The following is a 144,179-nucleotide window of genomic DNA, read 5'->3' as shown; positions in this document are numbered from 1 at the left end:
CTCACATAGCTAAAGGGATATTGAAAAAGAAAGCCAAAGTTGGTGGCATCACAATTCCAGAATTCAAGCTCTATTACAAAGCTGTCATCATCAAGACAGCATGGTACTGGCACAAAAACAGACATAGATCAATGGAACAGAATAGAGAGCTCAGAAATAGACCCTCAACTCTATGGTCAACTAATCTTCGACAAAGCAGGAAAGAATGTCCAATGGAAAAAAGACAGCCTCTTCAATAAATGGTGCTGGGAAAATTGAACAGCCACATGCAGAAAAATGAAATTGGACCATTTCCTTACACCACACACGAAAATAGACTCAAAATGGATGAAGGACCTCAATGTGTGAAAGGAATCCATCAAAATCCTTGAGGAGAACACAAGCAGCAACCTCTTCGACCTCAGCCGCAGCAACATCTTCCTAGGAACAACGCAAAAGGCAAGGGAAGCAAGGGAAAGAATGAACTATTGGGATTTCATCAAGATCAAAAGCTTTTGCACAGCAAAGGAAATAGTTAACAAAATCAAAAGACAACTGACAGAATGGGAGAAGATATTTGCAAACGACATATCAGATAAAGGACTAGTGTCCAGAATCTATAAAGAACTTAGCAAACTCAACACCCAAAGAACAAATAATCCAATCAAGAAATGGGCAGAGGACATGAACAGACATTTCTGCAAAGAAGTCATCCAGATGGTCAAAAGACACATGAAAAAGTGTTCCATATCACTCGGCATCAGGGAAATACAAATGAAAACCACAATGACATATCACCTCACACTAGTCAGAATGGCTAAAATAAACAAGTCAGGAAATGATAGATGCTGGTGAGGATGCAGAAAAAGGGGAACCCTCCTACACTGTTGGTAGGAATGCAAGCTGGTGCAGCCACTCTGGTAAACAGCATGGAGCTTCCTCAAAATGTTGAAAATAGAACTGCCCTATGATCCAGCAATTGCACTATTGGTATTTACCCTAAAGATACAAACGTAGTGATCCAAAGGGGCACGTGCACCCGAATGTTTATAGCAGCAATGTCCACAATAGCCAAACTATGGAAAGAACCTAGATGTCCTTCAACAGATGAATGGATCAAGAAGATGTGGTATATATACACAATGGAATACTATGCAGCCATCAAAAGAAATGAAATCTTGCCATTTGCAACAACATGGATGGAACTAGAGCGTATCATGCTTAGCGAAATAAGTCAAGCAGAGAAAGACAACTATCATATGATCTCCCTGATATGAGGAAGTGGTGATGCAACATGGGGGCTTAAGTGGGTACAAGAAGAATAAATGAAACAAGATGGGATTGGGAGGGAGACAAACCATAAGTGACTCTTAATCTCACAAAACAAACTGAGGGTTGCTGGGGGGAGGGTGTTTGGGAGAAGGGGGTGGGATTATGGACATTGGGGAGGGTATGTGCTTTGGTGAGTGCTGTGAAGTATGTAAGCCTGGTGATTCACAGACCTGTACCCCTGGGGATAAAAATATATGTTTATAAAAAATAAAAAAATTTAAAAAAACATAAAAAAATATCCAATTGTATGCTGTCTACACAAAAATCACTTCAAATATAATGAGACAGCCAGTTTAAATATAGAAGAATGGACAAATATATAAAATAAAGAGTTTAGTTAAAAAATCAGAAGTGGCTATTTTCCTATCAGGTAAAACATAATTTGAAGCAAGTAAATTATCCAGAGAGAGAGGAACATCATATAATGATAAGAGGTCAGTCTGGGAAGAAAGTGTAGTAATTCTAACTTTGCACCAAACAACAGAGATGCCAAATATGTGAAAGAGAAACTGATACAACTAGAAAAAGAAATAGACATACTGATAGTTATACTTGGAGATCTCAACAATTCTTTTTGAGCAAGTGATAAAATGACTAGACATAAAATGAGTAAAGATATAGAAGAACTCAATATTAGCATTAACCACAGGATCTATTTGACATTTATAGGCTATGCAACAACAGGAGAATACATATTCAAGTGTCCATGCAATATATATCAAGACAGAGTATATCTTGGGTCACAAAACAAAACTCAAAAAAGGTTAAAAAATGTTTTCTGATTATAGTGAAATCAAAGTGGAAATTAATAAGAAGAAGATAACTGAAAATCTCCAAACACTCATAAACAACATAGCCTGTGGGTCACAGAAATCTCAGGGGAAATTAAAAAAAAATGAATTGAATGAAAATGAAAGTACCTATCCAAATTTGTAGAATATAATCAAAGCATTCCTGTGAGGAAAATTTAGAAGGCTAAATGCATACATTGGGAAAGAGGGAAAGTATCCAATCAATAACTTAAGCACCCAGCTCAGGAATTTAGAAAAAGAACAAACACAGAGCAAGGAAAATAAACAATAAATATAAGGGTTAAAGTGTATGAAAACAAAAATAATAAAGAAAACCAATGAAACGCTTGTTTGAAAAAAAAATCTATAAAATTGACACCTCTAGCAAGACTGACAAAGAACAAAGAGAAGATACAAATTATCGGTGTTGGGAATGGACTGATATATCATTACTGATTCTGCAGACATCAAGAAGATAAAAGGGAAAACTACAAACAACTCTACATATTTACATTAGGCAACTTAAACAAGGAGACATTAACTTTGAAAAACAAACTACCGGCGGTTCCATGGTGTAATGGTGAGCACTCTGGGGTCTGGAAAACAAACTACCACAACTCATCCAATATGTAATAGATCACGTGAATGACCCTACGCTACTATTGAATTTGACTTCATAATTTTACAAGGTTCCTAAAAGAACTCCGCTGGCCCATATGGTTTTACTGGAGAATTCTACCAAATGTGTAAGGATGAAATGATAGGAACTTTCTAGTATCTCTTTCAGAAAATAGGAGAAGGAACACTTCCTAAGTCAGTCTATGAGGCCAGCATTACTCTGACACAAAAACTGGATAATGATATTGGAGAAAACTATAGACTAGTATCTCTCATGAACATGGATGCAAAAATCCTCAAAAGCATATTAGCAAATTAAACCCAACAGTGTGTAAAAATAATTATCCACCATGACCAAGTGGAATTTATACCATGGGTACAAGGCTGGTTCAGTGTTCAAAAATAAATAAATGTAATCCACAGTTTTGACAGGCTAAAGAAAAATATTCATGGTCATATCAATTGATGCATGAAAAACACTTGACAATGTTCAACATCCATTTTTGATAAAAATTCACTAAAGAGTAGGAATGGAGAGGAATTTCCATAAGTTGATAAAGAACATTTACAGGATATCTATAGATAACATTATAATTACAGGTAAAATATTGAAACTTCCTACAATCAGAAATAAGGCAAGTATATCTACTCTTACCATTCTTATTTAACTTAATGCTGGAAGTTTTAGGCAGCGAAATAAGGAAAACAAATGTGTAAAAAAAAAAAAAAGTAATAAAACCGTCCATATATACATACAACATGATTATATAGAAAATGTTAAGGATTTTTAAAAACATAAAGAAAAAGAAGGGGCTGCCTGGGTGGCTCAGTCAGTTGAGTGTCTGATTTCAGCTCAGGTCATGATCTCAGGGTTGTGGGATTGAGCCTTGTGTTTGGCTCCACACTCAGCCAGAGTCTCCTTGTCCCTCCCCTCGTCCTTCTCCCCCTGCTGTCTCTATCTGTCTCTGTCCCTCACATTAAAAAAAAATAAATCTTTAAAAGATATAAATATATATATATATAAAATTTTAAAAAAGAAAGCAACAGAAAAAAAAAAGATAATCCTATAATTATTAAAATGAGTTCAACAAGGTCACAGGATATAAGAAGCATACAAAAATCAACTATATTTCCAGGCAGAGATATAAATTTCTGCCTGCAAAAATTACAAATATAATGCCATTTATAATTTTTCAAAAATGAGTTTCTTGTAGTGCCTGGGTGGCTCAGTGAGTTGAGTGTCCAGCTCTTGACTTTTGGATCAAGTGGTGATCTCAGGGTCCTGAGATTGAGTTCTGTACTGAGTTCCATCCTCAGCAGGAAGTCTGCTTGGGATTCTCTCCCTCTCCTCTCTGTCCCTCCTTCTGCTTGCTGTTTCTGAAATAAATTATTAAATCTTTAAAAATATGAATTTCCCAATATAAATCTAACAAAATGTATACAGAACTCTTATGTTGAAAACTATACAGTGTTGATGAAATGAATCAAAGATCCAAATAAATAGGGAGATGTGCTGTGTTCATAGATTGGAAGACTCAACATAGGAAAGATTTCAGATCTTCTCAAATAGATATAAAGGTTTAACAAAATAGCTATCAAAACTCTAGCAAGATTTTTTCTTTTTATAGATATCCACAAGATTAGTCTAAATTTCCTATGGAATGACCAAAAAACTAGTTAGTTATTCTATTAACAGAATAGTTAAAGATTTTTGATAAAGAAGTATGAAGTAGGAGGAATAAATTTACTCAAGTATAAGAATTACATAGCTATAGTAATCAATAGTGTGTGTTATTGAAGCAATAAACATAGCAAAGCAGTCAAATAAAGGAAAATGGTATGGAGAAATTAGGTATCCATATGCAAAAAATTAGTAAACCTTAATATAGGTTTTATGTGTAACTGAAAATGACTCATAGACCTAAATGTAAATTGTAGAACTATTAAAATTTAGGAAAAAATAAGAAAGCATCTTCAGGATCTAGTGATAGACAAAGAATTCTTAGACTTGACACTAAAAACATAAATCATAAAAAAATGATAAATTTGAGTACATCAAAACTGAAATCCTTTGTTCCTATTAATTAGGGTCTTTAACAGAACAAAGGGTCTTAATTAATAAGATAAAAAGATGGGATTGCAGATTGGAGAAAATATTTGTAAGCCAAATAATCTAACAAAAAACTAGTATTTGGAATATATAAAGACCCCTCAAAATTCAACAGTGAATAAATACTCCAATCATAAAATGGACAGATAAACAGATATTTCATCATCAAAGAGGGCATGAAGATGGCAAATGAGCACATGAAAAGAATTTCAGCCACATTGGTATGGGGAAGTGCAAATGAAAACTCCCATGAGATAACACAACATACCTGTTAGAATGGCAACAATAAATTAAAAAAAAAAACTGTGTCAATACCAAATGCTAGAGAATATGCAGAGACACTTGGTCATTCATACATTCACTGATGAGAATGCAAAATGGTTCAGCTGCTCTGATAAAGAGTCTGATAATTTCTAAAAAACAAACACCTAACTATCATAAGCCAAAGCAAGTGCAGTTGCACTCATGAAAATTTATCTCAGAGAGAAATGAATATTTCCATACAAAAACTCATGCACAAATATTTATAACACCTTTTTGTTTAATGGCCTAAAAGTGAAAAGAACTCTATGTCCTTCAAGGAAAGAATGGTTAAACAGTGATATATACATATTATGGAGTACTATTCAACAATGAAAAGTAATGTAATACTCTTATACACAGCAACCTGAATGAATCTTCCAAGGATTATGCTGTGTAAAAAAAGCCAGTTGCAAAAAATTAAATGCTGTATTATTCCATTTATTTAACATTCATGAAATTACATAATAATAGAAGAACAAATGATTGGCTGTTATGAATTAAGGAGGGTGGAAGGAAAGTTGGTGTGACTATAGGAAGGAAACAAATGGATATGCATGGTGATTCAAATATTCTGTATCTTGATTTTACAGTTAATATCCTGGTTGTGATATTATAATAATTTTGCAGGATGTTATCATTGGAGGAAACTGAGTAAAAAGCACAAGGGATCTTGCTGTATCATATCTTACATTTTCCAGTGTACCTAAAGTTGTATTAAAAAGTCTAATTAAAAATACAGGGTTTCCAATTGAATCTGACAGTTTTATGGGACGTACTTTTATTATTATTTTTTTATTTTTACAAGATTTTTATTTCTTTGAGAGAGAGGATGACAGAGAAAGAGAATGAGCATGGAGAGAGGCAGAGGGAGAGGGAGAAGCAGACTCCCCACTGAGCAGGGAGCCCGATGTGGGGCTCGATTCCAGGACCCAGGATCAGGACCTGAGCTGAAGGCAGACACTTAAATGACTGTGCCACCCAGGTGCCCCAGGACATACTTTTAATAAAAGTAACTATTGTTTATCTGAAATTCAAATTTAACTAGGAACTCTGCATTTTCTCTGGCATCCTTAGGGCAGAAGAAATCTATGCAGTGTTTAAGTGGCATGGAGGCCATGGTTTGTTAAATGAAAATGTGGACATGTCCAGGATACAACAGACAAATAGGATGTGTTTAGCTGAGTTGTTTAGTCTCACCTAAACGCTTTGTTGAGACTGTAGTATGTGAGTCAGACCACATACCTGATAAATACTCCTTTTGTGAAAATTTTTTGCCAGAAAGGGGAATACCCATGTATGCTTATGCAAAAGCAGCATTTCTTTTCAAATTATTATATATATTTATATCATATTGTATATATTATATATATTTATATATTCTATACATTTATATTATAGTATGTATAATTTAATTTTAATATTAAATTACTAAATTATTTCATATATAGACTTCTTGGTCTTCCTTTTCTCTTTCTCTGTCATTTTTGATCTTGCTTTCTTTCTAATTCTCTAAAGCACCATTCTGTGTGCCAGCAAAACTTAGAATTGAAGCAAACGCTGGATTTAAAAAATAATAATTTCTGTTTTATTCTAGCTTCTGCCTTATGAATTATATATTCCTGCTTTAATATTCCAAGACTTTTCTCTTTCCCCAATTATTTGTAAACACCCCTTTCAGAACTTTAGCTTGACCCTAAGCATTCTGGAAGAGGAGTCATGTAAACATTTTCTAGCTGTTTGCACAAAGGTCCCTCCTGATCGCAAACCTATCCCTGTGGTCTGGGGATTCTAGAGAGGGTATCCTTCAGGGTTGCCAGCTCCTTGAAAGCCTCACAGAAATGGCTTTTACTTTGATAAATGGAGCAGGTTCTGCTTCTGGATAGAACACTAAGGCACATTTGGGAATGCAGAGGCATCTTCAGCTGCTATTCATGTTGGAAGTGGCTGGAGTGTTCCTGCCCTCCCAGAAGTACAAAGCACAAAATGTCATGTAGACATCATCAAGAATGAGACCTTGGTTTATCAGTTATCTTTGCCGTTACCGAGTCTTCTGGGTATTGTGTGCATTGGGTATCTCTCCTATCTATTCAGCTGGGCCTTCCCTTTGTACGAGCAACTTTCTTTTATCTGAGCTATTGCTTGCCTAAAATTTTCATAATAAACTTGAATCAAAATGAACAATCTACAAAGAATATAGAATGATAGTGCATTTTACCTTCTCATACATGAGTAACACAAATAAGTGGGCGATAACATAGTGTACATTTTTTTAAAGCTGTACAAAGGAGCCTCATAGAACTTTTGAAGTAGGGGACCAGTAAGAGTTGTGAACAATTTGTGCTGTTCTTTACCAATAGCTATTTTGGAAAATTTGTAGTGGGATGACCAAAAGTCTTTGTCTGTAGCACATGTCCACAAATAAAATGAAGAGAAACGTGTTTCTCCCTTCACTTTTGCCAGCTGGCCACAAGGAATAAATCTTCTATCCTTATTATCTCTTGTATTGACCTTTTGGAGTATATTTTTAACTGAGTTGAAAAGGCTTTACCTAGGAATAACAATTTTTTTTAATCAACCAAAAACTTCTGCATTAATTTATTATCTAGCAGGCAGAAGGCATCGATGGTAAAGAACTTGATGAATGAAAATTGGGTACAATTCTGAAAATTGGTCAGGAGAGCCAGTGCATTGCCAAAAACAATGAGGGTGGTGTCTGATACTGGGATTGGTACATGATATAGGTACTCAATGAACATTTGTCGAGTGAAGGAGTCAGAAAAGAGAATAGCTGTGAAAATACACCTTACCCATTTTATGATTTTACTGCCACCAAGCTTAAATGAAATTATAAATGCGTGTAGCTGAAAACAATGTCTTGCAGCATCTATAACTTCTGCATATTGACATCTAGATTCCCCTATACCTTTCTAGTGCTCCGAGGTATGTCCAACACCTCATTATTTTATATCTGCATGACTTGATAATTTCCTAGAAATTTCCGTGATTCCATTTTTCCACTTTTTTCCCTTTTTGAACTATCGACTCTGGAGCTGACTTTCACAAAACTCAACTTTTAGCTTGTCATACAATTTTTTTTTTTTTTTTTTTTTCATGTCTTTCTCTGACTTAAGCTTTTTTTTTTTTTTTTTTTTTTTTTTTATTATTTTTTATAAACATATATTTTTTATATACATATATTTTTATCCCCAGGTCTGTGAATCACCAGGTTTACACACTTCACAGCACTCACCAAATCACATACCCTCCCCAATGTCCATAATCCCACCCCCTTCTCCCCAACCCCCTCCCCCCGGCAACCCTCAGTTTGTTTTGTGAGATTAAGAGTCACTTATGGCTTGTCATACAATTTAACATAAATATCAATGACTTCTCATTGCCTATAGGAAAGAGTCTTTAGGATAATATTTATGCCCATAAATTTCTGACTCAGACTGCACTACGAACCAATCAATTATTCACACACTGCTTCTAAAGCAATATTAATGATCTGTTCATGTGCCCAAATATGCCTTTCCCATCACTGTTAAAAATCCTAAACTTTCTATAGATTTCATTTCTCACTCATCTCTCTTGCTCATTAGCTTTTTTCTACTTCCACTTCTCAGTATTTGCTGATCACTTTCCTTTAGAACTTCTGTAGTATTTGTAGTTGCACTGCTGATGTGGCAGATTTCACAACTTCTCTTCCACTGCCATGTATCTTTAAAATTCTGAATTATGGTGCCCCAACTAGATTATAAACACCTGCCATGGGGACTCTGCTTCATATATATATATATATATATATATATATATATATATATATATATATTTTTTTTTAATTTTAACTTTGACCTTCAGCATAATTTTGTTCATTTAATGGGGTCCCAAGAAAATGTTTTCTTTTCTTACCCCTTCCCCCTTTATATCTTGTGATTCGGTAAGACATATTCCCAGAAACATTATTGCAAATGCATGGCCCACTGGTGGCAAGAAAATGATTTTATCTTTGGATGTGCTGACAGGTGGTCAGCTCTCTGTACCACATCTGTTACCAACTGATAGTCAGGAATCCCATTTCTTGTGCCTGCCTGAGCTTTAGGGACATGGAAGAAGAGGTACCAGCTCAGAGACGCCTAAGACTCCATGTGCCGAATCATATCTTAAGTGTTGCAGTGAGCAACAGGGCTCAGCAAGGGGATTTTGTTCCCAACTGAAAGCTTGACAGCAAAGAAATCCTTTATGCTTGCGCATGCGATGCAGACCAGTGAAGCCTCAGTCGAGGTATTTATTTTCCCCTTGGAAGCCACTGCCGTTAGATTGAATAATGTAGGAGTGTCTCAGTGGTCTCCATACTGATAGGAAAGTATACTGTCGTCTGTATTCTATAGCAGAAAATAAGAAAAAGGTATGGGAAAGACGTGGCTAAAAACTCTGGATTTTTTTTTCTTTTGGTTAGCAATGTTTTAGGATTTTACACGAAATGTGTAATATTTTATCATAGTGCTGACACATTCAGTAGACCAATATAAGTCCTAGGCAATGTATTATGTAGAGCGATATGCTAGACAGTAGGAATGGGGGAAGATGCAGAGGGGATAAATACCTTCTACATTTAAAACAAGCAAACAATAAATGCCTGTCAATACACATAGAGACGTATGAGACAATTTTTTTAGAGAACTGAAATGGGAACCTACAGTATTGTGCTTTAGAATCAAGAGTCTAAATTATGTTCTCACTTGAACTTACTGAGAGGCCTTAGAAGAACCAGTGACCTTCACTGAGCCTTAGTTTCCTTAGTTCTGAAACAGAAATGATACTAACTTCCTTGAAAAACACATAGGGTTGATATAATTTGATAGAAGAATAGTTTGTAAACTGTTTAAAGTAATATGAAGATAAGATGTTATATGTGTTGCTATTATATTAAGAGGGAGGGGTCTAAGCTAGGGGTTGTCCAAGCTGGGAAGTGTTAGAAATGAAAGGTTTTTTGAAGCACCAATATTTAGAAAGAATTTCTGAAGATGCCAATGGTTACTGTGTCAGTAAAGAGGAGGAAGAAATACTTTAAGCTCTAATTCCCATCACAGAATTGTCCTGAAATGGTACATTTAGCCAAGGTTAGGGTAATGATTTTCAGGTATCAGAAAACAATCAACAAATATTTTTATTTGGTTTCACTTTAGAGCTTTGTGCTAAGGATCATAATGATGAACCAAGCATCATTTAGCCTCAAGGAGTTTACAGAAAGAAGGAAATCATTACCCTAAATAAGACCATTGATCTAAGTTTGACCAGAGGGGTGAAAATTTGAGGATGTGCACATGTGAACTTCACATTTCATCCTACTTCTAATCAAATATCAAATACTTCCCTTTAATTTTATTTGAATTTAATTGATAGATATAATTATATGTTTAATGTATTATATATATTTATTTATATTTAATAATTTACTTGAATTCATTATATTCTCATTTTTTTTAACCAATAGTCTCTAAGATTAATCAATGTGAATTTTTCTGATCAATAAATGAACATTAAAAGAAACCTTTATCAGAAGCTGAAATCTGAAACATAGTTTTGAGTTTTATAAAATATACTCACAAATACTGCTGCCAGAGTTTGGATCATACCACAGAACAAACTCCGCATTATGGAGTAGACAGGAAAAGATCAAGATCTGAAATAAATGTGCCCTGAGGTTAAGGAGGTTCTGCCAAAAAAGGATGTTCTATATTCAGAATCTGAATGGTCTGTTGGAGGGCATGGACATGTCCAGATAGGTCAGCAGAGTACCAAAATGGACATTCTGGCAGATTTTCCCTAAAATTTAGAGAGTCAAATGGAACAGCAGTTTGGTAAGTGGGTAGAATTTATGTCTATCATTAGGAAACTTGATCAGGCAAGGGAGGCCCAAAAGCTATAAGGGCCAAGGTATCAGGCAGGTCATCTGGACCCAGGCCAGGGAATAAAGTGTAGTGAACTATTTGCTTCTCAGGTTCAAGTCTCATTCTGTGCCTTTTCTTGTACTGTTTTCTCTACTCTCTTTCCACACTGTTGTTTGCCATCTCCCAGGCTGACTCAGTGTCTCTTTTCTGTGACCCTATGACATCTTGCAAATGTACCACTTTATGTTGTCTTTTTCACTTGACTTCATCTCCCTCCTCTGCATCTCAGGACCTAATACAGTGCCTAGCACATAGTTGCACTTAATTTTTAAAGAATAAGATGCATGGATTGATGGGTGAGTGGGTGGGCAGATGGACAGAGGAAACTAGCTGAAGAGGACTAGAAAATAAACTTGGGCATAAGGGCAAAATTAGAATTAGAATTTAAGGTTAAGCCCATTAATCATCAAAAGTGGCATTACATTGACTTTCAAAGTGTTGTGGCAAGGCTCAATAAATGTATCATTTTCAGATCAGAATTGGTCTACAGGCACAGCTGGCAAGGTTAAGTGAGTTTTCAAGGTCCTAGAGCTGGTAGGTGGCAGAGAAGTATTCAAATACAAGTCAGTCTAACTCTGCATGGCCATACTTTCCATTTCCCATGCCATGTAATTTTCCTAGGACAGAGGAAGCATAACACTTTCACAATTATTAAGACCAAAAGCCTCAAATTATATAAATATGAAATTTATGATGCCAAAAATCTTCGTTTTAAGGAATATTCCTTTTTGAAAATATTAAATAACCATAGTAGTTAAAATCAATCAAATAACCTATATGTCCTCCACTAGATGAATGAGTAAATAAGCTGATACATGCAGACAATGGAATATTATTCAGTGGGGCGATAATGCTAGAAGATTTAGTCAAATGTGATAGGACAATTGGGAGCCAAGTTTCTTGCTGTTAGAGAAGTTACAATTATTGAAATGGAGAAGACTTGTATGAAGTCTAGTTATTATACCTGGAAATATCAGTGCAATGTAATGGAGATGAGAGAGAGAGAGAGAGATGTGTGCACACATGGATCTGTGTAGGGAAGATGTGTGTGAATTTCCTAGCTTTGTCCACTGAAATGACATAGGAAAAGCATAATTCAATAGCACAAAAGCCAATATCTTGGGCTTCTAACTACTATTCTACAACTAAAAGAATCAGGGATCTTTGTAGAAATGCCTGAGGCAAGGGAATTATAGAAGAAGCCTGAACGATCTTCTGCCAGAAAGGGAAGATGTACTCAAAGAATGATAGGGACAGGTGAAAAAAGCAGAGAAGCCAAATCCAGTGAGCTTCTACTGGGCAATCTGGGGAAATTTCAGTATCAAAATAAATGATGGTAATAAATTATAATATCATAAGTAGAATAGGTGACCACAAGACTCTTGTGGTATAAATTAATTAATAGAAAGATTGCTGTGGGATGGGGTATTAATATATTTTCAAATAAACTCCCTTCAAAATACTTATTTACAAAAGAAAGATAGTATCTTCATGGTGGAAAGCTTGGCAGACTTTAATTAAGGGGTCAACATGAATATCATCATTATTGGTACAAATTGAAATGATATGGTACCTGATAGGTTGTTAAGAGAACACAGCATCACTTTCTCATTGTCCAGTCAGTGATGCATAGCCTCATCTAATCATGATATGAGGAAGCTTCACATATATTCTGATTGAGGAATATACTACACTACAAGATATCTGCCCTATAATCTTCAAATAGTTGAGTTCACAAATGTCAGGGCTAAAGTAAAGAACTATTTCAGACACTGATGGCTAAAGAGACATGAAAACTAATGCAATATGTGATTCTGAACTGGATATTTTTCTATTAAGGACATTATTAGGACAATTCATGAAAGTTGAATGAGGTCAGTATGAGATAGTAGCACTGTATCAATGTTAATTCTCTGATTTTAATTGCTGTGCTTTGGTTATGTAGGAGAATTTCCCTTTTGTAGGAAATAAATACTGACACATTCAGGGCTGATGTAGCATATGTTTTGCAACCCATTTCGAAATGATTCAGGAAAGAAGTTCTTTGTACTCTACTTGCAAATTTCAATAAGTTTGAAATTATTAAAAAAATTTTTTTAAAAGTAAATTGCCTTCAGTCTCCAAACCCAGACACATTTAAAACCTTGACAGGTGTGAAAAGTTTATGAGCCATTTAACTGGCTCTGGTCTACATTTCTTAAAGTTTGTATTTTTGATCTGGAACTTCATATTAGTACCTGATATTTTAGGATCTAGGGAGAAACTTTATCATGCTTTTACACTCAAATAATAAATCCAAAAGTTAATAAATCCAGACATAAATGAAAATCATTAAGCATTTTAAAACATCAGTTTAGACTAGATCAGTCACTTGCTGGGCTTTTTTTGCCTGGCAACTATGTATTCAATTGTGAATTAATAGAACAAGGTAAAGAATGTTTACAAAATACTGGGAATGTAGCACTGGCTGACCAGTCCTCAGGATGGTATTACTGTTCAGAATGCACAATCTGCTGAGTTTTTATACACACACACACGTGCATGCATATGCATATGCATACATACACACACACTCACACACATACCTATGAAAATTATATCACGATCAAGATAATGAGCATGTCTGTCATCCCCAAAAGTTTCCCCTTTCCCCTTGATAACACTTCCCTTCTACCCTTTCCCACTCTCACTCTTCTCTTCTTGGGTGTCCATGACCTGAAGGCAAAAATAGGAACTGTATAACTATAGAAGAAGTGGGGGATAAAATTGGGAAAATAATGAGCAGTTAGAGGTAAAGTCAACAGTTTTCTTGGTTGGTATGCTTGAGTATGCTGATCTCAAATTAATCTTTCCTCAATTTTTGGGAGGTGTGAGAAATGTAGTGAGGTGGAAAAGATCCATCTAAGTCCTTAATTATAAACCTTGAGTTCCAAATTAACCACTGTCTATAGAAACCAGTGTTCAGAATAGTGTTGTGATTCCCTTTCTTCTACCCATCCTTGTACAGGAAATTTGACTGGAATAATAGTGATTGAAACAGCAAGACACAGGCATTTCTAGGTAACATCATCAGAACAAGCATAAAACCTACACTGTAATTCCTAGTATGTGTTATACAGCTGGAGATCCAGCTGATCATGGAATGAGAGTTCACTGATTTGGCTTTCAAGTTTTCATTTAGGATTATAAAACTACAACATCAATCAACTGATAGATTATAAAGGAATTACCCATTTACAACACATATTATTGTTATATATTTAAAATTTTTCTTTTGAACAAAAGGTTGCCTTGTCTCATTGAAAAAAATTGTTGTACACACAAATAATAGAATGTATGGGTTCAGAGAGGTTCTTTTCAAGAGGAAGACATCTTTAAACAGCTTTAAACAGTTTAAATCATTTAAGCAAATTTATCTATATGCTGAGACATCTGGAAGGAAACAGCTTGAGAGTTGCTTTGCCCAGAAATCTAGTATGGACTTTGGATATGTGCAATAGGCATTGAAGTCTTAGAATTGCCTTTGTGCTTGAAATGGGTCATGTTCTGACATCTTTCTGGTATATTTTAGCACGGATGGGGAATTATGGAAACCGAGAATATTATAACAGATATTATAGTGCCCAAACTAATATATTATGGTGTTGGCTGAAGAGTTCATGAATTGTTTTATTGTTTACTCCCATCTAGATAAATTTACTATGTGTCACAAATAGTACTTTGCCTCTTCTAATTCTTAACAAGATTGCTTTGCTTGGGAAAACTCTATTTTAGACTCCTAGGTTTTCCTATCAGATGAAATCTTAGAGATACCAACTCCCAGTTACTCATTTTATAGATGTTCTTTGCCTTGCATTTTGTTAATGGAGTTAAATTTCATGTTTGTTTCTTCCTAATTGTAATATAGCAGATTATCAAAAGGAGCAGCTTAGGTCAGAGCTTGAAATTTCAGGTGCTCCATAATGTATATTGTTGTCAGCAAGTCCTTTTACTCAACTATATACCCCGATAGTTAACCAGAAATTGGCAAGACCACTGAAGTCATGCTCTAACAAAAACCCATTGTGCCTATTTATCACACTTTCTTGAGGCACTGAAGAAGACTATTTATAATGGGTGCAATATTCAGCTGGTGGAACATAAGAACAAAATGCCTAGTAGACCATGCCCCACATACCCCCTTGCTTGCCAGAGGTCCTGGACTAAACACACAGCAACAACTCCCATCCATGATCATGGGCTCTCTGCCTGCCCTCTTGCATATACCTCCCTGAAACTCTCCTTATAAAACTCTGGGTGTCCATCTTGCATGTGGATAGGTCAGTTGTTAAGGCTTGAGCCTGCCATCTCTCCTGGCTCCTGGCACTGGAAATAAATTTCCCCCTTTCTCTTTCCCAAATCCTCATCTCTTGAGTTTTTGGTTTCTATTGTGATGAGTTTGTCCCAGTTTCTTCAGCAACAGCATTAGCAAAGCCAACCAATGTATATTGTGTATATGTAACTATATTTTATGGTTGAATAAAGTATTTGTGCTCAATATTGTTTGCATACTAGAATCAACTCAGAAAGTTTTTAAAAATGTTAATACCTGAAAAGACACGACAAGGATGCCCACTCTCACCACTCTTGTTCAACATAGTATTAGAAGTCCTAGCAAAAGCAATCAGACAACAAAGAGAAATAAAAGGTATCCAAATTGGCAATGAAGAAGTCAAACTCTCTCTCTTCGCAGATGACATGATTCTTTATATGGAAAACCCAAAAGACTCCACCCCCAAACTACTAGAACTCATACAGCAATTCAGCAATGTGGCAGGATACAAAATCAATGTGCAGAAATCAGTGGCTTTCTCATACACTAACAAGGAAAATACAGAAAGGGAAATTAGAGAATCGATTCCATTTACTATAGCACCAAAAACCATAAGATACCTGGGAATAAACCTAACCAAAGAGGTAAAGGATCTGTACTTGAGGAACTATAGAACACTCATGAAAGAAATTGAAGAAGACACAAATAGATGGAAGACCATTCTATGCTCTTGGATTGGAAGAATAAACATTGTTAAAATGTCTATACTGCCTAGAGCAATATATACTTTTAATGCCATTCCAATCAAAATTCCATTGGTATTCTTCAAAGAGCTGGAGCAAATAATCCTAAAATTTGTATGGAATCAGAAGAGACCCTGAATCGCTAAGGAAATGTTGAGAAACAAAAATGAAGCTGGGGGCATCACGTTACCTGATTTCAAGCTTTATTACAAAGCTGTGATCACCAAGACAGCATGGTACTGGCATAAAACAAGACACATAGACCAGTGGAACAGAGTAAGGAGCCCAGATATGGACCCTCAACTCTATGGTCAATTAATCTTCGACAAAACAGGAAAAAATATACAGTGGAAAAAAGACAGTCTCTTCAATAAATGGTGCTGGGAAAACTGGACAGCTATATGTAGAAGAATGAAACTCGACCATTCTCTTACACCGTACACAAATATAAACTCAAAATGGATAAAAGACCTCAACGTGAGACAGGAATCCATCAGAATCCTAGAGGAAAACATAGGCAGTAATCTCTTCGATATCAGCCACAGCAACTTCTTTCAAGATATGTCTCCAAAGGCAAAGGAAACAAAAGCGAAAATAAACTTTTGGGACTTCATCAAAATCAAAAGCTTCTGCACAGCAAAGGAAACAGTGAAAAAAACAAAGAGGCAACCCATGGAATGGGAGAAGATATTTGCAAATGACAGTACAGACAAAAGGTTGATATCCAGGATCTATAATGAACTCCTCAAACTCAACACACATGAAACAGGCAAACATATCAAAAAATGGGCAGAAGATATGAACAGACACTTTTCCAATCAAGACATACAAATGGCTATCAGACACATGAAAAAATGTTCATCATCATTAGCCCTCAGGGAGATTCAATTAAAACCACATTGAGATATCACCTTACACCAGTTAGAATAGCTAAAATTAACAAAACAGGAAACAACATGTGCTGGAGAGGATGTGGAGAAAGGGGAACCCTCTTACACTGTTGGTGGGAATGCAAGTTGGTGCAGCCTCTTTGGAGAACAGTGTGGAGATTCCTCAAGAAATTAAAAATAGAGCTTCCCTATGACCCTGCAATTGCACTCCTGGGTATTTACCCCAAGGATACAGATGTCGTGAAAAGAAGGGCCATCTGTACCCCAATGTTTATAGCTGCAATGGCCACGGTCACCAAACTATGGAAAGAACCAAGATGCCCTTCAACAGACAAATGGATAAGGAAGATGTGGTCCATATACACTATGGAGTATTATGCCTCCATCAGAAAGGATGAATACCCAACTTTTGTAGCAACATGGATGGGGCTGGAAGAGATTATGCTGAGTGAAATAAGTCAGGCAGAGAGAGTCAATTATCATATGGCTTCACTTATTTGTGGAGCATAACAAATATCATGGAGGACAAGGGGTGTTAGAGAGGAGAAGGGAGTTGGGGTAAATTGGAGGGGAAGGTGAATCACGAGAGACTATGGACTCTGAAAAACAATCTGAGGGGTTTGAAGTGGCGGGTGGGTGGAAGGTTGGGGTACCAGGTGGTGGGTATTATAGAGGGCACGGATTGCTTGGAGCACTGGGTGTGGTGAAAAAATAATGAATACTGTTTTTCTGAAAATAAATAAATTGAAAAAATTAAAAAAAAAAAAAGAAATTACACCAGGTTGAATTGTCACACAAAGTAAAATTTGTTTGCAGCAAATAAGGAGATCACAGGGAATAACTTCCAGAGCTATGACTCTCTAAACAAGTGTGAATGGGTTCTTTTTATTTAGGTTTAGGATGAATGTTTAGGTAGAGAAACCTTGTCATCATACAGAGAGGCAGGCATAAAGTTGATCATGGGCATTAAGGAAATATGTTTGTACATACATTGCATATTATGTAAATGAGGCTTGCGCTCCTCCTCAGGCAGAGATTTTAGTATTATAATGAGGTAAATGTAACTGTTGGTTATTCCGGAGGTCACTCTGTGGTTCATCCGTACAAGTGAAAATTAGGGGTTTAACTCAATCTGGTCTGCATTGTCTGGGCCACAGGAGCTCTTCCTCTGGGCAGTCATTATTGCTTGAGGGAGGGGTAGTTTTGATTTCTGTCATAGGATGTCCTATAGGTGTCCATCCATAGGGTCTTTTGTGTGAGGTAAGTGATAAACTGGAAAGAAGACCTTAAGAAAAAATGTGGGACTAAAGTCAGTGGGTACAAGCAGGTGAGCAGCAAAAGTCAGGTCTTGAGTTATAGCTGGTCACATTACCATTCAATTTTGAAGAACCTTTAGTCCCTCAGTTTGTCTTTCAAAATATTGTGTCCGGGACTGAGACACTGTGTCCTGGCTATGGTTGGACTTGAAAAGTTTGGTGCTGTGAGTCATTATAGTCTATGAGACATCTTGACTCATCTCCAGTTAAAAACTCTGTATTCTGCTTAGGAAGGACCTCTTTTTTGTGGTATGATTCTCAAGGTCCAGAGTGACAGTGAAAATGGATTTTTAATAGAAGAGTCTAGGGAGTGCTATAGAGGTGGTATTTTATTTTATTTTATTTTTTTTAGTGAAGTATGTTTTCTAGCTGGTCTGTTGTACATGTGTAGGGGAGCAGAATTTGCCACCCCAAAATATATATCTTTGGCATAAAGGATTATTTTAGGCTGATTATTTTTAAGAAACTGCAAATATCAGAAAAGTTCTGAAAACCAAGAAGGTATTCTTTTGTAAGAGATATTTATGTATGTAAGAGAAATCTCTATTTGTAAGGGTGTCTCCTTAGCTATACCAGAAAGAAGGAAGGGAGCGACTCTGAATCTGTAGAAACCCTCATCAAATGAAAAGACAACAGCCTAAATCTGCACAACAAATTTTGCTCTTGTTCTCTGTCTTTTATTAGTAACCTCCCTCAACTAGCCCTCTGTCCCCAAAATCCTGTCTTTAGCTGAAGATGGTATTTAAGGTGATGGTTTGGCCATTTAATAGAGTGACACAGTTTTCCTAGGATTCTCCCCTGTATACCATAGGTATACATGTTACTAAACTTCTGTTTGGTTTTCTCCTGTTAATCTGTCTTTTATCAATTTAATTATAAGATTAGCCATAGAATACTTCAAGGAAAAAAGGAAAAACTTTTTCATCCCTACACATGTTTTTATAGATTTACTTAAGCAGCAGCAGAAGGGCTTGTCAATTTGGATAGAAAATTTAAGTATAAGACAAAGACTTCTAGAGCCTTTCTCATGTTCATTCTAGCCCAGAATGTGTTTATAAATTGATATAATCAGCTTTTACAACTTTGTCCTCCCAGATATCAGCATAAAATGATTAGGGCCCAAACCTCCAAAGGTATGTCTTTCATTATCAACCCAGACAGTGGCCATCATGACTGAATTTGTATGAATCTTTCTAGAAACTAAGTGTATTTTCCTTTGCCTGCCCTTCCCTAGGGTTGGAGTTTAGTGCCCCTGAGTTTTTAACATAAATCTTCCCTTGATTTAACAAAAAAATGACTTCTTTCACATTTCAACAGGTTCCTCTGAGACCTAGCATTGGAGATTTGTTTAGCAAGCCTGTGCTTAATCTTCTGCCCCTTTTCTGATATTTTAGATTTTAATTTTAGATTCTATTCCTTTTTCATTTTTGCTTCCCACCTCCTCCCCCCCTTTTTTTTGGTCCCTCTCTGTCTCTATTTCATTCCCTCTAAAGGGCATTGCACATAACAATATAGGAGTTTTAATTCAGTGTACATTCACCTGCTCATGTCTAGATTAAAGAAGCCCCTTAGGCCTCATACTCCCTCAGGCCACTAGAAGTGGGGGACTTGTTTACTGCTTTCTGACTCAAGACCGTGGAGGGTTAAATTAAATTAGAGTTGAACTCACTTCAAGCCTTGACAACTTCTACACCTATGACCAAATATAATCTGTGATATTAAAAAGCATGCTCTATGGAATCCTGACAAAGATAATTTGAGAAATAAAAATCTTTGACAGTTTTCTCTTTGTCCTTGTGGCTATTTGCAATCTCTAAGACTTGTGAGTGAGTCAGATGGATCCATTGTCTTGTTTTTTAATAAGTGTGCTCTGAGGTCTTCCCCTCTCTCACACTCCCCCCCCCCCCAGCTTCCATTCGTCATGCATGCTTAATGTGTTCTCCTGGGGAACATTTCTTGTCTTTCTCAAGCATCATATTTCAGAGGTTCTGAGGGGATGTGTTTTGAAAGATCTTTTTCCCCAACCCCTCATACCAGAAGTTCTGATATTTCCATGGATACATATTTATCATCCTCTCAGCAGTCCATTGTTCTCAGCTAAGAATTTTTGCTCTTAAAAACCACAAAGTAACTTTATATGAAAAGCCCAAAAGACTCCACCTTCAAACTATTAGAATTCATACAACAATTCAGTAATGTGGCAGGATACAAAATCAATGTAGAGAAATTAGTTGCTTTCTTATACACTAACAATGAAAATATAGAAAGGGAAACGAGAGAATAGATTCCATTTACTATAGCACCAAGAACCATAAGATACCTGGAAATAAGCCTAACCAAAGAGGTACAGGATCTGTACTCAAGGAACTACAGAATATTCATAAAAAAATTGAAGAAGACACAAAAAGATGGAAAAGCATTCCATGTTCATGGGTCAGAAGAATAAACATTATTAAAATGTCTATACTGCCTAGAGAAATCTATACTTTCAATGCCATCCTGATTAAAATTCCACTGGCATTTTTCAAAGAGCTGGAACAAGCAACACTAAAATTTGTATGGAACCAGAAGAGACCCCGAATCGCTAAGGAAATGCTGAAAAAGAAAAACAAAACTGAAGGCATCATGTTGCCTGATTTCAAGCTTTACTACAAATCTGTGATCACCAAGACAGCATGGTACTGGCACAAAAACAGACACACAGACCAGTGGAACAGAGTAAGGAGCCCAGATATGGACTCTCAACTCTATGGTCAAATAATCTTCAACAAAGTAGGAAAAAATATACAGTGGAAACAGTCTTTTCAATAAATGGTGCTAGGAAAATTGGACGGCTATCTATAGAAGAATGAAACTCAACCATTCTCTTACACCATACACAAAGATAAACTCAAAATGGATAAAAGACCTCAATATGAGGCAGGAATATATCAAAATCCTAGAGGAGGACATAGGCAGTAACCTCTTCGACATCAGCTACAGCAACTTCTTTCAAGACATGTCTCCAAAGGCGAAGGAAACAAAAATGAAAATGAACTTTTGGGACTTCATCAAGATCAAAAGCTTCTGCACAGCAAAGGAAACAGTCAACCAAACAATGAGGAAACCTATAGAATGGGAGTGACACTACAGACAAAGGGCTGATATCCAAGATCTATAAAGGACTCCTGAAACTCAACACACACAAAACAGATAATCATGTCAGAAAATGGGCAGAAGACATGAACAGGCACTTCTCCAAAGAAGACATGCAAATGGCTAACAGACACATGAAACAATGTTCATCATCTTTAGCTATCAGGGAGATTCAAATCAAAACCACATTGGGATACCACCTTATACCAGTTAGAATGGCCAAAATTAACAAGACAGTAAACAACATGTGTTGGAGAGGATGTAGAGAAAGGGGAGCCCTCTTACACTGTTGGTGGGAATACAAGTTGGTGCAGCCACTTTGGAAAACTGTGGAGATTCCCTAAGAAATTGAAAATAGAGTTTCCCTATGACCCTGCAATTACCCTACTGGGTATTTATAGATGAGTGAAGAAAAGGGCCATCTGTACCCCAATGTTCATAGCAGCAATGGCCACAGTCACCAAACTATGGAAAGAACAAGATGCCTCTCAACGGATGAATGGATAAAGAAGACATGGTCCATATATACAATGGCATATTATGCCTCCATCAGAAAGGATGAATACCCAACTTTTGTATAAACATGGACAGGACTGGGGGAGATTATGCTGAGTGAAATAAATAAGCAGAGAGAGATAATTATATGGTTTCGCTTACTTGTGGAGCATAAGGAATAACACAGAGGACATGGGGAGATGGAGAAGAGAAGGGAGTTAGGGGAAATTGGAGGGGGAGACAACTATGAGAGACTGCAGACTCTGAGAAACAAACTGAGGGTTTTGGAGGGGTAGGGGGTGGTGAGGGTGTTGGGTGAGCCTGGTAGTGGGTATTATGGAGGGCATGTATTGCATGGAGCCCTGGGTGTGGTGCATAAACAGTGAATTCTGGAACACTGAAAAGAAATAAAATGAAAAAAAAAATACTAAGATCTTAGGAAGTCTTCAAGGAACTATCTTTTGATTATCATATAGGAGCTTATATTCTTTCTATATATTGCCATGATGAAATAAAAAGTGATTTTAATTTTGTAATTTATAATCCCTTGACTATTTTTAAGATCAATTTATGAATGAGACTTTGTTGTAAGTGGACCCTTTCCATTAATGTAGAAATTTAGAAAGACTTTCAAGAGGCTGAGAAAATTTTCCTCATTTCCATATAAGCACTGGTAAACATGGCTCAAGTATGATATGATCATAATTAGGGAGGAATTTCTGAAGAATGTTTATTTTTTCTGTAGTTATGTGTTTCTGTCCTGTCTTTAGCTAAAAGATAAGTTACCAGACTTCATTCCTAGAAGAAAAGAATAGCTAGACTAGAAGGAGCTTTATAATTAACTGGATTTCACAAGTGATGATGAGCCTGAGACCCCAGAGCAACTCTCCCCTCCCCCACCCACTCCACCAAGGCCACATAGCACTATAACCATGTCTCCTTTTTCCAGACTCCTGGGCTGCCATCTGTACCACTACTTTTCTGCCCTGGAGAAAGTGGCCTGGTCAGGGAAGAGTGTCACTTTGATTGTGACTTCAGGTAATTCCCTGCTTCTAGACTACTTTTGTTTTGTAAAGGAAGGTGGAACAAGTAAGCAAAGAGTTACCTCAATATTTCAGAAGCTTATAAAAAGTTTGGGGTCAAGCATAGTTATAAAAATGGATTAACACTTGGGCACTTTCTTATTCTTATGTAAACCTTTCCTTTTTTTTTTTTTTTTTTTTTAAAGATTTTATTTATTTGACAGACAGAGATCACAAGTAGGCAGAGAGGGAGGGGGAAACAGGCTCCCGGCCAAGCAGAGAGCCCGATGTGGGGCTCGATCCCAGGACCCTGGGATCATGACCTGAGCCAAAGGCAGAGGCTTTAACCCACTGAGCCACTCAGGTGCCCCAACCTTTCCTGTTTTTGCAGCTCTTGCCTGCTGATAGCGGCACAAAAGATGGGTTTTTCTTTGTGGTGGTATTGTTCTAGCCCAGAAAAAGGTCTTATACCTCAAAATTGCACGGACTAGATCTGTGCTTGGCATTTTTCACTGCCAGCAAAACCAGCAAAATAGCAGATCGTGCTTGGGAGATGTCACTTGAAGAGAAAAGGCACAATAGGTTTCACGTTTTCCATCAAAATTTCCTTGGAAATGAAAGCTGAGTTTTTAGAGGCAGAGACTCAGTTTGTTTTGGGTAACTGTGAGGCTGCTTAGTGTGAAGTCAGACTGAACATATGGCTTGGTACTTATTGCACATTTGGTCATTTCTTTTTATGCTCCTTTGCTTGTCAGTCATCTCTCTACAATCCTAACCTACCCCATTCCACTCTGAACAGGTGTATAACAAAGTGAGGGGATGAAGAAAGAGGGCTAGTGGGAAGAATGATGAATGCAGGTTCATGAAATAAGGCAGAAAGAAGGGAGGATCTGAATACTGAGACAGTAACTGAGGAATTCACACACTTAGGGTTAGAACAAGAGGAAAGATACCACCAAGCAACATCCCCCAGCACCATTGTGGAGATGAAGCTGATGAGGGTTCTGATTAATCTGCTTCAAAGATTTTACTTATTTTATTTTAGAGAGTACATGTGAGTGGGGTTAAGGGGAAGGACAGAGGGAGAAAATCTCAAGCAGACTCTGCACTTAGTATTTAGCGTGATATGGTGCTTGATCTCGGGACCCTGAGATCATGACCTGAGCTGAAACCAAGAGTCAGATGCTTAACTGACTGAGCCACCCAGGCACCCCACCCCTCTGATTTATCTGCTTTATATCAGAGTACAGGTAGGGCTGAATGACTCGTGCAGGTAGGGTCAGGCCAGTGTATGGGACCAAATTAGATAATGCAGAGTTGATTCAGTTGCTCACAATCATGTGACTTTATCTAGACAAGGTCCTTTTTTCATTAGACTGTTTTTCAGGGGAGGAAAATTTTTTGTCTACCCTTCTAGGTTCTTTGGCTGGTCTAATAATTAAATTGACAAGAAAGATTAATAGGGGCTAACATGGGGGTCACTCAGTTGGTTAAGCATCTGCCTTTGGCTCAGGTCATGATCCCAGGGTCCTCGGATTGATACCCACATCAAGCTCCCTCCCTGGAGGAGAGCCTACTTCTTCCTCTTCCTCTACCCCCCACCTATGCTCTCACTCTCAATTTCTCTCCTTCTCTCAAATAAATGTAATCTTTAAAAAGAATTTTAAAAAAGATTAACAGGAGAAAAAACAAATTGAATTTCTTATGTGTGGGAGGCCCATAAAAATATGAGCCCCAAGGGCAAGTCAGGCAGGTGAAGATTATATGCCATCTTGAGTTAAGGAATGGGTTAAGAACCTGGGGATTCAAAGCTGGGGTGGTGGTGGTGGTGGTCATTCACAGGACAATAAGAAAAACAGGTGTTGGTAATTAGGTGTTTATCCTGCCATAGAGATCGGTCATTCTGGTAATAGTTCTCTTTCTGGGTCTGGTGGCCTATCTAAATTCTTTTAGAGAATTAAGGGAGAGGTAATTATTTTTTTTTTCCTTGAGGCTGTTGGATCTTGATTGCCTTAAACTCAAAATAATCCACATGCCAAAGTGGCATATTTTGAGGTTACGTATTCTGATCCTCTTCAGTTTTCATACATTTAAACATCAGTCAATGCATATGAAAATGGATTTGCTAAAGAAAGGGTTTTGAAATATTTTCTTTAGTATGTTGTACGAAGTGTGTTATATTATGCAATGATGTGGACAATTGTTTATAATAACTATGCAGGCACAATTGGATATGAACAAACAAAACTTGGTAAAAATATTTTATATGCAAGAAAAGTACCATTTATTTTGGATTACCTTGCAATCATAATGTCTGTGTAATTAGAGGGACTTGTTAAAAGTGAGAATAGAATAATAAGGGAGACCCAGCCAAGGGAAATTGAAATAAATAATGGATAGTTTATATAACATGTAGTTCGTGGACAAGCAGCACTGACATAATTTGGGAAATTCTTGGAGTCTTTGGCTTTACCTCAGACTCCGTGAATAGGAATCTGCTTTTTAATAGGATCTCAGATCATGCATATTCACATTAAGACTTAAGAAGCATTTGTTTAAATGGCCAAATGAATAAAAGAAATGCTAAGATGATAATGTTATTTTGTCTTTTTAAATAAGAGATTTTATTATGATTCAATTTTAACTGTATTATGCCCCTGAGGTTAGAGATCTATGTACAGATGCACCCTGAATATAGTGTTAAGGGTAGACAGTCCTGCTGGGAGTTGGGGTAGTGATGACATGAGGAAGGGATTGTCTGAAAAGCTTTTTATAGTATCATGATAATAATCACATCAATAAAAAATGGATTCTAGATAGGTCAGTAGAACTAAACAACTCACAGGCTGAAGTGGAGGGGTTCAAGTTGCAGTAGGTGCAGTTGTATGATCGATTTGATTGTTCAGGAGGGTCATAGAATTAATATGAAGTTTAGAGTGGTTAAATTCAGTCCAAATCACTGTCCTCATCTTTGAAATCCAGACACATGGGGGGGGGTCTTCACTGGGAAAAGAATGGCCCCAGAAGGTGGCTAAATAGAGCCAAGATCATCAGTAGTTTTCTAATTCCCAGCCATGAAAGCTGTACTCTATGTCCATGGGATAAGAATAAGTAATATTTGTGATTCAGGCCAACAAATGATATTATCCAGCTTTGAGATTCAGTGTTGAATCTGAAGTTCATGCTGCAAAGTCTGTGGTAGAAAATTTATATGGAGACCATATTGCTTATTCCAAAACTAGAGTTTTGAGGTAGAATTTATTATGCTAGATATTTACACAGTACAGCCTATGTAGGTCTCAGTGTTTATACCAAGAAATCTAGAATGGTAAGGTTGTGGAAAATAGAAGAGAGAAGGGAAGTAACTCTTCCTGGGGGAAGGGGGGTCACCTGGGTGGCTCAGTCAGTTAAGCATCTGCCTTAGGCTCAGGTCATGATCTCAGAATCTTGGGATTGAGCCCTGCTTTGGGCTTCCTGCTGAACAGGGAGCCTACTTCTCCCTCTACCTCTGCTACTTCCCCTGCTTGTGTTCTTTCTTTCTCTCTCAAATAAGTAAATAAAATCATAAAAAACAAAGTCAGTTAAGCATCTGCCTTAGGCTCAGGTCATGATCTCAGAATCTTGGGATTGAGCCCTGCTTTGGGCTTCCTGCTGAACAGGGAGCCTACTTCTCCCTCTTACCTCTGCTACTTCCCCTGCGTGTGTTCTTTCTTTCTCTCTCAAATAAGTAAATAAAATCATAAAAAACAAAACAATAAGAACAGCAAAAACTCTTCCTGGGATGGTCAGTAGAGGTTGGTGAGGCTGAGAGTGAAGTGGGAGAAAGAGAGTTTATAGAATCATGGGATTAGCACTCAGTGATTAACCCTTCTTTTCTTTCTGTGACTGTTATGAAGAAAGCATAGGCTCAGGAAGAGCCTTGCATTAAAAATGAGAGCCTTGCATTAAAAATGAGACAGCCAAACAAATTGGAAAGGCAGCTAGGCTGTCTTGGGAGAGAGAAAGAGAAGGGAAGAGGAAGAAGGTGAGAGGGGAAGAGAGAGAGTGAGAGCGAGATAGATTTGGTTTTCAAAACTGAGTCATCTTTGACACTTGAGAGCAGAGAGAATATGTAAGAAGTATCTGTGAACCCATCATGAAGTTTAAAGAAGCTGAGGACTAAGTCTCTGCTATAATGTCTGGTGAGGAGTCTTCTTAGAATGGACTGAGGGTAGAATCCAGGTCTTCAAGCAGAAAAGACAAACTGTATGGATCAATCAGCTGCCCCAACGTTCACTCATAAGAAATTACTGGGTACTACATATGCTGAAAGACCAGTGCATATGCATAGGGCTCTTACCAGCAGTACCAACCAATGTAGCAGTGATCAGAGGTAGATGGCTGTTCCCTTAAAACACCTACCCTTCAATCCAAGAAGAAGGGAAATGAAGGAGTAAGTAAAATTGAACTGGAAAATTAAAATTTCCACCATTTGCATGGATGGGACTCAAGAGCAAAGTTAATATTGATTTTAGAGAAATAAATAAATTTTAATTTTTATACCGATGACTTTTGTAACTGTAAATATTGAGACTGCTCTGAGTGTATTTTGGGGATATAAAAGTTATTAAGATTCTGTATTAGTGAGATTTCTCCAGAGAAAGAGAACTGATACAATATGTGCGGAGATTTGATTATAGGAATTGGCTCTTGTAGTTATGGAGGACAAATATCCCACATTTTGCCTTCTATAATCTGGAGAACAAGGAAATCTGGTAGTAAAGAGCAAAGTCCTGTGAACCAAGAGCTCCACTCTTTCAGGGCAGGGAAAAGGGACATCCCAGCTTAAGAAGAGGAAAGAGAATGCCTTTTCTCTGTCTTCTTCTTTTTTTTCTCATTTGGGCCCTAGACATACTGAGGGATGTGCCACTTTTCAGAACTGGTCTTGAGGGCCGTACGCCCTCATGTAGACAACTCTACATGTTGCAAACTATGTTCCGTATTCTGACCCAGTCCTCTGACCCATATCACCACCATTCTTGGAAGATTACTGCTGGCCTGGCCTCCTCAGTCCAGGATCTAAATTTTGGTTCTCTCAGGGAGATAGCCTTATTGCAAATCAACTTATTCTGCATAAGTTGAGTATCTCCATCCCTCAAAAAGAACCCAGTTACAATTCAAAAATAGAAACCAGTGGCATTGAAGGGAATGTGTCCAGATAATTTAAAATTCTTTCATTGACTGTAATGCATTATCTTCTGCTCCTTTAGACCTTCAGTCTCTATGGGGTCTGCAAAGACAATAGGTCTGTATTCCATGGTGACTAAAATGGAGGTTAAAACACAAATTGTAAAGGAACAGAAGGGGTATTTACAGAGAATGAGTAAAAGAAAGAACAAGATGAAGTTGAAGTCATGGGAATTAATTTCATAGGAAGGTTGTTATTGCCCCCTTTAGCAGCTAAAATTCACATACAGGCACATCTTAAGTAATGTGTCGAGCTGTCCGAAAGATAATTTGAATCCTGTCAAGGCAAACAAGAATATGCTCACAAATTCAAGAGCAATATATGTGCAATTTGCACAACATCAATTTCTTTGGTTGTTTTTGGATGGAGCCATCACCATCAATTAAGTTAGTGACTCTTTGATTCAAATTACTTTTTGACATGTAGTCAACTAAATGGCTCACACAAGCATTATTTTCTGCAGGGTTCCCTAGGCAGCCATATAGTAAATGTAAACAGGTGGGAAGGCAGAAAAGCACTGCTGCAGAAACAGCCTACTCCCACTGCAGCAGGGAGAATAAGAACATGAAAAAATATGGAGACATTATTAGATGGCCTGGAATAAGGCTTCTGAAAGGAGATATTTGCATATTTATTATATTTTGCTACTGAGTCATTATTTTTTCACTTGATTTTGTGTCTTAACCTTGTATTGGACTGTCATAATCATGTATCAGAGGTTAAGAAAGGGCCAGGCTGCCTCTTGGACCATAGGAGGATGGCATCCCATGATATGGACTTGGATTTGGTAGGAGTGTTGAAGAAGAAGAGTGGTATTATTGACAGTATCACTGAAACAGCTTCAGGAGTCAACATGTTTTTAGAGACATTTAGGTTAGAGAGCATTCTTTCAGAGGATAGTGATATTTAATGTTCAGTGAAGAAATATACAGAATGGGAGATTGGCCTCCACCATGATTTTCATTATCACAGTCAGCATCAGCATTATAATCAAGGCCAGTGTCATCCATATTCAGGACAGGCCTAGTTGAGGATTCTAAAAGACTGAGCAAATTCGCAGGTACTAGGAATTACTCAATCCTATGCTTAGCTGCCTCCGCATTGGGACTAAGGGCAGGAATTCATCTATTTTGATCAAAGCACTATTCCCAGAGCCTATAACATATCTGGCACATGACAGGTAAAAAAGTATACCACAAACAAAACTGTTGGATAAATGTATAAAAGAATCAAGTAATGAATTAACTTTATATCTGGTGATTGGCATGAAGGAAACCTAAATTCTGGTTATGACTTTGTATTAACCACCTTCATGACCTTTGGAATCACCTCAGTTCTGTGGGGCTCTGTTGTCTCTCTCTATAAAATGAGATGTAACAAACCTTGACCATTTTGGGCCACTGGAAAGATAACATGAAAGAATCCATGATAGAATCCATAGTAGTTAACTGGACGGTCTGGGAACACCGAACAAAGTAAATCACTGGTTTTGTTTTATCATCACTTTCCACAGACATCGGTACTTAAATAAGAACATTTCTAAAGGGAAGAAGCAGCACAAATCCCTTAGCTGCCTATACCACAGTCCAATTTGACATTTCTTATGCACAAGATAAAATGTTTCATGCTAAGATATACAATTCCAATATCTTTGTGTTTACTGGTTTATAAAATTCAGGAGCATAAAATTCCAAGTTTCCCTGGTCTTTTGCCAAGCATAGAATACAGATGGAAAGCTGAACATTAAGCCTGTTATGCCAAACTTAAATTTGGCTATAAATTGCTGGGTAGTTTCAGTTCAAAGAAACATGGCAGTATTATCTTTAAAGCAAATTACTATTGAAAACCAGAAACCAGGGCAGGAGAAAAACTGACAAGGAGGAGAGAAAGTGTTTTCAAAGAAACAAGGCAAAGCAGGTTCTATCTTCTGCTAAATCTGAATGCTCATTTATGTTGTCTCATCTTTCGTCATCTACTAAAATAACTTTTATTCATTCATTTATACATATATATTATATATATACACATTATATTTATTCATTCAATATTATATATTCATTCATTTCATGAATATATTTATTCATTCATAATATATATTTTATATATATATTATATTTATTCATTCATTCTAGGCACAAGGCCTATAGAGGTCATAATTAAAAAGGCCTACTTACCTCTTTGTATCAGTTAGGGTTTCTTTGTGAAAGCAAACAAAAATTGAGGAGGCAACTCAGCTAACTTACACAAAAAGAGAACTTGCTGTTAGACTACAGGGAAATTCTGGAATTTGCTTAAAGACTATGAGGAAGCTCCAGATTTTAGAGAGGTTAGAGAATGTGCTTAAAACAGTTGGGATCTGGAGGACTGGTAATAGAAATTGATCTCCGTTTGCACCCAGATCCTACTGTTGGGATGAATATGTCACAAACATGGCCCTATTTTTTTGGTATTCTTTTAAGATCTATGATCATGAGAAAAAGAGACCAACTGAAAGTTTCAATGTCTTTACGCCTTGACTAAATCTGGGCAATGAGCAGGACAGGTATACAGGACCAATAGGAATATTAGCTTTTATAGCAGAAAAGTAACCTTTGGATGGACAGATGTGCTGAGTGTTCACACAACAGCAGAATGGTAATTCCTTAAAACTAATGTGCTGTCAGTACAAGGGAGGTGCCCAAGTAGTGAATATACTGTCTACCCTCACAGATCCTGTGCCTTACTCAAACAGATAACTCTTAACAACACAGGCATGAGGAAATCAGATCCAAAACAGTGAAGCCTAGAGAGAGCAAAATGGGATGCTAGAGTTTAGAGAAGAAAGAAAGAAAGAGTCTGTGAAGGGTGATATTTAACATCAAAAAATTTTAGTCTTTACATTAAAAATCATCTTTGTTTATTCTCATTTTGCTGGTTTTATGAGTTCTGACAATCCGTGAAGCTCATTCTACTCATAGTCAGAAGTAGCTCATTCCTAACATGTCAGATGGAAAACAGGACCCTTTTGGCACTGTGTCCTAGGCAGCTCTTCCCTTACAGACTGCTTTTAATGAGGTTCTAGGGTGGGGCAGCTGCCCAATGAGTGTAACATGTTAAAAGGTGGTCTCAGAATTGAGGTACATGAGGTAATGAAAAATGCTCATTTTATTTTATTTTATTTTATTTTATTTATTTGACAGAGAGAGATCACAGTAGGCAGAGAGGCAGGCAGAGAGAGAGGGGGAAGCAGGTTCCCCGCCGAGCAGAGAGCCCGATGCGGGGCTCAATCCCAGGACCCTGGGATCATGACCTGAGCCGAAGGCAGTGGCTTAACCCACTGAGCCACCCAGGCGCCCCAATGCTCATTTCATTTTAATTTTACTTTATTTTCCCCTAAACTTGAGAACAAATGTTACATACCTTCAGAAAATTTTTAAATTCAGATTTTTATGTTGGACCAATACCCTTTGAGGCATGTGAGGTAGAAATAGACTGGAAATGTTGGCCTTTAAAAGCCAGTGAAATCAAATACTACAGCTAAGGAGTAAAGAGTAGTCCCTAATATAAATTCTGATACCACCCAAGATGAACTCAAAGACTTTGAATGTTAAGATTCATTTATTCAACAAATGTGTAGTGACCACCTGCTAAGTGCAAAGCCCAGGAAGAAAAGTGAAGAGGTGCAGCTGATAACATCTAGAGTCACTCTGCCTCGGAATAAAGACTTAATGTGCTGAAGGCATTAATGAAAATAATAGCGGCTTCTGAGGGGTTGCTGGCCATCAGCAAAGAACATTGGGAATTTGAGATGTCTTGAAGTAAAATTCTTGAGAAATGATGATTGTTTGGGGATTTTTTTCAGTCTCATCAGAATAAGTGATAAACTGATTGAACCCTTTTTGTTTGGGGGACTGAGGAAGAGTGGTGTGGATTACAGAATGGCTCCAGAGAAGTGGCAGTATGAGAGGCAGGCCCAGTCTCCCATGTAGCAAGGAGGCAGAGAGAGAATCCACATGCAGAAGTTAGAAGTGGGTGAGCAAAGCATGGGAACTGGGGGGCCTGTGCTTGGTAGGTGTGGGAGATGGAAGGAATATGGAGGGGTGAGGAAAAAAGGCATTTCTGAGGAGAGGCAGAAGTGAGAGGGTGAGTTCTGGGTGTTATGAGCAAATAAGATAAAAAAATGTTTTTTTTACATTTTATGGATGAGAAAACCAAGACTCAGAGTTTTATTAAAATGTCTAGGCTCCTAGAGTAAATAAACAGTATTTTGCCTTTCTGCCTGTGGACGCCGCCGAGTAAGCATCGTTAAAGTCTCCCCTCCCACCGCCGTCATGTCTAAGTCAGAGTCTCCCAAAGAGCCTGAACAGCTGCAGAAGCTCTTCATCGGAGGTCTGAGCTTTGAAACAACCGATGAGAGTCTGAGGAGCCATTTTGAGCAATGGGGAACACTTACGGACTGTGTGGTAATGAGAGATCCGAACACCAAGCGCTCCAGAGGCTTTGGGTTTGTCACCTATGCCACTGTGGAGGAGGTGGATGCAGCCATGAATGCAAGGCCACACAAGGTGGATGGAAGAGTTGTGGAACCAAAGAGGGCTATCTCAAGAGAAGATTCTCAAAGACCTGGTGCCCACTTAACTGTGAAAAAGATTTTTGTTGGTGGCATTAAAGAAGACACTGAAGAACATCATCTAAGAGATTATTTCGAACAGTATGGGAAAATCGAAGTGATTGAGATCATGACTGACCGAGGCAGTGGCAAAAAGAGGGGTTTTGCTTTTGTAACATTTGATGACCATGATTCTGTAGACAAGATTGTCATTCAAAAATACCATACTGTGAATGGCCACAACTGTGAAGTAAGGAAAGCGCTCTCTAAGCAAGAGATGGCTAGTGCTTCATCCAGCCAAAGAGGTCGAAGTGGTTCTGGAAACTTTGGTGGTGGTCGTGGAGGTGGTTTTGGTGGGAATGACAACTTTGGTCGCGGAGGAAACTTCAGTGGTCGAGGTGGCTTTGGTGGCAGTCGAGGTGGTGGTGGATATGGTGGCAGTGGGGATGGCTATAACGGATTTGGTAATGATGGAAGCAACTTTGGAGGTGGCGGAAGCTATAATGATTTTGGCAATTACAACAATCAATCCTCAAATTTTGGACCCATGAAAGGAGGCAATTTTGGAGGCAGAAGCTCTGGCCCTTATGGTGGTGGAGGCCAATACTTCGCCAAACCACGAAACCAAGGTGGCTATGGTGGTTCCAGCAGCAGCAGCAGCTATGGCAGTGGCAGAAGGTTTTAATTACTGCCAGGAAACAAAGCTTAGCAGGAGAGGAGAGCCAGAGAAGTGACAGGGAAGCTACAGGTTACAACAGATTTGTGAACTCAGCCAAGCACAGTGGTGGCAGGGCCTAGCTGCTACAAAGAAGACATGTTTTAGACAATACTCATGTGTATGGGCAAAAAAACTCGAGGACTGTATTTGTGACTAATTGTATAACAGGTTATTTTAGTTTCTGTTCTGTGGAAAGTGTAAAGCATTCCAACAAAGGGCTTTAATGTAGATTTTTTTTTTTTTTTCACCCATGCTGTTGATTGCTAAATGTAATAGTCTGATCATGACGCTGAATAAATGTGTCTTTTTTTAAAATGTGCTGTGTAAAGTTAGTCTACTCTGAAGCCATCTTGGTATACTACCCCAACAGTGTGAAGTTAGAATTCCTTCAGGGTGATGCCAGGTTCCATTCGAAATTTATTTGCAAACTGCTTGGGCACAGAAGCCATTGTCTCCACAAACCTTGGTGTAGTTGAACTGACAGTTAATGTGTTGTGACCTGGAGTTCACCATTAAAAGGTCATCCAAGCAAAGTCCTGGAGTTTATTTGGTTATTAATATGATTGTTGGCACATCCTATGCAATATATCTAAATTGAATTATGGTATCAGATAAAATTATAGATGGGATTAAAGCTTGTGTATCATCCATTATCATGTGTAATCAATAAACGATTTAATATTCTCTTGAAAAAAAAAACAGTATTTTCTCATGTGGAGCTATATGGCTTCTTTTTTCACTCTACTCTCACATTACATTTTTATTCTCCCCTAATAGATATCATCTCCTTAAGATAACTGTTTATGTTTTACTATTATTTATATGTTTAGAATATAGTATGGTGTTTTGGATTTTTTCTAAGAGTTATTTTCATAATGGTCTAGGAGACCTTTGAGTTTTCTTCCATACTTGCTCTGCTTCTAAAACTTCTGTCCTACAGTTTACCTTTAACTATCTGTAGTCATCTTTACTCTTCTTGGTCTTACACACCAGACCTTGTCAGTCCATCATGGGCATTGTCACCATCTGGTACAATTTATTACCACCATCCTTCTCCTGATTACTGCCAAAGTTTCCAAACTGGTCTTTTGTTGTCTCTGTGTAGTCTAGTCTCATCTCAGCATCAGGAATGACCAAATGAAATATGTCAGATTGTGGCACCGCTCTTTTCAAACCCTTCAGTGTTTCATGACACTTAGATTCAAAGTCCATACACTGGCTTAGAAGGCCTTATTTCACTGACCTCATTCCCAGCTTTTTTTTTCTCATGATTAGATATTTCCTCGTGCTAAAAGGTAAATACCACCAGGGAAGGAGTTTTAGTTTTTTGTTTCTTTTCTTGTGTTTCCTACTATAATCTAAATGCCTGGATTACTGCTTGGTACATATTAGGTAATCATGAATTTAAGATGAATGAATGAATTAATTAATTAATGGGTTCTTTCTTTGAAATAAATTAAAATAAATTTCTATTCTCTTCCAAATGATAACTTACAGATTCTGAAGAAGACATCAGAGACTTATTATTGTCTAAGCACTCTGTCTTTTCCTTTATTCTACATTCGAGTTGGCTTTCAGACATTCTTGTCTGAAGATTCACTCTAGATTTTCCCATGTCCCCTCTCTGTGTGGCTTTTCAAACTAGCACTTCAAGTGCGACATAACCATGTTAGAACGCAACAGAGCTTGGCTGACTGTCTTTAAAAAAAAATCAGTTGTATGCCACAATAATCACCTGGATAAAAATCTGAAATTGTTAACTAATATTTAATCCATTGTGTATTTTATTTACACATATATTTTTATCCCCAGGGGTACAGGTCTATGAATGGCCAGGTTTACACACTTCACAGCACTCACCACAGCACATAACCTCCCCAATGTCCATAACCCCACTCCCCTTTACCCAACCCCCCTCCCCCCAGCAACCCTCAGTTTGTTTTGTGAGATTAAGAGTCACTTATGGTTTGTCTCCCTCCCAATCCCATCTTGTTTCATTGATTCTTCTACTCACTTAAGCCTCCATGTTGCATCACCACTTCCTCACATCAAGGAGATCATATGATAGTTGTTTTTCTCTGCTTGACTTACTTCACTAAACATGATACGCTCTAGTTTCATCCATGATGTCTCAAATGGCAAGATTTCATTTCTTTTGATGGCTGCATAGTATTCCATTGTGTATATATACCACATCTTCTTGATCCATTCATCTGTTGATGGACATCTAGGTTCTTTCCATAGTTTGGCTATTGTGGACATTGCTGCTATAAACATTCGGGTGTGCGTGCGCCTTTGGATCACTACGTTTGCATCTTTAGGGTAAATACCCAGTAGTGCAATTGCTGGGTCATAGGGCAGTTCTATTTTCAACAATTTGAGGAACCTCCATGCTGTTTTCCAGAGTGGTTGCACCAGCTTGCATTTCCACCAACAGTGTAGGAGGGTTCCCCTTTCTCTGCATCCTCGCCAGCATCTGTCATTTCCTGACTTGTTGATTTTAGCCATTTTGACTGGTGTGAGGTGATATCTCGTTGTGGTTTTGATTTATATTTCCCTGATGCCGAGTGATATGGAGCACTTTTTCATGTGTCTGTTGGCCATCTGGCTGTCTTCTTTGCAGAAATGTCTGTTCATGTCCTCTGCCCATTTCTTGATTGGATTATTTGTTCTTTGGGTGTTGAGTTTGCTAAGTTCTTTATAGATTTTGGACACTAGTCCTTTATCTGATATGTCGTTTGCAAATATCTTCTCCCATTCTGTCAGTTGTCTTTTGATTTTGTTAACTGTTTCCTTTGATGTGCAAAAGTTTTTGATCTTGATGAAATCCCAATAGCTCATTTTTGCCCTTGCTTCCTTTTCCTTTGGTGATGTTCCTAGGAAGATGTTGCTGCGGCTGAGGTCGAAGAGGTTGCTGCCTGTGTTCTCTTCAAGGATTTTGATGGATTCCTTTCTCACATTGAGGTCCTTCATCCATTTTGAGTCTATTTTTGTGTGTGGTGTAAGGAAGTGGTCCAATTTCATTTTTCTGCATGTGGCTGTCCAATTTTCCCAGCACCATTTATTGAAGAGGCTGTCTTTTTTCCATTGGACATTCTTTCCTGCTTTGTCGAAGATTAGTTGACCATAGAGTTGAGGGTCTATTTCTGAGCTCTCTATTCTGTTCCATTGATCTATGTGTCTGTTTTTGTGCCAGTACCATGCTGTCTTGATGATGAAAGCTTTGTAATAGAGCTTGAATTCTGGAATTGTGATGCCACCAACTTTGGCTTTCTTTTTCAATATCCCTTTAGCTATGCGAGGTCTTTTCTGGTTCCATATAAATTTTAGAATTATTTGTTCCATTTCTTTGAAAAAGATGGATGGTACTTTGATAGGAATTGCATTAAATGTGTAGATTGCTTTAGGTAGCATAGACATTTTCACAATATTTATTCTTCCAATCCAGGAGCATGGAACATTTTTCCATTTCTTTGTGTCTTCCTCAATTTCTTTCATGAGTACTTTATAGTTTTCTGAGTATAGATTCTGTGCCTCTTTGGTTAGGTTTATTCCTAGGTATCTTATGGTTTGGGGTGCGATTGTAAATGGGATTGACTCATTGATTTCTCTTTCTTCTGTCTTGTTGTTGGTGTAGAGAAATGCAACTGATTTCTGTACATTGATTTTATATCCTGACACTTTACTGAATTCTTGTATAAGTTCTAGCAGTTTTGGAGTGGAGTCTTTTGGGTTTTCCACATATAGTATCATATCATCTGTGAAGAGTGATAATTTGACTTCTTCTTTGCCGATTTGGATGCCTTTAATTTCCTTTTGTTTTCTGATTGCTGAGGCTAGTACTCAGTACTAGTACTATTTGGAATAGCAGTGGTGATAATGGACATCCCTGCCGTGTTCCTGACCTTAGCGGAAAAGTTTTCAGTTTTTCTCCATTGAGAATGATATTTGCGGTGGGTTTTTCATAGATGGCTTTGATGATATTGAGGTATGTGCCCTCTATCCCTACACTTTGAAGAGTTTTGATCAGGAAGGGATGCTGTACTTTGTCAAATGCTTTTCAGCATCTATTGAGAGGATCATATGGTTCTTGTTCTTTCTTTTATTGATGTGTTGTATCACATTGATTGATTTGCGGATATTGAACCAACCTTGTAGCCCTGAAATAAATCCCACTTGGTCGTGGTGAATAATCCTTTTAATGTATTGTTGAATCCTATTGGCTAGTATTTTGGTGAGAATTTTCACATCTGTGTTCATCAAGGATATTGGTCTATAGCTCTCTTTTTTGATGGGATCCTTGTCTGGTTTTGGGATCAAGGTGATGCTGGCCTCATAAAATGAGTTTGGAAGTTTTCCTTCCATTTCTATTTTTTGGAACAGTTTCAGGAGAATAGGAATTAGTTCTTCTTTAAATGTTTGGTAGAATTCCCCCGGGAAGCCGTCTGGCCTTGGGCTTTTGTTTGTTTAGAGATTTTTAATGACCATTTCAATCTCCTTACTGGTTATGGGTCTGTTCAGGCTTTCTATTTCTTCCTGGTTAAGTTGTGGTAGTTTATATGTTTCTAGGTATGCATCCATTTCTTCCAGATTGTCAAATTTGTTGGCGTAGAGTTGCTCATAGTATGTTCTTATAATAGTTTGTATTTCTTTGGTGTTAGTTGTGATCTCTCCTCTTTCATTCATGATTTTATTTATTTGGGTCCTTTCTCTTTTCTTTTTGATAAGTCGGGCCAGGGGTTTATCAATTTTATTAATTCTTTGAAAGAACCAGTTCCTAGTTTCGTTGATTTGTTCTATTGTTTTGTTTTGTTTTTTTTTGTTTGTTTGTTTCTATTTCATTGATTTCTGCTCTGATCTTTATGATTTCTCTTCTCCTGCTGGGCTTAGGGTTTCTTTCTTGTTCTTTCTCCAGCTCCTTTAGGTGTAGGGTTAGGTTGTGTACCTGAGACCTTTCTTGTTTCTTGAGAAAGGTTTGTACCACTATATATTTTCCTCTCAGGACTGCCTTTGTTGTGTTCCACAGATTTTGAACTGTTGTATTTTCATTATCATTTGTTTCCATGATTTTTTAAAAATTCTTCTTTAATTTCCCGGTTGACCCATTCATTCTTTAGAAGGATGCTGTTTAGTCTCCATGTATTTGGGTTCTTTCCAAACTTCTCCTGTGGTTGAGTTCTAGCTTTAGAGCATTGTGGTCTGAAAATATGCAGGGAATGATCCCAATCTTTTGATACCGGTTGAGTCCTGATTTAGGACCGAGGATGTGATCTATTCTGGAGAATGTTCCATGTGCACTAGAGAAGAATGTGTATTCTGTTCGTTTGGGATGAAATGTTCTGAATATATCTGTGATGTCCATCTGGTCCAGTGTGCCGTTTAAGGCCTTTATTTCCTTGCTGATCTTTTGCTTGGATGATCTGTCCATTTCAGTGAGGGGAGTGTTAAAGTCCCCTACTATTATTGTATTATTGTTGATGTGTTTCTTTGATTTTGTTATTAATTGGTTTATATAGTTGGCTGCTCCCACGTTGGGGGCATAGATATTTAAAATTGTTAAATCTTCTTGTTGGACAGACCCTTTGAGTATGATATAGTGTCCTTCCTCATCTCTTATTATAGTCTTTGGCTTAAAATCTAATTGATCTGATATAAGGATTGCCACTCCTGCTTTCTTCTGATGTCCATTAGCAGGGTAAATTCTTTTCCACCCCCTCACTTTAAATCTGGAGGTGTCTTCGGGCTTAAAATGAGTTTCTTGGAGGCAACATATAGATGGCTTTTGTTTTTTTTATCCATTCTGATACCCTGTGTCTTTTGACAGGGGCATTTAGCCCATTAACATTCAGGGTAACAATTGAAAGATATGAATTTAGTGCCATTGTATTGCCTGTAAGGTGACTGTTACTGTATATGGTCTCTGTTCCTTTCTGATCTACCACTTGTAGGCTCTCTCTTTGCTTAGAGGACCCCTTTCAAGATTTCCTGTAGAGCTGGTTGGGTGTTTGCAAATTCTTTCAGTTTTTGTTTGTCCTGGAAGCTTTTAATCTCTCCCTCTATTTTCAATGATAGCCTAGCTGGATATAGTATTCTTGGCTGCATGTTTTTCTCATTTAGTGCTCTGAAAATATCATGCCAGCTCTTTCTGGCCTGCCAGGTCTCTGTGGATAAGTCAGCTTCAATCTAATATTCTTACCATTGTATGTTCCAGACTTCTTTTCCCGGGCTGCTTTCAGGATTTTCTCTTTGTCACTGAGACTTGTAAATTTTACTATTAGGTGACGGGGTGTGGGCCTATTCTTATTGATTTTGAGGGGAGTTCTCTGAACCTCCTGAATTTTGATGCTCGTTCCCTTTGCCATATTGGGGAAATTCTCCCCAATAATTCTCTCCAGTATACCTTCTGCTCCCCTCTCTCTTTCTTCTTCTTCTGGAATCCCAATTATTCTAATGTTGTTTCGTCTTATGGTGTCACTTATCTCTCGAATTCTCCCCTCGTGGTCGAGTAGCTGTTTGTCCCTCTTTTGTTCAGCTTCTTTATTCTCTGTCATTTGGTCTTCTCTATCGCTAATTCTTTCTTCTGCCTCATTTATCTTAGCAGTGAGAGCCTCCATTTTTGATTGCACCTCACTAATAGCTTTTTGATTTCAACTTGGTTAGATTTTAGTTCTTTTATTTCTCCAGAAAGTGTGTTTTATATCTCTGGACAGGGTTTCTCTAATATCTTCCATGCCTTTTTCGAGCCCGGCTAGAACCTTGAGAATTGTCATTCTGAACTCTAGATCTGACATATTACCAATGTCTGTATTGATTAGGTCCCTAGCCTTCGGTACTGCCTCTTGTTGTTTTTTTTTTTTTTTTTTGTCGTGAATTTTTCCGCCTTGTCATTTTGTACAGCTAAGAGTATATGTAGGAGCAAGTAAAATACTAAAAGGGTGGCAACAACCCCACGAAAATATGCTTTAACCAAATCAGAAGAGATCCCAAATCGTGAGGGGGAAGAAATGGGATAAAAAGAAGTCAAAAGAAAGAAAGAAAGGAAAAAAAAAGAAAAGAATTTAAAAAAAACTAATAAAGAAACTATAAAAAAGAAAAAATATATATATTAGATAAACTAGTTAAAAAACGTTAAAAAAGAAAAGGGTAAAAGTTAAAAAAAAATTAGCAGAAGAAGAGAAAAAAAATGAAAAAGAAAAAAATTAAATTAACTGCAAGACTAAAAAATCACAGAGAGAAAGCCGTGAGTTCCGTGCTTGGCTTTCTCCTCCTCTGGAATTCTGCTGCTCTCCTTCGTATTGAAACTGCACTCCTTGGTAGGTGAACTTGGTCTGGGCTGGATTTCTTGTTGATCTTGTGGGGGAGGGGCCTGGTGTAGTGCTTCTCAAGTCTCTTTGCCCCAGGCAGAATTGCACTGCCCTTACGGGGGGCTGGGCTGAGTAATCCGCTGGGGTTTGCTTTCAGGAGCTTTTGTTCCCTGAGCGCTTTCTATAGAGTTCCTGAGGATGGGTATACAAATGGCGGCCTCTTTGTCTCAGCTAGGAGGAGCCGAGAGCCCAGGGCCCCACTCCTCAGTGCACCCTCAGAGAACAGCGCCCAGTTACTTCCGTCCGCCTGACCTCCGGCCACGCTCCGAGCTCACTGAGCCTGTGGCTGGTTCAAGGTAACACCAAGCTGTGATCTTACTTTCGGCTCTGTCTCTGTAGCCGGCTTCCCCGTTCCAATACCCGCAAGCTCTGTGACACTCAGACACCCCCGATCCTTCTGTGACCCTGCGGGACCTGGGGCCCTGCTGACCCCATGTGGGCTTCGCCCCAGTTTAGCCTCTGGAGCGATGTACCTCAGCGGAACAGACTTTTAAAAGTCCTGATTTTGTGTTCTGTTGCTCCGCCGCTTGCTGGGAGCCGGCCCCTCCCCCTGGGGTCTATTTTCCCATCGCTTTGTATTTACTTCTCTGCCAGTTCTACCTTTCAGAAAGTGGTTGTTTTTCTGTTTCTAGAATTGCTGTTCTTCTTCTCTTCAATCTGCCGATGGATTTTCAGGTGTTTGCAATCTTTAGATAAGCTATCTAGCTGATTTCCTGCTAGCTGAAGTAGTCTCAGCCTGCTACTTCTCCGCCATCTTGACTCGTCCTCCATTGTGTATTAATTCTACAAAATTATTATTGTAATTTCCTAGAAATAATTTGTCACCCAAATGCTTACTGGACCCTGTTTGCTGGAAAGGTTTTACCTTTGACTTTGTGAGGAAGATGACCTTATATATAGATACCAATTCACATGTATTAGTTCTCTACTCCTCATTGCAATGTGCTGTGTTCATCACTAACATGCTTCAACAATGCAGAATCTGCATGAGGATCCAGGACAGACTTGCTGGGTTCAATGTAGATATTTTAAAATTCTGTGGGGTGAGGGCCCTTAGGAAACCCAGGCACTCACTGTTAGAGGGGCCACTAAGCAGCCAAACCTTTGGACATGTGACTAACAGGCAGTGAAACTAAAGGGAAGATATATATGGTATACACATGTACACTGATTGATTGGAATAAAATGGGTGAGAAAAGGTATAATGTCTAAAAGCAAATGTATGCAGTTCTAGGTTTCCCCAAAGATGGCATTGATTGAAGTAAATGATAGATGTGGAAATGATAAGTGATCACAGACCATTGGTATAAGGCCGTATACCTGAGATTTAGAGATGAAAAGCCTTTTAGTTTTTCCCCAGCTATGATGGACTAATCAAAGGAGAGAGCATTAATTTAAAAAGAAATGTGAATTGCCTTCATAAAGACAGAACCCCACATATGGAATCACTGGGGCACAATACACACATGTGAGAGCAGAGCTGCCTTTACATCTGACTCTTAACATCCATGGAAAGGAGAAGTTATTCTGGACCTTGTTGGGGCTGGAGCTAAACCTTAAATGTGATCATTATAAGATTGATTGATCATAATATATTCAGATAGCAAATGTTCCTTAAGGTGTATGTGGGGAAATAGCATCTCAAAAAGTTAATGTGGTTCTTAAAAAGTTTAGTTAAGAATGCAAAATATGCCATAAGTGAAGCAAGTAGAACATTACCAATGTAGTCATGAAAACCTCCTACTATGAAAACCTAGAATACTGCATCTAATTGGCAGATGTGAGAAATTCATGCTAACTATAGTCATGCTATTAGAATCCTAGGATTCAAAACCATACAAACAAGGATGGGAGATGGAGGAGTGTGAACAGTAAGGTATAGTCTCAGGTACTTGAAAAGTTTAAAGGATGTGGGGGGAGCTAGAAATATAAGAAGGATATCTAGCACTTGCAGAAATAAATCGAATGAAATTACTAAAAAAAAATAATAATTCTCCCATGTATCATACTTCTTGATGTCTTTACACAGTTGAAAATCATGTGATGGAGTTGGTAATGAACATGATGGATGCACTCTATGGTTTCAGTGATAACACAGGTAGATTTTGTTTATTAACTAAATATATAATTTGGTCCCTTCTGGAGGAATCACATCATGGAAACACAAAATGACTAAATCTCTTGACTATAGTGTTTCGTTTTTAAATGGGAAAGAAGGAGAATGACATTAAGGCTTTATGTTTAACAGTGAGTCTATGATTTTGCCATGTCTAATCCCTTTATCCAAATTATAATTCAGGTACACATCCAAAGCTTTACCTCCTTTGAAAAGCCTTCCCAATATTAACTCTTATGGTTTGTATTTATGAGTTGAGCTCCTTCATATGTGTATACACACACAACACATCCACACATACCGATAAGCATATATATGTCTAATTTTTACATGTTTTTCATCCCCATTGTTCATTTTCTGTTCATTTTTCATGCCCCATGTAATAATGGCATTCTCATGCGAGCTTCTTTTGATGTTGTTAAAACATAATTCTTTCTGCACAAACCCCCCAGCAGTTTCTCATTTCACTCAGAGGAAGACTCACAAGACCCTATTCAATCTTCACACTGATCATTCTGTACCTTCTTATCCTTTCTGATCTCTGTATCCTACTCTAGCTTTTGTATTCTTCAAATACCCTAGACATGTCCTTGTCTCAGGGCCTCTGTCAGTAACAGTCTTCTCACAGATATTTACAAATTTCCCTCTTTTTTTTTTCAGTTGTTGCTCAGATGTCACCTCCTCAGTGATAGCATCCCTGAAAAAATAATTTAACATAATCTTTTTCCCAACACACCAAACCTGCCTTTGTTGCTTCATCTCTCTCCTTAGCCCTTCCCTAACATTTCATATATATCTCTTATATATAATTGTACTTTATTTTTTTGCTTGTTCTATTTTCTTATCTTCTCCCATCCAGTCCCTTCTCCTTTGTACCACTAGAATGCAACTCCATAATGATGTGCATTTTGTCTACTGTGTTACTGCTATATCTCCAGTGCCTAGATGAGTACATATTCATTGAGCTAAATCCACCTCCCTGCTCTCACACACATACATTATGAGAAGGTGGTATAACCTCCTTTTCAAAGATTAAGAAAGGTAACCTAGAATATAAATAACTGGCCTCAGGTCACAAGGAGAAAATTGAGATTGAAGCCAGGGAAGTCTAACTTAGAAATTGTAATGGTATGTTTGCTGACATACCTGTTCTAGAATGTTCACAGCAATAATATTTGTAGTAACTCCAAACTGGACATTCAAATGCCCATCAATAGTAGAGTAGAAATTTTTACACAATAGAATACCATAACAGTAGTGAGCTTATTTTGAGGAAAAGAAGCCAGAAACAGAGCACATATTTCATGATTCAAATTTTATATGTATTTACATGTATAAACAAGCAAACAAACAAAAGAAAAGGCAAAGCCAATAGAAGGGAACAAGAGATGAGTTTTTGGGGTGCTCCTCATATTTTCTTTTTTTGATGTGGGTGTGAGTACATGTGTGTTTAGCTTGTAAAAATTCATTGATTTGTGCTCTTATGATATATATGCACAGTATTGTGTATATTTGTGATAGGAAGAATTCTAAGATGTCTCTGAAGATTCTAGACCCTTGTTGTACATGCCATGTAGAATTCTCTCCCTTTGAGTATAATTGGAACCTGTGAATATGATAAGATAATCATTCAGTTGTTAAGATAGGTAAAGATACTTGACAAAGGTGATGGGATAGTTAATTCTATGATTGTGTTTTCTTATATAAGACTCTGCTTTATCTGATTGGAGAAAGATTCTTCAGCTGACTTTGAAGAAGATGCTGCCACACTGTTGAGATGGTCATGAGCACAGAATCTGAGAGCTGAGAGTGAGCCTTAGCCACTTAGTCAGCAAGAAAATGGGGACATCAGTCCTATAGCTAAAAGTAACTTAATTTTGCCAACAATGGAAATAAGTGATAATAGTAGGAGATCAAGCCTATAGGAGTCAGGTACTAATGCTGGGAAAACAAACATCACTGATCCTTTCTCTCCCACATTGGAATTTTTTGGATAAGATCTTTGTATTCGGATAAAATGAGTCACTTGAATATAATAATGCAAATGAAGCTGATTCGTGGAGGAAAAAGTAGGGATTTCCCCAATAAGTAAAATTGGAATTTGATGTTAAGACTTACCAAGAAATCTCACTTTATTTTGTATTCCAAATTATTGCATGGAAACACATATAAATTATTGAATTATATTCATTAATATAATACCTCCATGACCCAATAAAATAGTCCAAGAATTCTATGTAGTTGATGAGAGTCAGATTTAAATTTTGAATTAAGAAATGGTGTGGTCCATTACAAGCTTCATGAATCCAATGACAAATCAATGAGAGCTCACTGCTCATTAATGTGAGCAAGCTGGGCTGTATCCTGTTGTTCAGAATCACAACAATTTAGACTGTGACTGATAAGACCCTGAACAGAGTATGTGGCTAGATAAAGAGAGAGATGTTCACATTCTTTCCTGACCTCTCAAACCAAAGTTTTGGGTCTTTATACTTCATGTTGCTCTATGTTAATTCACTGAGATTTTTGTGCATCTTTTCCTTCCTTTCCCTTCCCTTTCCTTTTCTGTTTCCTTTTTTCTTACTTGCTTTTTTTTTTCTCTTTTCTCACTGTTTCCCAACACACCCAGTAGAATGGGGGTGCTGCAAGGGACGCTCCAAATGCTTGGAGTCCTTTACTGTGTCATCCTCTGCCTTACAGATAGGATCTGACACTTTGCTATGTGTGGGATGGACAAAGAAAGGGGTGAATAAATGAATGAAAGTATGATGTATCTCCTCTGCTAATAAGACTTGGGCCTGTTTAGGGGGATAGCAGCTCCATCCAGTGCTGCCCATCTGTTCAGATTCCAGCTGACTGACAAGTCTCCCTTCCTGATTGCCTTACCTCAGCCCCCCTGGTGACAGTGATGGAGTTGACAAGATGTCAGCAGACCCTTATTGATTATGCATGATCTCATTAGTAAAACCTCAGCCCAGTGTGACCTAATCCTTGCTGGGAAAGGCTGTGATATATGAGGACCAGCACTTTGTCACTTGAGGTTAAGCAAATGGGAAGATCACTTAGTACCGGTGGTACCCAAAGACACATTCCCTCATGCTTTGGGAAAGCAGCTGGGAGAGCAAAGTTCATGGAAGCTATGTGGGTCAGACAAGATCCTGGCTGTGAAGTTAGTTAGTTATGCTTTGTTTGCTAACAGTACATCTGCTCTGATAGTCCTGGGACACTTGTGCCAGTAAATAGCTAAGTTAGAAATGTGGCAGAGAGAGGCATGCTTGGACCAAACCTGCTGAGTTTCTCGGTCTGAGACTTGTATCCCCTTCAATAGAAGAGGCATGTTCTAACCTGCCCTTTTCCTGCTCTTGTTCTCTGCCCCTCAGAAAAGCAGTCTTTCCACCATGGGCTGGTGAGAGAAATCATTTAACACATGAGAGCTCTGAGGACTATGCAACAGGACTAGCATAGGTCTCCCTGAGTGACCAGATCAGGACCACGGCTAGTTACAGTGCCAGTATTGAGTTACAAAAAGAGAATCCCTCTTCTTCCATATAGAAGTTCTGTAAAAACTTTCTCTAAACTGAAGCAACCTATTTTCTGCCCCATTTTCACTCTCTTGGGGACCACCTTTGTGCATGGCACAAACTGCAACCTTGGTCTTGTTCCGAGTTCTGAACACAGTGTTTCTGAACCAGTCTTATCCTGGAGAACTTACAGTTACATACAGGCCATCTAGGTGAATGGCTGGACATGTTGAACCATGTGGACGGTGACTTTGGAAACATAGTATCTTGAAACTGGAATATTTCATCTGGAAGCAGACACTTGGTGCCATTCCTGCTGTGTGAGGAAAAAAGAGAAAGCAATTGCCTCATTTAAGTTACTAAAAGAGAAATAGGGTAGCCTGAACAAATTCACCTCCAAAGTGCTTGGCTAGACGAGGGGAAAAAAAAAAAAAAAAAAAAGAAGTGTATCCAGGAATAGGTGGCTTTCCCACTCTAACCACAACCATTTGATGTTATAAGTCAGGGGAGAATCATCATTAAATGCTTGGGTCAGGTTATCTGTGTGTCAAGTGGAGGGGGTGGGCGGGCATTGGAGCCATTGCTGCTGAGTTAGTGTTCTTGGCCTTTCTATGTATACCTCAGCAACACCCAGCCTTTAATAAGCATTGTGTTTGACGCCCTTTTTAAAATGATTGAATTATGGCTTTTTATGGCTCTATAAAAGCCTTTATTAATTTGGGGAAGCTGCTGTATCTTCCAGTCCTATCCATTCCCTGCCGTGAGGTTAAATTATTCATGTGGCTTTCGATTGGCTATGTTGATTGTATTCTGAAAGAAACAATAAGCAGGACTCTTTGTTTTCATGAAAATGGGGGGGGGAAATTATAGGGGGAGACAAGAAGAGTATGGGTATCCTGAGGGACCTCACTCAAAGGGCCACCTGGGGTGAAATGAGGGCAGAGACTTCATTTTTGGATCAACTTTTTAGTACAGGGAAAGGGACAATGGACTTCAACAGTGTGCCCTCTGGAGATGTGTCCATATGTGTATACTCAAATGTATGCATGTGTGCTAGATTCTCCACTGTGGTTTTCTATTGACGCTTCTAAATATGAGAATAAATATTGTTTTTATAGAGCTCTTTGTAACTTATAGTATACTTTGAAACATGCCATCTCATTTCATGTTGAATCCCCTTATAATTGCATGTACAGCTGAAATAACTACTTTACCAGGTTTACGTCATGGATCATAGGGTGTGTCAGGAAAGTGGTATTGCTAAATGCTGTGTAGCTTCTAAGTGGCCACTCTGAAAAGCAACTAGATTTTTTGGTTCCAAGACTAGTGCTGTTTCCATGATAGTTCCGCTTTGCTGCCAGTTGAGGAGTTTGTGAAAGGAATGCTGTTCTGAGACCCTCCCCAATGCTATCCCTCACAGATTCTGCCCTACCTCATAAACATGTGCACACACACACACACATGCACAAATGCATTTAGAAGTTAGATTTATCCACTTCATCTCCTTCCACTTCCCCAACAATCCCAAACTCCCAAAAGGTTGCCCCTCCACCACACATGTTATTATCAGACCCCATAGCCTGCTAATTACGTCCTTTCCTGTCTATACTGCATTCCCACTTGGGCTGTTCTAGTGATTCTTTCAAAGACCTACTTGAAAGTCATCTCTTTCATGCTTCTAGGTAACCTTATGCCATGTTGTGACCCTTCCTGAATCAGAGGAGGTAGAGTCAAGCAGCGTCAGAAAAACCATGTGCTGGAGTTGACTAAGTTACTTCCCCACCATGAGGATATTATCCCAGAATGGGAACGTCAGCACTGTCCAGCCCACTTCCCAAGGATGTTCTAAGGACAATGAAACTACACTGAGAAAGGACTATAGGAACTTCAAACCATTATGCACATTTTATATAATTATGTCCCTTTGCTATGAGAAATAGAAAATAAATAACAGAGAGGCAAGAAATCAAATTTTGTGAGCAAAGACCCTAATAGTTTGGCTGCCTTTGGAAGAATGAAGATCTGTGCAGGGTTCTAGGCAAGGAGAAGGCTGTGAGTAAAGGAGCAGAGGTGGGAATTAGCATGGCTTTTCGCTGAGAGACTGGCACTTAACAGGAAGACACAATGATCAGCTTAAAGAATGGTGGAAAGCTGTAGCTCACTCTCAAGAGAAGCTTCTGAGTACAGGGTTTGAGTAAGAAGCAATGGAACAAGGATCTAGATAAACTGGAAGAGCCCTTGATCTGTGGACTAGGAGAAATTTTATGGGACTAACATAAAACAGGTAAAGCTGGCTTGGTGCTGAGTTGAGCATTGTGCTTATTTAGGGCTCCTCAGATATTCTACCAACCTAGGAAGAGGATTGGTTTCAGATGGCAGCAAAGCTGTATAGATGGGATAATTTTTTAATGCGTAGGCTACAGAATGCCCATGGGGCAAAGCCAGACCCTTTGTCAGCATAGTTTCATAAAGATCACAATACGAAGAGAGCCATTTTACCTGAGTGTGTTCTTCCTAACCCTCTATGTACACACATATGCACAGGCACAGACACTCAACAGAGAAACTCCACAGAGTGAAAGGAAACCTGGAGATGTGAGAGGTTTGGAGAACACAGGGTCAGTTTAAAAATGACATTTTCAGGGGCACCTGGGTGGCTCAGTGAGTTAAAGCCTCTGCCTTTGGCTCAGGTCATGGTCCCACGGTTCTGGGATTGAGTCCCATGTCGACCTCTCTGCTCGGGGGGGAGCATGCTTCCCCTTCTCTCTCTGCCTGCCTCTCTGCCTACTTGTGATCTCTATCAAATAAATAAACAAAATCTTAAAAAAAAAACAAAAACATAACATTTTGAATGCTTACTAGATGTTAGTTCTAAAAATTATCAGCCTTATCTCCAGCTACTCTATAGGACAACTACTTTAGAGGGACTGTAGTTTCTTCCAACACTGCCAAGCCCTGTATTTTTTCCTTCTGTTTCCATTTGTCTTCTCTCTCTTTCCCAGCTTAGTTCATGGTTATACTTGCTGTTATTTCCTATGTATAACATTTCAACTGGGCTACCTGCTTTTTAACCCCTACCCTTTATGTGACCTGAATACTACTCAGAAGCTACTGCTTTCCTTAGTAATGCTGAGAAGTTGGTCACTCTGTTTTTGCATTCTGCCACTTGTGTGTGACCCATAGCCCTTTCCCAGCATCTAACTTCATCCTATGGCAGCAGCCCTGGTTTCACCTGCAGAGATGAAAGGTATGGAACAAACCTCTTCACATTAGAGTATTTGGTACAAAGAAGTGTTGTTCAGGGATAATTAACATATAAACAAAACCCAATTTTTTTTCTTCCAGTATTCACTGAAATCTAAATTATGTCAAGCAATAGGTACATAGAAGCATTACAAAAGCTCACATTTTCATGGTGTTTAGATTCTAGTGTGAGAAGACAGACAGTAAAATGACAAATACATCAAATCCCAAATGATGGTATTCCTGACATCAGGGCAGAAATCAAGCATTTCTAGCTTGAGTAGAAGTCCTTTTTGTTTGGTTACGGTATTCTTCACAAGGACATAGTTGAGTGAGGAAGTGAATATTGGGCCAGAGAGTTTTCTAAGGTTGAGGTCGTAAGCTACACCATCATCTTCTTGATCCTTACTGAGTTCTGCAGGTTACTCATTTATAGATGTGTTTTATGTCAGATTGAGCCATGAGAGAAGGCTAAGCTTCAGCATAAAATGTGTATGTAGAATCACAGTAACAGTGTTTTTTGAGATCATGAATTCCAGAATGACTGTATATAGAACTGGTCAGATATAGGGTAAAGGTGTCTAGTCAGTGACTGCTTAGAGACTTTCCTATATATCCTTCCCATGTTTCTGAAATTTGGAAAAAAAAAACCAGGGTGTTTGGCAAGTAACATATTTTGAGTCTGCTTACCAAAATCTTTTTTTAGGTCCTTTGTGAAGCAGTCATGCAGGGAAACATGGAACTGTAAAGGTCAGGTTGAGACTTAAAGGACAAGGAGGCCATGCTGGCTCTACATGAACACTGAACATCTGCCAACTAAAACCAAAAGAAAATACTTCTTTCTAAAATGATCTAAGTCCTTGAGGGGAAAGAGGATTCATTTAAAGTCATTTTATTCAAAATACTCAATTTTAAAATTAATGGACACTGTGAGATAACACTCTTTAGTCACTCTCTTCGTCCTCCAGAAAGCCTCAGTATAGACACAGCAAAACCTGTGAGAGCTGTTCTGCAAGTGGAAAAGACCAGAGCTGGACAAGGTCTGCTGGCAACACCTTTCAGAGGAGACACCAGAAGGAAAGGCACATTGAGAGAGAGCAAAGGACACAACCCCTTTTTCTTTACGCATGGCAAATCAATTCAGTGTCTTTCATTACCACCTGAAAACCGAATGCACATGCGAACAATAAACTTTAATCTGGTTGACAACAGTTTTTTAAAAAACGCACTGAAAGCAAGTTTCAGCAGCCTGACATACTTTATGACACTTATTAAAAAGACACACTTGTAAGTCAATTAACCTGGCCAATAGTACTTTTTAACTTGTTTTCTAAGAGGAAAGGCAGCAGCAAAAGGGCAAAGTTTACATCTAGAAGGTTCCAAGTTGATTTCTTTTCCCCTAAAGTAAAGGTGGCTGCCTGAGTTCCAACTAATATATGTAAGTCTGCAGTTTCTCCACCTCCAACACCTGAAAAGTTCAAAGGCAATGCTTGTGGGTGCTGGTCTTGGTTTTCACATTTTATTCAAGGAAAAATTGAGGCCTTACCTATGAAGAAATGAGTGTATGGTAAAATATAGGAGTTAAAATAGAAGCATGATGCACATTATTTAGTCATGAGACATTTACCCAGTTTGTACTAGAAATGTTTATATTGGAGGGATGGGAAATCTATGTACTTTTTAAATTGCTTCTAAAAACATGACCCACCTCCTTCCAGCCCCTCGTAAGCAAGTAGTTAAGATCTTTTCTGATTTCTTGTACTTTTTTTGTTTTGTTTCTCATTCCCTTGAACTTTATGACATAAAATATTACAAAAGTACTGTCTAGACTTTACTTTCTGAAAATGATTATAAGTGCAAATAAAAGATCCATTTGTTATAATTATTTAAATTACATAGCTCTGGTACCACAAAAATAGTAGCTTCCCAATAGAGTATTTTAGTGGCATACAGTTCTTTGACACAAATTCAAATACACTTTGGCCTTCAGGGAACACTATCTGTATCTATCTATGTATCCTCTAAATTTTTGTGTGTGCTAAAATGAGAATGGGTTTCATTCAGTACTTTCTTTGCTAGTGAGCTTCATGTTCTTGACTTTGGATCTAGTCTTGTCCTTCTGACTAAAACTTAAGGAATTGGGATTGGAAAGGCTCTGGCAGAGGAAATGGTTTATTCCCACACAGATTAAAAACAAGAGGAATATTGGCCTACTTATTTAATAGTTGAGGACTTAAAAAGGATAAGAATGAGTTTAGACAATTTAGCATTTGAAGAGGAATTGGGTCCCACCTCATGGCCTTGTGATCAGAAACAGATGCCAAAATGCACACTAGTTGACCATAAGGTCATTGAGTCTATAAGCCTGGGCCCCTTGCTACATTTACATTTATCTGAATTGAGGATATAAAACACTTCAGCTGCATTCACATTTTTTTTTCACATAACCTTTGTAAACTATAATTGAATTCCTACTAACATAAGGTTTTGTGACAAAATCACTTGCCTGGAGGGATGCAGTGTTGTGGACAGTTAACCCTGAGGGGAAGCCTTCATCCAGTAGCCTAATGTTTATATACAGGCCAGCCACGGAAACAGGTTTCTCTCCTCTCCCTTCCTCTCAGCAAAATAGAGGAGTTGTTGCTGGATCAAGCAGTATTTCAGTTACAAGTTATTTTCAGTTTTTAGTGTATAGAAATACATTTTTGTAGACTTCAAGTTATTCTGGAAAGGAAAAAAAAGTGATTTTCAAAATACTTCCTATTGAAATGTATATTTTTAACTAATACTAGGATGACCTCTATATCTAAGTTGTCTACAGAAGCCCTAAAAAAAAAGATTGACAAATACAAATAGAAACTTCAGAATGGCAACACTAAAAGCAAAGTTCAACATCAAAGGACAGATTTTGAAAAAAAATGCATGCAACAGTTTTTAGTAGTTTTAAATGATGAATATCTCTAATATGTACAAGCTCACACAAATGAATTATAAAAAGAAAAAAAACCTCAAGGAATAAAAATTAATATGAAGAGGTATTTCAAAGGAAGAATAAGTACAAATGTGCATTAAGTATATGGCTAAGATAATCAAAAAACAAAAATAATAAAATAGCATTTTAAATCTTAGATTGCCAAAAATTAAAAGAACCATAATATTTAATTTCATCAAATAAACACCTTGTGCATTATTGGCAGGAAAGTAAATTGTCAAGCCTTTCTTGAAAGCCATTTATAGTGTCTGTAAAATCTTAAATATATGTAAAAATTGGCTGTATAATTGTACTTTCAGATGCCTGTTTTATATAAATGTCTACAGAAAATGGGCAAGATTTTTCAAGTCCACATTCTCTGAAATAATGCACAATCAGGGACAACCTAGTCCATCCATATGGGAAGGGAAAGCTGCATGAGAGCACATCCCCAGTGCGTAATGGTCTAGAGCTACATAACAGAAGGAAGAGAATTCTATGTGTTATAGTGAAACTAAACTAAAAATTAACAAGATCGTTTTCTCAACAGTATGCATGATGTGAACTATTTCTTTTGGAAAAAATACAAGTGAATAAACATGTCTGAAAAGCTATGGAAGGTACTCTTATATCTGTCTCTTCAAATATTTAGGGTTGTAAATGGGATTTTCAGCAGGGTGATGAGAGATTAATTTTTCTGTATTTCTTGAATGTTTTCTTGAGCCCATTCTACATTTGTAACTTTAAAAATACTCAAACTTTTCTTTTTTCAGGGTTATGTAAACTACTGTGAAAAAAATCCAAGTTACTAACTCCACTTTTCTTAAATCCATATATGTCTATCTTAAACTGCATTTGTAATTCTAGCAATACAAATAAATATCTATTTAATCAATAGTCTACAGTGGTCAGGTACCATCCAATATTATCTTGGTAGATTTCTCATTATTTTTGCATATAGAAAGTGTAATACCTTAGGATGAAAATTAAAAAAAAAAACTCATTCAGCTCTTGGAGCACTATAGATTTTGGAGTATCCTAATAGATGACTGAAATATAAACTAGTCACTAGTTTCCATAACTCTATGAGCTTTCTTACCATTTTCCAGCAGACATTCTGTAGGTCATTCTCTTTTAGATACAAAATATGAATAGGTTAAGGAGTCTGCATAAGAAACTCAGAGAAGTGCTGTGTCCTACACTCTTTAAGGATGGATGAACAAATGTCCGGTGAAAAGAAACTATAACCTGGGATAAATGTCCCATGAGGTTTTAACAGAAAAATTGACTCAGGAGAGAGTGAAAATTCTGTAATGTTTTAATGAAATTTTGCTCAAATATATGATGTATTATTATCAAAATATCTGGCATTTTATTGAATAGGGATAGTGATAAAACATTTTTTTTTTTTTTTTTTGCTGACTAACTCAGGCTAAGAAATGTGAAAGAACTCTCATAGATAGTAAAAGATAAAAGTCTGTGTGCTTTTATTATTTTTTTTTAAAGATTTTATTAATTTATTTGACAGAGAGAAAGATCACAAGTAGGCAGAGAGTCAGGCAGAGAGAGAGGAGGAAGCAGGCTCCCGCTGAGCAAAGAGCCCGATGCAGGGCTCGATCCCAGGACACTGAGATGATGACCTGAGCCGAAGGCAGCGGCTTAATCCACTGAGCCACCCAGGCGCCCCGTCTGTGTGCTTTTACAAAAAAAAGAGTTTACAAGTACTGCTTCATGATATTACATTAGACACCTTTTCAAAGGAGTTGTAGGAAAGTTAAAAAGTTAAGCACCCATTATTGAAGTTGCTGCTTTAAAGACAAGCTAAGGAAGTGAAGTTGAAACTATAGAAATACTGGATAGGATGACATGATGTTTTGGAATTTTGTTTTTTAATTTTTTTTAAATCTAAAGAATTGATTGTTTCCAGAAGAAATGAAAAATGTCCAGAGTTGTAGGTAACTTTATACATACCCTACAGAAATCCCTAAATAATGAAATGCCAAGTTCTGGATCAGACAATATACAAACTCTTTCTCCACCTCAGAATGTTTACTTAAACTCTAGAAGAAAATAAATTGGAAATCTTTACTTTAAAATGGAAAGAGTTTTGTTGTCAGTCAGTTCATGCAGCTGCATATATTCAGATCAGAAGGCAAAAATAGTCTACGAGCCGGGGACCCTATTAAAGTAATTGACTAAATTGAAAAATAAAGTGCTCAATTAGAACTGGATGTCGGGACAGGTTTCAGAAATACTGCAGCATACAGACTGTTAATAGGACTGGGGCCAGGTGTTTTAAAACAGGTTCACTGTTTTAAGGATCCCTGTGTAGCTCCCAGCAAGAGGTCATCTATATTGACATACTTTGTGTTTCTTGCTATAAAGTTTTGGTTTCTCTATTTAAAATATATATATATATATATATATATATATATATATATATATAGAGAGAGAGAGAGATAGATAGATAGATAGATAGATAGATATAGATATATCTTTTTTTGCTGTATTGATGAAAGTTGAATTGAGAGCTTTTTACTGATTCTGAGGCTTTTCTCCCTCCCATGCCTAGACAGGGTCACCAGTCATTCTCTGATGCAAGTGGGTCATGTCTTCCCACCCCAAAGATGCTGAAACAGCATGTTTTGTGAGATCATCTAATGAGCCAGAGCCAGGTGGTAGGCTTTGAATCACTTTGCAAGGGTAGGGGTGGCTCTCTAGAAAGGTCTTTCCAGGAGCAGCAATTTAAAATGCATTAAGAAACAAATCTGTATACATATTTAAATACATTTGTTTGAATCCCAGCATTAACAACTTGGCAGATGCTAAATAAGCCTATAGTGACTGGAACCTCTGACCTTTGGGAACAGGAAAATCAGAGACCACACAGTTTCAAAAGCACTTCAGCTAAATTTATTGCTGGAAAAAATAAGTGGTGATGTCATTCAGAACCAAATAGGGCCACTAAAGAAGAATGGTTGGAGCAGGCCTCGAGCAGGTGTAAAGAAAAATGACAGTCCTGATTTTTAACTTCTAAGCTTAGAGAGCCTTTCTCCCTTTAGAAACAAGAAATGGTCCACCAGGTGGATTTTCTAAGCCCTAGTTTAAGGGGGAAATAACCACAAACAAATAGCACCAAACATTTTTGACAAATGGATGGCTCTGGCGCCTGAGGTACACAGGAAGGGAAGGGAAGGATAAAAATGGACACAAAAGTAGAAAGGGACCCAAAATGAATAATGAAGAATGAAAGCAATCTGAAAAGAACACCTGCTAGACTGACAACAGAAGAGGAACAGGAGAGCAAAGTAAGATAAATGCTCATCTTGGAGATATGTAAGATCAAAGGAAGGGAAGAAGAGGCAGGTATGAGTCAGTGATATAAATGAATTACACAGTAGCAGCCTTGTTTCAACACACACTTGAATCAATGCTATGCAAAGATCTATGATAATAGCCCCACCGTTTTGTCGATGCTCAGAATAAGCAAGAGTAATCAGAAGGAGTGATGGTAAGGCCTAGAAGTTGGGTCCATCTGTCTTTTCCTTTGCCAGCACTGTGGTTATTATTATTATAGTAAAGCTGTCACTATTCAAAGTCCACAAGCATATGTCATTCTGTATAGCTGAGTTTCCTGATAGATGAAGGTTCACCAATTTAAGGACTGAGTCTTTATCTTAAATCTTTAAACTGAATTTTTGTTTTAATACGTTACAACCTACTTCATTGTTATTTATCATCATCACTTTTCTCTGGTCCCTGGCCAAATTAGACCCAGTATAGACCCTAATATGTAGATCTGTTTTAGATACTTAATAAATTGCTAAAGATTCTCTGCCTGTCTGTTCTTGCTTCCATTCAGTGCTGACTCAAGACTCATCTGTTCTCATTTTTATTTTTCTTCCTTTTTCATGGAATTTTTTAGATTTATTTATTTGAGAGAGAGAGAGAGAGCATGAGCAGGAGGGGCAGAGGGAGAGGGAGAGAGAATCTCAATCTCACACTTCATGCTTAGTGTGGAGCCCAACGTGGGGCTCGATCCCAGGACTCTGAGATCATGAACTGAGCTGAAACCAAGTCAGACACTTAACTGACAGAACCATCTAGGCACCTCTTTTATGGGATTTTTTTTTTAAACAATTTTTATTTATTTAGAGAGAGTGAGTGCAAGTAAGGGGAGGGCAGAGGGAGAGGATGAGAAATAATCTTAATCCTGATTCCCCTGAGTGTGGTGTCTGTTACAGGGCTCAATCTCAGGGCCCTGAGATCATGACCTGACCTGAAATCAAGAATGAGATGCTCAACCAACTGAGTCACCACAGCACCTCGTCCAGGTCCTGTGGAAACACAAAGGAGGCACATCTTATACAGGCTTGGGAGTGGGCTGTACCAGTAGAACACCTCTGTGAAATAACTTAGTTGAAGGTGAAACCTTAGGATGGTAGGACAATCCATATGGAAGCCTATTCTAGATGAAGGAAAGAAATGTACACTGATGCAAAAGAAAAGAGAATATAGAATCTTTAGGTAACTTAAGGAAGCTATGTTTGGTTAGCAAATGGACTGTGTGTGGTAGTGGCATGATGAAATATAAAGCTAGAAGGACAGTCAGGGACAAAAAATTTAAGCTCTATCCTCAAAACAACAACAGCAACAGCAACAACAAAATAAAACCAGGACATTACTAAAAGACTTTAAGAGATAGGAAGGCATAATCAGATTGTGTTTTTAAAAATTAGTATAAATGTCATGTGGATAAAATAGATTGGAAAACTATTAAGGACTATTGTAGTCATCAAATTGAGAGATGCCCATTTAGGAAGCCTTAGCTGTGGTTCAGAGCATAAAAAATGGTAATGTGAGGCATAATTGTAGTGAAGAGGGTTTGGGGTGATTATATGTATATATTTCATGCATCATATATGTATGTAAGATTGTCTGCTCCATTGGATGCAGGTTGTGAAAGGAAGCTAGGAGTCAAGGAAGATGCTGAAGTTTGAAATTGACCTCTTAGATAAGGCTATTGAGAGGATAAGAGGTGAAATGATAGACTAAGAGAATAAACCAGATAAAGAGGAAAGTAATGAGTGATTGTAGATAAAGAGCTTAAAATAATCAGAAGTCTTATTGTGAAGAGGTGATCAAAAGTAGAAGAGAAACTGAGAAGACAGAAGGCTGTGACTTTCATGAAGGTAACAGCCATAGTGTGAGGGGCCAAAATGGAATGATGGGCAAAATGAAAGGTGCTTGCCCAGAAGATGAGTCACTATCAGAAATTCTCAGCGCTACCTGGGAGTGGAATTTAAGAGGATTTGAGTTCTTCTGGTTATGTATTGAGGCAGGGCCAGAGAAAACTGATACGTATTATTGTAGCCTCATCTTAACCCTCTTCTAGACTGGCCCATAGAGCAGTTATCCATAAGTAAAATTTTCTGGCACGAGTGATCAATAACTGTTACCTTCTTTCCTCCCTTTCCACTCCTTACCTCACAAAGTTCAAGGCTAAAATTTCAATATGCAGTTAATAGATTGTTTTGATTTATGATTCATTGGTTGATTTAGAGACAGAAATGAATCAGTGTTTCCGTGGCTTGAAAAAGTAATGAATTTTCTCAGTCTGGTATTTGGGTTGGTTATTTTGTGTCAAAGTTTTTGTATATGGGTCAAAAAAGTTTTGGTAATTATTTTTAGTCTTTTCTGGGAGTCTCACTTTTTGGGGGTTGGTTAAAAACAGTCTTGGGAAGACATGGAGAGCTGAATAGATCTTGGTTTTTCATTTGGAGATTTTCATGTCAAAGGTATCTTGTGTGCAGATTGAATGACAAGGCCATTGAAACAGAAGCCAACTCAAATGCTCTTCCTGCTCCATCTTAAGTAACATGGATAATTAAAAAAACAATTCAAAACAAATAAAACGAGACAACACTAAGCCCTATTTTAAGATTCTAGGAAGCAAAAGAAATGCTGATACATGTGCATACACCACGTACACATGTGTATGTACATATCCTTGAAATGCATACAAAAAAAAACTTTATATAACACTCCGATTTCAAATGTTCTTTGGAAGTTCAGCAAAAAGAGGATCCATTTTCATCTCTAGTCTTTTTATCAGATTCACTAGAGGTAGGAGTTGAACATAGACATAGACTCTGAGGTGTTATTCAAAACTTTTTAAAATTTTGTTTTGTTTCCTGTGTCTGGCTTTTTCCCTCTGGGGTCCTCCAACAAACCATGCATTGCCACTTCAGGACATTTTTTCCATGTAGAAAAGTTACTGAGGAATAGATGATGGCCTATTAAATTTCTTCATTCCATAAAGAATGGGAATGTCTCCAAAGGCCAGAGGATGATGATGATAGTGAATATTTTTGATCACTTAATCTGTCAGCCACAGTTCTAGGTGCTTCACATAAATCTTCTCATTTAATCTTCACAACAACATAAATAATTGGTATTATTATTTTACCCATTTTATATATGAAAATATGAAGCATTGAGCATTTAATTTCCCTTATCCAAAGTCTCAACAGTGGGTTAGAGCCAGAGTTAGGGCTCAGGTTGTCAGTGTCTAGAGCCAAAGAGTACTCTCCAATTCACTCTCCTAAAAGAACAGCTCTAGTTTAAGACGCCACTAACCTATTTTAGATGTGTCTTTAAGTACGGTTTTTTTAGAGTCCCACTTATTTCTGGGTGGACTAATGATAGAGATATTCGTTGGAAGATTCAGTTGTCAAATTAAAACTCAGTCACTCTAATGAATACCAAGATAGAAGAAGTGATTGAGTCTAACATCACAGAATTCATAATCTAGCTGTGGAGGCTGCAGAGCTCAGTAGTTAAGAACACAGACTTTGATGTAGTACACATACTCTTGAACTCATGAAGCTAAGTTGAGCCCATTCCTTTTTCTTATTAAGTCCATTTTTTAAAAGATGTATTTATTTTAAGGAGGAGGAGGGAGAGAATCTCAACCAGACTTCATGCTGAGCACAGAGCTCAGTCCCATAAACCTGAGATCATGTGCTGAAACCAAGAGTTGGACACTTAACCAACTTAGCCACCCAGTCTTATTAAGTAGGTTTCAGAAAAACTAACCTCAAAATGTTGATGCAAGATTAAATGAGATCACGTATATAGAACCTTTTGTATACCATCTGGCTTTTATAAACTGTAGCTATTATTAGCTATTATTATTGCTGCTGCTGTATTATTTATACTTCTAAAAATATTAACGGTAGCACAAGGCATTCTATAATAAATACCAAGCTAGTGGTTTGTACAGTACATGTTCTAGCGATCTGAGCTCTAATCCTCTTTTTTCCATAAAGTTTTACCCCAGGGAGTACATGGTGCAATTTTAAGAAGCACTTGCAAAGGGTGAGTGAATTGAACACTCTACATTTGAAATGGTTTTTCAAACCTCTGAACTTCCATCTATTTAGTGCCCATACTATCTTGTTCTCTAAGCCTTAGAGTCATTGTGCTTTGTAGCTTATCTTCTGTAGGTGATCTTTTAATACTATTTAATTGTTCACCTATTTAGGTTCAGTCTCCCAAGTGATTTATTCATTCCCAGTGGAAAAGAATATAAATTCAAATTTGTATATTTTACAATGTTTAGTACATGGCATTGCATGTTGTAGACACTAAACATATATTTGTTACTTTTTTTCTATTAATTTGCCTCGATTTTATTTTATAATAGGTCTAGGAGGATTTTCATAGGCAGATAATGCCTTCATTCTTTTATGAATATAATTACACAATTCCATAATATTTTTCCCACTGGAGATTTAGAGGGAGTGAATTATTCTAGAATGGAATGAGCTGGCCTTTAAAAGAGAAATGAAATATTTAACATAGGTGATCACTTACTACTCAAAGAAAAAGAAAAAAACTTAGAAAAACATAATTAAAAATCTTTACTTCTTCTGTAAAATAGTCTAAGATACTGTTAAAATTTTTTTGAAACCCCCCCCTTTTTTTGAGATTTACTTATTTGTGTGAGAGAGCATACATGCAGGGGGAGGGAAAGGGGAGGAGAATCTTCAAACAGACTCCCCGCTGAGCAGGGAGCACTAGATCTGGACCTATGAGATCATGGCCTGAGCTGAAACCAACAGTCAGATGCTTAACCGACTGAGCTTTCCAGCTGCCCCTAATTTTGAAATCTTTTAAAAGCTTCTTATATAAAGTCATTGGTAGAAGTAAATATCTTACACTTTCTACCATTTCACGTTTGAAATTGACTGTTCTGGGAGAAAAAGCACATCAATATGTGTATATATTGAATGGAAAAATCTTGAGGTTCTGTCTATGTAAGGAAGAAATAATGAAAAAGAAATTAGCCAGCAAGATAACAGTGCATACTGCTCATCTCTCTCAGTTAAGCCAAATAAACTTAATTTTGATTGTTTTTATTACTAGCATTGTTTTGGAGATAGCAATAATTTAACAAATATTTTTCATCATTAGTATCTATAATAACCCTATCAAAGACAGTGAAATAGAGAATGGCAGAGAGTGGATACAGGAGAAATGGAACCTGAGCTGACTTCAGAGTTTACAGGCAAACTGGGAAGGTGACTTTGGGGACAGAGCCATGTATGCTTATGATTGATGAGGAAATAGTGCTGGATTATGCAGGCAGTGGTTTGTTGGAATATCTACTTAGAACAGCTAAGACATAAACAGAACTTCACTTAAATAATTTGTCAACTTGTTTGACTAATTCTTCTACTTGATTTGTCAAAAGAGGCTGAAATCAAACAGACCAGATGAAAAAGATTGCTCCATTTCCTATATGGTCCATGGGCAGAGCTTTTACCATTTATCTGCCGTTAAAACAGCCTACAACAAATTGGATAGAAAGGAAATTTTAATTCTTTACCCAATTTATCCAAACTATATAGACACTTAGCTTTTCAGAGTAATAGTTTCTTAGTCTATTTCATTAGTTCCAAAGGGTGCGGAACTGTTTCAGGATGAACCTGGGGAGAAATGTGCTGCTTATGGAGATTTTCGGTTTTCCTGTAAACAGAATACACAAGAGGGTCCGAACCTAATGGTGACTGGTGATATTACAGACATCCACATGTCCATGCAACTGAGGGTACTTTGTGGCAAGTGCTCTAGTGTCTTTGCTACACATAGGCATACTAAGAAGTGTTTAGATATTTTCTACTCTCTTAGTAAGGAAAGTTTTCCAGGAGTTAGTGCTTTGAAAGGGAGCAGCATATTCAGTTGTAGAACATGCACCTATGCATGCAAATATATAAAAATAATTTATTAAAAATTACTTTTTGGAGGGTCCAGTTGGTTTAATCTGTTAAGCATCTGCCTTTGGATCAGGTAGTGATCCCCTGGGGTCCTTGGATGAAACTGCTTGTTGGGCTCTGTGCTCAGTAGGAAGTCTTTCTTCTCCCTGTGTCCCTCTATCCAGCTTGTGCTCTCTGTATTGCTCTCTCTTGCTATCTCTGTCTCTCAAATAAATTTTAAAAGATCTTAAAAAATAAAATAAAATAACTTTTTTTTTTTTTTTTTTTTTTTGAGAGAAGTACACTCTGGGCACCAGGCTGGGGAGGGCAGAGGGAGTGGGAGAGAGAGAATCTTAAGCAGGCTCCTTGCCCAGTGCAGAGCCTGAGGTGGGGCTCCATCTTGCAACCTTGAGATCATGACCTGAACTGAAACCAAAAGTCATATGCTTACCTGACTAAGCCACATACGTGCACCGCCCCCCCCCCCCATGTAAGTTTTAATGAGCACTTCTCTTATGCTAACTTCAAGATACTAACTCTGGCTCTGGGAATAAAATCCCTGTGCTTGTTTCAGACACAGTCTGAAACATCTTGCTACTTTGCTAGTTAGTATTAGAATTGAAATTTTGGCCAAACTGATCCATACTTTTTCTATGTTTCTCTTTGTGTTTCTCAGGTTGCTTACAATTAAAGTGAGTAGATTAAAAGGCAGTCAAAATACAAATAACAAGGGTGCCTGGGTGGCTTATTGGGTTAAGCCTCTGCCTTCGGCTCAGGTCATGATCTCAGAGTCCTGGGATCGAGCCCAGCATCGGGCTCTCTGCTCAGCAAGGAGCCTGCTTACCCCTCTCTCTCTGCCTGCTGCTCTGCCTACTTGTGATCTCTCTCTCTCTGTCAAATAAATAAATAAAATGTTTAAAAACAATACAAATAACAATAAATCATGTCACAGCTTATCGTCTTATTTAAAAGCTAGAGAGGAGTATATAATTTCATGCAGAGGTGCTTAACTAAATGTGAGATGAAGGCTTGGATTTTGAAACCTAGATCCTACAATAGGCTAGAATACCAGGAGATGTAATTATTTTTCCCTCTCTTCTCACTTTTTTGGACATGACTAACAATTGTAGAATTTATCATATATACCATAAGTGCTTGGCCATTAAGTGGATTACTTGTGGAAAAGACAAATGTGAATATAAATTTGGATGGGAGAAGTCAATGGGAATTTGGAAACTGGAATCAGCATTTTATCCTTTCTCCATTGAGATCACATAAAAATGAGTAAGCACATCCTGCTTTCCCCTTTCTCTGCATCCTGTCTTAGCACATAAATACTAATTGGTTGCTATGGTGATCTCAAGCTTGTAACTAAAACTGAGGTATCTAGGTAACAGTGTCTGAAGGTGAGAATGATGAATGCTTCAACTCTGAAATTTTGTAGGGAGATGGTGCTGGAGTATAAAACCTGGCAAATGTAGCCTCAGCTCCAAAAGATTGGTAAATTTGTTAATTTTATCCCCATCATTTCTGACTACATCAATTCATCTACCTACAGAGGCTGGATTGCCTTCATATAAGTTGGTCTCTGAAGTTGACAACTTCCATAAACTTGCAGTCAATGAGAAATACCAGTTATGGGCAGAATTTAGCACTTAATACACTTTTTATTTTATTGCTGAAAAGGGTTCAGCAGCACTAAGATGATTTAAGCCATCAATGAGATGCAGTGGAAACAGCCTAGTAAAATCATAGTCTTTGCCTCTTCTCTGTGACTCATGGGTTTATTAAGAAATCTCATTCTTTAGGGCCCAAAGGATGAACAACATTCCTCCAAGTCAAGACCTCTGTGCTTTAAGCAGTGGCTGCCACCAATCATTCGCATAAGATGTCATGCAACCTTTCCAGGTTTCTGCTTCCTCATTCATGAAGGGGATGATAACTGGGTCCTCCTACTAGGGCTGTTATGGAGATTAGCGATTGAATTATTCTAAAGCATTTTGCAAATACAAGTGTTATATAAATTCTAAATACCAGCGTATGGCTTACTTATTTCATTAGCTCTTTGCATTTGGAAGTTATAAAGGACAGCTCAGTAGTTCTAACAGTTCAAAGGAGAACTTGCTTCTGTAAAAGAAAATATATATATATGTGTGTGTGTGTGTGTATATTTAGGTTGTATATATGTGTGTGTAAGTATAGGTATACTTATATATCTACCTATTGGTATATTGGATGTAATGTTTGTTGTTTATTTAGTGAGCATCAGGATGTTGAGTAAGGCTTTCTATCATCTTAGAATTGGCAAGTATTTTCAAGAGGACTGACACAATCATCCTGTGACAAGGTTGGAAATTTGTCTAGATCTTGTTTAGAAGCACAACAAGGTCAGCTACCCCTTTCACACTGCTTCCCCTCTCCTCCCTCAGCCTATGAGAGGAACACACAGGGATTAGCAAGAGAGCGCAGTCATTTTTCTGTTTTCACCTTAAGTCAAGGGAAATGGGGAGGACATGCATCTCCCCCAATGAAACTTAGGTGTGATGCTCAAAGGCTCAAAGGGGATTAATTGCTTACAGTGGCGCATAACAGGAAGAGAAGACTTCCCTTTCTTTTTATCTTGTTGGATATACATTTGAGCTGGGTTATCTATGGCTGTTTAAACAAGGAAAAATAATTGGATAGGACATAGTGGAGAAAAGAGCCTCACGGAACAGTCTCTATCTCTAGTCCTACTGTTTGACTTGGCAAAGGTGTATGCGTTTACCTTGGCAGAAGTGGATGAATGAAAGTTACTTATATTTAAGCCCTCTTGCCAGTGAAAGAGCTGACCACTGAGAAAGGGGATTCCAGCAGCAAGGGGCTATGCAGTAGACTTACATTACAGGGCCTACAGCAGCGGAGGTCTGGTGAGGTTATATCACACTGAATCATTCACAGTAGGGATCTCTACAGTGAGGAGTTTTAGTAGAATATCCCAGAGATATAAGGAGAAAACTCCAAATAAAAAGTTAATCCCATTTTTTGAATCAGAATATACATTACAGAACACAAGAAATAAACATACATATATACTCTGATAACTGGGATATATTAAGCAGTGGGACTTCTTAGTTAAAGTAAGGGGTGATCAAAATATCAGTATGGAGTCAGAGTGAAATATGACCTGGAAACTTAACTGAATTCAGCAAAGAAACAAATGTCACAAATCAGTAAATCAGATATATATTCCTAGTACATTGCAATGGATTTTTTGAACATGCTTCTAACCCAGTTATGTACACTGGCACTCTCATCTTGGTATTTAACCAGTTTGATATATCTTTTTTATATCTCTGAGAAATAAAATGGCCGGTGGCCTGTATGTAAATAAAAAAAAAAAATTTGAAAAGTGGTTAATTAAATGCTTAATATATGAGATACCACAGTCAGACCTTTACAGAGATTATGTTATTTAATGCACACAAAAATCATATGAGATTAATTCTATCATTCCCATGCCATAGAGGAAGAAACTGAGGCTCTGAAAATTTAAGTGACTCATTAAGATCACAGTGATACTAAGTATGAGAGGTTTACTTGTTTTGTTAAGTAATTGAATATATATTTTTGAATTCCATAGCTTAAGAGCAGGTCATTAAAATGAATTCATCATTTTTCTTTTTCCTAAGATGTGTGTCTGTGGAACCTGTTCACAATGTGTGGCTCATCTCATTTCCTTAATTCTAAAGCAACTGATGCTACAGATTAAAATAAAAAATAACACATCAAGGCATATTGAAACGATTATAAATTTGTGCTCATGGAACCTCATCTAGGCCGTCAGTGCTTTTGGAAAGTCCTGGGTTTTTGTTTGTTTGTTTGTTTTGTTTTTAATAACTTTAATTCTTGGAAATACATTTTTTACCTGATATATAACCTTTAAAGTTCTTTAAAACTTTCTTCCCCTACAGACTGTGAAAAGATCTGACAAGTCTGTTTGCCAAAAGAGTAACCATTTTGCCATGTGCTGATTTCTGTTTGTATCAGTGTTAGGGATTTTGAGCAGGGTTATTCAGGAGAGATGGAATCAAAGCAGTGGAAAAAAGCTATGTAGCACCATTCTTCTTGGATTGGGGTCATTTCGCATATCATATAATGTGTGTGGGTAATCCTAAATCCACAGCTTTAATCTATTATATACATAAAGATAGAAGATACTCATTTGGTATTTAATGATTTAAAACAGTTTATTATTAATTGTGGAGCATAAAACAAAAACATGTAATAGAAAATAAAAATTACCTTTATAATCCTTATTTTTGTATTTAAGCAACATTAGGAGCTATAGAGAGCAAGGATGGTTATGGTACTTGGTAGTAAGTAGGTAGTGGGACTGATAAAGCCACATGGACAAACTTTGTGATTAATACAAGCATTGTATTTCAAGTGATCATAAGTGAATTTCTTCTCTGTCATGTGTGTGTGTGTGTATGTGTGTGTATGTGTGTATGTTATGTGTCCAAAGATATTTCAAACTTTGAATATCTGTTCCTAGGTATACCCTTTCCTAGGAACAAGGCTTTATGGTAGTACTGCTTCTAGTGCTAACAGAGAGGGGAAGCCCCATGAGTAGTTAAGGCAATCTCTAAAGCATTTGAAAAGGGCCTAGTTCTGCAGAATCGCCAACTAGATAATCTGGTGATATCCTAAGCATGCCAATTTGAACTTTAACTTTTCTTATTAGAATATATATATATTCTGTTCATACCACACTGAAAAAATTGTCTCAAAAATATTTCCAAAGTGCTTCCCCAAAATATAATCATTAAATACTGGAAAAATTCATTTGGTCATACCAAGTTTAGACAAACTAAGCAGGCTCCTTTACTGCAGGCCCTCTCAGGGCATTTAAAATGCTAATGTGAATTTCAGGTCTTCTAGATAGGCTATGATGCTTTTCAGTGTGCTTCTTGTTCTGTTATTATTCATTCATTCAGCAGCTAATGTGGAGTACCCATTACATGCTAGGTGTCACTTTGTGTTTTGGAGTACAGCAGGAAGCAGGACAGACAGACTGCCTTATGAAGCCCACTCTAGTGATAAGAAAGATGCCTGACCTACAGAGAAGGGAATTGGACAGCTGCTTATCTTTCTGTATTGTTTCAAGCCAAGGAAAATGTTAACTAGAGAAACATTTGTGAGATGAAGAGTGGGATTATCAGCAGGAAGCCAGGCATCTGCCTACCTTTCTCCTTTCTGATAATTAACCATCATCTCTGCACTTTCTCATCTTCTTTGTATTGATCTTTCATCATATAATGGCCACAAATAGCAAAAGGAAGGCTTAATAACAAACATTAAAATGAATAAATAATTACAGCCACTTATCTTCCTCAACCAACTGATTATTTGTTCAGTGACACTATTACATAAAATGAGGTTTACATAATTTAAAAGGACATTGTCATGCCGTTTTTATAGCTTTTTTCTACTTGTCCTTGCTTTGGATATCCTTTCAGAGAAACATAAAGATATAATTATTGCTGCAAATGTAGGGACAGGGGTAATGGTTTTTACACAGAGAGAGGAATAATTTAAACTCAAAATATACATCAATTTAGAATATCAGATGCAATTTTTCACTTTATATTTCAGTGTTTTAACCCATGTTATAATAAGTGTGATATTACCTCTTTAATAAGTCTGATCTTATCACAAAACACCCCATTTTTGTCTACATTTGATGCTATTTTCTAATCTATTTTTAGTCATCATTTGGGTATGTTTGATACCCATTGTCTGTACGCTTCATCTTTAATGTTATCTATTTTTTTAGTATTGTGAGATTAAAAATTTTTACCATATTTTTACAGTACACTTTCAAAAAATAATTCTAATGACTGTCCTTCAAAGGATTGTTTGTGCCCCTAAAGTAGAGCCTGAATAGACATAATGCAGCCATGTAGCAACTACACTCAGCTTGAACTGGCCATGATTACCTGAGCAGGCTCAAGAAGAATACTGCTAATCTGGGGACTACTTTTAGAAATACTTGGTAAGGCAAAGTAGGAATCAAATTGTGAAATAGCTGTCTTAAGATCTCACAGTTCACTTTTACAATATGCATATAATAGATGTGAAAAAGGTATAAACCACTGACATTCAGCATTAAAAATCAGCACATTTATTGAGTACCTACTGTGTGGCAGGCACTTTCACTAAGTCATATGTTTTCTCTCTCTGTGTTCTCTCTGACTTTACTCTCTCCCTCTTTTGGCTAGGCAGCATTGATTTTTTTCATAGTCTATAATCTCATGTAACTCTAGTGTGAATGAAGGCAATCCATTTTAGCTCTCATAGCTGAGCTTCCTGATTTTCCCAATTCTAAATTCCTGCTAGAAGAATTTGATTGGAAGAACACACAGACACACATATACATGTATATACATATATACATGTATACATATGTATATACATACATATTCCTGCTCAGAGCTCCATACATATGTATATACATACATATTCTTGCTCAGAGCTCTCCAGCCATCTTCAATGGTCAGTAAGTATACCTACATAAAGGTGTGTATCTATAGCACCATCCTTGGAGCCTCTGAACAGAATTAAAAAAAATATATATATACATATGTATATACATATTTTTAATTTTTAAAAAAATTAAAATTAAAATTTTTTAAAAAATTAAAAATATATACATATATATTAATTTTAATAATAAATAATTTTTAATTTTAATTTTAATTTTAATATAATTTTTAATACATACATATGTATGTATATATTTTTAATTTTTTAAAAAATTAAAATTTAATTTTTAAAAAAAAATTTAAAAATATATACATATATATGCATATATATATATACATATATATATATATATTTTTTTTAATTCTGTTCAGAGGCTCCAAGGATGGTGCTATAGATACACACCTTTATGTAGGTATACTTACTGACCATTGATGATGGCTGGAGAGCTCTGAGCAGGAATTCTCCCAGAAAAGGATGGGAGAATTAACACGTGTCAGCTAAGGTGCTTAGACTGCAAGTAACAGAAAGGCTAGTAGCAAATTAGCTATGCCCTTCAGCACCCAGCAAAATGGCTTCATCTATTCCAGTCTTTTAAGCTTGAACCAACAAGGAGAGAGATCAGGGTTTTGTTTCTTGTTTTGTTTTACAGATTTTATTTATTTATTTGACAGACAGAGATCACAAGTAGGCAGAAAGGCAGGCAGGGAGGCGGGGATGCAGGCTCCCTGCTGAGCAGAGAGCCTGATGCAGGGCTCAATCCCAGGACCCTGGTATCATGGCCTGAGCTGAAGGCAGAGGCTTTAACCCACTGAGCCACCCAGGTGCTGCTGTTCTGTTTTGTTAACATAACTCTTTCTTAGAAGCAAGGACAGCTTTGCCAATTTTCTCTCAGATGTCACTGGATTTTCTCTCATGTGTCTTTGACCAGAGGGAGGTCAGAAGAACATATTTAACTTAACCACTGCTATGAAAAGATGCCAAATATCAAGTCAGTGTATGCTCTTGGACTGAGAGATGTTCCATTACCCTTGTCATTTTCGGAAGGGGGTGAATGTAAACAGCAGTGGGATTCGGTTAGAATACATGGGTTAAAGTAAATCTAGTACATTTTAACCATGTTATTCTACCATTAACTTTTCTCTTTCTAGGACTTAAGACCAAAATACTACTTGATGAATTCCTCAGGTGGACTGAGAGCCATGGAAAGCTGGCCCAATAAGAGCCCAAGCTTCATAATATTTAGATAGTGATTCATAGTAAATAGATTTATAACTAGATTCATACTAAACAGTACTTACTGAAAGTGTGTGTGAATTTGTGTATGGATAAGTGCATGTGCTTATTTAACAACCTAGACACCTTGGGAAGCTCACTTTATCCCTCTTGAAAGACTCAGTGGCCAAATGGGGAGGGAAAGGTCACAGGATTCAACCAGTACCCTTACTGGAGAAATAAATAAGTACCCTTATTAGGAGAAAAGAATCTTGTAGAAGGATTTTGAAGCTGTGAAGGGGTATGCAAATACAGGGCATTATCATGACCCTTTCTCATTAACACTCTAAAATCCCTCATGCTCCAAAATATCCACAGGGAAAAAAAATTTTCATGTAAATAAATAAAAATATGTAAAAGAACGGTTTGAGTAAAAACTAGATGGCTTGAGATTTGGTCTTATTTTGAAATGAGGTCAGCCTGGTTGGGTTTTGAATTTCAATGGAGAAATTTTGCATGGATCTCTGAGTTATACAAAGATATTTTAAATGTTGGGAAGAAGAAAGCCCCTCACAGATAGCAGCAGGAATCACACTGGTAGAGTTGAAGGAAGTAGAGAAACAAATGCAAAATGAGGAGAACAAATACATATTTTCTCTCAGTGTGTTCAAAGAGCAAGGAGAATAAAAGAAACAAAGGGAGATGGTCATAGAAGGCAGCTAATATGGCACCTCCAGAGACAGGAGGGCTCCTGTTGAAACATAAGAGAAAGGAGCAGGCGTAAGAAGGGTGCTCAGGTGCGCATGGGATCTCTGCAGAGCAGTAACAAGGACAATATGCTGAGAATCTGTTTCCCGGGGTTTTGTCCTGGCCTGATTTTCATTGACTCTTTTGACTTTTGGGTTTGTCATGGCATAATTAGTAGGACTCAGGTTTTTTCAGTTGTGAACTGAGGGGTTTGGGTGAGGATAGGATGTCTCCCAGAGCAAGCCTGGTTCATGATAGAGGTTGGGTCAAGGATTATGTGTGCCTCACTCCCGATGCATACCAGACTTACCACTGAGGATTTAACATACATATAATGTGATCATACCTGCCAAACTGTCTTACAAAAAAAAAAAAAAAAAAGGTAGGAAATCAAGGTCTTTGATAAGCAAATAGAACATCACCATACCTTAACATAAATGTAAAGTTCATATGTTCAAACTCAATGGCAGCTGGAGAGAAATGTATCCTTTTATAACTACCTTATGGGAAACTGGGTCTTCAAAAATGCAGGGAAGAATATTTGAAGTTGCTAAAGAATGGCCCTTACTGAAAGTTGTGGTTCAGTAGAGTTTAGACTAGAGCTCTGAATTTATAAACATCTCCTCCATACAATTCTTCTCATTTTATTATTTTATCTTATTTTATTTTTTAAAATATGGGCTTCATGCTTAGCATGGAGCCCAATGAAGAACTTGAACTCAGGACCTTGCGATCAAGACCTGAGCTGAGATCAAGAATTGGGCACTTAGCTAACTGAGCCACACAGGTGCCCCTCTCCATTCAGTTCTTAAGTGCTCTTCAGATGAGAGTCAAATACTAAAGCGGAAGAGGATTAATGTGATCCAGTTCTCTAAAAATTTGTCATCATTGACATTATCCATCACTTTGCTCCATAAAGGCACAGTGATAATTCCTTTAAAATTCAAGACTAGGTTACAAAGCATTCAGTGTAACTTGAGCTATTACCCTATCTACTATACAGAGTTAAATATTACATAGTTAAAAAACATACACCAGTATTTTAAAGCTGCATTTCATTGGTGTTAAGATCATGAGTGATTTAAAAAAAAAAAAATCTCTTTCATATTCACCTCAGTTTTGGGATTATCTCAAAGTCAAATTTGACCTCAATCATGGCAGGAATATAGAAAAGTTTGATTCATGTTGTGTCTTCCAACTTTTCTTGAAGCTGATTGTTATTAGGGTATTATTATTTCAAATATACATTTTGCCATATATTTATTTGTTGCCTTAATGGCAAACATGAGGGAGAAAAGGAAGACAAAAAGGCAGAAAAGCAGTGAGGGAAATGAAAGATATATTTGAAAAGGGGAGGGAGAAGGAAGATAAGAAGGCAAGAAGAAATAGGCAGACTCATTTGAAGAGAAACTCCTCTGAGCCTGGTGCTGTGGTGGATTTGGAAATACATCTGTTTGAAAGGAGAGGATCAAGTCATTTTTGGCAAAAAGGAAGGGAGCTTCATGAATGAGAACCACAGAATATGGGGTCAGAAGATGTTTCATGTTCTAAGTTATGAAATTATCAACAGTTTTTCATGATATTCATTGCATAGGCATGCTCAGATTTCTACGGAGTTACCATTCCAATCAAGAATTGCAATATCTTTTAATTTCAGATAAAACAGAGTTTAAGAAACACATAGGTTGGTGTGACTGGAATAGTTGTCTCCTGGAAATGTACCTTTCATTTGCTGAAATTATTATGAATTAAATCTGGGAGCTGCTTATCAACTAAATTTTGTGGAGCACCACATCAGTATTGCTTTTATTCATTAAAAAAAAATTATCAGGGAGAGAAAAGTAAAAAATCAGATTACCTGCTCTCATGTAAGTAGTGAGTGTAAAACATTTGCAAGATGACAGGCTATGGAAACTTTTCTTTTTCTTTTTTTTTTTTTTTAAAGATTTTATTTATTTGACAGACAGAGACCACAAGTAGGCAGAGAGGCAGGCAGAGAGAGAGAGAGAGGAGGAAGCAGGGAGCCTGATGCGGGGCTCGATCCCAGGACTCCTGGGATCATAACCTGAGCCGAAGGCAGAGGCTTTAACCCACTGAGCCACCCAGGCGCCCCTATGGAAACTTTTCTAACACCTCTCACTTGTGTAGTTTCCCCAAATCAGTTTTACATAAAGATATGCAATCTGCCAGTTAATATTAATGTGCTCATTTGTGGGCGAGTTGAAATAATATGACACATCTGGGACTGGCCTCATTGACCCCTTTGGTAGTGGTGATTCATTAAGTGGTCACTTCTTGAGACAGCAATATCTGCTTGAACAGCTATTAACATTTTGAGACCTTACCTAGGTATTTATTGCTCTTAAATAGAAATCTACTTCATGGTTAGCCAAAGACAGTTTGTGTGTTTGTGTGTGAAGAGTATAAATGGGGCGACTTGAACCTAAATAAGTAAGTTTGGAATTAGCCAGCTTATATAAGAATGTGGGAGAGTTTGAACTGAGGGTAAGGCAAGTTTCATTTGAATTGTTAATGGCATTCTTGTGTAGAGCTTAAAATCTACTCCACATTCACTCTGTTCAACACATTTTGGGCAACACACACCACATTCCAGGTACTATTTTAGGCATTGGTACAATGCTGAGAACAAAAGAATACAATTTCTCTTGTCCTAGAGGCAGACGATAAACAGGTGAGACAGTAAATGCATAGAGTGCCTGGGTGTGGGGATGTATTGGGTAAAGGGACCCAGTTAAGGCAGAGGTGACTTGGGTACTTTAGAAATGGTGGTCAGAGTGGCATCACTGATAGGGGAAATCTGGTAGAGACCTAAGAAAGTGAGGAAATGACTGATGGAGGAAATGAGTGGTTCTTCTTTCTGAGGAAGAAAATCCTGGAGAAAAAGCAGTAAGGGGAAAGGGTGTGTTAGACATTTCTTCAGGAAGAGAAAAGTATGTGTGTGTGTATATCTGTGTGTGTGTTGAGAGTGGGAGGGAGAAAAGATGTGGAAGGAATCTCCTAGGCCCTGGTGGACTACTGTAAGGACCTTGGCATCATCCCTTAGGCAGTTTTGGGAGGAGAATGGACCAATTGTGAGTTTTGGTTTTGGAGGGCCACTTTTCTGTTGTGTGAAGAACAGCCATAGGGGGTCAAAGGAAAGGGATAAACAGAGCAATTAGAGAAAGCATTAAAATAAAATACTGGTATTGGGGAAGGGTGGGTGGATGGGTTTTGAGTATATTTCAAGGGTAATGCCAAAGGACTTTCTGATAGATTGGGTGTGAGATATGAGATAAAAAGAGAAGTCAAGATAATTGGATAACTCCCAGATTTTTGTCTTTCTTTTTCCTGCCTCAGTTGCTAAATAAAGAATCAATAGATCAAAACTTTCTCGTCTTAGGCTGTTATGTTACAATTGAGATATAGGTAACTTTTCATGTTCTATTTGAGCATTATTTTCCTTGTGAAATATCTTGATGATCTTTTGAATATATTTCTACCCAACACAGGAATCCTCATTCTCATACTCCTGATAAATGTTCATCTAAGCTTGTCCTTGACTGCAATACCCAGATTTGAAAATTAAATGTAGGAACTCTAGATCTTATCCATCTTTTAGCCTGTACCTAAACTCATCTCTTTTCCCCTTTTACTTTCACAAATATGAAGAGTTCCTCACCTTTGTGAAGAATTACTTTAGTAGCATTGAGTGTCTGCCATATGTCAGGTAATGTATCTCATTCACAACTCCTAAAAACCTTGGATAGTGGTCCTTATTGTCACCATATTATATAGGAGAAATCCAAGGTTCACAGAGCCTTCCACCATTTAGACCTTTTAGATTTTGTTTTCTTTAAATCTTATGTATGTGTGAATTATAATATATACACAGAAAGTCATTCAAAAACATGAATAGTTTTATCATAATATGATAGACTTATCACAGCGTAAACATCCATGGGCCTGCCACACAGATCAAGTCAAGAGATAGAAGAATAAGTGCACCTCAGAGCCCCTGTATCCCTCCTAATGACTGTGCATTTCCTCTTCCAAGGTACCATTAGCCTGATATCACATAGTCACTTATCTTTTTTTTTTTTTTTAAGATTATTTAGTTATTTATTTGACAGAGAGAGATCACAAGTAGGCAGAGAGGCAGGCAGAGAGAGAGAGGAGGAGGAAGCAGGCTCCCTGCTGAGCAGAGAGCCCGATGTGGGACTTGATCCCAGGACCCTGAGATCATGACCCGAGCCGAAGGCAGTGGCTTTACCCAATGAGCCACCCAGGCGCCCTGTCACTTATCATTTTAATCACACAATCTTAGACCAGTAAATGCTAGAGTTAAGTTCTGTACATTTATGTTTTAATATTTCCATGGATCATACCTTATAACATGAACTCTTCTGTTTCTGGTGTCTCTGCTTCAGCATTGTATTTGTGAAGTTCACCCAGGTTGTTGGATGTAGCTGTGGTTCATTTATTTTCTGTGTGCCTTATTCCATTGTGTGACTTTATCACCAGATATTTGTCCATTAATCATTAAAAGATGGTTGGGATATTACCCATTTTCAACTATTAAAAGAATGCTGTTCCAAACATATTTTATACATGTATTTCGTTGCACGCATGTACTGATTTCTGCTGGGATTATACCTAGCAGTGGAATTGCCAAGTTACAGTTAATGTACATTTCCAGTTTTACTAAATGATCCCAGAAAGTTTGATAATGGATTTGTACTAATTTACACTTTTCCAGTAGGACTATAGGAGAGTTCTATATACACTAGATCTATTTTTCATTTTAGATATTATGTAAGAACATGGTAATATCTCATTTTTATTTTAACTCTCATTTTCCTGACATTAAAGAGGTTCAGTACTTTTTTTTAATTTCTGTATTCTCTTTTCTGAAATATCAATTTAAATCCCCAGCAACCTTTCTTTTAGATTGTTAGTATTGTTCTTATTGATTTGTAAAATATATTTTGGATTTTTTAATATATTATAAAATCAAGATCTTCAGTTATCTTCCATGTAGCTGCTTGCCTTTTAATCTTTTAATAATGTCTTTTAATCAAATTTATCAATATTTTCCTTCAGGGTAGAACTTTTTGAATCCTGTTAAGTCAGACATTATTTCTTTATTGGTAGAATTAAATTATGAAGCCATCTGAATTTTGAGTTTTCTTAAAGTACTGCTTGTGTTCATTTGGGTGTTTTAATTTTCTGTGATTTTTTTTCCTATTTCATCTAATTTTTAAAATATACTGGCACAAATGTATTTGTAATATTTTCACTTATGATCATTTTAATATTTTTGGAATCTATATTGGTATTCTTTATTATTTCTGATGTTGATTATTGAATCTTTCCCTCTTTTTTTTCCTTGATCAGATTCTCAAGATATTTTTGGATTAGTTTTGTCCTACATAAAAACACACACAGTCCTACTTTTTACTGTCCTGAGAGGCTGTCAGAAGTTTACTCTATTTGTCAACCTCTTTTGGTCCTTCCTCCCAGAACTGGAAAATGCCTTTAATGGAAGAGGGGCTCTAAATGCCAGGATCAGTACTCCCCTTTATTCTTTTGGTAATTCTGCCATTTCTTACTCACATCCCACTACTTTCAAATATATACAACAAACACACACAGTTGAAGTAATCTAGTTATTCTCATGGAAGCACAATTTTTGAGTGCTAATGTTTAATTCCAAATCTGTTTATTCCAAAACTTGTTCTTTTTCTACCCTCTACCCTATGTACTCAACCAATGCCAAGATCAAATCAATATTTATTTTATTTTATTACTTTATTATTTTTGTTATTATTTTATCTCCCAGTGTATTCTTGTGATTCTATGGGTGATGTAAGTCTTCTTTGGTAGGGCCACTCTCAAACCACCAAGCCCCATCGCACAGACATAAATGCAGAACTGCGCATAGTAGTAGTCAGTAACCCTTACTGAATAAAAATGGATCAAACTTAAAAAGGAGGAAATATTTTTAAGATTTTTTTTTCTAGTTATGCAAGCCATCCAACTGTTTCACAACCTGGGTCTCCAGCAGTCAACTGATTTTTGTATTGTGTGAACACTGCATGAAAATCCAGAGTCTGAGGAAATCCTCCACCCTGGACATTTGGAAAATTGCTTCTGTCTTAAATTCAACAAGCATCCCCCAAAACTGTCAGTCTGAACAACCCCAAATGAATGGAGAATGCAGGCTGGGGAGAGAGCCCCATTCTCCTCTGTGATGTTCTTTGCAAAATTTGTGTGAATATTATCAGTAAAGAGCAGTCCTAAATGTCCCCCTTTTAATATACACTCTCTCTCTCTTTCCCCCCCCCCCCATATTACATTCTTTCTGACTAGGTTTCTAAGCTACAGCTTTGGCTTCTGATGATTATTCATATCATCATTATTCCAGACTAAAAGCCTTTAAGTAAATAACCAAGACTTGAAACGTTGAGGATAATTCTTACATAACACAAACTTCATTATATGGTTCTGCCCTCCTCCCCTCCCTTCTCCAATCCCTTTTACTCTCATTTTTTGTCTACTTAGTAACATTATTTCTGTGTACTTTTACACCATGTTCATTATAAATGGTGTAATTAGCAGTGGAAAATATTTTGTTGTCTTCCTACATTTATTTATGTTCAAAGGATCATGTAAAGTTCTGCTACATTAAAATTTAATTCGAAAGAAAACGAGTTTTGTTCATTTCTCAATGTAATGCCCATTTCTGTTCAGCTTGTATGAATGATAAAATATTATCAACCCATGTTTTTCTATTTGGTTTCTAGGCATTTATGTAAACTAGTTAGGAAAAGCAAGTGTTGCTTTGTTAGGCATGTGTTCAAAGGAGTATTGTAGAGACATATTTTATTCTGGGCACTCTGTTACCATGTCGACAGGGCCCAATCCATTATTTAGCAGTTAATTTGTTAATCGATTGACCAATTGGTTCAGGAACTTTTAAAATCTTTGATTACCAAAAAAAAAAAAAAAAAAAAAAAGAAAAAGAAAGAAAGAAAAGAAGGAAACAGCAACAAAAAGCCTCCTCTGTAGGGCAAATTTAAGGAAATTGCATCAGAATCGAAAATGTACTGGTGTTTACAGATCTAGATTAAATCTGACACAGATTGGCAAACAATGAAAAAGGTTCTCTTGCTTGGAGCATAAACATTTTGAATCTCACTAGCCCGATGTTAAATCTCAGAAAATAAGTAAACTGAATTGCCCTTCTGGGGTGGTTGTGGAGGCACTAGGAGGGAGGGAGATGTACCCCTAGGTTTGCTGAAAGTCCCGATTTTTCTCACCAAGGTCAGGAAAAGCGCAGGATGGTTTCTAAGTCCTCTTACAGATCTCAGTCCCCTCTTCTTTCTCCAGCTCTGTAGCTAGGAAGTAAAAATGAGTGGAGAAATGCACTATGAATATATATAGGCTGATACCAAGAGTGTCCATAGTATCTTAAGAAGGGGGAAGGATTGTGAAATTCACAGTTAAAATTAATTTATATGGGTGATCAGATGATTCTGTATGCAAAGCAATAAATCAATTGATTGTAATTGCCATTAATGAATATTTTAATAGAGAAATATGAGTTAAACCAATTAATTTTTATTTAGCAAGTTCGATTTTCTCTCTAGGTTAACTTGCATTTATTTTCAACTATCTTTTCAAGTATGTATTAGGGGGGTGTGTGTGTAAGAGAGAAAAGTATTCTTTTCTTTTCTTTTTTTTTTTTTAAGATTTTATTTATTTATTCGACAGAGAGAGATCACAAGTAGGCAAAGAGGCAGGCAGAGAGAGAGGAGGAAGCAGGCTCCCCGCCAAGCAGAGAGCCCAATGTGGGGTTCGATCCCAGGACCCCGGGATCATGACCCGAGCTGAAAGCAGAGGCTTTAACCCACTGAGCCACCCAGGCGCCCCAATAGTATTCTTTTCTTATCTCATTTATTTTTCCATCAATTCTTATTGATGCATTGTGCCTTTTACGTGCCATTTCTTCCTTGTCTGCTTTGTTATTTGTTAGTTATTTGTAAAATATATTGTTACCTTTTCTCAGGGTTGTGATTTTATATTATGTCAAAGATAAAATTTGAAACCTAACTGCTTGAAAAAACCCCCCACATGTTCTATTAGCCCATGGTGCTGGTCCAGATAGTCACCTCTACACCGGTTTTTTCTTCACCCATTTCTCTCTATAAAGACAAGGGTAAGGTTGTCTGAGTCCCCCCTCCACATTCAGACTCCATCCGTAATACTACCTATAGGGAATACTGGCAGAAAGCTTTTCCAGAAATACAAGAGTTCAGTACTTGCAACTCTCAAATCATGATTTACCCAAGGGAACCTAAGATACTGAGCTTATGCTAAGTGGAAGCACTCATTTACTCATTGTCCCATTGAGTTCTAAATGCCCTCAGGGCCAAGAACAGTCCTCTCACTGGCAGTCACACTACTAATCTCTGATAAGAATGGATAAAGAAGATATGGTCCATATATACTATGGAGTATTATGCCTCCATCAGAAAGGATGAATACCCAATTTTTGTATCAACATGAACAGGACTGGGGGAGATTATGCTGAGTGAAATAAATAAGCAGAGAGAGACAATTATATGGTTTCGCTTACTTGTGGAGCATAAGGAATAACATGGAGGACATGGGGAGATGGAGAAGAGAAGGGAGTTAGGGGAAATTGGAGGGGGAGACAACTATGAGAGACTGCAGACTCTGAGAAACAAACTGAGGGTTTTGGAGGGGAGGGGGGTAGAGGGTTGGGTGAGCCTGGTGGTGGGTATAAAGGGAGGGCACTTTTTTTTTTTTAAGATTTTATTTATTTATTTGACAGAGAGATCACAAGTAGATGGAGAGGCAGGCAGAAAGAGAGAGAGAGAGAGAAGCAGGCTCCCTGCTGAGCAGAGAGCACAATGCGGAACTCGATCCCAGGACCCTAAGATCATGACCCCAGCCGAAGGCAGCAGCTTAATCCACTGAGCCACCCAGGTGCCCCAAGGGAGGGCACTTATTGCATGGAGCACTGGGTGTGGTTCATAAACAATGAATTCTGAAACATTGAAAGGAAATTAAAAAAAAAAAAAAGAAGAAGAAATTAAAAAAAAAATACTTTAGGAAGCATGATCCCGTATGGGAGTGTAGGTCATCCTGTCCAAGAGAAAAACAAAAAGCCTGCTTAGCATAATCCTTTAAGGGTGATAGGCAAGGCTTTTGTCACTTCAGCCCAAGAATGTTAGCAGCTTCCTCTCCAGAAACATTATTTGCCTTAGCTCTCAAATGCCAATTTAAAATTGTATTTCTTTGTTCACTCTGTTCCTAATTTCTAACATGCAACTCTCCCCCGACATCAGTTTGACCCTGCTCACTGCTCTCTCTTGTGGGAAGCCTCTCTGAGCTGCTTCTCCTTTGCTATAGGCATTTCTAATATTGCCAGAATTATGCTGTAATTTAATTGTTATTGTCTAAGTCTCTTGTCCCCTGTCTTTATCATTTGTCTCACAACACCAAACTTAGGAGCTCTTTGAAGCTAGTGCTCCAGCATTTTATCTCTTTAGCTCTAGCCTCTCTGAATTCCTCGTATGTAGTAGAGAAAAATGTCTGCGGAGAGAAAAGATGAAGTTCAGAATTATTTAAGGAATTCCCTTAAATCAATAAAGAATACATATATTTGCAAATGCCCTGTGACGAAAGTTGCCCTCTTTTACAGCAAGTTCAGGACATGCATTTTAAGTCCTCTTCTTTTCTTGGTACTATTCAAATTGCTTTAGTTAACTTGCATTTCAGGACCAAGTTGAAATAGCAAAGAAGCAAACAAACAATACTCTAGATTCTAGAGTCTAGAAGAGTGATAATCAAAGTTTGGCATGCATCAGAATCTCCTAGAAGGCTTGTTAAATAAAAAAGCACAGGTTGCTGGGCCCAGCCCCAGAGATTCTCATTCTGTAACTAGAGGTTCCAATCTGAGAATTTGCATTTCAGATGATGCAAGAGATGAGGATCCTGTCTGTCCAGGGACTCCTATTGAGAATTGCTGTTCTAGAATACAATTAGTTGCAGTTTCCAGGTATAGGCAGACATGAGGGTTATGCCTGTTGTGCCTCTTTGCTAGGTAGAGTCTGGAGATTTTAATTTACTCTTCACACTCTGATTTGGTGGTTTCCAATCATTGCCACATATTGCTAGGACATAGCAGGGATGAAGTAGGCAAACAGCTAAAGTAGCGAGAGAAGGCCTGTGTTTTGCTAACCTTTTGTAATTTAAGCTCACAAAAGATTTGTTTTCCTAGGCTCCCTCCCTCTTCCCTTTCTTAGGACTTCTTCTATCAACCCCAATCTACAGTTACAGTAGGAGGACTCTTGGTGGCTCTTTTTGTAACAAAGGACCTCATTCCCATGCACATACTGGATTGGGCCAGGAGTGAACTTCTGCTTAAAGCTAGAGTTGAATAATCTTTCTCTTTTGAGAAGATCTGAAATTGGCTTATGAGACACCTGTGTCCATGTGGCTTTATTTTGAATAGAGAAGAGAAAACCAAAGTGCTATTACCAACCTTTTGCTATTAGGTAGACTGGGATACAAACTAGACAGTCTAGGGCAAGAAAGGTGAGAAAGGCAAATTACAGCAGGGCAGATATGAGAGGGGGCCAGAGAGTAGGGATAAAATCTCAGGCCCTTGGCTTAGTACATTCCTGCTACCCAACTCTGCACCTGTCCTTATGTCCCATGTGCTTTTTAAAATGAAGTATACTTTTTGCTTAATCAACCTTAATTTATTTATTTTTCAATGAGCATACTAAATAATACATCATCCCAGGACATCCTTAACTCATAAATTAGAATATACAAGAATTAATTCTGATGTTTAGAAATCTGTAGGAAAAAAGTATCTGTTAATTTTTTTTTAATTGGTTATTTTGTGATAGGAGAACTCTTTGATGTTCATGAATTTTCTTCAGAATTCCATAGGACTTTTTCATGATTTCATTGTTGGAATTTTTATGGCATAATAGTAGGTCACATGGAATATGTCCAAATAAACAAATACTGTCTTATTCCCACATTTCACTCTAAGAAAGAATATTTTTACATAAAGTCTGAATTGAACTATAGGAACAAAGAAAAATGAAAGGATAGGAGACAGTGTAATTCATTTCAAATAAGAACAGGAGAAAGAGGAAGAAAGGTTGAAGGACTTGAAGAAGTTATAAGTGGCATTTGAGGAAAGTGAGAGTAGAGAGGTGTATGGATACTAGACTGAGTCTGCAACCCAATGATGGATAGGTGACATAGTCCATCTCTCAAAACTGCATTGGAATGGGTTTTCATAACTAAGAGATAATACAGACGTGTCTTCTGCCCTGGCCCATTCAATCTGATCTTCAAGACCTAGCCTCCTTCTCACTTCCTCTAAGAAAAATTCCGATTTTCCCAGTTCAGTCTGATGGTAATCTCAAATAATCTGCACTGTTACTGTGCATTTCTGCCATGAGGCTAGGAACTGCCATCTCATAACATTTCCATTGTTATTTTTTGCTGGCATTTGGTGTTTTGTTTTAGAGTCACTTGTCTGCTCAATGAGTCAGCAAATACTTAAAAGTCAATGTCTTAGTATTTTACTACTATCATTGCAAATTTCACAGATACTCCCAACACAGAAGTACAAATACTTGAAAAAAAAAAAAAAAGAAGTACAAATACTTGAATTATGGAAGAATTAGAATGATCTAATCTTAGAATTTGGTGTCAAAAGTTAAGGTCATCACCTGTAATGCTTTACCTCCAGATTTTTTTTTTAATATTTTATTTATTTATTTGACAGACAGAGATCACAAGTAGGCCCAGAGGCAGGCAGAGAGAGAGGAAAGGAAACAGGCTCCCTGCTGGGCAGAGAGCCCAATGTGGGGCTCGATCCCAGAACCCCGGGATCATGACCTGAGCTGAAGGCAGAGGCTTTAACCCACTGAGCCACTTAGGCGCCCCACCTCCAGATTCTTTATTCAGTATTTATGTGCTCTTTATTGTAATCAGTTTGATTGAATTAAAGGGACATAGTTCCAAAATGGGCCAGGATATTTTATTATTGGCTTGTTATTTTAAAAATCTGTTAATTTCAAAATACCCAAACTAGTAATAATAATTAGTAGTTCTCTGAATTCTGAGCATTCTGAATTTAACTCATATTGGGAGTGTGTGTGTGTGTATGTATTATTATTAGGACAGAGTCTTAATATACACATACACACACATGCACACACACATACAAGGAGGGGCAAATTTGATCATTATTTTCATGTTAAATATATATAGATATGTGTATATACATGAGTATAACATGCACACACACACACATGCACATATATGTAAAGAGATATGATTTACTTAAGGGGAATTTAAGTCAGATATGCACACAATATCTTACAGAGACATACACACATTCTCTCATTATGTTGAAATTCTTGGATCATGTAATTTCACATGTATTCCATATATAGATGATGTAGCACAGCAAATACAATTAGAATTACCTGCAATCAATACAACCAATTCCAAATGGTGAATACGATCTATGAAAAATAGTGATTTAAGATACTCCCACAAACCACAATTACAGAGACATAAAACCTTCCAGGAAAGAAACATTTATCCCAACAACCTGTTTATTACCACAGAGGAAACCTGAATTGAGTTTCATAAACTTTGCATCAAAATTGAGTCTCTTATCTAAAGTGAAAGGAAAATGGTAGTTAATCCTTATTTAGCCTCAACTCCTGAATTACAATGGAGGTTTTCAGTTGGGCAAATGGAGTACCACAGAGTACACCCATTACCCTAATGCCATATTGAGCCAAGAATTAACCTCCTTCTTGACCTGGGCCCTGGACTTTTCCTTCAGGACAAATGGAAAGTCTGTCAGACATCATTAGGCATGATTTCTTCTTCTACCCATCTTTTGATCTAAACTGTATTTTACTTAGAATCCACACATAGGGGAAAGCAGTAGCTCAGTGCCCCGCTAGAAATGAGCAATAACATTCAAAAGAAAATTGGAAGCTGAAGATCTAATCATTAACAACAGATGGTTCAACTTGAATCCGATAAACAAGTGTTGTTGTTTGCTTTCCTTTCCCTACTCATCTGCTTGAACTTCATGCGAGCATGCTTACATGTAAAAGTGCTGGTCCCTAAGTCAGCAGGATGGATGTCTGGAAAGAAAGCTTTTGTGGCCAAGTTGGAATATTTTCACCTTGAAACACACTTGATAGTCTGATGTTGAAAGGAAGTCAAGTCTGTAGCATACCTTCCCTATTTGTTTTCTTTGTGAGAGTTTAGGGACTATAGTGTTATTTAATGTGCTCCAGCAAAGCCTTTTCATCTGATCATATTGTTGTTCTTTGTCTGGTCTTCAACTAGGACACTTACCTTCCTCAAATTGCAAATCCAAAGAGTATTTGTTATGCCTGCCTTAAATCCTCCTCTTCTTTGTGTTGTTTTAAAGAAGAACTAGAGGATAGCCTATGAAGAACACCACACCAGAGTATATAATGAGCACTGGGTGTGTCTATCAGAAAGCTTCACAGGCATAATAAGCATGCACATGTGCTCCCCTAAGTCGTAGCTCCTGAGAAGCAGATAATCAAGCTTTAGATTTTTCTTCACTGTCTGTAGTGAGTATATATTTAATACTTTGCAGAGTGAACTATCCTTCAAAGTATGTAGATAAGTAGTTCCAATGTTATTTTATGTGTAGTCTATTACAATATCCTTAACCTCCAAATGAGTGGAAGTAGATTGAAGAAAAAGCACAGTTTATTTTTAAAAATGTAACTAATCATCACACAAAAGTCCAGAAAACTGTGAAGAACAATTCTTTATCAGACTTTCCACAACAACCATAGGGGAGAACTCAGGAGAGGAGCCTCTTGCTTTGTTTAGATGAGCTCACCTCTTACTCTCTTTAACTTGAGAAAGGTGACCTGATCCCCTTTCTAAATCTTCTGGTTGTCCACTGGTCATGCACCCAGAGCCCCTTATGATACCTGTTTTCATTGTGGAGTCTTTCTCAATTCATTGCTTATGCAGAGGATAGGGGATTTTTTTAAAGTCCTGTGTTGGCATCTCTCTTTTCTTTCATGGACTTTAGTCCTAATTGTCAAACATTTATTTATAGAAAGTTTTCCTTTCTATAAAGCCATGAAGGTACATGAGGCAGAAGAAAAATGAAAACTGAAATTGTCTCTGTCTAGTCTCATGATCATAACAAATATGAAATAACTTATTTTGCATTGCCAGAGTTAATCTCAGGATAATGTTTCTGTTGTATTACTCAAAGGGTGTGTGGTTGTCTTCTTCTCCTTCTTCTTTTATTTTAGCTTTAGTCACATTACAGAAGAGTAAATTCCATGAGCATCAGACTGGGTGGAGATCTTCACAATACATATATCCATAAAAGAACCCCTATTCAGATATATAGAAACATCTATTTTGTAATATAATATTGTAATACATTGTATATGTGTGTGTGTGTGTGTGTGTGTGTACACACACGGGGGGGGAATCAAGATCTTCAAATAACAAGGAAAAGACAACCCAATTAAAAGTATGCAAAAGATAAGACAAAAATTTTTGACATCTTGACAAAAATAAATAAATAAATAATAGTACCCCCAAATCCAAAAGTACATGAAAGAAGGCATTAGGGAAATCCATTTTAAAACTGTATTTATGAAAGGACTAAAATTACAGACTGACAATATCAAGGGGTGACAAGGATGTGAAGCAGATGGAAATTGTTGACATTGCTAGTGTATCAGTTGAACAAACACTTTGGAAGATTGGTAATATCTACCAAAGCTAAATACATGCCTCCTTTTATCCTATTTCTAGGTGTCCCATTTCTAGGTATATTTCATTTTTATATATTTGTACTTTTAGGTATCCTTACCCATTTCTGGGTATATTTCTAGATACAGTTCAAAGAGAAGTTAGAACTAATGCCTTCCTTTTAGGAATTGTGTGAAAAGTACAGTGTCAGTGCCTGCACAGTCCCAGACTGAGACATTCTTGGAGCTCTGGTTTTAAAGAAAAACTAATACAGGTCATTAGGTAATATGGGGAAAAGAAAAAGAGAAATGATTTGGACAGAAGCCTCATCCAATCTGAATAATCAAGTGGGACTCAGGCTTTGATGTGGGAAGATAGGAAATAGTAGTCATTCTAGTTCAGTGTCAAAAGCCAAGGGCACAATTGTTTAGCAGTAGTGGAAAGTACATATGTAGAGTGTCTGCGTAGTTCTCATTATCAGAAAGACTTCTTAGCTCTGTTGTAGGGAAGTACACCAAAATCAAGGTCCATCAACAAAAAGAAGAAATTAAAAGAAATAACACAGGTTATTTCAAGGTCAGGACGTGTTAAATTCAGGGACTGGCTCTGACTATACCAAGTGGCTGGTATGGGTACTAGGTCACAGACAGGAGCTCCTGAGAAGGTCCAGTGTTTAGCCAAATAGTCATTTGGGCAGCCATGGGAGGGAGTCCACTTGAGACTTTCTAGAACTTAGGAGTAGAAATTGCAGACTATCATCCCCACTCTCACTAATGAGGAAGAAAAGTTTATCATATCTAGTCAGATTGAGTTCTTCTAATTATTTTGGGGATAAGGCAAAGCTCATATAGTAGATGGTAGGCTTTCAGTTAGCAGACTTGGCAGGGAAAGCAGAGACAGTCAGGAGCTGACCCTGGGGAAAAAGTCTTTTCTCTGTCTTCCTGCAGTTAATACAATAGATTAAAAGTATGTCCTAAGAATTGGTCTGCTTCTTTGTTTACCAGAAGTTGTATGAAACTCCAACTGATTGACTTGAATGCACTGATCTTTGTTGAGCCAGATTAAGTTATTGACCAGAACTGTTGAACCATCTCATAAGTCTCTGATGATGTTTTTATATGTCACTGATATCACTGATTCAGTTTAACTCAACTTGAGGACACAAACTAGAATACCTTCAATGGTAGAGGAACTCAATGGTTGGAACACTTTACAGTTATTTATATTTCCACTTATTATTATTCTTTGAGTATATTGTACATTTCCAAGGATACTTACAGTTAATGGCAATATTTTAAAAACCATATATATTTTTGAAAAAGTGATACCTTCTTGAGGTTTGGCATGCTTGTGAATCACGAGTTGAGCTGTTAGTCATCAATAATTAAAAACAAGGCAAACTTGACTGGGAGATTTCCAGAGGGCTTTTTGTTTTGTTTTATGTTGTCTTTTTTCCTCTAATTCTTAAGAATAATAATTAAGATGTCTAACTTCAATTTTTAATAATGTTAATTTGTATACTTTTGAACAGTAATCAGAGAGTGCACACTTAAAACATCGGTGGCTAAAGTTAAGTGATTCATTGAAATTGCTCCCTTTTTTTTCATTTTTTTCTGTAGATATTTGGAAAATCTTAATACTAAATTTTGAGTGCCTTGAGGAAAGGAGGCAAGTCATTTGCATAGTTTTACTTCTCACTCCAACATGTTGACTGAAACATCAAAGTTTTTCAATGGTAATGAAAAGAGTAACTATATTATTGTTTCTAATTCTTCCTGCTGCCTTCAAGCAAGAAGATTATGCATTTCTGCTTGCAGTACTTTCACTGCACTTTAAATTCTGGGACTGGCTGTAAATCTAGCTTTGCCCAATATAATGTGGACATACATGACATTTGTGATACAAATGAGCAGAAGCTCTGAAACAGTTTGTGGGGTTTCACTAACTCCCTTCATCCTGGAAGGAAGCCCCCAGAGTCAAGCAGGATCCCAAGCAGCCTGAAGCAAGAGGTCTGGTGTGCTGGTATGTTACTTGAGCAGGATACAGAGCTTTGCTTTTGAAAGCCACTAGAATTTTACAGAGCTGATGAATATACTTAGTCATCAATTGAATGGGCAGGTGAGTGTGTCACTGGTTGAATGCTTATGAGCTTAACCAAAGTTTTGTTGATCTGTGGTATATAAAACTGATTAAGTAGTTCAGTAGACATGTTCTACATGCAGAAAATTCAGGAGGATGTCTTTCTTACCCAAGTGAACAAAGCTTATGACCCAATATCAAGAATCAGGTCAACTTTCCAGGACTTAGAAGAGTATGTTTGCACACAGAAGGCAAGAAAAGGAAAAGGACCTGTGTTAATTCTGTCAGCTAGGAAGTTTGTGCTTAGGATTTGCTTATTATTGGGTAAGGAGACTTTGCAGTATGCTATGAAAATTTCTCAGTTTTTCTTATTTCCCAGTTGATTTCTTGGTTTGATATAATTTGTTATGTATCATAGCTTTCTAACAGAGTTGCTCCATAGAAACATTACCCACTCCCCTGCCATTTTGATCCCACCATACTGATAAGAAGCTTTTCATTTCAGCCTAATTTACTGTTGACAGTGGTAGTTCCACTGAAATTCGTGGAGAACTTTGGGTCTTTGTAGATGGAATGCTTTAGTCTGCAAGTAACAAAAAGCGCAATTCAACACAGCATTAAAATTAAGTGGTTTATAAGTTTATGTGGCTGAAAGGCTAAAGTCAGGTAGGGTCCATATTTCTGTTTTCTTTCATGTTTTCAGTTCTGCTGCATTTGTGTATATGTTCTGGACTGAAACTTGCTTTCATCATGTTTATTTTTTTAAATGGTGTTAAACAATGACTAGGACAATATTTCTTATATCAAATTGAAAAGAAAAAAAATGCTACCCTTAAATTCTGGGATAGCATTTCTTCCTCAATCTAGCTGGTATAATTTTGGTTAGCATTTTTCTCTTAGTATCATGTATGGAAACACCATGCACTAATTAGCTCAAGGGGATGCTTGAATCTGTTATTGAGGGATGGAATTGTGGCCATCTTCCCCTGAAATGATGGCTTATGTAGGTTATCAAACATTACTAGGGGTTTGGTTGGTATAGGAGATGAGATCATGGATGCTGAGTCCATAGATCTACTCCACTGATATAGTACCTAAATACTGGGTGTGAAAAATCAATTGAGCACAGTAATAATTCTTACTTTCTTCCTCCAAAGTTCTTTTATTTGCCTTTAGAATTACACATTCATAAATCAATACACAATTAATCTCTTTACTGTCCCTTGAGTACAGTGCATTTTCATATCTTCATATTTATATTATTGCCTCTGCCAGAGATGACATTCTATAACACATCTACTTATTGAAGTTCTACATATCTTTCAAGACCCGGTTAAATGATCTCCTCCTTGGAATCTGTCCTATCAGTTTGGACCACAGTTATCTCATCTTCCTATGACCCATATAGTACTTGTTGTCAAAACTATTAATTAATTATATACTATTTTATGACATAATCAGTACCTGACATTGCTGTTGCTTACCATTTCATTAATCTTTGTGTGGGTTCTAAGCCTTGCATTTCATATTTTATTACAAGATTTGACTTCCAAAGGAAGAGACCACGTCTTTTACATTCCATATAGTTTTTTAATAAACTTCCACTAAACACAGGTTGATTGCATAGTAAACTAATATATAATTTGTTTTCTCAGTAAATATTGAAGTAGAACTATTAACTTTTTTTTGAGGGATGATAACAAATACTGCTTTTAAAATTATATTAGCATTAGAACCTATGTAAGTGTAAATTTACTTTACCTATATATATGCAAACCTTTTTTATACTAGCCTGCACAAACAGAATTGGAAAGTGAAAATGATCATCCTTCATCTCTTAAGATGATTTGAATCAGCAACGGTCATTTATAGGAAGGCCTTCTCCTTGTACGAAAGGATTCATCTTAAGATTTACTTAAGTCTGGTTATTTCTACAATATAGGTTTAGTTTGAATCAAGTATAATAGAGCAGGATTTGGGGACTGAATTTGAAGAATATCTCCGTGATTGAGCTTTGTCCTCTGGCCCTGTTCCCATGGATCACAACTGACTCTAGAGATGCCTGCAGTAGTACAGTGAATGAAAACAAAAAAGAGATTACTTTTATTTTTTCTTTTTTGTAATACATGAAGAAAGAATCAACAGCTTGGGCTTCATTAATTCATTCATCAAATATGTATTGAGCATCTGATTATCTATTTTCTAATTTGAAAAATAAGCAAACTCTATTCTAAATGTAAGTTTCTGTCGAGCTCTAAATCATGCTGTTTCCCAAGATCATACAGGAAGGCAATATCAAGAACAGAAATGGAATTTTAGATTTTATAATTAATGTTTTTATGCACATTGCCTCTATGGACCACCCTCCCATCCTCCTGGGGTCCTCACAGGTTTCCCAGATTTCCTGTTGACCTGGGATTTGAATGTTCATGACATGATGGCTGCTGAGAATTGAACAGAGTCTGGCCTTGAAGACAAGGGGAGTTGCCCCATCTGCCTTTCCTTTCTGCTGTGTATGCTTATTGAATGGAGATACCTGTTTTCATTAGCTAATGTGCTTCAGACAGTGCTCATCCCACTGACTGACAGAAAGGCTGTCATTCTTGTCCTGACTCCTCTGACCTGCCTATTAACATAGCTTTCCCCATACCCAAATGTTCTTCTAGGAACTCTTTGAATCCAGTGACCCACTGTGGGAGGACTCTAGTTTGTTTCCAGTATTAATTTGATATAATTGATCTTTGAAAATGTAATTAGGTACTCTAAATTATTCTTTTTCAATTAAATATTAACCACAACAGAAACAAAGAAGAACCTAAATGCATGAATTTAAAATCTTTCTCTATGCAGAAAAAAAAAAAAAAAAAAAAAACAAATACGGGATTATTTTTCCTAGAAGTGAGAAATTATCTGTAAAGAATGCAATAAAATTAAGAAACATTTTAACTTAATTTGTCAACAAAATAATAGATATGATTGTATTCTTCTGTTACAAATCAATTAGTTTAATAGTGAAACTTTATACAAGTTTACTTTTATTTAATTAGTTGCATCAGTGTGTGCTGCAATTGTTAATGCATCAAACTATAAATGATGAAATAAGGTTAAACAGCAGTTCTCAAACCATGTATATTTTACACTATGGGGGAAAATCACAGCAAAATATCATAAATAATTTAAATGATAATCTAAAAATGTTAAGTTTGTTAGAAATCATTTTTGGATGAGGAGAGTGGGGAAAAAAAAATTTTCCCAGAGGAGTTCTCCTCTTCCCCCCAGTTAACAGGCATTAACATCATAGAAAGTTCCCATGCAGTAACTAATTTACTCCCATTTTTTTCCCTTTTTTTCTAATAAGGATCCTGATGCCTGCAAGGAGTGAAGAGATTTGCTCAAGGCCAGCCTACTACCGACTTTATTAGAGAGCTAGAGTTAGAACCTTGATTTTATGAACTCTCAGACAAAGCAGAGCTCTTCGACTTCATAATGCCTCCTTCCATCCTCTACTAATGATTATGAAACATACATTTTTCTTTGATTCTCAGAATTTCCCCCTATGGCTAACACAATTTACTTGATATGTGAGAACATAGCACAAAATAAAAGTTGCATTGAGTCACAGGGAAATAAAAATCTTACCCTATTTTGTGCTACTAAGTACAGCTGATACTTTGGATGCTGAAGGGCAATAATTTAAACAAAATTGACACTGTGCTGGTTTTATGGATTTCTAATGCGTTTCATCTTGGGTACATTGGACATATTGCTGCCTTGGCTTCTGCTGCATCTAATACTGAGGTTTGGAAATTTATACAAATGAAAAACTGCAGGCTCCCTTTTTGAAAAGGCAGGCAGAATTACTGTTTGGGTTTTTTGTTTGTTTGTTTTTTTCTCCCATACTTAACTTAGTTGCTTATTAAAAACCACACATTTCAGGAGGAAAAGAAAAACACTTTGTTAAAAAATTGATTTAATATCCTCTTAGTCTTTATTTTATAGTTTATCAAGTGATTTTTCTTAATTTTTTGAAATTTTGATAAATTATTCTCTCTTATTTGTAAACTTATAAAATTGGCCTATTTCGTAGTAGGACTTTAGATCTAAGTTCTGTGAAATGTCATAACTAGAAAACAAAAACACAAAAAAAACAAAGCAAACAACAACAAAACAAACCCATAGCCCCGAAACAAAAACAAAAAGAATAAAAACTCTGTAAGTACAACATAAATGAAGTAGAAGAGGAATGTAGAGCTTTATTCAAATTTTCTCGAATCTTTTGAATATCTTGCCCACTGGATATTGCTGTCATATTATTTTTTTATATGTAAAAAACAAGAAAATAGAGCCTATTTCCCCCTTGGCAGGTTGGTGTAGAGAAGGAGGTAAATGTATGTGTATCTCTCCATTTCTGTCCCCATCTCTGTATTTCTCTCTTGCTATTATAATTTCTGTCTTCTAGAAAATTTTTTATTTTTCTTAGAATATGCAGTCCAAATTGTGTATATCTTTGGAATTTTATGAACAAAGAAAATGACCACATTTTAGAGATCACAAACCAACCATGTGGCCTACCTATGGATTTATTTTTCATAATTTGTGAATATGTTGACATTAAAATTCCCTCAGTCATATAAACATTGAGAGTTAGACTTTTAACAAACTGCGCATATTGGAAGAAATTAAAAAAAAAATGCACCCCTGTAAGGTAAATATTTCATCGGTTCTGTGGATGAAACAGCCATGTTTAGGGTCTCATGGCAGAACATCCCAAAATATATAGGAAGGGATCTTGGATCCAGCATTAGGTAAATAATTTTTTGCTTATAGTGGATACACACAGTACTTCCTAGCAAGATTTCATCTTTATGAGAAAATCCAATATGTATTTTCTGTAATTCTGTCATCTTTTTGTTACTTTTGATATTTAGAAACTAATGTAAATTTAATTATACTACTTACTGTCATGGTTCATTTAATTGCTTATAAAATAGTAGCCTTCCATAAATATTTTGATACTTTAGAGGAAAAAAATGCATCAGACTATTTTAAACTGGGATTGACTAAGGAAAATCTGAGCTGTGTAGTTACTAATTTTATGTATCCCAAAGTGGATATTTATCTAGTTCCACCAAGGAACTAAGAAGCATTAAGTGAGTAAAAATAAATAAGGTAAGTGGAGTAAAAAGAAAATGACATATATACAATAACCTTTTAATGTTTTCAGAGAAGATGGTCAAATTTGACTGTAAGCTTCATTGCAGTTCAAGCAAAGAGACATAGGCATTGTATATATGATGGCAGGCTTACTATTTGTGGACTTGATGGGATTGCCAGTTCATGAATTATGGTTACATTATAACAAATGTAAAATTATATTGTTACATTATAACAAATGTAAAAGAATTGGATCAAATAGTTTTGTATGGTATTTGAATATGTCAAAAATGGTGCATTTCCTGATCTGACCTCATTAAGTTCTGAATGCAATATTGAGTTTAGGAGACTAGTACTGCATCTACAAAGGCCATTTGTTGCATTAAAAAAATGAGACAAATAGCCAAAATCAAAGACTTCTCAGAAACCCAAGTATTTAAGTAAGTACCTAAAAATCTATCTTCTTAAAATAAATTTAAAAATGTTTTTAGAAAGTAAAAATAAGCAATTTAAAAGTAAAGCTTTATAACCAATAGCTGCAAATGGATTTTCTTTCACTGATTGTGTCTTAATTATTAAATGGATTGAATATTTCGATTGACTTGACCTATCAAGAAAATTACAAAGAGCTAATATTTTTCTGTGGTTAGGGAAAGCTTACTTGAAGGTGACCACCCCATTTTCTGATGTTATATTATCATAACAGCCTTTCTTTCCTGGAGCATTATAATTTTGGGGGACGGTGACCTATAAACTTTCAAATGAACTTGGAAGAGAAGGAAAACAAAGAACCTGAGACAGCTATAAGGGAGGACATCACAAAGTTTTCTTCATTTTCTGATCTATTTTGCTCTTAAAAAAGTAAGTTACTGGAGCAATACCATGCACCTGAGAACTCAGAGACTGATAAGTTCTCTTATGCTTAAGTTTGTTTTAACTTGTTTATTAACCAGACTGATACATGTAGGCAATCTCTGATTATCTATCTCTTTGGGAAATATTCTCATAATCTTGGAATCTTCATTTCCATATTTGTAAATGTGGGATTTAGAAAAGAAACGAAATTTTCTTCCAAGAATAGTATCCAAATTATTCAGTAGTGCAGCTGTAGAAGTAGAATTTGGCACCAATGTATGTGATCATAGCCTGTTTGGACAAACCAGGATTCTAGAAATTGGGAACCCTTCATATGGAATTGTATTATTTAAGAACACCTCAAGGAGAGTTTGGGTTTATTTTTTCCTAATGTTGAGCATAACTAAGAATCCAAATGCATTGAATGGTAAACATTTTAAGGGGCATTTTTGAATGACTGCTTTATTAAAAACTAGTAAACTTATTATGTACATGTTCTTTTTAGCTTTCCTATTCAACGAGTACATACTTATTGAGGAAGTAGACTGCTCAGTGGTAGTGACAGAAGACAGTCGTCTGCCCTCCATAAATTTGCATAATAGTAGGGCACATGGTCTTTTAAAAAATAATTACCTTACTGATTATTTAATTATTCTTGGGGTAATGAAAAGAAAATGCAGAGTTATGAAAATGAATAATAGAGGAGTATGATAATGTCTGGGGTTAGAGATAACTTCCTAAGGAAGTGATAGTAAAGCAGAGTAGTAGAACTCAGCTCTTAAAGGAAGGTCCTTTCAAAAGCAGTTGTGTTATTCTCCACTAAAATTGCAGGAAGCACTGCTACTTTATTGTAACTGGGGAGGGTGGTGGGTGGCAGTGGGCAAGAGTCAGCTGTAAACTACTTTCCCAGGTCTTCTCCCAGATGCTTCCATTCCAGCCCAGAAGAGAAGAGAAAGATTGCTGTATATTTCATAATTCATCAGACTTTCAGCTCCTTTGTGATAGAACTGTACTTTGCATATCATGCCCTCTCTGAAATGTTTGTTTCAGAGGCTTGCACACAAAAGATGCTCATTTAATGACTGTTGAGTGAGTAAGTCTTCCTATAGATTTTGGGTAAACCTGTCTTCTCAATCCTACAAGACAGGAATATCAGAGTCCCAAGAAATGTGAGAATAGAAGTTTATGTTATTGATATTGCTTAAACATTGGTAGTGAAGAATGGGGGAATATGTTAAATCCTCTTTGAAAGATGATTATTATCTCATTCATCTAGGTTTGATCATTTATTTTGTGCTATAGCTTATTTTGTTATGTACATCTGTGATTGCTCGTGTGCATTTGGTCTCTCCAACTAGACTACATGTCTTTCACGTTCAGGGATCACATGTACCATCATTGCATTCAAAACAGGACTAACTTACACATCTCTTGATGTGTAGGTGTAGGAATGCTGAGGAGGTGATGTGAAGATGATAGTCAAGTCTTCTTGTTTCTGTTTTTTGCACAACTTTCTTTTTCTTGATCATGTAAGATAAATGAATTATCAGTAGGTTGCTGTGTCTTTGTAACATTCCTGAAAATGATGGAAAGGTGTGTGTCCTGGATGTTCATTTGCTAGTTTAAAATCTGGAGGCTCTCAGTTACAGATGTCATGAATATGTATGAGTGGTCCAACTGTTGCTCCTTCCTCCCATCCTGCCTGGTGGGTGACTCCTTCTGAGAGTACTACATCTGCCTTCCAAAAAGCCTTTTGTGGAGTAGATAGGGAGGAGGAGGGAGTGCTCTGTTATTTTGCATTGTCAGGTAGCAGGATATTTTTTCCTAATGAATCTTAGGAAAATAGCAGTCTTTATCTTTCTGTTTGTCTGCCTTTCCTCTCCCCCCCCCCCAACCTAACTCCTCTCCCCATCCTTATATAAGCACAGACTGCCTCTCTTCTCTTTTTTCAAAAAGCAAAAATATGAGAACGGGAGGCAGGAATTTGCAGTGGCAGATTTTTGAAAGAATACATGTCTCTGCTTTCTTTTTTTTTTCTATACTCCAAAGACATCCCACATACACAGATGTGACAGCTTTTTTTTTTCTTTTTCTTTCTTTCTTTCTTTCTTTCTTTCTTTCTTTCTTTCTTTCTTTCTTTCTTTCTTTCTTTTTTTTAAAGCTAATTTAAGCGAATGCCTGTCTGGCAACTTACTCTTAGAATAGTTACACTTGCTCAAACTGAAGTTCTGCCTTTGTAGAGGTGACACTGACGGCATGTTACTGCTGCACACTCAGAGCAGACACTAGGAGAAGGAAAAAGAAAAAGACAAGACATGGAAATGAAGTACATGTGGTTGTGTTTTTGAGAATCTTTGTTAATGGGACTAGAATAGAGGTGTTTGCCCAAATGTGACTCTGCTTTTGTAAAAACTAGCTATCTGGATGGCATCTGGAATTGCCAAATTTCATTGTCTCTTAATCTATACTTATTTGTATTTAATTTGTCACATTGTTATTTTCAAAATAGATGTGCAACCCAGCTATATTGGGTGATAGATAAAATTATTGTCAAACCATTTGAGGAGGGCAAGTGGAAGCACTTGTAGATGGAGAAGAAAGCAAGCTCTCCTCTTTCTGGAAAGTATGTTCCAATTTCATGTCATTCCTTCCTTCCTTCCCATCCCTTTTCTTCCTTTATCTCTCTGTTTCCTTTATCTTGTATTTATCCTTTAATCAATGCAGCTTATATTTATATTTATATTTCTGCTTATTTAAGGCATTGGGGGATATGGGGAATGCATAATGCATTTGTGGGGAACATAAAGAAGATTATATTCTGCTCTTGCCCTCAGGAGTTTGTTGCTATTTGGGAAGACATGATATATATGCATGAAATGTTGAATATAGATTCAAGATTTGAATGGCAATATACGAATATAAATCAGATGAGCAATAATACTATCAGCTCTTAGTTGAGAGATCAGTGCAGGCTGGATGGTCAGAAAAAGCTTTGTTAACTTCTTTCACTCTTCTGGAACACACAATGCTGACATACACTTTCAGGTTTTATCAGGTTAGTTACTGTATAATGCCTTGCCTCTCTATCTCCCAAATGTTTCCCAAATATTACTCAGACCTTGAAGTTCTGATTAAACTTTATCTTCTCTATGAGGAGATCTGTGATCTTTGCAGCTCATTAGCATCTCCTCTTTTTCTGAACCCTTCTACATCTGTACTTCACCACTACAGGCTAACCAGTGGCCAACACATTATCTAATTCATACTTTGTGTGTCTAAATTTAGTCTCACCTTTCTCTCAAAATTTCTGCTGTTTTGAGAAAAGGGTTTTATTTTGTGCTTCATACCGAGCTGGTAGCACCAAATACATCGTCTGATATACGCTTATTCAGTTAGTATTTACTGAGTTGATTTATAACTTAGAGACCTTGAACAAATTCCTCTCTTTGACGTATCTCACATCTCTTCCAGATCTAATATCTACAGTGTGACTTTGTTTCTGCGACTTGAGGCTAAATCATTCTTACAAGTATTTGGAGAACATTTCCTCATTTGGAATGATCACATTAGGGATGAAAACAAACTCTTGTGGAGTTTAATGCCCAATAGAAGTGGACAGTGCTGACAGTAGCAGAACTGCCACACCGTATACACTTTTAGAAGGGGTAACTTCTTTTGCAATATGTGGGACCACCTCAGTTCTCTGAGAAGATTGTGCCTTTGAGATTTATTTTTTATTATATTATTTTAAAACCATTTCAAAAGCCATTCAGTGGAGAGCATGACAAGATGATGTCAATGCTTCTCTAGACTCTGTCATTCTAGAATTCTAAATATCAACATACATACACATTCATATACACAAGCACATTGGATTCAATGAAAGGTGATGGAGTTCAACTTTTCCTTTCTAACACCTTGTCTTTCAGCACCCCAGTTTTTTCCCTCTCTGTGTCTCATGGGCTCAAATTCTGTTTGGCAAAGGAGCCAGCCTGATTGTGATCCCTGGGAGAGTATCTAAAACGACAGTTGCTGAAAGGTTACAGCAAAATCTATTAGAAAAGAAAAGTTGAGGGAAATCAGGTGAGCTCATAGAAGAAAATAAGGAAAGATTGGCTCCCTTTTGGGATTAGGTCTAATTAAGGTGAGCAAGCAGCTGGGCCTGTTTGGAATAACAATTGTGCTAGCATGTCACTTTTTTCTGCTTAGTTGAAATTTATATAGTTTGGGAATGGTGGATATAAGAAAATTAGAGCTCATTTAGAATCTGTTGAAAGGACAGTGTGCCTTCATTATTAGTTTTGCATCTGAATTTTCCTGGGGCAGTCCTCTCTCTGTTATAGGTAATGGATTTTTCCCCAGATGTAATTGGATGAGTTTAATTTTTTCTTTCATTACCTGTCGAGGAGGCCTATGCCCCTACTTCCCTTTGTGTTTTATTAGGACTGTAACCCCTATTTAAATAAAGGCTTTGATTGTGCTTATATATGTTCAATCAGCACTTTCTGATTGAATAGTTCTGGTCACACAATGCTCTCGCCCAGCATTTTTTACTAATTACATTTTCGCCCTGGCTGGGTATGGGAAAACCTCTGATGGTGTTTGTTTGCTGCTTTTGATTATGCCGGTGATTTGGTCTATCTATGGTAGCACAAGGCTGGGAAAATATATCTTCAGACTATAATCTTACTGCTCTTAAAGGGTAACTTGATTTGAACTCCCCGCCCCACACACTTGAAGCCTAGTCCTATGCTGGTAAATGCTTAGCAAGTAGTTCTATAAAAAGTAAAAAACAAATATCTCAGATTTGTAGCTTTAACTGATTTCCGTGGTGAAAATACTTCAACCTTGACTAATTTCTGTATGACATAATTGAATATGGAATTGGGAAGCGATATGTGCAGTCCTGGCTCAAAAGTTGGTGCATGTGGCTCCTGCACACAATGAAAATTCTCTGCTGCATTTCTGCCATTGAGGCCACATACCTCAGCATCTTCACATTATAATTAAGATGGATACTGGTTGTTAAGCTCATTTAATTAGACTGTGATTTCAATGATTTATATGTGGGGACTATATTCATGTTTTGTAGACAAATGCATTTTAAGGTGATTCTCATGCCTGTGTTGAGAACTCAGAAATATAATGGTTGAGCCATACTGTGTTAAATGAAATGTACATGTTTCCCAAGAAATTATTTAAATGTTTGTGTATTTTATTCTTTTCTAGTATGTTAACAAGAATGCTAGTAGATGTGTTATTCTAGAAGTCAGAAGACTAGATTTTTGTCTCAGCCATCATTAATGGATTCTGTATTCTTGGGTAACCCATTTAGTATGAGGGCATCACCAACTTACTCCTCACTTAAGGGAAGAGAACAATGGTTCAATTATAGGCTCTTCTATAAACCTTCTCATTTCCACCTGGATAGCATTACTTTTTCTTTTCATTAGACATTTGTGATATTTTATCTTTGTGCTAAGGCAGATTTTTAACTAGAAACTTAAGTTTCTAGTATATAGATATAATATATCTATATACAAAATATAGATATATCTATAGTATAACTTATGTTGATGGATCTTAAGAGTCTGGAAGACAGAAATCCTGCTTTATTCCTTTTGAATATATCCCTCATATTTAGACCAGGAACCTAAACAGACTGTGATGGAATGAATTTAATGACTGATTGCCTGCCCTGTTAGACAAGGGCATTAGTATGATACCATAAAATAATTCAAACTAAAGTCTTAAAAGAAATTGGAAACATGTTACCAATGATAAATATTAATTTTATTTTTCATACTACAGGTTTCTACGACTGGTTAATGACTAGAATGAGGTACATTATTGGATTTGAATGGGTTAAAAAAAGGTTAAATTGAATTTTATTTGTGTATTTTCTACAACTGCATTTTAATTGAGAATCTCCCAAATATCTGACAATAAAATCAAATCAGTTCAGTAAAGTTCAATAAGTATTAAACCTTAACTAAGTGCACTGTAAATGCAAATGTTCAAAAGACATTTCTTCTAAGTTGGAGGGGTATCTCACTGGATTGTGATGTTGTTTTCAACCTTCAAGCCAACCCACCATTGCATCATGGCTTCCAGAGTTGGTACAGACTGTATACACTGTCTGTAGAGAGATTCTTGGCTCAGTCTTAGGTGCAATGAAGTGTAGTATGCCAGCAGTGTTCTGTAGTGATGAGTTCTGTGACTAAGAAATGAGGAAACTGGGGTTTCTCTTCTGAATCTTATCACTCTACCTCTGTAAGTTTCCTTTTTTTCCCCCCCATAAAATAAGAGACATAGAGGCACCTGTGCGACTTATTCAGTTAAGTGCCTGTGTTTGGCTCAGGTCATGATCCTGGGGTTCTGGGAGGAAGCTCCCCATTGGCAGGCACCCTGCTAAGTGCAGAGTCTGCTTTCCTCTCTACTTCTGCCCCACGCCCTGCTTGTGCTCTCTGTCTCACTCTCTCTCTCACAAATAAAAAAAGAAAAGAAAAGAAAAGCCCGCAAAACAAAAACCACACACACAGATTATAGCTACTTTGCCTCCCTGCATCAAATAGAGTATGTTCAAGAAAAGAGCCTTAAAATATAAAAGTGCTATAAGAGAAAAATAATCTCAGGCTTTTAATTGTTTATTTTTAACACAGTGGCTAATTTTTAGACAGTAGATCTAACCAGAGATGGTCAGTATAATTTAGGAGACTGTGGGTAATTTCAAAATGGAACTGGGTCTGGAGTGGTCCCAGTTTCTAGAAAAATAGTGGACTAAAATAGTGCTGATATCCTCTCACTACAAGAATGTGAAATGAAATGAAACATGACCAACAAATTCTTAATACATGGCTGAGTTTTAAGAAAGAAAGAGAAGTACTTTCCCCAAACAATGAAAAAGCAGGACCAGGAACAGCTCAGGTCTTGAGTTTTAATTGACCTACAGAAAGAGAAGACAATGTCCTGGGCTTTGGGGAGTAAGAATTGAAATTTTAAAATAAAACTAGGACCTGCCTGCTACAACCCAAGTAAGAATTTTTTCCATGTTATTTATGTGAATGAAATGTAAAACATAAATAACCAAGATAAAATTTCAAAATAAAATAATCTAAAAGATATGTGCTGGTAAATACTAGCCAAGAATAATCTGGTGTAACTTCATTAATACCAGACAAAACACTTCATAAGAAACAAAAAAAAAACAAAACAAAAACAAGAAAAGCATTAGTAGGTTAAAGAAATTCATTATATATGCTTGTAAAATGTTCAAATCATAAGGAATACAGTCCTGAACAACATAGCCTCAAAATAAAATATTCAAAAATTGACAGAAATATGAGGGAAAACAGACAAATCCAAAATTAAAGTTGGAGATTTTGAACATAATTCTCTGAGAAATGTGTAGGTCATCAGACTGAAAATAAAGGAAATAGATAAATGATTTATATCAAGCAATTTTTGAGTTGATGTGAATAACTGAGGTATGCAGTGCTTCTATTAATTTTAAGTGGAAGAACTGACTTGTACAAAAAGAGTTATTTGTAAAATAAAAGTTTTATAAGTATATTGAAGATGAAACAATGTATTATTCAAAGATACTATAATTATTAGCTTAGAATATTCAACAGATAAATATATATAAGCAATCTGTAATAACTAATAGATTTCAGCACGATTATTGAAACTAAAAACATTAATATAAGAAAATTGGTGTTTCTGTGTACCAGTGATGATTAGCACTTTAATTTCTAAAAAGGTAACAATGTATAACTGATTCTATGGAGTACCTATAAATAAATCCAGTAAGATATATATTTAAGAAATTTATAAAAACAATTTTGAAAAGTTATTGAAGATCATATTGTACTAAAATCATTGTACTAAAATCACCAGAGAGATATGCCTGGTTCATAAATGGAAAATTTTAATATAATAAAGATGGAGATTCCCCTGTAAATTAGTCCATTATTAGCACACAATTTCCATGAAAAGTCCAAAACCTTTTTCTGTGTAATCTGACAAGCTGATCATAGAATTTACTTGAAAAAAGGAAAGGACAAAATACAACCAAGATTATTTTGAAAAAAATAAAAATAATGTTGAGGGCTTAATCCACAAATACTTAGTACAAACCAATAGTTATTAAAAGAGTTTGGTAGGTAATTAGATAGTAGAACATAATAAAGAGTGCCAAAGCATAACTACATATAGAAAGGGAACTCGTAATATGACAAAGGAGGCATTACAAGTCAGCAGGGACATGTCAATCAGTAGGGAAATGATAGATTAATTGAATAATTGTGTTGTAAAAATTGACTTTCCTAATTGAAAAATTTAATCCCATCCTGATGGATTAAAATACAAAAAGATGAAAAAAATATTTTAAGAGAAAACCTAGGATGACATTTTCTTTTTTTAAATAATGAAATCTATGTTTGGTAATATTTTAAATAACAACAACAAAAAATCTTACATTGCAAAAGAACAGATCGATGTTTTTATCTGCATTATAAGAACAAAATATTCCCATGATTGTCCAATTAATTTATACATTAGTACCCAGAATACATAAAAGCACTCCAAAGCCCCTAAGAAAGGTGTTTTATAAGTGAGTAAAGGGTTTAAGTAGGCAATCTGTAGAGAACAACTATCTTCAGGGGTGCCTGGGTGGCTCAGTTGGTTAAGTGTCTGCCCTTGGCTCAGGTCATGATCCCAGAGTACTAGAATCTAGCCTTGCTTTGCACTCCCTGCTCATGCTTCTCTCTCATGCTTTGCCCTTCCCCTTGCTTGTGTTCCATCTCTCTCAAATAAATAAATAAAATCTTTTTTTTTTTTTTAAGATTTTACTTATTTATTTGACAGAGATCACAAGTGGGCAGAGAGGTAGGCAGAGAGAGAGAGGGAAGCAGGCTCCCTGCTGAGCAGAGAGCCCAATGTAGGGCTCAATCCCAAGACCCTGGGATCATGACCTGAGCCAAAGGCAGAGACTTTAACCAGGCGCCCCAAATAAATAAATAAATAAATAAAATCGTAAAGACTATAAATTATTATAAATTGCAAATGGCAGTATAATTCGGTACCACCATTTTGGAAAACAATTAGTTCAAATGCAGAAAAGTAAAAACTGCCTATATTTTATGATATATGCCTTCCACTCCTTGGTTTCTTACCTTAGAAAATAATTATTTGAGATACTGTTCAAGGAGATTCATACAAATCGATTTACTATAACAGTATGTAATAATAAAAAAAAAATGGGAGAGTGCTTTGTTTATTAATCTGGTAAGGAAAAAATATCTATCATTCTTTTTCTTTCTTCTAGTATTAGTTTGATAATGAAGCAGTATGTGAGTGATCTAGATCAACTTGTATCAATGTGAATAAATCAGAAAAAAATATTTAGTAAAATAAGTTGAAAATTTACATATATTTTTAAACCAAATATATTAATATATATGTATATTAAAATATATATATTTTAAACCAAATATATTAATAATATATGGATATTATTTATGAAATATACATATGAAGGAAAACTATAAAATATGCATGATGAAATGTAGAGAAAGATCGATGCTAACGTCAGAATAGTGATTACCTTCAGAGAATGGAGAAGAAGAAATGAAAGGAATGGGTAGCTGGGCTTGCTTTTTTTCCCCCCCATTGAAATTAAGAAGGTTGGGGTGCCTGGGTGGTTCAGTTGTTAAGTGTCTGGCTTTGGCTCAGGTCATGATCCCACGGTTCTAAGATGGAGCCCACACATAGGCTCACTGCTCTGCGGGAAGGCTGTTTCTCCCTCTCTCATTCCCCCTGCTTGTGTTCCCTCTCTCACTCTCTCTCTCTCTCTGCCAAATAAATAAATAAATAAATAATCTAAAAATTAAGAACGGAAATTTTAGTTTAGACCTTAAAATTCATTATTTTTTTTACATGTTCTACAATGAACAGTTCAACAGTGACAGAGTTTATACTTTTGTTTTTCTCATCTTGAAGAAAGGTCCTCAGAATGACCAATGAGCATGGACACCATTGGGGTATTTCAGAGAGTTACATTACAAAGTGGGGGACCATGGTTTTACTTACCTGAAGCAGAGATCATTCTAGAGTGTCTATGTCAAGAGAGAATATCTGGAAGCCATTTGAATGGCTAACAGTCAGGGTACTAACAGGGGACTCATCATTCACATAACATCCACTCTGTCTTGTATAGATTGTTAGAAATATGTTTTTCTGACAGAATATCTGTCTTGTGTTCTTTTTTTGGAGTTCTCATCATACTTTGTGGAGAAAAACAAGGTTAAATATTACATGTGACATTTCTTCCAGTGTATGTTTTTTCCAACCTAGTTTTCAATAGACTCCTACTCCTGCTTTCAGATCCCTCAGTACCCACTGTTCATTATTATGAGCTCTTTCTAGAAGAGGGGAAAAAGTCCTCTGCAGAGGGGTATATGGCACTAAACTTTATATCTTATACCCTTCCCATACTTTACTATCTAAAACAACATCTCTGGCAGAGAAAGTTGATATTTTGGCTCTGATACTTTTTCATCTATCATGTTATTACAAAATGACTTAGCAGTGGGTGGTTATGGGAGATATCTAGGAGAGAAGCTATAGCCATTGCCATCCTATTGTGCATACAAACAGCCTACATCCCTCCATACATATTTATATAGGCAGGAGACTTGGGTGATTTTTTTTTTTTTCAGATCATGAATAATTTTAACACTACAGACGTTTGACTTTGAATCAACAACCAGTTTCGGATGAATGTAATTGCAGCCAAAGAAAGTTTCTAACTAAAATTAGTTACTTTTCATATTTAACAAACTACTGCCTGCTACATTTCCTGTGATCTCACTTTCATCTTCCTCTCATATGGTCACATGCAACAATGACTCCTTCACTTCCATGTCTATTTTCTTCTTGGCTTCTCTAAGTATAAAACTTGCAGTTTCTCCTGCCAAATGACTTTGCAAGGCTGTGCCTAGAAGAAGCCAACCCAACTCATGCTTTTCCATATTCTCCTCAGATTTCAATGGTTGTGAGTCCCTTTGCCCTTTCCATGTATCCAAGAGTGGAATATGAGTTTCACATAGGAACAAACAAACAAATAAAAACACTGTCAGAATAAAAATTTAAGCAAGTTCTCTGGTGCAGCCTCAGGCCGGCAATGTGCTATGTGTTTTCAAATTTTATCTCATTTAATCATTATAAAATTTATTGTGGTAGATATAAGTATTCATATTTTATAAATGAAGAGCTTAAGCAACTTGTTAATGGCTTACCAATAAATCCTCAAATACAATTATTTCATTTGACTCCTTGGAAATTAGACCACTGTCTTAGTAAGCTTGACTGCTATAACAAAATGCCATAAACTAGATGACTTAAGCAACCTACGTTTAATTCTCATAGTTCTGGAGGCGAGGAAGTCCAAGATCAAGGAGACAGCAAATTTGGCTCTTAAGGAAGGCCTTCTTTCTGTTATGCAGATTGCCACCTTCTGCTGTGTCCTCACATAGTAGAGAGGGGAACCTATAGTATCTCTTCTTAAAATGTTATTAACCTCATCTTGGTTGCTCCACTCTCACAACCTCATCAAAACCTAATTACCTACCAAAGGACCCTCCCAGTACCATCACATTGCAGTTAGGGCTTCAACCCATGAATCTGGAGGGGGCACAGCATAATGACTGTGCAGCATACTAACTCTTAATAGAAACTGCCCTGGTTTGCATGAATCATCTGTTATCAGACTGAAAATACACAGAGTAAGCACTGAACTAATTGAACTGATGGCATCCTGCTCTATAAATACGTTTTCCATGACTGTAGTGGTGGGTGACAGAGATTTGTTGGGGATTTTATTAAGGAAACTTTTTTTTTTTTCAGATTCCAGTACTCCTTCCTCCATGTTATTATCCAACTTCAGAACTCCTGTGTTCTCAGCACCAAATGGCCATTGGCCAACATTTTCCTTCCAAGTGTTAAGCCAACTTTTGGAGGTTATGTGGTACTGTTCTAAAGAATGTGCTCTAGGATCTAAGAATCTGCCCTCAAATTCCAGTTCTGACACATGCTAGATCCATGACTTTGCACACTGCCTCATCTAGGACCTTAGTTTCCTCATCTGTTAATTGAGGATGCTAATAGCAGCTACTTCATATCATTGTGGGGAAGATAAGGTGTGCAAAGCTCTTAATTTAGTTTGAAATAATAATTTACTTTGAATAGAGGCTATACTTTGAGCTTGCCTGTTAACCAAAAGGTTCTTTCTACTGTACTTTCTCATGATTTCTACAAAGCTATAAATGCTTGACATTTGATAACATCTCATTTATTTGCATGCTAAGCAGTAATCCAGTTTTCATACAATTGTGTACTATTGAAATGGATTTTTTCTTTCTAGAAGGTAATACTAACTATGTTACATGTATAGACTACATGGAAATAATAATCAGAAATATTGAAATTCTCATCTGGCTCAATATTTTGCCTTCTTATTTCCTCCTATGTGCAAAAGGAAAACTTATTTTACAGAACTTGGGACTGAGAAAATAAACACACTGACGAAAATCTTGCTATTTTCCTGATCTCAGTTTCCTCATCTGTTTTTGAATTAGTTGAATTAGAACCTTAGTAGAACATACCTAAGGTTTCTACTGTTCTAAATATAAGTCTCTAAGACTATGATTATGTATCTTATTCAGATTAAAAAATAAACTTATTTTGTCATAATTTTAAAAAGAATTCTAGGTTTATGTGTTTAATTAATTTAATTTAAAATGCATTCAAAGACAAATAAAAGTTGAGTTGTGTTCTACTTCAGATTTGAGTTATTTTACAGTGTAAGTCATGGTTTCTGGTAAATTTAATATTGGTGCTCAGACCATGTCCTTGGATAAGTTTCACAGAAGCATGGGAAAGGCTGATAAATGTGGGAATGAATGAATTTCCTGCTAGGTGATGGTTCTCACAGAAGAGATGGATCCCTGGGTATACTTAAAAGTTTTTCAAAGTGCCTATTGTGCCAGGGTTAGTGGGGATTGCTAGGGAAGAGTACAAGAGCTCCAAACATTACTGTGACTATGATGATTTGTACACTATAAGGAAATAAAGGCCTTAAGTGACACACTGGACCAGATGGACATCACAGATATATTCAGAACATTTTATCCCAAAGTAGCAGAATACACATTCTTCTCTAGTGCACATGGAACATTCTGCAGAACAGATTACATCCTGGGTCACAAATCAGGCCTCAACCAGTTTCAAAAGATTGGGATCATTCCCTGCATATTTTCAGACCACAATGATCTGAAGCTAGAACTCAATCACAAGAGGAAATTTGGAAAGAACCCAAATACATGGAGGCTAAAGAGCATCCTTCTAAAGAATGAATGGGTCAACCAGGAAATTAAAGAAGAATTGAAAAAATTTATGGAAACAAATGTTAATGAAAACACAATGGTTCAAAATCTGTGGGACACAGCAAAGGCAGTCCTGAGAGGAAAATATATAGCGATGAAAGCCTTTCTCAAGAAACAAGAAAGGTCTCAAATACACAACCTAGCCCTACACCTAAAGGAGCTGGAGAAAGAACAAGAAAGAAAGCCTAAACCCAGCAGGAGAAGAGAAAAAATAAAGATCAGAGCAGAAATCAATGAACTAGAAACAAAAAAAAACCAATAGCACAAATCAATGAAACTAGGAGCTGGTTCTTTGAGAGAATTAATAATATTGATAAACCCCTGGCCAGACTTATCAAAGAGAAAAGAGAAAGGACCCAAATAAATAAAATCATGAATGAAATAGGAGAGATCACAACCAACATCAAAGAAATACAAACAGTTATAAGAACATATCATGAGCAACTATATGCCAGCAAATTTGACCATCTGGAAGAAATGGATGCATTCCTAGAGATGTATAAACTACCACAACTGAAGCAGGAAGAAATAGAAAACCGGAACAGACCCATAACCAGTAAGGAGATTGAAGCAGTCATCAAAAATCTCCCAACAAACAAGAGCCCAGGGCCAGATGGCTTTCCAGGGGAATTCTACCAAACATTTAAAGAGGAATTAATTCCTATTCTTCTGAAACTGTTCCAAAAAAACAGAAATGGAAGGAAACTTCCAAACTCATTTTATGAGGCCAGCATTACCTTGATCCCAAACCAGACAAGGATCTCATCAAAAAAGAGAATTACAGACCGATATCCTTGATGAACACAGATGTAAAAATTCTCACCAAAATACTAGCCAACAGGATTCAACAGTACATTAAAAGGATTATTCACCACGACCAAGTGGGACTTATTCCAGGGCTGCAAGGTTGGTTCAACATCCACAAATTAATCAATGTGATATAACACATTAATAAAAGAAAGAACAAGAACCATATGATACTCTCAACAGATGCTGAAAAAGCGTTTGACAAGGTACAGTATCCTTTCTTGATCAAAATCCTTCAAAGTGTAGAGTTAGAGGACACATACCTCAATATCATCAAAGCAATCTAAGAAAAACCCACAGCAAATATTGTCAATGGAGTAAAACTGAGAACTTTTCTGCTAAGGCCAGGAACATGACAGGGATGTCCATTATCACCACTGCAATTCAACATACTACTAGAAGTCCTAGACTCAGCAATCAGACAACAAAAAGAAATTAAAGGTACCCAAAGCAGCAAAGAAGAAGTCAAACTCTCACTCTTCTCAGGTGATATGATACTTTATGTTCAAAACCCAAAAGACTCCACTTCATATCTGCTAGAACTTGCACAGGAATTCAGTAAAGTGTCAGGATATAAAATCAATGCACAGAAATCAGTTGCATTTCTCCACACCAACAACAAGACAGAAGAAAGAGAAACTAAGGAGTCAGTCCCATTTACAATTGCACCCAAAACCATAAGATACCTAGGAATAAAGCTAACCAAAGAGGCAAAGAATCTGTACTCAGAAAACTATAAAGTACTCATGAAAGAAATTGAGGAAGACACAAAGAAAAGGAAAAATGTTTCATGTTCCTGGATTGGAAGAACAAATATTGTGAAAATGTCTATGCTACCTAAAGCAGTCTACACGTTTAATGCAATCCCTATCAAAATCCCATCCTTTTTTTTTTTTTTTCAAAGAAATTGAACAAATAATCCTAAAATTTATATGGAACCAGAAAAGACCTCACACAGTCAGAGGAATGTTGAAAAGGAAAGTCAAGTTGGCAGCATCACAATTCTAGACTTCAAGCTCTATTGAAAAGCTGTCATCATCAAGACAGTATGGTACTGGCACAAAAACAGACACATAGATCAATGGAACTGAATAGAGAGCCCAGAAATAGACCCTCAACTCTATGGTCAACAAATTTTCAACAAAGCAGGAAAGAATGTCCAATGGAAAAAAGACAGTCTCTTCAACAAATGGTGGTGTTGTGGACAGACACATGCAGAAAAATGAAACTGGACCATTTCCTTACATCACACATGAAAATATACTCAAAATGGATGAAGGACCTCAATGTGAGAAGGGAATCCATTAAAATCCCTGAAGAAAACACAGGCAGCAACCTCTTTGACCTCGGCCGCAGCAACTTCTTCCTAGGATCATCTCCAAAATGCAAGGGAAACAAGGGCAAAAATGAATTATTGGGATTTCATCAAGATCAAAAGCTTTTGCACAGCAAAGGAAACAGATAACAAAACCAAAAGACAACTGATAGAATGGGAGAAGATATTTGCAAATGACATATCAGATAAAGGGCTAGTGTCCAAAATCTATAAAGAAGTTAGCAGACTCAACACCCAAAGAATAAAAAATCCAATCAAGAAATGGGCAGAGGACATGAACAGACATTTCTGCAAAGAAGACATCCAGATGGCCAACAGACACATGAAAAAGTGCTCCACATCACTCAGCATCAGGGAAATGCAAATCAAAACCACAATGAGATACCACCTCACACCAGTCAGAATGGCTAAAATTAACAAGTCAGGAAATGACAGATGTTGGCAAGGATGCGGCGAAAGGAGAACCCTCCTACACCGTTGGTAGGAATGCAAGCTGGTGCAACTACTCTGGAAAATAGCATGGAGGTTCCTCAAAAAGTTGAAAATATAGCTACCCTATGACCTAGCAATCTCACTAATGAGTATTTACCCTAAAGATACAAATGTAGTGATCCAGAGGGGCACGTGCACCCAGATGTTTGTGGCAGCAATGTCTATAATGTCTGTAATAGCCAAACTATGGAAGGAACCTAGATGTCCATCAACAGAAGAATGGATAAAGAAAATGTGGTGTGTGTATACAGTGGAGTGCTATGCAGTCATCGAGGGAAATGAGGTCTTTCCATTTGTGATGACATGAATGGAGCTAGAGAGTATTATGCTAGGTGAAATAAATCAGAGAAAGACAATTATCATATGATCTCTCTGATGATATGAGGAACTTGAGAGGCAACATGGGGGGTTTGGGGGGTAGGAAAGGAATAAATGAAACAAGATGGTATTGGGAGGGAGACAAACCATAAGAGACTCTTAATCTCAGAAAACAAACTGAGGGTTGCTGGGGGGAGGGAGGGTAGGGAGAGGGTGGATGGGTCATGGACATTGGGGAAGGGATGTGCTATGGTGAGTGCTGTGAAGTACGTAAACCTGGCAATACACAGACCTGTACCCCTGAGGCTAATAATATATGTTATTTAAAAAAGAAAAAAAAGATGGGATCGGGAGGTAGACCAACCATAAGAGACTCTTAATCTCACAAAACAAACTGAGGGTTGCGGGGGAGAGGGGGTAGGGAGAGGGAGGTTGGGTTATGGGCATTGGGGAGGGTGTGTGCTATGGTGAGTACTGTGAAGTGTGTAAGCCTGATGATTCACAGACCTGTACCCCTGGGGCTAATAATACATTATATATTAATAAAAAATGAAAAATTAAAAAAATTAAGAGCGTTTTTAGGTTTGTCTGTCTCTCTCTTTCTCACTTTTTCCTTTCTCCATTTGTTTTGTTTCTTAAATTCCATATATATATATATATATATATATATATATATATATATATATGAGTGAAATCATACTTTTTTGTCTTTCTCTGACTTATTCGCTTAGCATTATACTCACTGGCTCTGGCTATGTTATTGCAGGTGGCAGGATTTCATTCCTTTTATGGCTGGGTAGTGTTCCATTGTGTATATGTATCACATTTTTGGCCATTCATCTACTGATCAACACTTGGGCAGCTTCCATCATTTGGCTGTTGTAAATAATGCTGCAATAAACATAGGGATGCATGAAAAGAAAGAAAGAAAGAAAGAAAGAAAGAAAGAAAGAAAGAAAGAAAGAAAGAAAAAATAAACAAGAATTTTGCCATGTTGTCATGTTAACCTGTTTCTTCCATTCAGGAATAAAACAAGTCTGGTCAAGTATGCTTGGTCAGAAAAATCCTGCTAGTATAAATTAAGTTTGCTACCATTTCCATTCTGTACTTCCTCTCAGCATTTTCTCTCCATTCCCCTAGGGCTTTGATTCCATATATTGACCCTTGTTTTTCAGGGTCTCCCATTGTAGTGACTGTTGATGGCTATTCTTCATGGGCATCCTGGTCCATTCTGAAGCACCCTTATTGTTTTTTACCTCTTTAAATCATTCTTGCCTGGGAGAACATTTTCATTTCAAGATAACATGTTGTGGTCTATTGTGAAGACTCTTCCTCATGCCACATGTATAGAAATACAAGTCAGGTTAATAAAAGGAAAAATAAATCTAAAACACACAATAATTGGTATAGTAATCAAGGAGTGGAAACCACATAGGATCTTTGAATGGAGAACAGCAAAGGCTAGGACTAAAGGGGAAGCCACAGCCCTTGGCCAGCAGGGGAAGCACCTAGATTGGAGACACAAAGTGACCTATTTCCTGAGTGGTGGAGCTTGGAGCAAGAGAAGAACCTAAACAGCAAACTGTGTGATGAGTGTAGGTTCCAGAGTGATAGTAGTTAGACATGTTGGTCACTGATCACTCCTACTGCTCTAAAAGCTGTGACTAGTAACTGGACTAATTGTGTGCTGAAGGCAGTATTCAGTCCAGGATCTTTGATGATAGAACAGCTCTCCAGATGCCAGTGATGTTTTGTGGGAAATTAATGAACAACCAAACCATTAATATTGAGTTTAATCTGTTCTTATCCTTTCTGACTCTTTCTGAATACATTATAGAATGGAAGGCAAGGGGGACCTCTGAACCATTTCCCCAAGAGAGCAGCCTGACCCAAAGATGTAAGCAAATAGATGTGCAAGATACCTTAACTACAAAGGCGATGACAAAATCAAGGCTCACTATGAGTCATTAAAGAGGGCAAACACACTGCTACAAATGAAATAGATTATAACCAGTGAAAAAGTCAATGAATACTAGACACAATATTCTGGCAGGGATTGGGGATAACATTTCATCTAAAAAATGATTTCAAGAAAATAGAACTAATTAGAGAGCTTGTATGAAAAAATGTAATTGATAAAAAACAAACAATAAAAATTAAGTACTCAGTAGATGTCATGATATAAAAAATGGACATAACAGACAAGAAAATTAATAATATGGAAAGTCTTGCTGAGTAGCTTTTCAAGAAAGTTTCACATAAAGTTGAAAAGAAAGTGTACAAATAAGGGCATCAGGAGCTATAAAGTAACCATTATCACTAAGCTAGGTAATATGGGCCATTACCCACATTTAGAAAAAAAAAAAATCTAGAAATTTTACATATGTATCTTACATATATGTATACATATTGTATATCATAATAATATAAAGGGAGATTCTTTACTATCTTGTTATTTAAATATATTTATATGGATTTTTTATTTTATGATATACGTAAATTACAAGGTAGTAGAGTATCATTAGACCAAGAATCAAAGAAAGAAAATTACCCAGGTATTTGGACCACCATTTTTCACTAGAGAAAATACTTCCCAATTTTAGGAGAAGCAGCAGAAAGGTTGAGAAGTGCTTTTGACATTCATGGGAGGCTACAAGATCAAAACATTAACAGTTGACATGTAAAACTCATCATGGGTAGAATTCCTAGTAAAATCCCAATACATTTAATCATTCATAAACCAAATCTCTAAAATCTAAGGTGCTGAAATCATATACAATAAGGTATCTGTCATAATAAAATTAAGTTGGAGATCAGCATCAAAGAGATAATTGATATATTGAGAAAATAAGGTATATACATTGAAGTGTCCGCAAAATCAATGAGTAACTAAGAATAAATACCAGAAATCATTTTAAGCTGAATGATAATAAAATATTATGTATTAGAATTTGCAGGATACTGCTAAATCAGTGATCAAGGAAAGTTTAATAGAGTCAAATGCATATGTTTTCAAGATTTTTCTCTCCCTCCCAGCTTTATTGAGATATAACTGACATATAACATTATGTAAGTTTAAGGTGTATAGTGTTTTGGTTTGCTATACTCAATATACTGAAAAATGATTACCACCATAGTTAGCTAGCACCTTCATCACATCACATAAATTACTGGTTTTTTTAAAGATGTATTTATTTATTTTAGTTTTTTAAAAGATTTTATTTGTTTATTTGACACACAGAGATCACAAGTAGACAAAACAGAGAAAGAGGGGGAAGCTGGCTCCCCGCTGAGGGAGAGCTGGATGTGGGGCTTGATCCCAAGACTCTGAGATCATGACCTGAGTGGAAGGCAGAGGTCATGAGCCCACTGAGCTCATTAACCCACTGAGCCACCCAGAGGCCCTTATTTGTTTTAGAGAGAGCACACAGCAGGGGGTGAGGAGAAGAGGGAGAGGAAGAGAAGGAGCCTGCTTCTGCTTTGAGTAGAGCCCAAAGCAGGGCCTCATTTTAGGATCCTGAGACCGTGACCTGACCCAAAATCAAAAGTTGGCCACTTAACCAACTGAGCCACCCAGGTGACCCTACCATTTCTTTTCTGTGATGAGAGAATTTTAGATCTATTTTCTTAGCAACTTTAAAGTATATAATACATATTGTTAACTATAAAGTATTAAGTACAATGATCATGTTGTGCATTAGCTTCCCAAAACACATTCATTTAAAAAAATTTTTTTTATAGATTTTATTTATTTATTTGAGAGAGCATAAGCTGGGGGAAGGGCAGAGGGAGAGGGGCAAGCAGACTTCCTGCTGAACAGGGAGCCTGACACGGGACTCAATCCCAGGACCCTGAGATCATGACTGGAAGTGAAGTTAGAGCTTAACCAACAAGCCGACTAGGCACCCCTTTATGATTCATTTAATGCATTCATTTAACAACAGAAGAAGCACTACAGAGCAGTGAAGAATGGAAAGTCATTTCAGTAAATGGTAAGGAGTCAGTTGGATACTTACATAGAAACAAAATGTAAGCTTGACTGCTGTCTCATCCCATACACAACAGTCAAGGCTGTAAGATATCTAAGTACTGAAGGAAAACACAATATGGATATAGAAGAATATCTTTGTAACCTTGGGGCAGAGTACAAAGTAAAAGGACTCAAAGATCAGAAATATATATAATATGATAAATATAAATGAATAAAAGATTCACTTTTTTGCATAGAGTGACATAAGAGTATCTATTTGTGAAACATTAAATGAATGGGAAGTTATACCATGGGAAAAGATAATGGAAGCACATAAAACTGAAAAAAAATTACTATATATGTAACCTCCAAAAACTGTTAAGAAAATTATGTACAGCTCATAGAAAAATGGCAAGAGACTTGAATACCTAATTATTAAAGAGAATATTTAAATGGTAAATGAACATATGAAATAATGATCAAATTCATTAATAATAAAGGAAATGCAATGAAAACCATAGCAAGATATCATTGAATTCAATCTACAATGTCTAAAACTAAAAATAGGATATATATAATGGTGCTTTATTTGTTTCTGTTCAGATTAAGGTGAATGCATGAAAATTTTTAGGATATTAGTTTAGTTTTGATTTTGGTTTGTATGTATTTCCCTAGAATGGGAATAACTTCTGGAGGTTTAACATCACATCAGAATCTCTTGTTCTATTTAGTTACTTATGTTAAGGATAATGGCAAGAGATATACCCCATTTTCTGCTTTTTATTTTTTTTTAAATTTATATTCAGTAACAAAAATTGTTAGCTTTTGAAGAAGGGATATTCCATAGTCCAGATTGATCATGGTATTAACATTTTACTTTTGATAACTGTTTCAGAAAAATAATATGTTAAGAGTTGATACGGTAGAATTTGTCACCACTGCTAATCAGTTCTAAACACTCTGAAATTGATTATACTGTGGTAATAATGGATAAATAATCAATTAACTTAGTCCTTTTAATCACTCAATCCTTTTTTCCAATTAAAAAAGGTTAGAGATTTTTTCCCTTATTTTTTTGTGTTTCTAATGAAATGTGAATATTTGTTGTCATCATGTGGTTATTACACATATATGTATATGTACATACACATACATATACATATATGTGTAATGACCACATGATGACAACAAATATTCACATTTCATTAGCAACATATATGTGTACATATATATGTATATATGTGTATGTGTGTGTATGTATATGTGTGTGTATATATATATATATATATCCAGATGATGCATGCATAAAAGGAAAACATTTGTTATTGTAGCCAAACTTTGGAGGTCTAATTTTTTGGTATGGAAATAGATGGAGAAAACTTGTGTTGTTAACATTTTTGATTTACCAAAGAGTTCACAAAATTATATGTGAATTCAACTTAATTTCTACCTTGTCTCATTAATAGATGTCACAACCAACCAGAATACTGAATTTTTTATCAGCCCACCTTGTCTTTGTGTTTACAACTGACTTCCTTTGCCTATTATGCATCATTTGTTAAATAACATCAGTAACCTCCTAGCACACTTACTATGTACCAGTCACCTTACTCTCAGCCTTCCACTGAGTTCATTTATATGAATGTATGGTCATTTTTTCTTGTTATAAAACTGTACAGGTAGAATTTACTAATTTATAAGTGGGAATGATTGGGACTTCTGGGTGGCTCAGTTGGTTAATGATCTGCCTTATGCTCAGGTCATTATCTCAGAGTCAAGTTTAAGTCCTGCACTGGGCACCTTGTTCAGCAGGAAGCCTGCTTCTCCCTCTGCTGCTGCTCCCCCTGCTTGTGGGTGTGCTCTCTCTCTCTCTCTCTCTGTCTCTCTCTGACAAATAATAAAAGTCTTAAAAAAAAAAAAAAGAAGTGAGAATGATTGGTCCAGCCTACCCTAAATTTTGAAATTTTATATAGACCTAGATTGGCAAGATTTTACACAATTAATTTGAATGTTAGACATCATCTAACAAAATTCCTGTACTTGATGCTTATATATTTATAATACGATATGCTAATATGTATCTTAATTTACTAGACTTTATAGGTAAAATCTGTGGTCATCTTTGCATAATTACAAAAGACTGACCTGAATAATAGAGATTTTAGCCACTCTCTGGATATCTGTACCAGCTACTTTTAGCCCTGATATCCTGACGCTTATCTTTATGAGTTCTGAGACATGTTGTTAGTAACAGAATTAAAGCACTAAAACTTGTCAAAACTTAGAGCAAAATTAAGGTCATATATCCTGATTTATAATGATATATTCACTAACTTGCCCCTGAATGCTTTTTTGGAGTGGGAGTCATATAACAATAAAAGCCCAGAACTGCACTGCTTTAGGAAGGGAATACAAAAGGAATGAAAATGGAAGGATAATGCAGGGGAAATAGTTGAGCAGATAAAAGGTGTATGCCTGTTTGGTATTGTATGTACTCAGAGCTCATGTCTTGCCACTTTTTCTTATCTTTTCCTCCCAGAGTATAGGTAAGTGTCTATTATCTAACTTGGATTTTAGATAATTTATGTAACTCAATCATAGATGCAAATAATTAGAAGAAGAACAGTGCAAACAGCAATTGTTTACTGTATCACAAACATTTTTTTAACTTGGAACGTCAAAATGATCTTAACTTTCATTCTGTCTGTTACTCAAAAAGCAAATGATTTATTCTTAAAATCTAGACAAGAGCTTTCTTGGAACACGGTAACTGTAGTACCAGAGAATTATGGCAGGGTAATATTAATTTTTTCAATCAAGATCCTTGTATCTTGTTAGTAATATCTCACCACATTAACATATTAGCAGTATCCCATTGCATTGTATTAATATTCATCTCATATCAGAATTTATTGTTGCTTATACAGTGTTAAAGTCATATCGCATTAGTGACTTTCATATCAGATTAGTGAAAGCGGATCCTAATAAGACTTTCATATTCAATTACTAAGGTAACAGTTTTGTCTTTCCAAGTCACTTCTAACTTGAGCCCAGAGTACAAATTGATGAATGTGGTAATAAAGCAGTCTTTCTGGCTGAAGATGGATGGCACCTGGGGCCGATGGGGCTGTGAAAAGAGGACTTGAACAAAGGAATGGAGTCACAATTGGCGGGAGGAATGTTTCACCTTTTGCCTGCATGGCAGCACTTCTGAAGTCAGGACTTAAGAAGCCAGAAATAAACCTATACTTTGGTTATTTACACCTCATCCCCATTTGCCTGTTCTAGTCTCATGATTTGGGCCACTGGAGAGAGAGAAAAGGAGAGAGAGAGAGAAAAAAGCAGAAATGAAAACTGCTCATGAAAGTGATAAGCGGCTCCTATTCCTTAGCATGTTATCTCAGAAATTATTTAATTTAAAGGACTTTTACCTAGAATATGGATGGGTAGGTAAGATGATCTTGTTGGGACATATATGTGATTTCAAAGAATCTTCAAATAGTGCTGTGTAATTATTCAAACTAGTAGATTTAATCTAATCTTGATACTTTCGCAGGATATAGAAGAGATAGAAGTATGAAAATATATCCATATATTGATTTGACCTTGTTGATGGCATGGACTTTGATTTTTTCACTTTTTAATCCCAGTACCCCTCTCAGCATCTGTGTATCACACGCATTCCATGTATACTCTTTGGGAAATGAAAAAATCAGTAAAGCTTATGTTGATGCTGTGAGCCAGGACCAGAGGACAAAGCAGTCATGAATATCACTTGATAGGAAAGGTCAGTATTTCTCCATCAGCTAAGAAAACTTTTACAGCTACATACATATGGGGTATATGTGCATAATTGTGTGATATGTAATTATCATAAATATCTCTTCTTAGTCATTCAACCTCCAGTGTATTGGATAAACTTCCTAAAATCTCTCCCACATTACTATTTTCTAAACCACAATAGTCTTTCCCAGAGTCCAAACCCCTTCTAGCCTCAGTTTCTTCTCCCAGTATATTAACTTACTTAAATTCTTTATAGTTTAAGTGGGGAAAACAAAACACTCTTCCTTAACTCAGTACTTAACCTTTCATTATCATCTTCCTATTTCTTTTTAAGCCATGTGTTTAAATATCTAGACTTTTATGGTCTCTATGACATTGCTCATCAGCCTACCAGAGTCTAGCTTGTATACTAAGTGCTTCATTAAATGCTTCCTCTTGGGATCTGCAGGTTCCCTGAAGTGCTAAAACAAAGGGACATTTTTCATTCTGTAAATTCTGACCTTTTAGTCCATTTGACACATGTTCAAACTCAACCTCTTTGTTTGGTCATTGATCTCTTAGGTTTGTGGCACCACTTTATGCTGGCCCCCTGCCTCTTTCTGTTTATTTTCTTTCTGTTTTGGAGCCACATCTCCAAATTCTCTTTTTCTCTACATGGGTCAACCTAACAGGGCACTATTCTTTAGTTTAATGGTATTAAACATTAGTGTCCATGAAAATCACCCGAGGGGCTTGTTAAATCCCAGGTTGCTAGACACGCCCCCCTCCCCCCAAAGCAATTTGAACTAGTATCCCAAGACCCATTCTTATTTACCTTTTCCTAATATTGTACTTCCTCTTTTATTCAGTCCTCAAGATGTTCTATTGATTTTAACCTACGACTGGTCTCTTTGACCACTGCTTGCCTGGATTAAGCAATAGTGTCCTCTTACAATGTTTTCTTACATCTAGGAAGAGAGTGATTAAAATTCTTGCCTGTGTTTTCTTTTTTTAATTCATAAATCTTTTGACAATCCATTTTTTTTTTCTAAATGTATTCTCAATATGTTTAAAAGAGAATGTTAGAGAATTGGTAACTTAATATGATCTCACAAAGAAGTTATATGATTTTCCAGGACGACAGAAGAATTTAGGTACATCATCTACTGCTGGGAATTTCTCTGAATTTCTTAGGGAGATGATGGAAATAGTAAAGTGATAAAGAGAAAAACACTCTAATTTTCTTTTTTTAAAAAAGATTTTATTTATTTATTTGACAGACAGAGATCACAAGTAGGCAGAGAGGCAGGCAGAGAGAGAGGAGGAAGCAGGCTCCCCGCTCGATCCCAGGACCCTGGGATCATGACCTGAGCCAAAGGCAGAGGCTTTAACCCACTGAGCCACCCAGGCGCCCCAAAACACTATAGTTTTAATATGTAATTATTACTCTCTAGATAAGTTTATATGCTAGTTTATATACATAGAGGCAGATCCACATTTTGTTAGCCCTGAAGCTTACACAAATTGGGGAGACTGCTTTGATTAAGTAGACAGAACATTACAGAAATTTTGTATCTGAGGGACGCTGAAGCATTAGTTTTATGATCTTCACAGCAGATCTGCCTCTGTAGATTCATCTTCACCCTACCCCCCTAAAAAATACTATGGTTATTAGTCCCAGGTTACATATTAGGAAATTGCAGTTTAGAAAGATTAAATAACTTTAAGGATTTCACTGTGAGAAGTAGGGTTGAGGTTAAAATGAAGGTATGTCTAACTCCAGAATCTGTTCTTAATCCCTTCACTTTACCATCCCGACTGTGAGATAAAATTAACCGTCTGCCTTGTAAATACTTACTGATAATGACAGTCTCTTTCTCTCTCAATTATAACATTGAATTTTGAATTTTTACTCAAAGCCTTAAAATGTTCTTTATACTAGCAAGAGGTGCCAACTGTAGATCTTGTTCCTTAACTACATAACATAAACTCATCTTCCAGGGCAGTCTAATCCCATACGTAAAACAAAGTTACCTTGTATTGTGCTCCATATCCAGAAGTTATCCCTCTGCTCCTAGGCAGGATGAAGTCACAATCCAATGTCCGGGCCAAACCTCTTATCCATTATTAAGCCCTCCTTCATACCTTTATGGTTCATAAGTCATGATTTCCTTTTTCTCATTGTCTTCTAAGCGCATGCTGGTCTAGATATACATTCCTTTTGCAAGGTGACAGTAGTTACACTTTGACCAGTTCAGAGCTTCACCTATAACCGTATAATAAGCAATCTGCGAGTAACAGTTGCTTCCTCCTATTCTTGGTGTTGTCATGTCCTGGGCCAGGAGGAATCACACATAGGTAATCAGGAAGGCCATGCTTGCTTAGATAGGTTTGCTTCTTGGTGTTAGGAGTCATTATAGATTTACATTTTCCTTAGAAAATTACAATTAAAAAGTCTTGTCAAAACCTCCAAGTCACTAAAGAACCAAGAGTAAAGGTTCATCTTATCTTAAAATCAAAGTAAATCTGTTTGCCTGTTCGGTTGGGAAATTCATGAATACATTTGATTGAGCAGCTTTTTTTATAACTCATGTGTCTCTTTTTCTTAACTTGTATTTTGAGGACTTCTGGAGTGTGTTTCCCACCTGCTGGGCACTTTTTCTTTGGTGGAAAAATAAGATTGAGTCTGTTATGAAGGGTTAAACGTTTCACTTGTATGAGAGCAGAAATCTCTCAAAGATTTCCCTTATTTCCTGCCTTAATAAGCTGGTTCCCTCCTCTTCTCACACAGACCTGACCCTGTTACTTTTGGTGAGGTAGCAGATTTGGTGATCTGGAATCAAAATCCCCTTTAGTGCAACACACAGTAGAAATTTAGAGACTGTCTTTAAGGCCTGACAAAGATGCCAAACTTCAGCTGATAAAATTATCATCCTTTTTAATTTATTTTCAGAACACTTTCTGAAAATTGAAATCCTTTATCTTAGAGCCAGAGATCTTAGCTTTGACCTAGTTGCCCTTTAAAATGAGTAAGAGCTGGTGTTGAATGCTACCTGTCTTATATTTGCCTGGTTTACTTGATTGCATATTTTGTGTTGCTATTCTTGAAAGACAGCTTTCTTCTCTTATCCTCAGTGAATAATTTCCTTTGCACCCTATGGGAGTTTAGAGATATAGTTTCCTTTTTTTTTTTTTTTTTTTTTTTTTACCATCTTCCTGGTTAGGTTGAAATTATAGAGGGTATCAGAATTACAATTTGCATTCATTTCATGTATTTTGGTTAGAAAAGCATTATTTGAATTATCAAAAAATAGGCATTACATTATAGTTTTACTCCCCTGTAGTATTTATTTATTTATTTATTTATTTTAATTTATTTATTTTTTTTTTTATTTTTATTTTTATTTTTTATAAACATATATTTTTTATATACATATATTTTTATCCCCAGGTCTGTGAATCACCAGGTTTACACACTTCACAGCACTCACCAAATCACATACCCTCCCCAATGTCCATAATCCCACCCCCTTCTCCCCAACCCCCTCCCCCCGGCAACCCTCAGTTTGTTTTGTGAGATTAAGAGTCACTTATGGTTTGTCTCCCTCCCAATCCCATCTTGTTTCATTTATTCTTCTACCCACTTAAGCCTCCATGTTGCATCACCACTTCCTCATATCAGGGAGATCATATGATAGTTGTCTTTCTCTGCTTGACTTATTTCGCTAAGCATGATACGCTCTAGTTCCATCCATGTTGTTGCAAATGGCAAGATTTCATTTCTTTTGATGGCTGCATAGTATTCCATTGTGTATATATACCACATCTTCTTGATCCATTCATCTGTTGATGGACATCTAGGTTCTTTCCATAGTTTGGCTATTGTGGACATTGCTGCTATAAACATTCGGGTGCATGTGTCCCTTTGGATCACTACATTTGTATCTTTAGGGTAAATACCCAATAGTGCAATTGCTGGGTCATAGGGCAGTTCTATTTTCAACATTTTGAGGAACCTCCATGCTGTTTTCCAGAGTGGCTGCACCAGCTTGCATTCCCACCAACAGTGTAGGAGGGTTCCCCTTTCTCCGCATCCTCGCCAGCATCTGTCATTTCCTGACTTGTTGATTTTAGCCATTCTGACTGGTGTGAGGTGATATCTCATTGTGGTTTTGATTTGTATTTCCCTGATGCCAAGTGATATGGAGCACTTTTTCATGTGTCTGTTGGCCATCTGGATGTCTTCTTTGCAGAAATGTCTGTTCATGTCTTCTGCCCATTTCTTGATTGGATTATTTGTTCTTTGGGTGTTGAGTTTGCTAAGTTCTTTATAGATTCTGGACACTAGTCCTTTATCTGATATGTCGTTTGCAAATATCTTCTCCCATTCTGTCAGTTGTCTTTTGATTTTGTTAACTGTTTCCTTTGCTGTGCAAAAGCTTTTGATCTTGATGAAATCCCAGTAGTTCATTTTTTCCCTTGCTTCCCTTGCCTTTTGCGTTGTTCCTAGGAAGATGTTGCTGCGGCAGAGGTCGAAGAGGTTGCTGCCCGTGTTCTCCTCAAGGATTTTGATGGATTCCTTTCGTACATTGAGGTCCTTCATCCATTTTGAGTCTATTTTTGTGTGTGGTGTAAGGAAATGGTCCAATTTCATTTTTCTGCATGTGGCTGTCCAATTTTCCCAGCACCATTTATTGAAAAGGCTGTCTTTTTTCCATTGGACATTCTTTCCTGCTTTGTCGAAGATTAGTTGACCATAGAGTTGAGGGTCTATTTCTGGGCTCTCTATTCTGTTCCATTGATCTATGTGTCTGTTTTTGTGCCAGTACCATGCTGTCTTGATGATGACAGCTTTGTAATAGAGCTTGAAGTCCGGAATTGTGATGCCACCAACGTTGGCTTTCTTTTTCAATATCCCTTTGGCTATTCGAGGTCTTTTCTGGTTCCATATAAATTTTAGAATTATTTGTTCCATTTCTTTGAAAAAGATGGATGGTACTTTGATAGGAATTGCATTAAATGTGTAGATTGCTTTAGGTAGCATAGACATTTTCACAATATTTATTCTTCCAATCCAGGAGCATGGAACATTTTTCCATTTCTTTGTGTCTTCCTCAATTTCTTTCATGAGTACTTTATAGTTTTCTGAGTATAGATTCTGTGTCTCTTTGGTTAGGTTTATTCCTAGGTATCTTATGGTTTTGGATGCAATTGTAAATGGGATTGACTCCTTAATATCTCTTTCTTCTGTCTTGCTGTTGGTGTAGAGAAATGCAACTGATTTCTGTGCATTGATTTTATATCCTGACACTTTACTGAATTCCTGTATAAGTTCTAGCAGTTTTGGAGTGGAGTCTTTTGGGTTTTCCACATATAGTATCATATCATCTGCGAAGAGTGATAATTTGACTTCTTCTTTGCCGATTTTGATGCCTTTAATTTCCTTTTGTTGTCTGATTGCTGAGGCTAGGACCTCTAGTACGATGTTGAATAGCAGTGGTGATAATGGACATCCCTGCCGTGTTCCTGACCTTAGCGGAAAAGCTTTCAGTTTTTCTCCATTGAGAATGATATTTGCGGTGGGTTTTTCATAGATGGCTTTGATGATATTGAGGTATGTGCCCTCTATCCCTACACTTTGAAGAGTTTTGATCAGGAAGGGATGTTGTACTTTGTCAAATGCTTTTTCAGCATCTATTGAGAGTATCATATGGTTCTTGTTCTTACTTTTATTGATGTGTTGTATCACATTGACTGATTTGCGGATGTTGAACCAACCTTGCAGCCCTGGAATAAATCCCACTTGGTCGTGGTGAATAATCTTTTTAATGTACTGTTGAATCCGATTGGCTAGTATTTTGTTGAGTATTTTCGCATCTGTGTTCATCAAGGATATCGGTCTATAGCTCTCTTTTTTGGTGGGATCCTTGTCTGGTTTTGGGATCAAGGTGATGCTGGCCTCATAAAATGAGTTTGGAAGTTTTCCTTCCATTTCTATTTTTTGGAACAGTTTCAGGAGAATAGGAATTAGTTCTTCTTTAAATGTTTGGTAGAATTCCCCCGGGAAGCCGTCTGGCCCTGGGCTTTTGTTTGTTTGGAGATTTTTAATGACTGTTTCAATCTCCTTACTGGTTATGGGTCTGTTCAGGCTTTCTATTTCTTCATGGTTCAGTTGTGGTAGTTTATATGTTTCTAGGAATGCATCCATTTCTTCCAGATTGTCAAATTTATTGCCGTAGAGTTGCTCATAGTATGTTCTTATAATAGTTTGTATTTCCTTGGTGTTAGTTGTGATCTCTCCTCTTTCATTCATGATTTTATTTATTTGGGTCCTTTCTCTTTTCTTTTTGATAAGTCGGGCCAGGGGTTTATCAATTTTATTAATTCTTTCAAAGAACCAGCTCCTAGTTTCGTTGATTTGTTCTATTGTTTTTTTGGTTTCTATTTCATTGATTTCTGCTCTGATCTTTATGATTTCTCTTCTCCTGCTGGGCTTAGGGTTTCTTTCTTGTTCCTTCTCCAGCTCCTTTAGGTGTAGGGTTAGGTTGTGTACCTGAGACCTTTCTTGTTTCTTGAGAAAGGCTTGTACCGCTATATATTTTCCTCTCAGGACTGCCTTTGTTGTGTCCCACAGATTTTGAACCGTTGTATTTTCATTATCATTTGTTTCCATGATTTTTTTCAATTCTTCTTTAATTTCCCGGTTGACCCATTCATTCTTTAGAAGGATACTGTTTAGTCTCCATGTATTTGGGTTCTTTCCAAACTTCCTTTTGTGGTTGAGTTCTAGCTTTAGAGCATTGTGGTCTGAAAATATGCAGGGAATGATCCCAATCTTTTGATACCGGTTGAGTCCTGATTTAGGACCGAGGATGTGATCTATTCTGGAGAATGTACCATGTGCACTAGAGAAGAATGTGTATTCTGTTGCTTTGGGATGAAATATTCTGAATATATCTGTGATGTCCATCTGGTCCCCTGTAGTATTTAATCAAGGACTCTTCTTGTCAATCAGTCAGTTTATTTGCATTTATGTTACACTGTTCAGGCAAGGGTGTGTGATTGTGTAACATACACATACATACATATTCCTCTTGCCTCTTCCTATCCTTCTGTCAATGAGCCTAAAATGATAAACATGCAGAGCAGAAATGGAAATGAACAAACACCCATGTGTCTATTATAAGAATTAGCAGTTTCAAACACTGTAAGACAATTATTGAATGTGGGCTAGGATTAGCACCTGGCCTCCATTAGGAACATTTACTTATATAATGTGATGTTTTGAAGCTAGTTTTTAGCTCGAATTAAAGAGTGTTGATTGGTGTACTTACTGTTTAGGAGGGTTCAAAGAAGTTCTGCCCATGTATGCCCAGAGAGGCATCTGTTATGAATTGAATTGTATGCTACTCCCCCCCACCAATTTATATGTTGTAGCCATAAACCCTTCATGTGACTATTGGAGATAAGGCCTTTAAGGAGGTGATTTGGGTTAGGTGAGGCTGGAAGGATAGAGACTTTATCTGACAAATAAAACTAGTTCCCTTATAAGATAAGTAAGAGATACCAAAGCTCTGACTCTGTATCTCTCTCCAGGTTACAGCAGGAAGGCAGCCATCTACAAGCTGGGAAGATTGCTCTCACCAGAACCTGACCCTCCTGGCACCCTGATTTCAGACCTCCAGCCTGCAGCACTGTGAGAAAATTAATTTTGTTGTTTAAGTCACCTAGTCTATAGTATTTCATATGGCAACCTGAACTGATTAATATGCCATCAAATACAGAAAAATTATAATAATTTCCAAATGCCAGGAAAGCATTATCAAAAAAAGTAGAACTGAATGTGGCCTGAGCAGTCTGTAATCTCAAAGCTACCTGGAATGTTATCTTGGAGTTAAAAGGTGCATAGAATTTGGATAGGTAGACATAAAAATCTTTGAAAGAGCAAGAGGATGGAAAAGTACAAGATTTATGTGATAGTAGTTATGAAGTTGATATGCTCAGACAAAAAAATATTTATTTAGAGACATAAGATATAAAGACATAAATAGAATTAAGGAACCTTGAATGAATAACCACAGTTAGTTAGAGGCTAGTTAGAGGTTAGAGGCTAGTACTCCCCTACTTGACAGCTAGTGATTAAAAAAGAAACTGTATGAATGAGAATGAAAAGAGAAGAAAATAGTGGACACTTGACTACACTCAGAGGTAGTTAGGCTATACCTGGCCAACTAGACTAACTCTTGTTACCTCCCTGGAGTTACGGTGGTAAAGGAATGTGAGATATTACCCAAGCTTTGCAGGAGAGCCTCCAAGATGTGCCTCCTACAGGAGATGGTGGGAAGAGGATTGACACAGACATTATTCTGGGAAGGAAATCCGTGTTGCCTCCAGACATTGTTAGAGGAATTAGGGACACCTGGCTTGATATTTGTTCTCTTCTTTTGTCCTGTGTTTTATGTTCTGAGACTTGTCTGGCAGTGGAGAGAACAGAAGTGAGGAATGGCATGCATGCTCCCTTGTTCTCACACAAGAAAACAGTTTTAATCTCACTAGAACATGTAGGTACAGAATGTAATAATGGAAAGAACATTGGGTTTGAAGCCGGAAGAACCAGTGCACAGAGCCTGTATGAGCCTGTATGTGGCAGCTTTCTGATCTAGGGCTAGTTTTTTTAACCTCTCTGAGTTCAAGTTTCCTCATCTGAAAAGATATCTCATCAGGTTTTCTGGGTTACATGAGCCAACATAAATTAATGAAGTATAGTAAATAACTTCTTGATAGATATTTCACAAATGTAAGGGATTTAAAAAAAAAATTCCTCTGCATCTCACCTCCACTTTGATTTATGTGGTGCTGGTGGTGACAGACCTCCATTTTAGGGAGTAGGCTGAATTTATTTTGGATTATCTTTCTCGCAGAAATATAACTCATCCAAAGCATCCTTCCAAATGGTTAAGTAAATTTTGTTATAAACATGAAGTGACTTTCAGGCATCAAATGAAAATCTAACTTATTAATAACAAGGATGATAATACATATCTATTATTTTTGAAAAATAAAAATTCCTCCAAAATGTCAAGTACTGTGATTTAATTATTTTTAATAGCATGGTTTCTTCTGAGAATATAAATATGTTAAAATCCGTAGTAGCACACATAAATATGTTGTTACTATTAACATCCATTTTTAGAAGTGTCGATGATCTCTTATAGTCCCACTGTCTTTTTATGAAAAGCATCTCCATAAGATACAAGTTCCCAGGCCTAGCCTTCCAGCTTTGTGACTATTCCCCCATGTCCCACTTTGTAAATGTTCATTTGCTTGTAATGGCAATTTATGTCACTGTGCATTATACGGATGGCCTAATTCAAGGCCAGTCATCCAGTGGAGATGTCTTCACTTCGAGGGAAGTTGGTTAATGTTTGGAACCAGGATGTTTTATTGTACCATATCATTGAACTGTATTTTCTCCAATGTCTTTTTACTGACTGCACCTAAAAACATTTCATTATGTTCAATCATATACACTCATTCTCATTAGAAGGTTATCATTTCCCCTGTAGTTATACCTGTCCAGTGATGTCTCAGGTTTCTTCGACCGCAATAAGAGAAGTGTTGGTTTCAAAATGAAAATCCTTATTACTCATTAGGTGTCCAGTGGTTTAAGTAAATGAAATGTGCCATCCTTCACTGAAAGAGACAGTGTCCCTGGTCAGGGCCTAAAATGGGCAGGAGTGCAGGGGAGAAGTGATAGGATTTTTGGAGCTCCAGCAGGCCTTTCCTGGGTCTCTCCCACACAAGTGTCTCCAACTCCACTACAGCTCTTTCTTATGCGAAAAGTTGATTCTTGACATTCCTTACAAATATCTCACTGACTTTCGTTTGATTCATTCATTCATTCTTTTATTTTTATAAAAACCTTGGAGCACCAGTCCTGTTTTATGGTTTCTGTTTGGTTCTGCACATTATAAAATGAATGACTTAATGTTGCTAACATTAAAGAGAAAGATGCATATTGAAGATACAGTAAACAAGCAATTACAGTGTAAGATTTTAGAACCTTCAAAGCCATATAAACAAAGTGCTATGGGGGCACAAGGAAATACCAGAGACTTCACTGAGAAAGCAGATGTGCTTGAGAAGGTTAGCAAAGGTGGCCAACTTGACAGGGAAAGCACTGAAGACTGTTATAGGAATAGCATGTGGAAAGGAGGTGTGAGAGATCCTGACATGTTCAAATAAGAGCAAATAGGTATAAATGGATTTAGCAGCTCTGTGGAAGGAGAATTTAAAGGTTCCGTGGTAGGTCAGTGTGGGGTGGAACCAAAGAAACAGGGTAAGGCTCTGGGATGGAGAATGAGTCAGAATTCGATTGAAGTTTATATTATGACTGTTGTTTGGTAATGATAATAATAAAAGTTGGTGTATTTTTGGAACAATGATATTTTTATAAATATCAAAGTTTTCTGCATCAAAATGGCATCACTAAAATGACTGCCTTGGTATGTAATGTATCTACTGCATACATCCTAAGCTTCTGTTTTCCTTCCTTCCTCTTATCAAGCTATAGAAAGCATTGAGTTAATTGTTTCTGGCCAAACTGATATGGTACTACTGTCATCATCAACTCAAAATCATCTGGAAGAATGATTCCTTATAATATCAGTTTCCTGTCCTGAAAGAACAGCTTGAGATTAAATACTGAAAAACCCAAATCAAACTTTCTGTTAAATTTCCTCCAAAATGTTTTAGGCTTATGTCTTAAATCTACATAGCATAGAATAATTTATTCATTTAATTACTGAGGGATAAAGTTTGCATAAAATTTACCAAGGATTTACTAAGAAGTTATTTCTTAAAAAATACAGATTTTCTGGGTACATGCTGGAGATTATTCTAAGACCAAATCAGTTTACTTGGAATTTCTTTGTCATTCTATAATTCTTGTGATCACTTCCTGTTGCTTTTAATTTAGATTCTGTATCATACTTTTGTTTTTAATTTTCATTGCTTTTAGTATTGAAGCCAGCAAGAAGTATCTTATGGGGAAACCACAGTTGTTCTCTAGATTCTACCTAGGTTCTTGAAAGGTGGACTGACCCTCTTATTTCATTTTCAAATTCTTCATCCAGTGTCTATAATATTACTCTTTGCCTTCCCTGCTTTTCCCTCTTACTAGTAGCGCAGAGATAAATTTCTCATGTTTTTCCAGAAGTTTTATAAATTCTCATTATATGTATTTGAGGATTCCAATTTTACACATTGTGTCTTTTTTTTTTTTTTTCCTGTGTCATTTGTTACTTTTCACCTTGGCCTCTTTAGATATTTATTTTATTGTTCCTAAACTCAATATTTATTTTATCATGTATTTTACAGGCTGCCTAAAATCTATTTGGTAATGAAATGTAATAAATATAAACACAGGGACTTCTGTTCCTCACATAACACTAAGCATAAGCAAATAAGACACCGTGCCTTTCCATTTTCTAGATGAGGTATTAAGACTAAGTGAGATAACTTGATTGGAGTTGCTGTCTAACTGAAATTGAAGTTGGGTGCTAGTAGATAACAGATGGGCATGTGATTATTAGCTGGTACTTTGTCCACAAAGCCCTTTGTTCTATATAAAAGCAGTGCTGCATAATTTAATAAATAGTTTCAATAATGATGATAGCAGAAGAAAATTATAACCAATCATGAAGAAATGCAACCTGTGTTCAGTAAAATCAGGACAGAGAATCTGGCTTGCCATCCACCAGAGAATGCTGGGAGTTTAACAATTAAAGGCTGCTTCTCTAGAGACTAGAGGCTGTGTCTCCCTCCACATTGCTAATGAAGTATAATTCATTTTACCTCGCCCCACCTTTAGAAATCAAAGTTCAAGCGTCCGTATCAGACGCATTTGAAAGGCGAGGTCTTCTCTCCCCTTGCAATACTGTGTCTCCTCTTCAGGGAGCATTCTCCTGTTTTATTAATTATTGTGCTTCTATGACATTATTATTCATGGACTAGCATCTCAAAATACTTGACTTACCACTGGCTCTGGAACTAATACTAATAAGTACAAGGCGGAATACTGGGTGAGGGATTTTTTTTTTTTCCCTTCTTCCTTTTCTGTTCTGTGCACAAAGAAAGGGATACTTTTATTCATAACCAGCTGCCTTGCACTTCTAAGCAGAATTTAAGCCTTTTGATTCATTAGGGACAGGACCATAGAAAAATGCACCTCCAGGGCATTTCTAAGAAATGGAGAAAAACAATTTCAAATTTCCACAGACCACCAAAAGAAAAGGCATAAAAATAAGGACTTGAACAATTTATTTTGACTTTAATGCAACTTACAGTAATATTTATTTTGGAGGGCAGAGAGTCTTTGTTCACTGGTATGGAGTCAGTAATTGCAAACATGGTACTGTGTTGGTAAAAGGGATGTTGGTATTTGAGGTAAGCTTATAATATAATGAGACTGATTGTTTTAAACAAACATAGTAGAATATATTCATTCAAAGAAGATAAGTCCTCTTCAAAGTAGCCAACATGAAAATCTGTTGTATCACTTAAGAGAATATTCCCAAGTTTCAGCTGTTAATGTCAAACAAACAAAAAACTACCAATATTATCAAGAAATAGGTTTGATGTCATAGCAGTAAATTTGTTGGCATTTCCTCACCTGTTCTATGACAATAAAAACAAAGCCCCTTTCTATTTTTTCACTTTGCTATCCAGATCACTAGTTTGACATTATCGGTTGGCCCAACATCATGTAATGGTGACTCATCTTTGGTGTAACTTTATATTTCAGGTGGAAGAAGGGGGAAAGGGATAGGGCCAGGAAGCTTCCTTTTGCTTCTCTTCTTCTTATCAAGAAATTAAAGACCCTCAGACATTTGTTCTTCTACGTTCTTAAAGAGAGTTGGGTCTCATATCTCTGTTAGCTGCAAAGAGGTTGGAAGACCAGGTATATGAATTTGTATTCTGAAATGTGGGAGGGGAACAGGGGAGAAGGGCACTGAGACTGGAAATGGTGCTGACCAATAAGCATAGAGTTATTTCAACAAGGTTTTATCTTTTTTGAAGTTTTTCTTTGTTAACTGACTTCATTTTCAAATACAGGTTTTCCTTGTAGCAGACACCGTGTCTGCCTTTGTTTAGCATTGTTTAGCAGCTAGCATAATGTCTCTGAATATATTTATTGAATGAATGAATTCATGAGTTAGTAAATGAACCAACACAGTTTTCTCTGCTAGGTACCTATAGGTATATTGTATGTGACTTTCAAGTAAAGAGGGGTAGGTGATGGGCATATAAAAAAACTGGTGGCTGAAAATGTTAAGCAGAGGGAACACGTTTTCTTTTTAGTGGATGAGGTGGTACCAAATCATAGAATGAAGATCAGAGATCTGCTAAATAAACCATGCAAGCTTGTTCAGTTCATGCCCTCCCTGTGTCCCCATGAACCAGGGATATATGCTCCTCACAGTTACCTGGGGCTGGAGTTGAATTCAAGGACCTGATCCTGTATCCTATTGATCTGTCCCCTGATCACTTCTTTTAGTGCTTTCTGAGAGCCCCTTCATACTGTTTTGTCTTTAGGTCTGAATACTGGGAGTTCCAGCTGAAGGGAAAGTTTCCTATAAAACTTTAATTAGTTTTTCATTAATTCCTTTTTTTTTTTAATAAAGACTTTTTTTTTTTGTTCCTTTCACCTAATACTTATAAAGTACATGTCAATCTCCAAAACAATACCTCCATCACTGAAATTGCTTGAGCTGCCTGTGAGTTTATTGAAACTCCTGGCTTTCAGGAGTTCTCAGTGATTTAATTTTTGAGAAGCTGGGGTTGCTTTTGTATTTTATGTCTGGGAAGCATCCTGGCTGGAGTCCCTTCTACCTATGGCTTAATTGAACATCTGCAGAATGATGGGGGGAGATGCTGATGTGAATAAAGGAAGGAATATGACTAAAATGCTCCTGTAACAGTTAATTCTGCCACCAGCAATTAAAAAAATAGATGGATTAATTTACCTCTGGCCCTGGATTTGTTGTTATTTTCCACCCTTCAGCTTGCACTTCCTCTAATCTCATGTTATCCCCTACCTCACCCCCTGCCTCACCTGTTTTCTCAGGTTCACCAGTGTTTCCTCTCCCCATTGTCCAAACAAATTATTTAAATTACTAGTGCATGTTATACATTTAGAGCTGTCATAATCATTATTGGGGTTAATCAGTTGAGTAATACTATGAATAGGATGACTATGATTACTTCCTTTTAATCGAGTTAGAATAAACTAGGATACGATGAGGTTAAATGGGATCAAGCCAGCAGTGGAGTCAAAACTAACACCCAGGTTTTCTCATTCTTAAATAATGATTTTTCCTATATATGCCTACCCACAGAGAATCTAATAAATCTAGTATAGTTATTATTTGAAAAGGGTGCCCCTCCTAAAAACCTGCATTAAATCTAGTGTATTTAGTTTAAGTCCAAGTTGAGCTTAAGCTATATCTGTCCTCTGAAGGGATTAAGACTTTTTTAGGCATGTGTGGTAAACTGGGAAAACATATTCAAGAAGACATTTTGGGGCTACCTAAACTCTAAGGAGTCTTCTAGAAATATTTTTTTCTTAAGGCAGTTTCCTTAAAATGAAGTCAAAAAACTTTTTTTTTTAAAAAACCACTAGTAGGAAACTATAAAATTTTCACAGTGAATACTAAAGAAAATCATTTAGTAGTTTCAGCATAAATTCATGACCAAAAACTTTTTAGAAAAGTATGATTAGATGGAAATTTCCTTCAGTTAGTTCAAAAAAAGTTTAGCTGTAAAAACTCCAAACATCTTCAATGGGGAAAATTTGTAAACATTTACTTATAAAATAAGGAAGAAGATAAAAATAACGTCTATCATTACTTCAACATTGTATGGGGACACAAGCCAGCACAATAAGACAAGAAACAGAAAACCATAGACATTGAAAAGATAGAAATATTTTATTTTATATCATATAATTGTCTAAATAGAAAATACAGCAGTGTCTCTAACAAAATTAAAAATACAAGGGATTTGGTAAGATGGCAATATATGAAGACAATATGTAAAGGTCAGCTGCATTTCTACAAAACAGCCTAAAATTTTAAGATTACTTAAAGAACTAGTGAAAATTCTAAGTTTGTTCACCAATTCCCCCATCTGCTAAATTAGAATTTCTGTGTGTGGAGCCCTGGAATCTGCAATTTAATTAATTTTGCAAATGATGCTTTTTGTTGTTGTTGTTAACCCACTAAAGGTTTTTTCTTTTTCTTCTTTCTTTTTTAAAAAAAAAAAAATATTTATTTTAGAGAAAGAGAAAGCAGTCACACACACACACACACACACACACACACGCACGTGTGCACATGTACCTGAAAGTGGAGGGAGGAGCCGAGAGAGAGAGAATCCTCAAGCCTACTCCCCACTGAGTGACCCATGAAATCATGATGTGAGCTGAAACAAAGAGTTAGAAGTTTAATCCACTGAGCCACCCAGGAGCCCCAATCCATTAAAGTTTTTAAATTACAATTTCAGGGAAGAGAGAGTCAGACATACTTTTCAATAATACCAAAGTCTTAATCAGTAGCAAAGAGAGATGAATTTAAACAAATCTGGACCATGTACCTCAGGGGTTTTTGTTTCTTTGTTTCTTCGATGATACCATTAAACGGATTTCTTAGTGTTTAAATTCTCTGACATTGCTTGTTCTTTTTTTTTAGGTTTTATTTATTTATTTGTCAGAGAGAGAGAGAGCGCGAGGACAGGCAGGCAGAGGGGCAGGCAGAGGTAGAGGGAGAAGCAGGCTCCCTGCTGAGCAAGGAGCCTGATGTGGGACTTGATCCCAGAATCCTAGGATCATGACCTGAGCTGAAGGCAGCTGCTTAACCGACTGAGCCACCCAGGCATCCCTTCTCTGATATTTCTAAGCAACATCTGAATTCGAGATCAGGGATTTTTCTTTCCGTATGTTGTTGGATTACAGGTGTTAATGTTTTGTTAATAGTTTTGCACCAAGATTTAAGTTTAAAATTGGCCTATGTTATCTGTCTTTATTTTGTCTTTTTTATGACTTTTCATATCAAGGTCATTCAAGCATCATAAAATGAGTTGAGGAGAGAATCGTTTTATCCTATACCAAACAATTTTTATAAGATTTAAAGAGATATGGTCATGATAAGAAGGGTATAGTATGACCTGAGTGTTTAAGGGTTTCCTTCTCCTGGTAAGATTTTAATATTGCTTTCTGGTGAAGTCCTTCCTCCTGGAGATGAAGTTTTTGTCAGGGAGAAGAGTCTGGGGGTGGAAATTCTTTTGCAATGGCTTCTCTTCCTCTTCTTCTGTCAGGGTCAGATGTTTTTGGATCCTCCCTAAGCAAGCTTGATGGGTTTCTAGGAGAAGCCTGCGAGAGTGTGTGGCCGCTAGAATGGTATAATCTCTGGGAGTTTCTTTCATGCTAGTTCACACTTAGGCTCCAGTGATTCATCCGAATTGCTAGTTAAGTGTTTACCAGCTTAAGACACCTGGCCATTTTTGCTCTAGGTAAGCAGATCCTCAGATCCTACATTTCTCTGAGGCAGCTTTTCTGTAGGTTGTGCTATAGCAGTTTGCCCTGTGGCCTCAATTCCCCTAGGGGTCTGAAGAGAGTTGTTAATATTCAGTTTATCCAGGTTTTTGTTGTTGTAAGGATCGGAATGATGGCTCCCAAGATCCTAAAATGCTGAACCAGAAACTGAAAATCTGAACATGTATTTCTTATTATTCAAATATATGCAACTTTTTTATTATTAATGTGCAGTTGAAACTTAGCTTCATTGTGCTTAGAGTATGTTGAAATTTACCTTTGTTAGAATCCATGATTCTTTTTGGTAAAATTTCCATTTAGATAGGTTAATATTCACTTTCTGACTGTAAGGTAAAATGTCATGTGTATGTCATATACATATACATATATATATATATATATATATCATATGTACATAAATGCCATATAATGACAACCAGAAATAATTTTATATCCATAGATGCATGTACACATATATATACATGTGTGTATGATACATATGTGTATTTATTTATATAGACAATAAAAATCTCCTTAAGACCAAGCCTGTTAAAATCTGTATACGTAATGATTTTATTTCTTATTTAATCCATCAGTTATACACATTTTAGACATTCATGCTCCATATCACTTAGGCTTTCTCTCATATCCCACTTTCATGTCCTTGTGCTACATTCTGAAAAACTTCTCCATTCTTTATACGTTTCATGACTTTATACTAATTCTTTCTTCAGCTATGTTTAATCTGCTTTTAAGTCAGTCTGTTACATATACTGTTTTACTTTCACATCTAACATTTTTAGAAATTACATTTGCTTCTTTATGTTGTCATTCTTTTTTCTTTTTTCTTAAGATTTTATTTATTTGACACACAGAGAGAAAAATCACAAGTAGGCAGAGAGGCAGGCAGAAAGAGAGGGAAGAAGGCTCTCCACTGAGCAGAGAGCCCGATGTGGGACTTGATCCCAGGATCCTGAGATCATGACCTGAGCTGAAGGCAGAGGCTTAACCTGAGCCACCCAGGCACCTACTTTGTCATTCTTTACAGTTTTTTTCTTTGCTACAAATATTTTCAATCTCATAATTTATATATTTACATGTAATAATTTTAATTATTTTATAATTCATTGAATAAAAATTTATTTGAAGGCTTTGATATACAAGCATGATGTAAACCCATTTTACAGTAGAAACAAAGGAAATTAAACACTTAGAAATAAAATTAGTGAAAAAGCACAAATCGATATAGGGAACAATTTAAAAAATTCTAAAACACAAAAGGAGACTTGAACAAATGAAGAAACATGCTTTGTCTTAGGATAGGATGACTTAACATAAAGATGTCATTTCTTTCCAATTAATTTGTAAAATTCAGTGCAATTTCAATTAAAAATACCAGTAAGCCATCTTAAGGGAAATTTGATATTAAATTTTATATTGGAAAAACAAATATACAAGGATAGTTGGGAAAGCACTGAAAAGAAAATTATGAGGGGTATATTAGTTTCTTGAAACTACTATAAAAAATTACCTAAAACTGGATGGCTTAAAATAGAAATTTTAAACATTAAAAACAACAGAAATTTATTATTTCACTGTTCTGGAGGACAGAAGATTGAAATCAGTGTATCAACAGGAATGTACTCCCCAGGAAGTTTCAAGAGAAAATCAGATCCTTGACTCATACAGTATCTGTTGGCTGTCAGAGTTCTTTTGGCTTTTGGTAGCAACTCTGCTTTTTTCTCATATTACCTTCTCCTCTGTATCTGTCTTACAAATCTCTCTGGTGCTTTCTTCTAATAATACTGGAATATCATTTAGGGCCACTCAGGTAACCCAATGTAACCTTGTTCCCTCAATATCTTTAATTTAATTACACCTATTGATAAATAAGAGACTGTATTCAGTCTTTGTTTATGGAAGGTAATATTCACAGGTTCTGGGGATTAGGATGTGGTCATATCTTTTTTAGGGCCATCATTTGGCTAACCACAAGGTTTGAATAGTGGTTTTAGACATTAAAACATATTATTAAGCCTCTAATTAAATCACATGACACTGGTACATGAATGGACATACAGATGGGTAAATATAATTGTTGGGGTCCGTTATCAAAGGAACGAGACTGAGACAAAGTGAAAGCTATGTAGAGCTTTATTCTATGCCAAGCATTAGAAGTCAGACTGACCGGGGCATCTGGGTGGCTCAGTGGGTTGAGCCTCTGCCTTCGGCTCAGGTCATGATCCCAGGGTCCTGGGATCGAGCCCCACATCGGGCTCTCTGCTCAGCAGGGAGCCTGCTTCCTCCTCTCTCTCTGCCTGCCTCTCTGCCTACTTGTGATCTCTGTCTGTCAAATAAATAAATAAAATCTTTAAAAAAAAAAAAAAAAAAGAAGTCAGACTGACCGGTCAGGGCTGCCTCCGAAGAGAGCGACCCCATCCCGATCTCACTGGCTGGTTTTATAGGGCATAACCGCAGACCCAAAGTATGTGGCTTCTATTGTTAAGGCGTTTACTCCCAGAATTGATACCCGGAACTGATACCAGGAACTACTGGGGCGTTTATTCCCAGAATGAAGTCTGTGGATATAAACAACTATATGGCTACCTAGACAATAAGGAGTCACTATGGCTAGCAGGCCCTAATAGTTAAACAGGTTTTAACGTTAAATCGGCCCTAATAAAATGAAAGGTCTAATAAGAGACCCAACTACATATGGAGATTTATCATGTGACCAAGATGTCACTTCAAATCATTCAGATAAAGGGAACTTTCTAATAACAATGCTGGGAAAACTGAGTAGCCAATTGGAAAAAGCTAAAATTAGATCCAAATCTTATACTTTATGTGAAGTTAAGTTTCAAGTTGATTAGAGATCTAATATATAAAAGGAAACCATTAAAATAGTATTATAAAATATGAGTGCATTCCTTTTTAATTGAGTTCAGGAAAATGCTTTTTATGACTGGAAATCAAAGATAATTAAAAGAATTCATAAATTGAATTTATAAAATAAAACCATGAATGACAAGAGATACCATTAACAACTAAAAAATCAAATGACAGATTGGGAAAAATATTCATAATATATATCATCTATAGAGAGCTAATGTCCCCAGTATATAAAACTTACATAAAATAGAAAAACCAAAACCAAACAGGAAAATGAGAAAAAAGGAAAAGACAATTCAGAATTAAAAAAAAGAGATGAAACTGACCATGGGACACATGATGCAAATGTTTGTTGTTGTAATTAGAGAAATATGTTTGAAATAGCATGATAACATTTTTTACACATGTGTCTGACAAATTAAAAAGAGGACAACACATTTTGTTGGCAAAGCTGAGGGGAACGGGTACTCTTTATTTATGGTTGTTTGGGATACCAATTGACACAATCTCTTGGGAGGCAATTTGGTAATAAGTAAAGAACCTAATATACACTTAGGATTTGGCCCAGAAATCCCATTTCTAACTATCTCTATTTCTAAATATATACTTTTGCAAATACAAAAATATATGTGTATGAAGATTTTCCTTGCAATATCATTTGCGATTAATTATAAGATATTGCAATCAACCTAAATGCCCATATGTCAATGTATTAGAGAATGGTTGAATAAACTGATATATTCACACCATGTAGTACTATGCCACTATAAAAAAAATTGAAGATCTCTATGAACCAGATATTTGAGTTCTAGCACATGCTTATCATTGGGGGGAAGCATGAAATAATATACTATTCTTTCTGCAGGGAAAGAGATATAAGAAAATGCACAGCTGTCTATGCATTCATAAAATAGCAATACAAAAAAGATAAAGCGAACAATAGAGACTGTCTACCTCCAGGGGGATGGGAGCAAAAGGGGTGGAAAGAAGCAAAAGGGAGTATGGGACTGACACAGCAGAGATGAAGAATACTGGAAACTTCTCTGGTTACATCTTTTTTTTTTTTTTTTAATAGCTGTTACTCTGAAAAGCAAAGTTGTCTCTATTTCATATATCTCCAAATAAATAGCTCTAATCAGAATCTGGTGGTAGTGCTGGTCTGCAGGCAAAGGCAAATTCCTGATAGGATGTTGTGAGAATAAAGGCAAGATGAACTGTACATAAAGGTAGGTATTTAGTCACTATCTGTGTTTCTTATGGGAACATAGATTAACAATCATGATACTAATGTGTACAGTAGAACTGAACAAATAAATATATCAAAGCTAATAAGAATTAGTTTTTTTCTGTTGGAGAAAAAAGTTACAAAAAAGGAAAAAAAGTGTGAAAAGTAATAATCCTGTGGTATTGGATTAGAATACAAGTTATAAGCCTGAATCCATAGTGATAGATACAGGTACAGATACAGGTACCAATAGAGGTATAGACATAGACATATATCTGTAGTCATGTCTTTCAATATAAATATATCTGTAGATAGACATGCATGTAAATACAGATACATCTATGTATATATGTATATGGTTACAAATATATCTGCCTGTGGGTTGTGTGTGTATGTGTGTGTACACAGAGAAAGAGAGAGAAATGTGTTCATATGTATGGGTTAGTATACAGATTATATATATATATATATATATATTTTTTTTTTACATTTACATTTACATTTTTTTTTTTACATTTGTCTCCTGAGGATACTTAGAGTCATTTATACCTAGTAGCAATGAGCACACCTAGCATACATCTTGCTTCCTAAACACCAGTCTCCAATAAAGACGAACAGTTTTTTTTGGAGAAGTAGTTGATTCCAGCCCTTGGACAGAGCATTAAAAGGTGAACCTGGAGTATCTTGCAGTACTAGAAAGTAAGAAAGTTCTCAAGAAAGAATAGGCACTTGTTTAAACAATATAGTAACCAACTTGAAGGAGCTGCTAATGGCCAAAAGTAAAACAGTTCGGACAACAAATAAGAACTGAATTTTAAACCATGGAATAAAATAAATATTTATGAATCTGTTTTGATATAAATAATTAAATAAGTGGGAGAGAAGATATCATTCCTTCTTATATATTTTCTGTTAATCTGTTAATTCTGTTAATCTAAATTTTTCTGTTAATAAATGTAGAAAAAATCAGCATTAAGTAAGTAGCAGAGCAATTAAATAAATTTGCAGACAAGGTCCCTTGATGGATGGCCATATTAGTGGGTGAAAGCTTGAGATAAATTTCATATATTTCTTGTATATTCTCAAAGCACTTGTATATTCTCAAAGTATCTACTCCAAATTTTATTAACTCGAAAGGAAAAGTTTGTAACTTTATAGTGCAGAAACTCAGGACATATCAAGTAAGTAAAGCTAATGTCACCAAAAGTAAGACAAATGCTATCATGAACCCCTTGATATGATGAAGTGAGAAGAACACAATATCATTTCTGTGATTTTCTTGTGAAAAATGCTTAACTTCAGCCTAATCATGATAAAACGTTAGACCCTAAATTAGGGATAGTCTATACAACAACTGATAAATATCTTCAAGTGTAAATAACATGAAAGAAAAGGAAACACTGAGAAAATGTTACAGATTAGAGGTGACCAATAAGAAAAAATTTCTAAAGGCAAAGAACACAAACATAAACATGAAAAAATTATGAAATTCGAATAAGGGGTATAATTTTATTACTAGTATTGTGCCAGTGTTAATTCCTGGTTTTGATACTTCTATATTTACCTAGGATGTTAACATTAGAGGAATCTGGATGAGGTATATACAAGCTCTGTTTTGTTATTTTTGCAAATTTTCTACAAATCTAAAGCTAGTTTAAAATGAAAGGGGAAAAAAAGCTAATTATTTTCACCTCTGGGTCACATATTTTTATTTATCAATGTGTCACTTTTTTTTTTTACCTCCTTAGAATAATTTTCCTACTAACTTGCCATTTACAGTACTTTGTTTTAATTAAAAGAGTGAAATGTTTACAAAAATCTAAAACATAAAATGCATGAAATAAGATTAAGAAGTCTTCCATAAATTACCAGAGCTCCTATCTAGAAGTAGAATTGTCTTTTGAAATATTTCTTTATCCTGCTTATGAACCGTTTATTCTAGAGCATATCAAATACGTCTTAATAATTTTTTATTGTTAACTTAAAATATGTGATTAGTTTTGGCAGTATGCACTATTTATGAATGATTTAGGTAGAAAGACAAATCTTAGCATGTATAAAGTTGCTAGAACTGTTCCACTTAAATATATGATTTTTAAGATTTAATTTAGCCCCTCCTGATTCCTTTGGGGCATTTCTCCTAAGAATGGAAAGCACAGGAATAGGGTTCCAGTTCTACAATTCATTTGCCATGTCGTCAACTACTGTAATTCTCAATTTATCTGCCAATAAAATGGGTAAATTCTCACCTGTGTTTTAACTCTAGAGTGTTATAATTCCACAATAATGTTTAACAGTGTAATTTCAAATAATGGGAAAGATGGGTGGAGCATCGTTTGTCAGTCTCTGAGATCATATTTCTGGCCAATCTATACTTATTCTTTATATTTAATTTCTTACTATGGTTTCTTAGTTTCCAAGCATACCAGAAGTGGGTAAAATGGATTCTAGAGCCAAGTGTCTATGTTCAAGTGAGATTCTGTGACTCCCTACCCATGTGGACTTGGGCAAGCTATTTAACCCCTTTGTACCTTAGTTTCCTCACAGGAGGCTAGTAATCACTTCTCCTGTAGTGGCTTCATGAGGATCAAAATAGTCATAGTTGAAAAAGGCTTAGAACACTTGGTGTCCTGGTATCTTGTAAGTACTGAGCAAGGTTTGTTAACTAAAATACATAGATACATCTTGTTATGGTGGTTCATATGAAAAGGAACAGTTGAAATAAATGTACTGTGTTTAAAAAAAAAAAAAAAGGGACGCCTGGGTGGCTCAGTTGGTTAAGCAGCTGCCTTCGGCTCAGGTCATGATCCCAGCGTCCTGGGATCGAGTCCCACATCCATCGGGCTCCTTGCTCAGCAGGGAGCCTGCTTCTCCCTCTGCCTCTGCCTGCCAATCTGTCTGCCTGTGCTCGCTCTCTCCCCTTCTCTCTCTGATAAATAAATAAAATCTTACAAAAAAAAAAAAAAAGAGTTGCAGCTGTATAGCTCGCACAAAATGTATCATTTAAAAAAAAATAATGTATGTCATGTTATTTACCCTTGAAGATGTTTATCAGTTGTTGTATAGACTATCCCTAATGTAAGAATGCCATTTATTTTTACTCTTAGAAAAGAAAAACAGCAACAATGGAGAAATCAGAATACCTTATATCCGGATTTGCTTAAAAGTGTGTTACTTTTGGGAAATTAGTTTCTGGACCATTATAGAAATGCTAGAAGAGTTAATGTAGCTTCCCCAAAGAACGAACTCCACCCAAACATGAGGAAGCGGCATAAGTCATGGAAGATTTTGTTTGTATGTATGTATGAGTGTGTATGTATATGTGTATATATACACATATTTTTTCCAATGCGCTGATGTTCTGGTAGAGACTGTCTGTGGCCATTTGAGAACTGGCAGCTCTTTTCTCCTCTTCATTCTCCATTGTCATTGTTATTGGCATTATTATAATTTATATTCATCTGATTATCAGAGTGTGTCGAGGCCAACATGTCCAGGAGAGCTGGGTTGAGCACAAGAGCTGCTTTTGGAGTGAGATAAACAAACAACAAACAAAAAAGACTTTTCAATTCAGCAGTTCCCTGAAGTGTGTGATTCATATGTGAGTCATTCTCATGAAGTGGATAAAATTCCCATTTACAAAGTCAGAAATGAAAATAAAGTTGTTTTTAATTTAGGAGACCAAATAGTGGGATGAAATATCTAGCTCAAGAGGGTCCTTCTGAAAATGGATTTCTAGCAGGAAAATCTCACCCCTCTAAGCATAGATATGCCAATTTGCCTTCTATAAGCTAATCAAGACGTTTTCTATTTTGGAAAGAAAACAAAGGAAAACCAGCCTAATCCTGAGTAAACCTGGCTTTTTCCTTACTTATTGGGTCTCACAGGAAAAGCAGATTGCAATGTTTAACTCTCTAATATATGCAATAAAAGATTTCAGCGATACTGTCAAGCTGACTACTTAGCCATTCAGCTCCTTTCATATTATACACATTGCTATGCACTGTCGCTTGAGATTACTTTGTGCAAGAAAGCTTTGTTAGGACAGAGTAATTTGATGAATGTCAAAGCCAAATGTATATAGAGAGATATAGATATAAGGGATGGGGCCAATCTGATTTCTGTTTGACTCCCACACAAATCACATTTCCAACACATTTCAGTGAATCACCGTTAGATGCCAGGTTGGCAGACATGACACATTCTGGACATGGTTAGAAAGATAGATTTGGGATGTTTCAAACATGGCCCTGTGAAGGGAGTTGGGTTTTTTTTGTTTGTTTGTTTGTTTGTTTGTTTGTTTTTATTTTCAAAAACGTCAGAGTACAGTACTGAATTATTTCTGTAGTATATTTTAACCAAAAGATTTCAATGAAAATTGTACTCTATCTAATGGTTCCGTATAAGCATTATTGTCTTTCTCTGATTCTTTGCTGAGAGGGGCCATTCTTCATAGTTATCTTTTTCATATTTCTTGAAGATATTTAGGGTAAATCTGTTGAGGGATGGTTTCTGACTCATGAGAGTATTTATTTATGATTGGGTTGAGAAGCAACCATAGGAGAAATCCTCCTCAGCTTCACCATGTGGAGAAGAGCTCTACAACTACAAGTACACACATTCTGCCTGTGTGGCCTGCCTTGTGTTCAAAAGAGGAGAAAAGGGCTTACAAGTAGCATGACACTATTGGGTTATTGAGATTGGCAAAATTATTGGTCTCAGTCTCTTTATCTTTGGTTTATATCTCTTTGGAAAGAAAGTGCCCCAACTTTTCTATTGCAGCTATTCTCAAAGAGCTGTAGGCAGATGGGATACAGTCACTATGATACTGAGAGAGAATGTAAAGATTTATTGATTTAAGATTTCTCATTTATGGTTACCGATTCTCTCTTATTATGATCTCTGGGTGTTGGGAATATATATCTTTTTATATTTATATTCTTAAATATATATGTATATATAAATATATATACATTCTTAAATATATATGTATATATAAATATAAGTATATTTATATATACTTCTTTGAATAAGTGTTATGACATAACTAGATTGAATTTTATCTCAAGAATGAAATATGTTTAACTTTGTGATCTGACCCTCTTTATTGTTTTAGACTTTTTGTTTGTTTGTTTTATTGAGTTTCCTAACTGAGGATATTTTCAACTCTCAAAGTATGAAAATTGTGTGTAGGAACCTAACTGTGAAAGCTGCGTGAGAGCTAATATGGGATGTTTTGTTTGGAAGGACTTTGGTATCTTCTATACCAAATTCCTTATTTTATAAATGAAGAAACAGATACACAAGTAATTCTTCCCTCAGTCATAAAACTGTCATAAGGAATTGTCTAGACTAGGTTTCCACATACTTCTTCTGATTAAATTCACATTGAAGAGGGTTGTTTTGAGTGAGAATTGTTATAGCTAGATCACCATGAAGGCATAATTATACCCTCACAATGCATGCACTTTGTTTCTCCCCATAACCCAACCAAGGATATTCAGGAAACTCCAAGGTCTTTTTGAACCTCTGAAAGGATGTCTTTACTATTCAGTATAAAAGAGAAGAGGTAGAACTATGTCTCTTAATTGATCATTTTGTGTGTGTATCCTGGAGAGGTTTAAAGCACAGATTCCTGACTAGGTTGCTGGTTCAAATCACAGTTAAAGCAAGTTATATAAGGTGTCTATTCCTCAGCTTTCTCATCTGTGAAGTTGAAGTAATACTAGCCCCTAATTTCATAGGGTTATTGTGAAGTTTATATGGGTTAATATAGACAACATGATGTAAAGCATGTAAAATAGTATCTGACCTTTATTCGATGTTATAAAGTGTTAGCCCATTCTGATTACCCTCCAGTTGCTTAGGACTGTAGGAGGAGAAACAGTGAACCCCTTTGTTGAGAGGTGTTAGA

General features: G+C 36.6%; 1 protein-coding gene across 1 annotated transcript; it reads left to right on the top strand.

The window, feature by feature from the left end:
* Positions 1 to 32,522: 32,522 nt before the first annotated feature.
* On the top strand, positions 32,523 to 34,217 carry LOC131811560 (heterogeneous nuclear ribonucleoprotein A1-like). The gene has a single exon (XM_059140209.1). It carries the CDS (start codon positions 32,538 to 32,540, stop codon positions 33,498 to 33,500), a length of 963 nt encoding a protein of 320 aa, XP_058996192.1. The 5' UTR covers positions 32,523 to 32,537; the 3' UTR covers positions 33,501 to 34,217.
* Positions 34,218 to 144,179: the final 109,962 nt, after the last annotated feature.

The sequence above is a fragment of the Mustela lutreola genome, chromosome 11 (genome assembly GCF_030435805.1).
Source record: "Mustela lutreola isolate mMusLut2 chromosome 11, mMusLut2.pri, whole genome shotgun sequence".
NCBI classification, from domain to species: domain Eukaryota; kingdom Metazoa; phylum Chordata; class Mammalia; order Carnivora; family Mustelidae; genus Mustela; species Mustela lutreola.
Note: the sequence above shows the minus strand (reverse complement) of the source record. Positions and strands in the feature narration are given on the sequence as shown.

What these genes read in the sequence shown, in the direction of transcription:
- LOC131811560 (XM_059140209.1), top strand. Translation starts at nt 32,538, where the DNA reads ATGTCTAAGTCAGAGTCTCCCAAAGAGCCTGAACAGCTGCAGAAGCTC.